The following is a 141,051-nucleotide window of genomic DNA, read 5'->3' as shown; positions in this document are numbered from 1 at the left end:
GGGCAGAATATCATAGTTATATAGTATAGTGTAGGGCAGAATATCATAGTTATATAGTATAGTGTAGGGCAGAATATCATAGTTATATAGTATAGTGTAGGGCAGAGTATCAGTTCTATAGTATTGTGTAGGGCAGAGTATCAGTTATATAGTGTAGGGCAGAGTATCAGTTATATAGTATAGTGTAGGGCAGAGTATCAGTTATATAGTATAGTGTAGGGCAGAGTATCATAGTTCTATAGTGTAGGGCAGAGTATCAGTTCTATAGTATTGTGTAGGGCAGAGTATCAGTTATATAGTGTAGGGCAGAGTATCAGTTATATAGTATAGTGTAGGGCAGAGTATCAGTTATATAGTATTGTGTAGGGCAGAGTATCATAGTTCTATAGTGTAGGGCAGAGTATCAGTTATATAGTATAGTGTAGGGCAGAGTATCAGTTATATAGTATTGTGTAGGGCAGAGTATCAGTTATATAGTATAGTGAAGGGCAGAGTATCAGTTCTATAGTATTGTGTAGGGCAGAGTATCATAGTTCTATAGTATAGTGTAGGGCAGAGTATCAGTTATATAGTATAGTGAAGGGCAGAGTATCAGTTATGTAGTATTGTGAAGGGCAGAGTATCATAGTTATAGTATAATGTAGGGCAGAGTATCATAGTTCTATAGTATAGTGTAGGGCAGAGTATCAGTTATATAGTATTGTGTAGGGCAGAGTATCATAGTTCTATAGTATAGTGTAGGGCAGAGTATCAGTTATATAGTATTGTGTAGGGCAGAGTATCATAGTTATAGTATAGTGTAGGGCAGAGTATCAGTTATATAGTATAGTGAAGGGCAGAGTATCAGTTATATAGTATAGTGTAGGGCAGAGTATCATAGTTATAGTATAGTGAAGGGCAGAGTATCATAGTTATATAGTATAGTGTAGGGCAGAGTATCAGTTATATAGTATAGTGTAGGGCAGAGTATCATAGTTATATAGTATAGTGTAGGGCAGAGTATCATAGTTCTATAGTATTGTGTAGGGCAGAGTATCAGTTATATAGTATAGTGTAGGGCAGAGTATCAGTTATATAGTATAGTGTAGGGCAGAGTATCATAGTTATATAGTATAGTGTAGGGCAGAGTATCAGTTATATAGTATAGTGTAGGGCAGAGTATCATAGTTATATAGTATAGTGTAGGGCAGAGTATCATAGTTCTATAGTATTGTGTAGGGCAGAGTATCAGTTATATAGTATAGTGTAGGGCAGAGTATCAGTTATATAGTATAGTGTAGGGCAGAGTATCATAGTTATAGTATAGTGAAGGGCAGAGTATCATAGTTATATAGTGTAGGGCAGAGTATCAGTTATATAGTATAGTGTAGGGCAGAGTATCATAGTTATATAGTATAGTGTAGGGCAGAGTATCAGTTATATAGTATAGTGTAGGGCAGAGTATCATAGTTCTATAGTATTGTGTAGGGCAGAGTATCAGTTATATAGTATAGTGTAGGGCAGAATATCATAGTTATATAGTATAGTGTAGGGCAGAGTATCAGTTATATAGTGTAGGGCAGAGTATCAGTTATATAGTATAGTATAGGGCAGAGTATCATAGTTCTATAGTATTGTGTAGGGCAGAGTATCAGTTATATAGTATAGTGTAGGGCAGAGTATCATAGTTCTATAGTATTGTGTAGGGCAGAGTATCAGTTATATAGTATAGTGTAGGGCAGAGTATCAGTTATATAGTATAGTATAGGGCAGAGTATCATAGTTCTATAGTATTGTGTAGGGCAGAGTATCAGTTATATAGTATAGTGTAGGGCAGAGTATCATAGTTGTATAGTGTAGGGCAGAGTATCATAGTTCTATAGTATAGTGTAGGGCAGAGTATCAGTTATATAGTATAGTGTAGGGCAGAGTATCAGTTATATAGTGTAGGGCAGAGTATCATAGTTATATAGTATAGTGTAGGGCAGAGTATCAGTTATATAGTGTAGGGCAGAGTATCATAGTTATATAGTATAGTGTAGGGCAGAGTATCATAGTTATATAGTGTAGGGCAGAGTATCAGTTATATAGTGTAGGGCAGAGTATCAGTTATATAGTGTAGGGCAGAGTATCATAGTTATATAGTATAGTGTAGGGCAGAGTATCATAGTTATATAGTATAGTGAAGGGCAGAGTATCATAGTTATATAGTATTGTGTAGGGCAGAGTATCATAGTTATATAGTATAGTGTAGGGCAGAGTATCAGTTATATAGTGTAGGGCAGAGTATCATAGTTATATAGTATAGTGTAGGGCAGAGTATCAGTTATATAGTGTAGGGCAGAGTATCATAGTTATATAGTATTGTGTAGGGCAGAGTATCATAGTTATATAGTATTGTGTAGGGCAGAGTATCAGTTATATAGTGTAGGGCAGAGTATCATAGTTATATAGTATAGTGTAGGGCAGAGTATCAGTTATATAGTGTAGGGCAGAGTATCATAGTTATATAGTATAGTGTAGGGCAGAGTATCAGTTATATAGTGTAGGGCAGAGTATCTTAGTTATATAGTATAGTGAAGGGCAGAGTATCAGTTATATAGTGTAGGGCAGAGTATCATAGTTCTATAGTATAGTGTAGGGCAGAGTATCATAGTTCTATAGTATAGTGAAGGGCAGAGTATCAGTTATATAGTATAGTGTAGGGCAGAGTATCAGTTATATAGTGTAGGGCAGATTATCATAGTTATATAGTATAGTGTAGGGCAGAGTATCAGTTATATAGTGTAGGGCAGAGTATCATGTTATATAGTATTGTGTAGGGCAGAGTATCATAGTTATATAGTATTGTGTAGGGCAGAGTATCAGTTATATAGTGTAGGGCAGAGTATCATAGTTATATAGTATAGTGTAGGGCAGAGTATCAGTTATATAGTGTAGGGCAGAGTATCATAGTTATATAGTATAGTGTAGGGCAGAGTATCAGTTATATAGTGTAGGGCAGAGTATCATAGTTACATAGTATAGTGTAGGGCAGAGTATCAGTTATATAGTGTAGGGCAGAGTATCATAGTTATATAGTATAGTGAAGGGCAGAGTATCAGTTATATAGTGTAGGGCAGAGTATCATAGTTCTATAGTATAGTGTAGGGCAGAGTATCATAGTTATATAGTATAGTGAAGGGCAGAGTATCATAGTTATATAGTATAGTGAAGGGCAGAGTATCAGATATATAGTATAGTGAAGGGCAGAGTATCAGTTATATAGTGTAGGGCAGAGTATCATAGTTCTATAGTATAGTGTAGGGCAGAGTATCAGTTATATAGTATAGTGAAGGGCAGAGTATCATAGTTATATAGTATAGTGAAGGGCAGAGTATCAGTTATATAGTGTAGGGCAGAGTATCATAGTTCTATAGTATAGTGTAGGGCAGAGTATCATAGTTCTATAGTATAGTGAAGGGCAGAGTATCAGTTATGTAGTAGAGTGTAGGGCAGAGTATCAGTTATATAGTATAGTGTAGAGTATCATAGTTATATAGTATAGTGTAGGGCAGAGTATCATAGTTCTATAGTATTGTGTAGGGCAGAGTATAATAATAATAATATAATAATAATAATAATATATGCCATTTAGCAGACGCTTTTATCCAAAGCGACTTACAGTCATGTGTGCATACATTCTACGTATGGGTGGTCCCGGGGATCGAACCCACTACCCTGGCGTTACAAGCGCCATGCTCTACCAACTGAGCTACAGAAGGACCAGTATCAGTTATATAGTATAGTGTAGGGCAGAGTATCAGTTATATAGTATAGTGTAGGGCAGAGTATCATAGTTCTATAGTATAGTGAAGGGCAGAGTATCATAGTTATATAGTATTGTGTAGGGCAGAGTATCATAGTTATATAGTATAGTGAAGGGCAGAGTATCAGTTATATAGTATTGTGTAGGGCAGAGTATCAGTTATATAGTATAGTGTAGGGCAGAGTATCATAGTTATATAGTATAGTGTAGGGCAGAGTATCAGTTATGTAGTAGAGTGTAGGGCAGAGTATCAGTTATGTAGTAGAGTGTAGGGCAGAGTATCATAGTTACTGTGGGGCAAAAATGTATTTAGTCAGCCACCAATTGTGCAAGTTCTCCCACTTAAAAAGATGAGAGAGGCCTGTAATTTATCATAGTTACACTTCAACTATGACAGACAAAATGAGAAGAAAATAATCCAGAAAATCACATTGTAGGATTTTTAATGAATTTATTTGCAAATAAGTATTTGGTCACCTACAAACAAGCAAGATTTCTGGCTCTCACAGACCTGTAACTTCTTCTTTAAGAGGCTCCTCTGTCCTCCACTCGTTACCTGCATTAATGGCACCTGTTGGAACTTAGTATCAGTATAAAAGACACCTGTCCACAACCTCAAACAGTCACACTCCAAACTCCACTATGGCCAAGACCAAAGAGCTGTCAAAGGACACCAGAAACAAAATTGTAGACCTGCACCAGGCTGGGAAGACTGAATCTGCAATAGGTAAGCAGCTTGGTTTGAAGAAATCAACTGTGGGAGCAATTATTAGGAAATGGAAGACATGCAAAACCACTGATAATCTCCCTCGATCTGGGGCTCCATGCAAGATCTCAAAATGATCACAAGAACGGTGAGCAAAAATCCCAGAACCACACGTGAGGACCTAGTGAATGACCTGCAGAGAGCTGGGACCAAAGTAACAAAGCCTACCATCAGCAAGGGCATTGAAGATGAAACGTGGCTGGATTTTTCAGCATGACAATGATCCCAAACACACCACCCGAGCAACGAAGGAGTGGCTTCGTAAGAAGCATTTCAAAGACCTGGAGTGGCCTAGCCAGTCTCCAGATCTCAATCCCATAGAAAATATTTGAAGGGAGTCCTTGTTGCCCAGCAACAGCCCCAAAACATCACTGCTCTAGAAGAGATCTGCATGGAGGAATGGGCCAAAATACCAGCAACAGTGTGTGAAAACCTTGTGAAGACTTATAGAAAACATTTGACCTCTGTCATTGCCAACAAAGTATTGAGATAAACTTCTGTTATTGACCAAATACTTATTTTCCACCATAATTTGCAAATAAATTCATAAAAAATCCTACAATGTGATTTTCTGGATTTTTTTCTTCTCATTTTGTCTGTCATAGTTGAAGTGTACCTATGATGAAAATTACAGGCCTCTCTCATCTTTTTAAGTTTGAGAACTTGCACAATTGGTGGCTGACTAAATACTTTTCCCCCGCACTGTATATAGTATTGTGTAGGGCAGAGTACCAGCTATGAAGTATAGTGTAGGGCAGAGTATCATAGTTATGTAGTATTGTGTAGGGCAGAGTATCAGTTATATAGTATAGTGTAGGACAGAGTATCACCTGCTGGGTGTACTGTTACTGTCTTATTAATGACCTGCTGGGTGTACTGTTACTGTCTTAATGACCTGCTGGGTGTACTGTTACTGTCTTAATGACCTGCTGGGTGTACTGTTACTGTCTTAATGACCTGCTGGGTGTACTGTTACTGTCTTAATGACCTGCTGGGTGTACTGTTACTGTCTTAATGACCTGCTGGGTGTACTGTTACTGTCTTAATGACCTGCTGGGTGTACTGTTACTGTCTTAATGACCTGCTGGGTGTACTGTTACTGTCTTAATGACCTGCTGGGTGTACTGTTACTGTCTTAATGACCTGTTGGGTGTACTGTTACTGTCTTAATGACCTGCTGGATGTACTGTTACTGTCTTATTAATGACCTGCTGGGTGTACTGTTACTGTCTTAATGACCTGCTGGGTGTACTGTTACTGTCTTAATTACCTGCTGGGTGTATTGTTACTGTCTTAATTACCTGCTGGGTGTATTGTTACTGTCTTAATGACCTGCTGGGTGTACTGTTACTGTCTTAATGACCTGCTGGGTGTACTGTTACTGTCTTAATGACCTGCTGGGTGTACTGTTACTGTCTTAATTACCTGCTGGGTGTATTGTTACTGTCTTAATTACCTGCTGGGTGTATTGTTACTGTCTTAATGACCTGCTGGGTGTACTGTTACTGTCTTAATGACCTGCTGGGTGTACTGTTACTGTCTTAATGACCTGCTGGGTGTACTGTTACTGTCTTAATGACCTGCTGGGTGTACTGTTACTGTCTTAATGACCTGCTGGGTGTACTGTTACTGTCTTAATGACCTGCTGGGTGTACTGTTACTGTCTTAATGACCTGCTGGGTGTATTGTTACTGTCTTAATGACCTGCTGGGTGTACTGTTACTGTCTTAATGACCTGCTGGGTGTACTGTTACTGTCTTAATGACCTGCTGGGTGTACTGTTACTGTCTTAATGACCTGCTGGGTGTATTGTTACTGTCTTAATGACCTGCTGGGTGTACTGTTACTGTCTTAATGACCTGCTGGGTGTATTGTTACTGTCTTAATGACCTGCTGGGTGTACTGTTACTGTCTTAATGACCTGCTGGGTGTACTGTTACTGTCTTAATGACCTGCTGGGCGTACTGTTACTGTCTTATGGGTTATAAGTGATGCACTGCAGGCCATTTGACATTCATATCCATCATATCCATCATACCCATGATGCACTGCAGTCCCTTTGACATTCATATCCATCATATCCATCATACCCATGATGCACTGCAGTCCCTTTGACATTCATATCCAACATATCCATCATACCCATGATGCACTGCAGTCCCTTTGACATTCATATCCATCATACCCATGATGCACTGCAGTCCCTTTGACATTCATATCCATCATCTCCATCTTAACCATGATGCACTGCAGTCCCTTTGGCATTCATATCCATCATACCCATGATGCACTGCAGTCCCTTTGACATGCATATCCATCATATCCATCATACCCATGATGCACTGCAGTCCCTTTGACATTCATATCCATCATATCCATCATACCCATGATGCACTGCAGTCCCTTTGACATGCATATCCAACATATCCATCATACCCATGATGCACTGCAGTCCCTTTGACATTCATATCCATCACACCCATGATGCACTGCAGTCCCTTTGACATTCATATCCATCATCTCCATCTTAACCATGATGCACTGCAGTCCCTTTGGCATTCATATCCATCATACCCATGATGCACTGCAGTCCCTTTGACATTCATATCCATCATATCCATCATACCCATGATGCACTGCAGTCCCTTTGACATTCATATCCATCATATCCATCATACCCATGATGCACTGCAGTCCCTTTGACATGCATATCCATCATACCCATGATGCACTGCAGTCCCTTTGACATTCATATCCATCTTACCCATGATGCACTGCAGTCCCTTTGGCATTCATATCCATCATATCCATCATATCCATCAAATCCATTCATATCCATCATATCCATTCATATCCATCATATCCATTCATATCCATTCATATCCATCATATCCATCATATCCATTCATATCCATCATATCCATCATATCCATCATATCCATCATATCCATTCATATCCATCATATCCATTCATATCCATCATATCCATCATATCCATTCATATCCATCATATCCATCATATCCATCATATCCATCATATCCATTCATATCCATCATATCCATCATATCCATCATATCCATTCATATCCATTCATATCCATCATATCCATCAAATCCATTCATATCCATCATATCCATCATGTCCATCATGTCCATCATATCCATCATATCCATCAAATCCATTCATATCCATTCATATCCATCATATCCATTCATATCCATCATGTCCATCATGTCCATCATATCCATCATATCCATTCATATCCATCATATCCATCATATCCATCATATCCATTCATATCCATTCATATCCATCATATCCATTCATATCCATCATGTCCATCATATCCATCATATCCATTCATATCCATTCATATCCATTCATATCCATCATATCCATTCATATCCATCATATCCATCATATCCATCATATCCATTCATATCCATCATATCCATCATATCCATCATATCCATCATATCCATTCATATCCATCATATCCATCATATCCATTCATATCCATCATATCCATCATATCCATTCATATCCATCATATCCATCATATCCATCATATCCATCATATCCATTCATATCCATTCATATCCATTCATATCCATCATATCCATTCATATCCATCATATCCATTCATATCCATCATATCCATCATATCCATTCATATCCATCATATCCATCATATCCATTCATATCCATTCATATCCATCATATCCATCATATCCATCATATCCATTCATATCCATCATATCCATCATATCCATTCATATCCATCATATCCATCATATCCATCATATCCATTCATATCCATTCATATCCATTCATATCCATCATATCCATTCATATCCATCATATCCATTCATATCCATCATATCCATCATATCCATCATATCCATTCATATCCATCATATCCATTCATATCCATCATATCCATCATGTCCATCATATCCATCATATCCATCATATCCATCATATCCATTCATATCCATTCATATCCATCATATCCATTCATATCCATCATATCCATCATATCCATTCATATCCATTCATATCCATCATATCCATTCATATCCATCATATCCATCCATATCCATCATATCCATCATATCCATTCATATCCATCATATCCATCATATCCATCATATCCATCATATCCATCATATCCATAATTTCCATCATATCCATCATATCCATCATATCCATTCATATCCATCATATCCATTCATATCTATCATATCCATTCATATCCATCATATCCATCATATCCATCATATCCATAATTTCCATCATATCCATCATATCCATCATATCCATCATATCCATCATATCCATAATTTCCATCATATCCATCATATCCATCATATCCATTCATATCCATCATATCCATTCATATCCATCATATCCATCATATCCATAATTTCCATCATATCCATCATATCCATCATATCCATCATATCCATAATTTCCATCATATCCATCATATCCATCATATCCATTCATATCCATTCATATCCATCATATTCATAATATCCATCATATCCATCATATCCATAATTTCCATCATATCCATCATATCCATTCATATCCATCATATCCATCATATCCATTCATATCCATCATATCCATCATATCCATTCATATCCATCATATCCATCATATCCATTCATATCCATTCATATCCATCATATCCATCATATCCATCATATCCATTCATATCCATCATATCCATTCATATCCATCATATCCATTCATATCCATTCATATCCATCATATCCATCATATCCATCATATCCATTCATATCCATCATATCCATTCATATCCATCATATCCATTCATATCCATCATATCCATCATATCCATCATATCCATTCATATCCATCATATCCATTCATATCCATCATATCCATTCATATCCATCATATCCATTCATATCCATTCATATCCATTCATATCCATCATATCCATTCATATCCATCATATCCATCATATCCATCATATCCATTCATATCCATTCATATCCATCATATCCATCATATCCATTCATATCCATCATATCCATCATATCCATTCATATCCATCATATCCATCATATCCATTCATATCCATCATATCCATCAAATCCATTCATATCCATCATATCCATCATACCCATCATATCCATCATACCCATCATATCCATCATACCCATGATGCACTGCAGTCCCTTTGGCATTCATATCCATCATATCCATCATATCCATTCATATCCATCATATCCATTCATATCCATCATATCCATCATATCCATTCATATCCATTCATATCCATAATTTCCATCATTTCCATCATATCCATTCATATCCATTCATATCCATCATTTCCATCATATCCATTCATATCCATCATATCCATTCATATCCATCATATCCATCAAATCCATTCATATCCATCATATTCATCAAATCCATTCATATCCATCATATCCATTCACATCCATCATATCCATCATATCCATTCATATCCATCATATCCATTCATATCCATCATATCCATCATACACATCATACCCATCATATCCATCATACCCATCATATCCATCATACCCATGATGCACTGCAGTCCCTTTGGCATTCATATCCATCATATCCATTCATATCCATTCATATCCATTCATATCCATCATATCCATCATATCCATTCATATCCATCATATCCATCATATCCATCATATCCATTCATATCCATCATATCCATCATATCCATCATATCCATTCATATCCATCATATCCATTCATATCCATCATATCCATCATATCCATCATATCCATTCATATCCATCATATCCATTGATATCCATCATATCCATTCATATCCATCATATCCATTCATATCCATCATATCCATTCATATCCATCATATCCATTCATATCCATCATATCCATCAAATCCATTCATATCCATCATACCCATCATAACCATGATATCCATCATATCCATCATATCCATTGATATCCATCATATCCATTCATATCCATCATATCCATTCATATCCATCATATCCATTCATATCCATCATATCCATTCATATCCATCATATCCATTCATATCCATCATATCCATTCATATCCATCATATCCATTCATATCCATCATATCCATTCATATCCATCATATCCATTCATATCCATCATATCCATTCATATCCATCATATCCATTCATATCCATAATTTCCATCATATCCATCATATCCATCATATCCATTCATATCCATCATATCCATTCATATCCATCATATCCATCATATCCATAATTTCCATCATATCCATCATATCCATCATATCCATCATATCCATCATATCCATAATTTCCATCATATCCATCATATCCATCATATCCATTCATATCCATTCATATCCATCATATTCATAATATCCATCATATCCATCATATCCATAATTTCCATCATATCCATCATATCCATTCATATCCATCATATCCATTCATATCCATTCATATCCATTCATATCCATCATATCCATCATATCCATTCATATCCATCATATCCATCATATCCATTCATATCCATCATATCCATCATATCCATCATATCCATTCATATCCATCATATCCATTCATATCCATCATATCCATTCATATCCATTCATATCCATCATATCCATCATATCCATCATATCCATTCATATCCATCATATCCATTCATATCCATCATATCCATCATATCCATCATATCCATCATATCCATTCATATCCATCATATCCATTCATATCCATCATATCCATTCATATCCATCATATCCATTCATATCCATTCATATCCATTCATATCCATCATATCCATTCATATCCATCATATCCATCATATCCATCATATCCATTCATATCCATTCATATCCATCATATCCATCATATCCATTCATATCCATCATATCCATCATATCCATTCATATCCATCATATCCATCATATCCATTCATATCCATCATATCCATCAAATCCATTCATATCCATCATATCCATCATACCCATCATATCCATCATACCCATCATATCCATCATACCCATGATGCACTGCAGTCCCTTTGGCATTCATATCCATCATATCCATCATATCCATTCATATCCATCATATCCATTCATATCCATCATATCCATCATATCCATTCATATCCATTCATATCCATAATTTCCATCATTTCCATCATATCCATTCATATCCATTCATATCCATCATTTCCATCATATCCATTCATATCCATCATATCCATTCATATCCATCATATCCATCAAATCCATTCATATCCATCATATTCATCAAATCCATTCATATCCATCATATCCATTCACATCCATCATATCCATCATATCCATTCATATCCATCATATCCATTCATATCCATCATATCCATCATACACATCATACCCATCATATCCATCATACCCATCATATCCATCATACCCATGATGCACTGCAGTCCCTTTGGCATTCATATCCATCATATCCATTCATATCCATTCATATCCATTCATATCCATCATATCCATCATATCCATTCATATCCATCATATCCATCATATCCATTCATATCCATCATATCCATCATATCCATCATATCCATTCATATCCATCATATCCATTCATATCCATCATATCCATCATATCCATCATATCCATTCATATCCATCATATCCATTGATATCCATCATATCCATTCATATCCATCATATCCATTCATATCCATCATATCCATTCATATCCATCATATCCATTCATATCCATCATATCCATCAAATCCATTCATATCCATCATACCCATCATAACCATGATATCCATCATATCCATCATATCCATTGATATCCATCATATCCATTCATATCCATCATATCCATTCATATCCATCATATCCATTCATATCCATCATATCCATTCATATCCATCATATCCATTCATATCCATCATATCCATTCATATCCATCATATCCATCATATCCATTCATATCCATCATTTCCATCATTTCCATCATATCCATTCATATCCATCATATCCATCATATCCATCAAATCCATTCATATCCATCATATCCATCATACCCATCATAACCATCATACCCATGATGCACTGCAGTCCCTTTGGCATTCATATCCATCATATCCATCATACCCATCATACCCATCATATCCATTTATATCCATCATATCCATCATATCCATCATATCCATTCATATCCATCATATCCATCATATCCACCATATCCATCATATCCATTCAAATCCATCATATCCATCATATCCATTCATATCCATCATATCCATCATATCCATCATATCCATTCATATCCATCATATCCATTCATATCCATCATATCCACCATATCCATCATATCCATTCAAATCCATCATACCCATCATATCCATTCATATCCATCATATCCATTCATATCCATCATATCCATCATATCCATCAAATCCATTCATATCCATCATATCCATCATATCCATCATACCCATCATATCCATCATACCCATGATGCACTGCAGTCCCTTTGGCATTCATATCCATCATATCCATCATATCCATTCATATCCATTCATATCCATCATTTCCATCATATCCATTCATATCCATCATACCCATCATACTCATCATATCCATTCATATCCATCATATCCATTCATATCCATCATATCCATCATTTCCATCATATCCATTCATATCCATTCATATCCATCATATCCATCATATCCATCATACCCATCATACTCATCATATCCATTCATTTCCATCATATCCATTCATATCCATCATACCCATCATACTCATCATATCCATTCATATCCATCATATCCATCATATCCATCAAATCCATTCATATCCATCATATCCATCATATCCATCATATCCATTCATATCCATCATATCCATTCATATCCATTCATATCCATTCATATCCATCATACCCATCATACTCATCATATCCATTCATATCCATCATATCCATCATATCCATCATATCCATCATATCCATCATATCCATTCATATCCATCATATCCATTCATATCCATCATATCCATCATTTCCATTCATATCCATCATATCCATTCATATCCATTCATATCCATCATATCCATTCATATCAATCATATCCATCATATCCATTCATATCCATAATATCCATCATAACCTACATATCCATTCATATCCATCATATCCATTCATATCCATCATATCCATTCATATCCATCATATCCATCATATCCATTCATATCCATCATATCCATCAAATCCATTCATATCCATCATATCCATCATATCCATTCATATCCATCATATCCATCAAATCCATTCATATCCATCATATCCATTCATATCCATCATATCCATTCATATCCATCATATCCATCATATCCATCATATCCATCAAATCCATCAAATCCATTCATATCCATCATATCCATTCATATCCATCATATCCATCATATCCATTCATATCCATCATATCCATTCATATCCATCATATCCATCAAATCCATTCATATCCATTCATATCCATCATATCCATCATATCCATCATATCCATCATATCCATCAAATCCATCATATCCATCAAATCCATTCATATCCATCATATCCATCCATATCCATCATATCCATCATATCCATTCATATCCATCCATATCCATTCATATCCATTCATATCCATCATATCCATTCATATCCATCATATCCATTCATATCCATCATATCCATCATATCCATTCATATCCATCATATCCATCATATCCATTCATATCCATCATATCCATCATATCCATCATATCCATTCATATCCATCATATCCATTCATATCCATCATATCCATCATATCCATTCATATCCATCATATCCATCAAATCCATTTATATCCATCATATCCATTCATATCCATCATATCCATCATATCCATCATATCCATCATATCCATTCATATCCATCATATCCATCATCCCCATTCATATCCATTCATATCCATCATATCCATCATATCCATTCATATCCATCATATCCATCATATCCATTCATATCCATTCATATCCATCATATCCATCATATCCATTCATATCCATTCATATCCATCATATCCATCATATCCATTCATATCCATCATATCCATTCATATCCATTCATATCCATTCATATCCATTCATATCGATCATATCCATTCATATCCATCATATCCATCATATCCATTCATATCCATCATATCCATTCATATCCATCATATCCATTCATATCCATCATATCCATCATATCCATTCATATCCATTCATATCCATCATATCCATTCATATCCATTCATATCCATCATATCCATCATATCCATTCATATCCATCATATCCATCATATCCATCATATCCATTCATATCCATCATATCCATTCATATCCATCATATCCATTCATATCCATCATATCCATCATATCCATTCATATCCATCATATCCATTATATCCATTCATATCCATCATATCCATTCATATCCATCACATCCATCATATCCATTCATATCCATCATATCCATCATATCCATTCATATCCATCATATCCATTATATCCATCATATCCATCATATCCATTCATATCCATCATATCCATTCATATCCATCATATCCATTCATATCCATCACATCCATCATATCCATTCATATCCATCATATCCATTCACATCCATCATATCCATTCATATCCATCATATCCATTCATATCCATCATATCCATTCATATCCATCATATCCACCATATCCATTCATATCCACCATATCCATTCATATCCATCATATCCATCATATCCATTCATATCCATCATATCCATCATATCCATCATATCCATTCATATCCATCAAATCCATCATATCCATCAAATCCATTCATATCCATCATATCCATCCATATCCATCATATCCATTCATATCCATCATATCCATTCATATCCATTCATATCCATTCATATCCATCATATCCATCATATCCATCATATCCATCATATCCATTCATATCCATCATATCCATTCATATCCATCATATCCATCATATCCATTCATATCCATCATATCCATTCATATCCATCATATCCATTCATATCCATCATATCCATCATATCCATCATATCCATTCACATCCATCATATCCATCATATCCATCATATCCATCATATCCATTCATATCCATCACATCCATCATATCCATTCATATCCATCACATCCATCATATCCATTCACATCCATCATATCCATCATATCCATCATATCCATCATATCCATTCATATCCATCACATCCATCATATCCATTCATATCCATCATATCCACCATATCCATTCATATCCATTCATATCCATTCATATCCATCATATCCATTCATATCCATCACATCCATCATATCCATCATATCCATCACATCCATTCATATCCACCATATCCATTCATATCCATCACATCCATCATATCCATCATATCCATTCATATCCACCATATCCATTCATATCCATCACATCCATTCATATCCATCATATCCATTCATATCCATTCATATCCATCATATCCATTCATATCCATCATATCCATTCATATCCATCATATCCATTCATATCCATCATTTCCATCACATCCATCATATCATTCATATACATAATTTCATTTACATTTACATTACATTTAAGTCATTTAGCAGACGCTCTTATCCAGAGCGACTTACAAATTGGTGCATTCACCTTATGACATCCAGTGGAACAGCCACTTTACAATAGTTTCCATCATTTCCATCATATCCATTCATATCCATCATATCCATTCATATCCATTCATATCCATCACACCCATCATATCCATTAATTTAACCACAAAAAGAGACTTTCAGTTTTAACTGTTGGCCAGGACCCCTTCTGGGCTGTCAGCTTGGCTTAGGGACTAAGGGCCCGTACCCACAAACCGTCTAAGAGTAGAAGTACTGGTGTAGGATCTGTCCGTACTGTCTTATTTATTATGAACTAAAAGGCTAAGCTGATCCTAGATCAGCTCTCCTACTCTGAGATGCTTTCTGGATAGAGAGCTAGAGATGAAGAACTCTAGGGTTCCTGCTGTTCTGTTGTTGCCCAGTCCGGAACAGGCCAGTCTGCCTTACTGTACGACACCCTGGGAGACTTGGCTAGACTCATTCCAGGCTATGGAATGACAACAGACTGGCTTTGTGTTGCTGGCTCCTCTCTGAGATTATAATCATCCACACGGTTGGTTTTAATAAATCGGAGGACTTTGGCCTTGCAAACGTATGTAAACAAGCATTTTGTATTTTAACAGTTACGATTTTGTAATCGATGAAAACTTTTTGTTTGGAATATTTGTGCATTTAAAGATAACAATAAAATAATGTTGCAATCAGATTTCCTTTCAAAGATGATCTGGAATAAACAAGTCAATGATAACAATTCTCCATTTCCTTCATTCCCATTTGGTGGGGGTTCATCTCCTTGACTTGTTGCCAAACCACCAGAGGAAAGGTGCACTATTATAGCTGACCACCAGAGGATGCAATTGCACAGCTTAACATGTTAAGACAGACAAATGGTCATGTTCTGTATCAACAGGTCAGTTATCATGATGTTCTGTATCAGCAGGTCAGTTATCATGATGTTCTGTATCAACAGGTCAGTTATCATGATGTTCTGTATCAGCAGGTCAGTTATCATGATGTTCTGTATCAACAGGTCAGTTATCATGATGTTCTGTATCAACAGGTCAGTTATCATGATGTTCTGTATCAGCAGGTCAGTTATCATGATGTTCTGTATCAACAGGTCAGTTATCATGATGTTCTGTATCAGCAGGTCAGATAGCATGATGTTCTGTATCAGCAGGTCAGTTATCATGATGTTCTGTATCAGCAGGTCAGTTATCATGATGTTCTGTATCAGCAGGTCAGTTATCATGATGTTCTGTATCAGCAGGTCAGTTATCATGATGTTCTGTATCAGCAGGTCAGTTATCATGATGTTCTGTATCAGCAGGTCAGTTATCATGATGTTCTGTATCAACAGGTCAGTTATCATGATGTTCTGTATCAGCAGGTCAGTTATCATGATGTTCTGTATCAGCAGGTCAGTTATCATGATGTTCTGTATCAGCAGGTCAGTTATCATGATGTTCTGTATCAGCAGGTCAGTTATCATGATGTTCTGTATCAGCAGGTCAGTTATCATGATGTTCTGTATCAGCAGGTCAGTTATCATGATGTTCTGTATCAGCAGGTCAGTTATCATGATGTTCTGTATCAACAGGTCAGTTATCATGATGTTCTGTATCAGCAGGTCAGTTATCATGATGTTCTGTATCAGCAGGTCAGTTATCATGATGTTCTGTATCAGCAGGTCAGTTATCATGATGTTCTGTATCAGCAGGTCAGTTATCATGATGTTCTGTATCAACAGGTCAGTTATCATGATGTTCTGTATCAGCAGGTCAGTTATCATGATGTTCTGTATCAACAGGTCAGTTATCATGATGTTCTGTATCAACAGGTCAGTTATCATGATGTTCTGTATCAGCAGGTCAGTTATCATGATGTTCTGTATCAGCAGGTCAGTTATCATGATGTTCTGTATCAGCAGGTCAGTTATCATGATGTTCTGTATCAACAGGTCAGTTATCATGATGTTCTGTATCAACAGGTCAGTTATCATGATGTTCTGTATCAGCAGGTCAGATAGCATGATGTTCTGTATCAGCAGGTCAGATATCATGATGTTCTGTATCAGCAGGTCAGTTATCATGATGTTCTGTATCAACAGGTCAGTTATCATGATGTTCTGTATCAGCAGGTCAGTTATCATGATGTTCTGTATCAGCAGGTCAGTTATCATAATGTTCTATATCAGCAGGTCAGTTATCATAATGTTCTGTATCAGCAGGTCAGTTATCATGATGTTCTGTATCAGCAGGTCAGTTATCATGATGTTCTGTATCAGCAGGTCAGTTATCATGATGTTCTGTATCAGCAGGTCAGTTATCATGATGTTCTGTATCAACAGGTCAGTTATCATGATGTTCTGTATCAACAGGTCAGTTATCATGATGTTCTGTATCAGCAGGTCAGATAGCATGATGTTCTGTATCAGCAGGTCAGATATCATGATGTTCTGTATCAGCAGGTCAGTTATCATGATGTTCTGTATCAGCAGGTCAGTTATCATGATGTTCTGTATCAGCAGGTCAGTTATCATGATGTTCTGTATCAACAGGTCAGTTATCATGATGTTCTGTATCAACAGGTCAGTTATCATGATGTTCTGTATCAACAGGTCAGTTATCATGATGTTCTGTATCAGCAGGTCAGATAGCATGATGTTCTGTATCAGCAGGTCAGATATCATGATGTTCTGTATCAGCAGGTCAGTTATCATGATGTTCTGTATCAGCAGGTCAGTTATCATGATGTTCTGTATCAGCAGGTCAGTTATCATGATGTTCTGTATCAGCAGGTCAGTTATCATGATGTTCTGTATCAGCAGGTCAGTTATCATGATGTTCTGTATCAACAGGTCAGTTATCATGATGTTCTGTATCAGCAGGTCAGTTATCATGATGTTCTGTATCAGCAGGTCAGTTATCATGATGTTCTGTATCAGCAGGTCAGTTATCATGATGTTCTGTATCAGCAGGTCAGTTATCATGATGTTCTGTATCAACAGGTCAGTTATCATGATGTTCTGTATCAGCAGGTCAGTTATCATGATGTTCTGTATCAACAGGTCAGTTATCATGATGTTCTGTATCAACAGGTCAGTTATCATGATGTTCTGTATCAGCAGGTCAGTTATCATGATGTTCTGTATCAGCAGGTCAGTTATCATGATGTTCTGTATCAGCAGGTCAGTTATCATGATGTTCTGTATCAACAGGTCAGTTATCATGATGTTCTGTATCAACAGGTCAGTTATCATGATGTTCTGTATCAGCAGGTCAGATAGCATGATGTTCTGTATCAGCAGGTCAGATATCATGATGTTCTGTATCAGCAGGTCAGTTATCATGATGTTCTGTATCAACAGGTCAGTTATCATGATGTTCTGTATCAGCAGGTCAGTTATCATGATGTTCTGTATCAGCAGGTCAGTTATCATAATGTTCTATATCAGCAGGTCAGTTATCATAATGTTCTGTATCAGCAGGTCAGTTATCATGATGTTCTGTATCAGCAGGTCAGTTATCATGATGTTCTGTATCAGCAGGTCAGTTATCATGATGTTCTGTATCAGCAGGTCAGTTATCATGATGTTCTGTATCAGCAGGTCAGTTATCATGATGTTCTGTATCAACAGGTCAGTTATCATGATGTTCTGTATCAACAGGTCAGTTATCATGATGTTCTGTATCAGCAGGTCAGATAGCATGATGTTCTGTATCAGCAGGTCAGATATCATGATGTTCTGTATCAGCAGGTCAGTTATCATGATGTTCTGTATCAGCAGGTCAGTTATCATGATGTTCTGTATCAGCAGGTCAGTTATCATGATGTTCTGTATCAACAGGTCAGTTATCATGATGTTCTGTATCAACAGGTCAGTTATCATGATGTTCTGTATCAACAGGTCAGTTATCATGATGTTCTGTATCAGCAGGTCAGATAGCATGATGTTCTGTATCAGCAGGTCAGATATCATGATGTTCTGTATCAGCAGGTCAGTTATCATGATGTTCTGTATCAACAGGTCAGTTATCATGATGTTCTGTATCAGCAGGTCAGTTATCATGATGTTCTGTATCAGCAGGTCAGTTATCATGATGTTCTATATCAGCAGGTCAGTTATCATAATGTTCTGTATCAGCAGGTCAGTTATCATGATGTTCTATATCAGCAGGTCAGTTATCATAATGTTCTGTATCAGCAGGTCAGTTATCATGATGTTCTGTATCAGCTACAGTGTTTCAGGTCAGATATCATGATATATCTATCCCATATACAGCAGATAGACCTTATTGTGCTGACACAAAAACAACTAAATGAACTAAATGAACTAAAACTAAATGAATTGCCTCATAATCACAAATGTAATCCTCCACTGACTGCATACTATATACAGGCCTAGTCTTCTGAGGAACATACTCTCTCTGTTGGAATCGTGATGCATTATCTGTCTGAGTCATAACAGAGGAGTCACACACAGCTCTGCAGATATCAGCCCAGAAAGCCCCCATGGGAACTGACATATCACAATGGATAACGTGGCCTCCGTTAGCCAATACAGAAAGACCCGGAAAATCTCCCTGCTCTCAGCTTAATCTACCAACCAATCACATCCTTCCCCATAACACTTCCCACGTATAACAGTCATGTGATTCGCTAAAATTAAATGGCAAATGTTTTACTCATTAGGTCACTAATAGAAGTCTGTGGTCACGCCCACTAAGGCCAATTTTGAATGATTGTTAACCCAGGATTACATGCATTGTGCCTGGCGATGAGGGTAGAGCACAGCAAACCAACATGGAGGCAGCACCAAGGGATCACATCTGCTATCAACATCAGAATAGTTGTTGCATCTGGCGTCAGCCCAGAGGAATCAGTCCGAGTCCACCTCATGCAGTTTATACACTATCTAAGTACAATTCATTTGCAGTTCTAGTAAATCTTCCTAGCAGACACAAAGTAATATATATTCAGAGGCAGCTTTGACAAATATTTAACTCTGAAGAACAAACAGAACGTTGGAAGTGATATTGATCTTTTGTGTTTCAGGAACAGTCTGTACGTCCTCCATTGATTAGGGTTACAAAGTTCCAGCAAGTTTCCCAAAATTCCCCAGAAATTCTGATTGAAGAATTCCTGGAAATACAGGGGAATAAGCAGGATGTCCGGGAATTCTGGAAAACCAGGGAATTTGAGGAAAGTTACCGTAATTTTACAAACCTATACAGCAGTAACATGACGACCAGCCCTAAATACAGCAGTAACATGACGACCAACCCTAAATACAGCAGTAACATGACGACCAGCTCTAAATACAGCAGTAACATGACGACCAACCCTAAATACAGCAGTAACATGACGACCAGCCCTAAATACAGCAGTAACATGACGACCAACCCTAAATACAGCAGTAACATGACGACCAACCCTAAATACAGGAGTAACATGACGACCAGCCCTAAATACAGCAGTAACATGACGACCAGCCCTAAATACAGCAGTAACATGACGACCAACCCTAAATACAGCAGTAACATGACGACCAACCCTAAATACAGCAGTAACATGACGACCAACCCTAAATACAGCAGTAACATGACGACCAGCCCTAAATACAGCAGTAACATGACGACCAGCAGTAACATGACGACCAGCCCTAAATACAGCAGTAACATGACGACCAGCCCTAAATACAGCAGTAACATGACGACCAGCAGTAACATGACGACCAGCCCTAAATACAGCAGTAACATGACGACCAGCCCTAAATACAGCAGTAACATGACGACCAACCCTAAATACAGCAGTAACATGACGACCAACCCTAAACACAGCAGTAACATGACGACCAGCTCTAAATACAGCAGTAACATGACGACCAACCCTAAATACAGCAGTAACATGACGACCAACCCTAACTACAGCAGTAACATGACGACCAGCCCTAAATACAGCAGTAACATGACGACCAACCCTAAATACAGCAGTAACATGACGACCAGCCCTAAATACAGCAGTAACATGACGACCAACCCTAAATACAGCAGTAACATGACGACCAACCCTAAATACAGCAGTAACATGACGACCAGCCCTAAATACAGCAGTAACATGACGACCAACCCTAAATACAGCAGTAACATGATGACCAGCCCTAAATACAGCAGTAACATGACGACCAACCCTAAATACAGCAGTAACATGACGACCAGCAGTAACATGACGACCAGCCCTAAATACAGCAGTAACATGACGACCACCTAAATACAGCAGTAACATGACGACCAGCAGTAACATGACGACCAACCCTAAATACAGCAGTAACATGACGACCAGCAGTAACATGACGACCAGCCCTAAATACAGCAGTAACATGACGACCACCTAAATACAGCAGTAACATGACGACCAGCAGTAACATGACGACCAGCCCTAAATACAGCAGTAACATGACGACCACCTAAATACAGCAGTAACATGACGACCAGCAGTAACATGACGACCAACCCTAAATACAGCAGTAACGTGACGACCAGCAGTAACATGACGACCAACCCTAAATACAGCAGTAACATGACGACCAGCAGTAACATGACGACCAGCCCTAAATACAGCAGTAACATGACGACCAACCCTAAATACAGCAGTAACATGACGACCAACCCTAAATACAGCAGTAACGTGACGACCAGCAGTAACATGACGACCAACCCTAAATACAGCAGTAACATGACGACCAGCAGTAACATGACGACCAGCCCTAAATACAGCAGTAACATGACGACCACCTAAATACAGCAGTAACATGACGACCAGCAGTAACATGACGACCAACCCTAAATACAGCAGTAACATGACGACCAGCAGTAACATGACGACCAACCCTAAATACAGCAGTAACATGACGACCAGCAGTAACATGACGACCAACCCTAAATACAGCAGTAACATGACGACCAGCAGTAACATGACGACCAACCCTAAATACAGCAGTAACATGACGACCAGCCCTAAATACAGCAGTAACATGATGACCAGCCCTAAATACAGCAGTAACATGACAACCAGCAGTAACATGACGACCAACCCTAAATACAGCAGTAACATGACGACCAACCCTAAATACAGCAGTAACATGACGACCAACCCTAAATACAGCAGTAACATGACGACCAACCCTAAATACAGCAGTAACATGACGACCAGCAGTAACATGACGACCAACCCTAAATACAGCAGGAACGTGACGACCAACCCTAAATACAGCAGTAACATGACGACCAGCTCTAAATACAGCAGTAACATGATGACCAGCCCTAAATACAGCAGTAACATGATGACCAGCCCTAAATACAGCAGTAACATGACAACCAACCCTAAATACAGCAGTAACATGACGACCAGCCCTAAATACAGCAGTAAAATGACGGCCAGCAGTAACATGAAGACCAACCCTAAATACAGCAGTAACATGACGACCAGCCCTAAATACAGCAGTAACATGACGACCAGCCCTAAATACAGCAGTAAAATGACGGCCAGCAGTAACATGAAGACCAACCCTAAATACAGCAGTAACATGACGACCAACCCTAAATACAGCAGTAACATGACGACCAAGTGTGTGAATTGGACCATTTTGCTGTCCTGCTAAGTATTCAAAATGTAACGGGTACATTTGCATGTCAGGGAAAATATATGCAGTAAAAACTACATTATATTCTTTTTAGTTATGTAGTGAAGTAAATGTAAAAATAGTCAAAAAACATCCACTACCGATCAAATCTTTTAGAAAACCTACTCATTCAAGGGATTTTCTTTATTTACACTATTATCTACATTACAGAATAATAGTGAATACATCAAAACTATGACATAACCCCACGGAATCATGTCGTGACTAAACACTAAACTAAACTGATTCTACAAAGCGTCTCAAGGTGGCAGTGCTGATCTGGGATCAGTTTATATTCTAGTGAAAGTGAATGACATGTTCTAGCACTGCCAAGCTGTTCAACACAGGTCTAGAAGTTTGTCCCTAGCTGTGCACCATAGCAGGAGGCCTGGACATAACATCAACTCAGCAAAAAAAGAGTAACGGCCCTTTATCAGGACTGTCTTTCGAAGATAATTCATAAAAATCCAAATAACTTCACAGATCTTCATTGTAAAGGGTTTAAACACCGTTTCTCATGCGTGTTCAATGAACCATAAACAATTAATGAACATGCATCTGTGGAACGGTCGTTAAGACACTAACAGCTTACAGACGGTAGGCAAATTAAGGTCACAGTTATGAAAATTTAGGACACTAAAGAGGCCTTTCTACTGACTCTGAAAAACACCAAAAGAAAGATGCCCAGGGTCCCTGCTCATCTGCATGAATGTGTCTTAGGCATGCTGCAAGGAGGCATGAGGACAGCAGATGTGGCCAGGGCAATAAATTGCACTGTCCGTACTGTGGGACGCCTAAGACAGTGCTACAGGGAGACAGGATGGACAGCTGATCGTCCTCGCAGTGGCAGACCACATGTAATAGCACAGGATTGGTACATCCAAACATCACATCTGCGGGACAGGTACAGGATGGCAACAACAACTGCCCGAGTTACACCAGGAACGCACGATCCCTCCATTAGTGTTCAGACTGTCCGCAATAGGCTGAGAGAGGTTGGACTGAGGGCTTGTATGCCTGATGTAAGGCAGGTCCTCACCAGACATCACTGGCAACAACGTCGCCTATGGGCACAAATCCACCATCGCTGGACCAGACAGGACTGGCAAAAAGTGCTCTTCACTGATGAGTCGCGGTTTTGTCTCACCAGGGGTGATGGTCGGATTCGCGTTTATCGTCGAAGGAATGAGTGTTACACTGAGGCCTGTACTCTGGAGCGGGATCGATTTGGAGGTGGAGGGTCCGTCATGGTCTGGGGCGGTGTGTCACAGCATCATCGGACTGAGCTTGTTGTCATTGCAGGCAATCTCAACGCTGTGCGTTACAGGGAAGACATCCTCCTCCCTCATGTGGTACCCTTCCTGCAGGCTCATCCTGACATGACCCTCCAGCATGACAATGCCACCAGCCATACTGCTGATTCTGTGAGTGATTTCCTGCAAGACAGGAATGTCAGTGTTATGCCATGGCCAGAGAAGACCCTGGCTCTCAATCCCATGGAGCATGTCTGGGACCTGTTGGATGGGAGGGTGAGGGCTAGGGCCGTCCCCCTCCCCCCCCCCGAGAAATGTCTGGGAACTTGCAGGTGCCTTGGTGGAAGAGTGGGGTAACATCTCACAGCAAGAACTCGCAAATCTGGTGATGTCCATGTTATTCCATCTCTGTTAGTCACCTGTGGAATTAGTTCAGTTGTTGAATCTTATGTTCATACAAATATTTACACGTTAAGTTTGCTGAAAATAAACACAGTTGACAGTGAGAGTGACATTTCTTTTTTTGTTGAGTTTACATTCACTGTAAAGCACTGTTTTGAGTTTAGATTAATCGCACCCCTATGGGCCCCGGTCAAACGTACGAACTATATAAGGAATATGGTGCAATTTGGGACGCAGATTCCTCATCAGTTTGATTAAAAATGAAGCCGACGGAGAGGGCTGCCTTGCTTCGAGCTCTTAGGAAACTTTATATATTTTTTCTAAATGTATTATTTCTTACATTGTTAGGTCAGAAAATGTTTTGTGTTTTTACATACAACCGGGAAGAACTACTGGATATCAGAGCGGCGGTAACTCAATAGCACTAGAACCATTACGACCAGGAACACGACTTTCCCAGATCCTTTGTTTGCACCCCCAAGGGCAATTTAATTCATTCCGACCCAAAACACTGGCGGAGCCGAGGTACTCGGAGTGGTCTTGTAGTCCCCGACTTAAGATGCGCGCACACCACCCACAGCTCAGTATATTACTCGCTAATGTTTAGTACCAAGGATAATACAGTAGAGGGTTTCTTTCCAGAGAGACATCAGGGATGGTAACATACTCTGTTTCTCACGGAGACATGGCTCTCTCTCGGGATATACTGAGAGAATAAATGAGAAATCACCTGCTTGAAATCAAAATGATTTCTAACTACTTCTAGGTGCCAATAATATTGTCCGGGCACTTTAAAGATTTCTTTGTGGAATTAGCTAAGATTTAGTAAATTATTCTGTTTTATTTTTTTTTGGGGGGGTACAACTGCACACCGAAGACATACATATCTGGATACCAGAAAATGTTTTAATTTCAAAATAATTCCAGGAGAAATGTTGCATTATTTGAAAAAAAGTGTGCCAATATTTTAGGCAATGACTGTTTATAGACTTGAGATCATTGGCCACTTTATTAAAGTGGCTAGTGTTCCATTTATTAATGCCAATTTAATAATGTTTACATATTTCCATTAAGATACAGTATACACATATGAGATGAGTAGTCATCCATATGTTTAACTAGGCAAGTAAGTTAAGAACAAATTCTTATTTTAAATGACAGTCTAGGAACAGTGGGTTAACTGCCTTGTTTTTACCTCGTCAGCTCGGGGATTCAAACCAGCAACCTTTCGGTTACAAGTCCAACTCTCTAAACACTAAGCTACATGTGACCAATACAATTAGATTTGATTTGAGCTCGAGTTTAAGGTCACTTGATTATCTAACATCACATATAGATCAAGATGTTACTCAAGTCTCAATAGGAAAAGTGACCTGTTTGGATGGAAGAGGAAGTTTTGAGAAGAGAAATCAGTTCAACATCTATCAGATCAGTACGTACATGCAAAGGTGTCATCAGATAACACACTGCTATGACAGGCTAGAGGGAAGCACGGGGGGGGACAGATGGGGTGGTACTAAGACATTAGGTGTTGAATAGCCTGGTACCAGATCTGTTAGTGCTGTCTGACAGAGTGGTACTAAGACAGTAGGTGTTGAATAGCCTGGTACCAGATCTGTTAGTGCTGTCTGACAGGGTGGTTCTAAGACAGTAGGTGTTGAATAGCCTGGTACCAGATCTGTTAGTGCTGTCTGACAGAGTGGTACTAAGACAGTAGGTGTTGAATAGCCTGGTACCAGATCTGTTAGTGCTGTCTGACAGGGTGGTTCTAAGACAGTAGGTGTTGAATAGCCTGGTACCAGATTTGTTAGTGCTGTCTGACAGAGTGGTACTAAGACAGTAGGTGTTGAATAGCCTGGTACCAGATCTGTTAGTGCTGTCTGACAGGGTGGTTCTAAGACATTAGGTGTTGAATAGCCTGGTACCAGATCTGTTAGTGCTGTCTGACAGGGTGGTACTAAGACAGTAGGTGTTGAATAGCCTGGTACCAGATCTGTTAGTGCTGTCTGACAAATTGGTACTAAGACAGTAGGTGTTGAATAGCCTGGTACCAGATCTGTTAGTGCTGTCTGACAGGGTGGTACTAAGACAGTAGGTGTTGAATAGCCTGGTACCAGATCTGTTAGTGCTGTCTGACAGAGTGGTACTAAGACAGTAGGTGTTGAATAGCCTGGTACCAGATCTGTTAGTGCTGTCTGACAGGGTGGTGCTAAGACAGTAGGTGTTGAATAGCCTGGTACCAGATCTGTTAGTGCTGTCTGACAGGGTGGTACTAAGACAGTAGGTGTTGAATAGCCTGGTACCAGATCTGTTAGTGCTGGGAGAGGAGATGTCTAGGAGAGGAGATGTCTAGGGGAGGAGATGTCTAGGGGAGGAGATTTCTAGGGGAGGAGATGTCTAGGGGAGGAGATGTCTAGGGGAGGAGATGTCTCGGAGACTAGATTTCTAGGGGAGGAGATGTCTAGGGGAGGAGATGTCAAGGGGAGGAGATGTCTAGGAGGAGATGTCTAGGAGGAGATGTCTAGGAGGAGATGTCTAGGGGAGGAGATGTCTAGGGGAGGAGATGTCTAGGGGAGGAGATGTCTAGGAGGAGATGTCTGGGAGGAGGTGTCTGGGAGGAGATGTCTAGGAGGAGATGTCTAGGAGGAGATGTCTGGGAGGAGATGTCTGGGAGGAGATGTCTAGGAGGAGATGTCTGGGAGGAGGTGTCTGGGAGCAGATGTCTGGGAGGAGATGTCTAGGAGGAGATGTCTAGGAGGAGATGTCTGGGAGGAGATGTCTGGGAGGAGATGTCTAGGAGGAGATGTCTGGGAGGAGGTGTCTGGGAGATGTCTAGGTAACATCATTGGTAACATTTTATATGAGCTGACACAGTATCTCTCCTGACCTCAGTCATTGGTAACATTTTATATGAGCCGACACAGTATCTCTCCTGACCTCAGTCATTGGTAACATTTTATATGAGCCGACACAGTATCTCTCCTGACCTCAGTCATTGGTAACATTTTATATGAGCTGACACAGTATCTCTCTCCTGACCTCAGTCATTGGTAACATTTTATATGAGCTGACACAGTATCTCTCCTGACCTCAGTCATTGGTAACATTTTATATGAGCCGACACAGTGTCTCTCCTGACCTCAGTCATTGGTAACATTTTATATGACCCGACACAGTATCTCTCCTGACCTCAGTCATTGGTAACATTTTATATGACCCGACACAGTATCTCTCATGACCTCAGTCATTGGTAACATTTTATATGAGCTGACACAGTATCTCTCCTGACCTGTCAATGGTAACATTTTATATGACCCGACACAGTATCTCTCCTGACCTCAGTCATTGGTAACATTTTATATGAGCAGACACAGTATCTCTCCTGACCTCAGTCATTGGTAACATTTTATATGACCCGACACAGTATCTCTCATGACCTCAGTCATTGGTAACATTTTATATGAGCTGACACAGTATCTCCTGACCTCAGTCATTGGTAACATTTTATATGAGCTGACACAGTATCTCTCCTGACCTCAGTCATTGGTAACATTTTATATGAGCCGACACAGTATCTCTCCTGACCTCAGTCATTGGTAACATTTTATATGAGCTGACACAGTATCTCTCCTGATCTCAGTCATTGGTAACATTTTATATGAGCTGACACAGTATCTCTCCTGACCTCAGTCATTGGTAACATTTTATATGAGCTGACACAGTATCTCTCCTGACCTGTCATTGGTAACATTTTATATGAGCCGACACAGTATCTCCTGACCTCAGTCATTGGTAACATTTTATATGAGCCGACACAGTATCTCTCCTGACCTCAGTCATTGGTAACATTTTATATGAGCTGACACAGTATCTCTCCTGACCTGTCATTGGTAACATTTTATATGAGCTGACACAGTATCTCTCCTGACCTCAGTCATTGGTAACATTTTATATGAGCCGACACAGTATCTCTCCTGACCTCAGTCATTGGTAACATTTTATATGAGCTGACACAGTATCTCTCCTGACCTCAGTCATTGGTAACATTTTATATGAGCTGACACAGTATATCTCCTGACCTCAGTCATTGGTAACATTTTATATGAGCCGACACAGTATCTCTCCTGACCTCAGTCATTGGTAACATTTTATATGAGCTGACACAGTATCTCTCCTGATCTCAGTCATTGGTAACATTTTATATGAGCTGACACAGTATCTCTCCTGACCTCAGTCATTGGTAACATTTTATATGAGCTGACACAGTATCTCCTGACCTCAGTCATTGGTAACATTTTATATGAGCCGACACAGTATCTCTCCTGACCTCAGTCATTGGTAACATTTTATATGAGCTGACACAGTATCTCTCCTGACCTGTCATTGGTAACATTTTATATGAGCTGACACAGTATCTCTCCTGACCTCAGTCATTGGTAACATTTTATATGAGCTGACACAGTATCTCTCCTGACCTCAGTCATTGGTAACATTTTATATGAGCTGACACAGTATCTCTCCTGACCTCAGTCATTGGTAACATTTTATATGAGCTGACACAGTATCTCCTGACCTCAGTCATTGGTAACATTTTATATGAGCCGACACAGTATCTCTCCTGACCTCAGTCATTGGTAACATTTTATATGAGCTGACACAGTATCTCTCCTGACCTGTCATTGGTAACATTTTATATGAGCTGACACAGTATCTCTCCTGACCTCAGTCATTGGTAACATTTTATATGAGCTGACACAGTATCTCTCCTGACCTGTCATTGGTAACATTTTATATGAGCCGACACAGTATCTCTCCTGACCTCAGTCATTGGTAACATTTTATATGAGCTGACACAGTATCTCTCCTGATCTCAGTCATTGGTAACATTTTATATGAGCTGACACAGTATCTCTCCTGACCTCAGTCATTGGTAACATTTTATATGAGCTGACACAGTATCTCCTGACCTCAGTCATTGGTAACATTTTATATGAGCCGACACAGTATCTCTCCTGACCTCAGTCATTGGTAACATTTTATATGAGCTGACACAGTATCTCTCCTGACCTGTCATTGGTAACATTTTATATGAGCTGACACAGTATCTCTCCTGACCTCAGTCATTGGTAACATTTTATATGAGCTGACACAGTATCTCTCCTGACCTGTCATTGGTAACATTTTATATGAGCTGACACAGTATCTCTCCTGACCTCAGTCATTGGTAACATTTTATATGAGCCGACACAGTATCTCTCCTGACCTGTCATTGGTAACATTTAATATGAGCTGACACAGTATCTCTCCTGACCTCAGTCATTGGTAACATTTTATATGAGCCGACACAGTATCTCTCCTGACCTCAGTCATTGGTAACATTTTATATGAGCTGACACAGTATCTCTCTCCTGACCTCAGTCATTGGTAACATTTTATATGAGCTGACACAGTATCTCTCCTGACCTCAGTCATTGGTAACATTTTATATGAGCCGACACAGTGTCTCTCCTGACCTCAGTCATTGGTAACATTTTATATGACCCGACACAGTATCTCTCCTGACCTCAGTCATTGGTAACATTTTATATGAGCAGACACAGTATCTCTCCTGACCTCAGTCATTGGTAACATTTTATATGACCTGACACAGTATCTCTCATGACCTCAGTCATTGGTAACATTTTATATGAGCTGACACAGTATCTCTCCTGACCTGTCAATGGTAACATTTTATATGACCCTGACACAGTATCTCTCCTGACCTCAGTCATTGGTAACATTTTATATGAGCAGACACAGTATCTCTCCTGACCTCAGTCATTGGTAACATTTTATATGAGCCGACACAGTGTCTCTCCTGACCTCAGTCATTGGTAACATTTTATATGACCCGACACAGTATCTCTCCTGACCTCAGTCATTGGTAACATTTTATATGAGCAGACACAGTATCTCTCCTGACCTCAGTCATTGGTAACATTTTATATGAGCCGACACAGTATCTCTCATGACCTCAGTCATTGGTAACATTTTATATGAGCTGACACAGTATCTCTCCTGACCTGTCAATGGTAACATTTTATATGACCCGACACAGTATCTCTCCTGACCTCAGTCATTGGTAACATTTTATATGAGCAGACACAGTATCTCTCCTGACCTCAGTCATTGGTAACATTTTATATGACCCGACACAGTATCTCTCATGACCTCAGTCATTGGTAACATTTTATATGAGCTGACACAGTATCTCCTGACCTCAGTCATTGGTAACATTTTATATGAGCTGACACAGTATCTCTCCTGACCTCAGTCATTGGTAACATTTTATATGAGCCGACACAGTATCTCTCCTGACCTCAGTCATTGGTAACATTTTATATGAGCTGACACAGTATCTCTCCTGACCTCAGTCATTGGTAACATTTTATATGAGCCGACACAGTATCTCTCCTGACCTCAGTCATTGGTAACATTTTATATGAGCTGACACAGTATCTCTCCTGACCTCAGTCATTGGTAACATTTTATATGAGCTGACACAGTATATCTCCTGACCTCAGTCATTGGTAACATTTTATATGAGCCGACACAGTATCTCTCCTGACCTCAGTCATTGGTAACATTTTATATGAGCTGACACAGTATCTCTCCTGACCTGTCATTGGTAACATTTTATATGAGCTGACACAGTATCTCTCCTGACCTCAGTCATTGGTAACATTTTATATGAGCCGACACAGTATCTCTCCTGATCTCAGTCATTGGTAACATTTTATATGAGCTGACACAGTATCTCTCCTGACCTCAGTCATTGGTAACATTTTATATGAGCTGACACAGTATCTCTCCTGACCTCAGTCATTGGTAACATTTTATATGAGCTGACACAGTATCTCTCCTGACCTCAGTCATTGGTAACATTTTATATGAGCTGACACAGTATCTCTCCTGACCTCAGTCATTGGTAACATTTTATATGAGCCGAAACAGTATCTCTCCTGACCTCAGTCATTGGTAACATTTTATATGAGCTGACACAGTATCTCTCCTGACCTCAGTCATTGGTAACATTTTATATGAGCTGACACAGTATCTCTCCTGATCTCAGTCATTGGTAACATTTTATATGAGCTGACACAGTATATCTCCTGACCTCAGTCATTGGTAACATTTTATATGAGCCGACACAGTATCTCTCCTGACCTCAGTCATTGGTAACATTTTATATGAGCTGACACAGTATCTCTCCTGACCTGTCATTGGTAACATTTTATATGAGCTGACACAGTATCTCTCCTGACCTCAGTCATTGGTAACATTTAATATGAGCTGACACAGTATCTCTCCTGACCTCAGTCATTGGTAACATTTTATATGAGCTGACACAGTATCTCTCCTGACCTGTCATTGGTAACATTTTATATGAGCTGACACAGTATCTCTCCTGACCTCAGTCATTGGTAACATTTTATATGAGCTGACACAGTATCTCTCCTGACCTCAGTCATTGGTAACATTTTATATGAGCAGACACAGTATCTCTCCTGACCTCAGTCATTGGTAACATTTTATATGAGCCGACACAGTATCTCTCCTGACCTCAGTCATTGGTAACATTTTATATGAGCCGACACAGTATCTCTCATGACCTCAGTCATTGGTAACATTTTATATGAGCTGACACAGTATCTCTCCTGACCTCAGTCATTGGTAACATTTTATATGAGCCGACACAGTATCTCTCATGACCTCAGTCATTGGTAACATTTTATATGAGCCGACACAGTATCTCTCCTGACCTGTCATTGGTAACATTTAATATGAGCTGACACAGTATCTCTCCTGACCTGTCATTGGTAACATTTTATATGAGCTGACACAGTATCTCTCCTGACCTCAGTCATTGGTAACATTTTATATGAGCCGACACAGTATCTCTCCTGACCTCAGTCATTGGTAACATTTTATATGAGCTGACACAGTATCTCTCCTGACCTCAGTCATTGGTAACATTTTATATGAGCTGACACAGTATCTCTCCTGACCTGTCAATGGTAACATTTTATATGAGCTGACACAGTATCTCTCCTGACCTCAGTCATTGGTAACATTTTATATGAGCTGACACAGTATCTCTCCTGACCTCAGTCATTGGTAACATTTTATATGAGCTGACACAGTATCTCTCCTGACCTCAGTCATTGGTAACATTTTATATGAGCCGAAACAGTATCTCTCCTGACCTCAGTCATTGGTAACATTTTATATGAGCTGACACAGTATCTCTCCTGACCTCAGTCATTGGTAACATTTTATATGAGCCGACACAGTATCTCTCCTGACCTCAGTCATTGGTAACATTTTATATGAGCCGAACACATTATCTCTCCTGACCTCAGTCATTGGTAACATTTTATACAGTACAATATCCCTAAATACATCAAATGACCTAAGATGAAATGAAACCCTGGTCATTTAAACATGTTTTATTCCGGTTGAGCAGTAAAGGACTGTGGATTTTTGTCCACAACATTGTCCACAACATGTAAAACGTTGAGAGAGTTTAAAAAAAAGACAAAAATACAAGTGTTGCTTTGAAATGTTTAGCTGGGCTAGATTCTGGATCCCCAACAAAAGGCCTTATAGCCGCGGGAGGAAGGGACTGGGGGGGAGGAAGGGACTGCAGGGGGAGGAAGGGACTGCAGGGGGAGGAAGGGACTGCAGGGGGAGGAAGGGACTGCAGGGGAGGAAGGGACTGGGGGAGGAAGGGACTGCAGGGGGAGGAAGGGACTGCAGGGGAGGAAGGGACTGGGGGAGGAAGGGACTGGGGGGAGGAAGGGACTGCAGGGGGAGGAAGGGACTGCAGGGGGAGGAAGGGACTGCAGGGGGAGGAAGGGACTGCAGGGGGAGGAAGGGACTGGGGGAGGAAGGGACTGCAGGGGGAGGAAGGGACTGCAGGGGGAGGAAGGGACTGGGGGGAGGAAGGGACTGCAGGGGGAGGAAGGGACTGGGGGGAGGAAGGGACTGCAGGGGGAGGAAGGGACTGGGGGGAGGAAGGGACTGCAGGGGGGGGAGGAAGGGACTGCAGGGGGAGGAAGGGACTGGGGGGAGGAAGGGACTGGGGGGAGGAAGGGACTGGGGGGGAGGAAGGGACTGGGGGAGGAAGGGACTGTAGGGGGGGAGGAAGGGACTGCAGGGGGAGGAAGGGACTGCAGGGGGAGGAAGGGACTGGGGAGGAGGAAGGGACTGGGGGGGAGGAAGGGACTGCAGGGGGAGGAAGGGACTGCAGGGGGAGGAAGGGACTGCAGGGGGAGGAAGGGACTGGGGGAGGAGGAAGGGACTGGGGGGAGGAAGGGACTGCGGGGAGGAGGAAGGGACTGCGGGGAGGAGGAAGGGACTGCAGGGGGGGGAGGAGGAAGGGACTGGGGGGAGGAAGGGACTGCAGGGGGAGGAAGGGACTGCAGGGGGAGGAAGGGACTGGGGGAGGAGGAAGGGACTGGGGGAGGAGGAAGGGAGGGGGGGAGGAGGAAGGGACTGCGGGGAGGAGGAAGGGACTGGGGGGGAGGAAGGGACTGCAGGGGGAGGAAGGGACTGCAGGGGGAGGAAGGGACTGCAGGGGGGAAGGGACTGGGGGGGGAGGAAGGGACTGCAGCATCCGCTGATAAATCTACAAAATATGTATACTTATTTAACTAGGTCTATATTATTAATCACTTGGCAGCCCCCCTGTTGACTGCACCCCCCCCCAATACAAAACATTGCTCGCTGGTGACTGGTCGTTATTGGGTATGTTTGGGTTGAATAAAAAAAACATCACATTTTAAAAAATAAAACTATATATATATTATTCACAACTAAACGTATACTGGAAAAAATATTAAAACGCAACATGCAACAATTTCAAAGATTTTACTGAGTTACAGTTTATGATAAAATCAAGCCAATTGGAAAAATATTATTGAGGCCCGAATCTATGGATTTCACATGATTTGGCCGGAGTGGGCCGGGGCATAGCCATGGGTGGAGACACCGGATGTGGGCTACGGGCCGGGGCATAGCTATGGGTGGAGATACCGGATGTGGGCTACGGGCCGGGGCACAGCCATGGGCGGAGACACCGGATGTGGGCTACGGGCCGGGGCACAGCCATGGGTGGAGATACCGGATGTGGGCTACGGGCCGGGGCACAGGGCGGAGACACCGGATGTGGGCTACGGGCCGGGGCACAGGGCGGAGACACCGGATGTGGGCTACTAGTGTGGTTACACTCTAAAACTACATTGGAGGTGGATTTGGTAGAAACTCTCTCACAACGGCTCTGGTGGATATTCCTGCAGTCGGCATGCCACGCACCCTTACAACTTGAGACATCTGTGGCATTGTGTTGTTTGACAAAACTGCACATTTTAGAGTGACCTTTTATTGTCCCCAGCACAAGGTGCACCTGTGTAAGGCCATGCTTCTTGATATACCACACCTGTCAGGTGGATAGATTATCTGGGCAACGAAATGCTCACTAACAGGGATGTGCACCAACATTGAGAGAAATAAGCATTTTGTGCGAACGGAATATTTTTTAGGTGATCTTTTATTTCAGCTCATCAACACTTTACATGTTGCGTTTATATTTTTGTTCAGTATAGATTTAGTAGATGGCATAATGACCTAGACACATGGTCCACCTACAGGTCTGACAGAATCCAGAATGTTCTTTCCCCTCCACTCCTTCTTCTCTCTCTCATCCTCCCCTTCTTCTTGCACACAGCTCCTGGCACATAAGTAGTCCTAGCGATGTGAAGTCTCGGTGAGTGTATGTACTGTTTGTTTCCCTCTGTGTGTGAGTGTGTTTAAGAGTGTGTGATCAAGAGGCAGCCAGGGCCTTAACCAGGTAGAGCTTGTCTCCCTGCTCGCTGGTGAAGATGGGAGCCTTCTTGTAGTGATCCACCAAGTCCTCCAGAGAACTGAACTTCCTCTGGCCAATGCAGTACAAACCATCCTTCAACTGAACCTTGAAATGCTTGTTCTTCCCCTGGGCCTTCAGAGAGATGGAGAAATCATTGGGCTGGAGAGAGAGAGAGCGAGAGAGAGAGAGAGAGAGAGAGAGAGAGAGAGAGGGAGAGGGAGACCGAGACAGAGAGAGAGAGAGAGAGAGAGAGAGGGAGACCGAGACAGAGAAAGGTCAATACAAGCTGTAAACTGAGGCAGACAGTAAACACTATTAATCTCATGACAGATTCTACTACCAGTGACTGCAGGGCATTTTCATCTAAAAAAAGGACCAATGAGAACCGACAGTTTCAAGTTGAATTAGTCGTATGGTCCAATGAAATGCTACCAGGTTCCTCCTCGGCAGAGCAGGCCTGAGACAAGGCTGAGAGCTACGCCACTCTTTATAACTACAAGTATAATCAATGATGTCAGGTTCCTCCTCGGCAAGGCAGGGCTGAGACAAGGCTGAGAGCTACGCCACCCTTTATAACTACAAGTATAATCAATGATGTCCAGGTTCCTCCTCGGCAAGGCAGGGCTGAGACAAGGCTGAGAGCTACGCCACCCTTTATAACTACAAGTATAATCAATGATGTCCAGGTTCCTCCTCGGCAAGGCAGGGCTGAGACAAGGCTGAGAGCTACGCCACCCTTTATAACTACAAGTATAATCAATGATGTCCAGGTTCCTCCTCGGCAAGGCAGGGTCGAGACAAGGCTGAGAGCTACGCCACCCTTTATAACTACAAGTATAATCAATGATGTCCAGGTTCCTCCTCGGCAAGGCAGGGCTGAGACAAGGCTGAGAGCTACGCCACCCTTTATAACTACAAGTATAATCAATGATGTCCAGGTTCCTCCTCGGCAAGGCAGGGCTGAGACAAGGCTGAGAGCTACGCCACCCTTTATAACTACAAGTATAATCAATGATGTCCAGGTTCCTCCTCGGCAAGGCAGGGCTGAGACAAGGCTGAGAGCTACGCCACCCTTTATAACTACAAGTATAATCAATGATGTCCAGGTTCCTCCTCGGCAAGGCAGGGCTGAGACAAGGCTGAGAGCTACGCCACCCTTTATAACTACAAGTATAATCAATGATGTCCAGGTTCCTCCTCGGCAAGGCAGGGCTGAGACAAGGCTGAGAGCTACGCCACCCTTTATAACTACAAGTATAATCAATGATGTCCAGGTTCCTCCTCGGCAAGGCAGGGCTGAGACAAGGCTGAGAGCTACGCCACCGTAGCAACACTCACTAGTCACTTCCGAAATGGGTTTCCATGGCCACGCAGCCGCACACAAGCCTGAGATCACCAATGTCAAAGCGTTGGGTGTACAGATCGCCGCCATTGGACTCTGGAGCAGTGGAGAAGCCTTCTCTGGACGAATCACACTTCACCATCTGGCAGTCTGACAGACTAATCTGGGTTTGGCCGATGCCAGGAGAACTCTACCCGCCCCAATGCACAGTGCCAACTGTAAAGTTTGGTGGAGGAGGAATAATGGTCTGGGGCTGTTTTTCATGGTTTGGACAAGGTCTTTTAGTCCCAGTGAAGGAAAATCAACGCTACAGCATACAATGACATTCTAGATGATTCTGTGCTTCCAACTGTGTGGCAACAGTTTGGGGAAGGACCTTTCCTGTTTCAGCATGACAACGCCCCCTTGCACAGAGCGAGGTCCATACAGAAATGGTTTGTTGAGATTGGTGTAGAATAAGTTGACTGGCCTGCTCAGAGTCCTGACCTCAACCCAATCGAACACCTTTGGGATGTATTAGAACGCCGACTGCCAGTAAGGCCTAATCAGGCCTCATTAATGCTCGTGTCTGAATGGAAGCAAGTCCCACAGCAATGTTCCAACATCTAGTGGAGGCTGTTATAGCAGCAATGTTCCAACATCTAGTGGAAAGCCTTCCCAGAAGAGTGGAGGCTGTTGTAGCAGCAAAGGGGGGACCAACTCCATATTAATGCCTTCCCAGAAGAGAGGAGGCTGTTATAGCAGCAAAGGAGGGACCAACTCCATATTAAAGCCTTCCCAGAAGAGTGGAGGCTGTTATAGCAGCAAAGGGGGGACCAACTCCATATTAAAGCCTTCCCAGAAGAGTGGAGGCTGTTATAGCAGCAAAGAGGGGACCAGCTCCATATTAAAGCCTTCCCAGAAGAGTGGAGGCTGTTATAGCAGCAAAGGGGGGACCAACTCCATATTAAAGCCTTCCCAGAAGAGTGGAGGCTGTTGTAGCAGCAAAGGGGGGACCAACTCCATATTAATGCCTTCCCAGAAGAGAGGAGGCTGTTATAGCAGCAAAGGAGGGACCAACTCCATATTAAAGCCTTCCCAGAAGAGTGGAGGCTGTTATAGCAGCAAAGGGGGGACCAACTCCATATTAAAGCCTTCCCAGAAGAGTGGAGGCTGTTATAGCAGCAAAGAGGGGACCAGCTCCATATTAAAGCCTTCCCAGAAGAGTGGAGGCTGTTATAGCAGCAAAGGGGGGACCAACTCCATATTAAAGCCTTCCCAGAAGAGTGGAGGCTGTTATAGCAGCAAAGGGGGGACCAACTCCATATTAAAGCCTTCCCAGAAGAGTGGAGGCTGTTATAGCAGCAAAGAGGGGACCAGCTCCATATTAAAGCCTTCCCAGAAGAGTGGAGGCTGTTATAGCAGCAAAGAGGGGACCAGCTCCATATTAAAGCCTTCCCAGAAGACTGGAGGCTGTTATAGCAGCAAAGGGGGGACCAGCTCCATATTAAAGCCTTCCCAGAAGAGTGGAGGCTGTTATAGCAGCAAAGGGGGGGACCAACTCCATATTAAAGCCTTCCCAGAAGAGAGGAGGCTGTTATAGCAGCAAAGAGGGGACCATCTCCATATTAAAACCTTCCCAGAAGAGTGGAGGCTGTTATAGCAGCAAAGAGGGGACCATCTCCATATTAAAGCCTTCCCAGAAGACTGGAGGCTGTTATAGCAGCAAAGGGGGGACCAACTCCATATTAAAGCCTTCCCAGAAGAGTGGAGGCTGTTATAGCAGCAAAGGGGGGACCAACTCCATATTAAAGCCTTCCCAGAAGAGTGGAGGCTGTTATAGCAGCAAAGGTGGGACCAACTCCATATTAAAGCCTTCCCAGAAGAGTGGAGGCTGTTATAGCAGCAAAGGGGGGACCAACTCCATATTAAAGCCTTCCCAGTAGAGTGGAGGCTGTTATAGCAGCAAAGGGGGACCAACTCCATATTAATGCCTTCCCAGAAGAGTGGAGGCTGTTATAGCAGCAAAGGGGGGACCAAGGTGGTCCTGTAGCTCAGTTGGTAGAGCATGGCGCTTGTAACGCCAGGGTAGTGGGTTCGATCCCCGGGACCACCCATACGTAGAATGTATGCACACATGACTGTAAGTCGCTTTGGATAAAAGCGTCTGCTAAATGGCATATATTATTATTATTATATTATAAAGCCTTCCCAGAAGACTGGAGGCTGTTATAGCAGCAAAGGGGGGACCAACTCCATATTAAAGCCTTCCCAGTAGAGTGGAGGCAGTTATAGCAGCAAAGAGGGGACCATCTCCATATTAAAGCCTTCCCAGTAGAGTGGAGGCTGTTATAGCAGCAAAGGGGGGACCAACTCCATATTAAAGCCTTCCCAGAAGAGTGGAGGCTGTTATAGGGGGGACCAGCTCCATATTAAAGCCTTCCCAGTAGAGTGGAGGCTGTTATAACAGCAAAGGGGGGACCAACTCCATATTAAAGCCTTCCCAGTAGAGTGGAGGCTGTTATAGGGGGGACCAACTCCATATTAAAGCCTTCCCAGAAGAGTGGAGGCTGTTATAGCAGCAAAGGGGGACCAGCTCCATATTGATGACTTCCCAGAAGAGTGGAGGCTGTTATAGCAGCAAAGGAGGGACCAACTCCATATTAAAGCCTTCCCAGAAGAGTGGAGGCTGTTATAGCAGCAAAGGGGGGACCAACTCCATATTAAAGCCTTCCCAGAAGAGTGGAGGCTGTTATAGCAGCAAAGGGGGACCAACTCCATATTAAAGCCTTCCCAGAAGAGTGGAGGCTGTTATAGCAGCAAAGGGGGGACCAACTCCATATTAATGTCTTCCCAGAAGAGTGGAGGCTGTTATAGCAGTAAGGGGGGACCATCTCCATATTAAAGCCTTCCCAGAAGAGAGGAGACTGTATAGACCCGCTGTATAGACTGTACAGACCACCCCCTGTATAGACTGTATAGACCACCGACTGTATAGACCACCGCCTGTATAGACTGTATAGACCATCCCCTGTATAGACCACCGCCTGTATAGACCACCGCCTGTATAGACCACCGCCTGTATAGACTGTATAGACCACCGCCTGTACAGACCACCGCCTGTATAGACAACTGCCTGTATAGACCACCGCCTGTACAGACCACCGCCTGTACAAACCACCGCCTGTACAAACCACCGCCTTTACAAACCACCGCCTGTACAGACTGTATAGACCACCGCCTGTATAGACCACCGCCTGTATAGACTGTATAGACCACCGCCTGTATAGACTGTATAGACCACCGCCTGTATAGACCACCGCCTGTATAGACCACCGCCTGTATAGACCACCGCCTGTATAGACTGTACATTTAAGTCATTTAGCAGACGCTCTTATCCAGAGAGACTTACAAATTGGTGCATTCACCTTATATAGACCACCGCCTGTATAGACCACCGCCTGTATAGACTGTATAGACCACCGCCTGTACAGACCACCGCCTGTATAGACTGTATAGACCACCGCCTGTATAGACCACCGCCTGTATAGACCACCGCCTGTATAGACCACCGCCTTTACAGACTGTATAGACCACCGCCTGTACAGACTGTATAGACCACCACCTGTACAGACTGTATAGACCACCGCCTTTACAGACTGTATAGACCACCGCCTGTATAGACCACCGCCTTTACAGACTGTATAGACCACCGCCTTTACAGACCACCGCCTGTATAGACCACCGCCTGTACAGACCACCGCCTGTATAGACCACCGCCTGTACAGACCACCGCCTGTATAGACCACCGCCTGTACAGACCACCGCTTGTATAGACCACCGCCTGTATAGACTGTATAGACCACCGCCTGTATAGACCACCGCCTGTATAGACTGTATAGACCACCCCCTGTATAGACTACCCCCTGTATAGACTACCCCCTGTATAGACTGTATAGACCACCGCCTGTATAGACCACCGCCTGTACAGACTGTATAGACCACCGCCTTTACAGACCACCGCCTGTACAGACTGTATAGACCACCGCCTGTACAGACTGTACAGACCACCGCCTGTACAGACTGTATAGACCACCACCTTTACAGACCACCGCCTGTACAGACTGTATAGACCACCGCCTGTACAGACTGTATAGACCACCACCTGTACAGACTGTATAGACCACCACCTGTACAGACTGTATAGACCACCGCGTGTACAGACTGTATAGACCACCGCCTGTACAGACTGTATAGACCACCACCTGTACAGACTGTATAGACCACCACCTGTACAGACTGTATAGACCACCGCCTTTACAGACCACCACCTGTACAGACTGTATAGACCACCGCCTTTACAGACCACCACCTGTACAGACTGTATAGACCACCGCCTTTACAGACCACCACCTGTACAGACTGTATAGACCACCGCCTGTATAGACCACCGCCTGTATAGACCACCGCCTGTATAGACCACCACCTGTACAGACTGTATAGACCACCGCCTGTACAGACTGTATAGACCACCGCCTGTACAGACTGTATAGACCACCGCCTGTACAGACTGTATAGACCACCGCCTGTACAGACTGTATAGACCACCGCATGTACAGACTGTATAGACCACCGCCTGTACAGACTGTATAGACCACCGCCTGTACAGACTGTATAGACCACCGCCTGTACAGACTGTATAGATCACCGCCTGTACAGACTGTATAGACCACCGCCTGTACAGACTGTATAGACCACCGCCTGTACAGACTGTATAGACCACCGCCTGTACAGACTGTATAGACCACCGCATGTACAGACTGTATAGACCACCGCATGTACAGACTGTATAGACCACCGCCTGTACAGACTGTATAGACCACCGCATGTACAGACTGTATAGACCACCGCCTGTACAGACTGTATAGACCACCGCCTGTACAGACTGTATAGACCACCGCCTGTACAGACTGTACAGACCACCGCATGTACAGACTGTATAGACCACCGCCTGTACAGACTGTACAGACCACCGCATGTACAGACTGTATAGACCACAGCCTTTACAGACCACCACCTGTACAGACTGTATAGACCACCACCTGTACAGACTGTATAGACCACCGCCTGTACAGACTGTATAGACCACCGCCTGTACAGACTGTATAGACCACCACCTGTACAGACTGTATAGACCACCACCTGTACAGACTGTATAGACCACCGCCTGTACAGACTGTATAGACCACCGCCTGTACAGACTGTATAGACCACCGCCTGTACAGACTGTATAGACCACCGCCTGTACAGACTGTATAGACCACCGCCTGTACAGACTGTATAGACCACAACCTGTACAGACTGTATAGACCACCACCTGTACAGACTGTATAGACCACCGCCTTTACAGACCACCACCTGTACAGACTGTATAGACCACCGCCTTTACAGACCACCACCTGTACAGACTGTATAGACCACCGCCTTTACAGACCACCACCTGTACAGACTGTATAGACCACCGCCTGTATAGACCACCGCCTGTATAGACCACCGCCTGTATAGACCACCGCCTGTATAGACCACCGCCTGTATAGACCACCGCCTGTATAGACCACCGCCTGTACAGACTGTATAGACCACCACCTGTACAGACTGTATAGACCACCGCCTGTACAGACTGTATAGACCACCGCCTGTACAGACTGTATAGACCACCGCCTGTACAGACTGTATAGACCACCGCCTGTACAGACTGTATAGACCACCGCCTGTACAGACTGTATAGACCACCGCATGTACAGACTGTATAGACCACCGCCTGTACAGACTGTATAGACCACCGCCTGTACAGACTGTATAGACCACCGCATGTACAGACTGTATAGACCACCGCCTGTACAGACCACCGCCTGTACAGACTGTATAGACCACCGCATGTACAGACTGTATAGACCACCGCCTGTACAGACTGTATAGACCACCGCCTGTACAGACTGTATAGACCGCCTGTACAGACTGTACAGACCACCGCCTGTACAGACTGTACAGACCACCGCATGTACAGACTGTATAGACCACCGCCTTTACAGACCACCGCCTGTACAGACTGTATAGACCACCGCCTGTACAGACTGTATAGACCACCGCCTGTACAGACTGTATAGACCACCGCCTGTACAGACTGTATAGACCACCGCCTGTACAGACTGTATAGACCACCGCCTGTACAGACTGTATAGACCACCGCCTGTACAGACTGTATAGACCACCGCCTGTACAGACTGTATAGACCACCACCTGTACAGACTGTATAGACCACCACCTGTACAGACTGTATAGACCACCGCCTGTACAGACTGTATAGACCACCGCCTGTACAGACTGTATAGACCACCGCCTGTACAGACTGTATAGACCACCGCCTGTACAGACTGTATAGACCACCACCTGTACAGACTGTATAGACCACCGCCTGTACAGACTGTATAGACCACCGCCTGTACAGACTGTATAGACCACCGCATGTACAGACTGTATAGACCACCGCCTGTACAGACTGTACAGACCACCGCATGTACAGACTGTATAGACCACCGCCTGTACAGACTGTATAGACCACCGCATGTACAGACTGTACAGACCACCACCTTTACAGACTGTATAGACCACCGCCTGTACAGACAGTGGGTTAACTGGTCTAGTAACAGTGGGTTAACTGGTTTAGGAACAGTGGGTTAACTGGTCTAGTAACAGTGGGTTAACTGGTCTAGTAACAGTGGGTTAACTGGTCTAGTAACAGTGGGTTAACTGGTCTAGTAACAGTGGGTTAACTGGTCTAGGAACAGTGGGTTAACTGGTCTAGGAACAGTGGGTTAACTGGTCTAGGAACAGTGGGTTAACTGGTTTAGGAACAGTGGGTTAACTGGTCTAGTAACAGTGGGTTAACTGGTTTAGGAACAGTGGGTTAACTGGTCTAGGAACAGTGGGTTAACTGGTCTAGGAACAGTGGGTTAACTGGTCTAGGAACAGTGGGTTAACTGGTCTAGGAACAGTGGGTTAACTGCCTTGTTCAGGGGCAGGAGGACAGATTTTTACCTCGTCAGCTCTGGGATTTGATCTTGCAACCTTCGGATACTGGCCCAACGCTCTAACCACTAGGCTACCTGCTGGTTACTAGTCCAACGCTCTAACCACTAGGCTACCTGCTGGTTACTGGCCCAACGCTCTAACCACTAGGCTACCTGCTGGTTACTGGCCCAACGCTCTAACCACTAGGCTACCTGCTGGTTACTAGTCCAACGCTCTAACCACTAGGCTACCTGCTGGTTACTGGCCCAACGCTCTAACCACTAGGCTACCTGCTGGTTACTAGTCCAACGCTCTAACCACTAGGCTACCTGCTGGTTACTGGCCCAACGCTCTATCCACTAGGCTTCCTGCTGGTTACTGGCCCAACGCTCTATCCACTAGGCTACCTGCTGGTTACTGGCCCAACGCTCTAACCACTAGGCTACCTGCTGGTTACTGGCCCAACGCTCTAACCACTAGGCTACCTGCCTCTAACCACTAGTCTACCTGCTGGTTACTAGTCCAACGCTCTAACCACTAGGCTACCTGCTGGTTACTAGTCCAACGCTCTAACCACTAGGGTACCTGCTGGTTACTAGTCCAACGCTCTAACCACTAGGGTACCTGCTGGTTACTGGCCCAACTCTCTAACCACTAGGCTACCTGCTGGTTACTGGCCCAACTCTCTAACCACTAGGCTACCTGCTGGTACTAGTCCAACGCTCTAACCACTAGGCTACCTGCTGGTTACTGGCCCAACACTCTAACCACTAGGCTACTTGCTGGTTACTAGTCCAACGCTCTAACCACTAGGCTACCTGCTGGTTACTGGCCCAACGCTCTAACCACTAGGCTACCTGCTGGTTACTGGCCCAACGCTCTAACCACTAGGCTACCTGCTGGTTACTGGCCCAACGCTCTAACCACTAGGCTACCTGCCTCTAACCACTAGTCTACCTGCTGGTTACTAGTCCAACGCTCTAACCACTAGGCTACCTGCTGGTTACTAGTCCAATGCTCTAACCACTAGTCTACCTGCTGGTTACTAGTCCAACGCTCTAACCACTAGGCTACCTGCTGGTTACTAGTCCAACGCTCTAACCACTAGGCTACCTGCTGGTTACTGGCCCAACGCTCTAACCACTAGGCTACCTGCCGCCTCTACACTCTAACCACTAGGCTACCTGCCATGTCTACACTCTAACCACTAGGCTACCTGCCGCCTCTACACTCTAACCACTAGGCTACCTGCTGGTTACTGGCCCAACGCTCTAACCACTAGGCTACCTGCTGCCTCTACACTCCAACCACTAGGCTACCTGCTGCCCCTACACTCCAACCACTAGGCTACCTGCTGCCCCTACACTCTAACCACTAGGCTACCTGCTGCCCCTACACTCCAACCACTAGGCTACCTGCTGCCTCTACACTCCAACCACTAGGCTACCTGCTGCCCCTACACTCCAACCACGAGGCTACCTGCTGCCCCTACACTCCAACCACGAGGCTACCTGCTGCACCTACACTCCAACCACTAGGCTACCTGCTGCACCTACACTCCAACCACTAGGCTACCTGCTGCCTCTACACTCAAAACACTAGGCTACCTGCTGCCCCTACACTCCAACCACTAGGCTACCTGCTGCCTCTACACTCCAACCACTAGGCTACCTGCTGCCCCTACACTCTAACCACTAGGCTACCTGCTGCCTCTACACTCCAACCACTAGGCTACCTGCCTCCTCTACACTCCAACCACTAGGCTACCTGCCGCCTCTACACTCCAACCACTAAGCTACATGCTGCCCCTACACTCCAACCACTAGGCTACCTGCCGCCTCTACACTCTAACCACTAGGCTACCTGCCGCCTCTACACTCTAACCACTAGGCTACCTGCCGCCTCTACACTCTAACCACTAGGCTACCTGCCGCCTCTACACTCTAACCACTAGGCTACCTGCCTCCTCTACACTCTAACCACTAGGCTACCTGCTGCCCCTACACTCCAACCACTAGGCTACCTGCTGCCCCTACACTCCAACCACTAGGCTACCTGCTGCCCCTACACTCCAACCACTAGGCTACCTGCTGCCCCTACACTCCAACCACTAGGCTACCTGCTGCCCCTACACTCTAACCACTAGGCTACCTGCTGCCTCTACACTCCAACCACTAGGCTACCTGCCTCCTCTACACTCCAACCACTAGGCTACCTGCTGCCTCTACACTCCAACCACTAAGCTACATGCTGCCCCTACACTCTAACCACTAGGCTACCTGCCGCCTCTACACTCTAACCACTAGGCTACCTGCCGCCTCTACACTCTAACCACTAGGCTACCTGCCTCCTCTACACTCTAACCACTAGGCTACCTGCTGCCCCTACACTCCAACCACTAGGCTACCTGCTGCCCCTACACTCCAACCACTAGGCTACCTGCTGCCTCTACACTCCAACCACTAGGCTACCTGCTGCCCCTACACTCCAACCACTAGGCTACCTGCTGCCTCTACACTCCAACCACTAGGCTACCTGCCTCCTCTACACTCCAACCACTAGGCTACCTGCCTCCTCTACACTCCAACCACTAGGCTACCTGCTGCCTCTACACTCCAACCACTAAGCTACATGCTGCCCCTACACTCTAACCACTAGGCTACCTGCCGCCTCTACACTCTAACCACTAGGCTACCTGCCGCCTCTACACTCTAACCACTAGGCTACCTGCCTCCTCTACACTCTAACCACTAGGCTACCTGCCGCCTCTACACTCTAACCACTAGGCTACCTGCCGCCTCTACACTCTAACCACTAGGCTACCTGCCTCCTCTACACTCTAACCACTAGGCTACCTGCCTCCTCTACACTCTAACCACTAGGCTACCTGCTGCCCCTACACTCCAACCACTAGGCTACCTGCTGCCCCTACACTCTAACCACTAGTCTACCTGCTGCCTCTACACTCTAACCACTAGGCTACCTGCCTCCTCTACACTCTAACCACTAGGCTACCTGCTGCCCCTACACTCTAACCACTCTAACCACTAGTCTACCTGCTGCCTCTACACTCTAACCATTAGGCTACCTGCTGCCCCTCCACTCTCACCACTAGGCTACCCTGCCACCTCTACACTCTAACCACTAGGCTACCTGCCACCTCTACACTCTAACCACTAGGCTACCTGCTGCCCCTACACTCCAACCACTAGGCTACCTGCTGCCCCTACACTCCAACCACTATGGGCCTATTGAATGGTTCCTGCTGAAAAGAAAAGCCTAGTTTGACGGCAGGCTGCCATGTCATCAACTTCCAAATGGGCCTATTGAGGGAACAGCATTGTTTCACTAAGTAAAACAAGAGACAGGCTTTTGGCAGGAGGGCATTGACCATCGCCAGTCAGTGAGGCGAGATGCATATCAGTGGTTGAGTCAGTGAAACGGGAACGCTTCTTTAGGACTATAATTTCTCCTCATATATTGTACAATATGTCTCCTCCACACACCCTGGGCCTTGGCTATTGATGGAATCAAGACAAGGTCGTTTTTATTGATCTCAGATTCTCAGTGTCTAAATAAAAGACACCGTGGTCTCAGCATGGACTCCCTGGTCTCAGCATTGACTCCCTGTCTAAATAAAGACACCTTGGTCTCAGCATTGACTCCCTGTCTAAATAAAGACACCTTGGTCTCAGCATTGACTCACTGTCTAAATAAAGACACCTTGGTCTCAGCATTGACTCACTGTCTAAATAAAGACACCTTGGTCTCAGCATTGACTCACTGTCTAAATAAAGACACCTTGGTCTCAGCATTGACTCCCTGTCTAAATAAAGACACCTTGGTCTCAGCATTGACTCCCTGGTCTCAGCATTGACTCCCTGTCTAAATAAAGACACCGTGGTCTCAGCATTGACTCCCTGGTCTCAGCATTGACTCCCTGTCTAAATAAAGACACCTTGGTCTCAGCATTGACTCCCTGGTCTCAGCATTGACTCCCTGTCTAAATAAAGACACCGTGGTCTCAGCATTGACTCCCTGTCTAAATAAAGACACCTTGGTCTCAGCATTGACTCCCTGTCTAAATAAAAGACATTGAAAATAAAAATTTGTTCTTAACTGACTTGCCTAGTTAAATAAAGGTCAAATAAAAAAATGAATTATATGAAGGTCAGGACACACCGATGACCTTGTCTCTGATAAGGAAGTCTCCCTAACTTATAAACGTCAGGACACACCGATGACCTAGTCTCTGATGAGGAAGTCTCCCTAACTTATAAACGTCTAAAACCATGTGCTATATATGAAGGTCAGAACTCACCGATGACATAGTCTCTGATGAGGAAGTCTCCCTAAGTTATAAACGTCTAAAACCCTGGGCTGTACAGCTCTCTACAGACGGCTGTATAGATGGAGTTATAGATAGCAGTCAGGACTCACCGATGACTCCGAGTCTCTGATGAGGAAGTCTCCTTCCACTCCTCTCTGGTTGAGAGCCACCTCTGCCTGATGACGCGTCACCTTGCCATAGTACCATGGCTTCCCAGCAAACCGCCCCACCGTGGCCGGAGAGATGTAGTCACAGTCGGGCGTGGGCGGCCCCGCGGGGCCCGGTGAGGCATTCTGGGTAGTAGAGTCCTGCTGGGGAGGCAGCACATTGACGTAGTTCTTAGGCACTAGTCCCAGCTGTCCATCTGCTTTACGGCACTTCCACCACTCAGGGTCGTTGTCTGGTTTCTCTACCACCTCCATCACCTCTCCTTTCTCAAAGTTCAGCTCCTCGTCGTTCCCCGAGCTGAAAGGGTACAGCGCCTGCACCGTGTGGAGTCTCCGGTTCCCGTTAGACACACTGTGAACCACTGCTGCTAGCTTCTCAGTCAGTGACCCTATTGGGTCCCCCAAACTGTCGCCCCCTCCTCCCCCCGCTGTCCCGTCTGCGTCCTCCGTCACGTAGTTGGAAGGGAACCATCCGGAACACCCCTGGTACCCCCCACGCCACCAGCCATCGCTACACTTCTCCATGACGATGACGCGTGTACCCTTAACCAATGAGAGCTCGTCCTCACGCTCGGCGGTGTAGCTGAACTTGACGAGCGCCGGCAGGTTGAGGTCGTAAAGCCGCTCGCCATTGTCGGAGCACGTGTCGGCGTCGGCGTTCGAGGCCGTGTCGCGCATCCCCGTTTTCCGCTTCACCTTCCCGATGCCTGTTGGGAAACACCAGGAGAGGTTGTCATAGTTACTGAGAGGGTATTCAGACAGTTATATTATGGTCTGTTAGGACAGGGAGCGATGCACCATGAGATCTTGTAAAAAAGGGTGAAACTTGCGCGTGTGATCATAGCTAATATAATAATATATGCCATTTAAGAAGACCCTTTTATCCAAAGCCACTTGGGGTGGCCCAAGCGGGAAACAAACCCACAATCCTGCCGTTGTAAACACTCTACCAAGTGAGCCACACATGAACACAGTAGTAAATACATACTACCATCATCACCAGCAATGGAGGAAAAACTACCCAGTTGTCATACTTGAGTATGTCATACTTGAGTAAACGTAAAAATAACTTAATAGAAAACGACTGAAGTAAAAGTGAAAGTCACCCAGTAAAAAAATACTTGAATAAAAGTCCAAAAGTATTTGGTTTTAAATATACGGAAGTGTCAAAAATAAATGTAATTGCCCAAATATACTTAAGAATCAAAAGTGAAAGTTGATTGATTTCAAATTTCATATATTTTTTTTCAGTCTAAGACTTGAGTGGCTGGAGTCTGACATTTTCTAGTGCCTTCCTTTGACCGGCCGTACTAGACTCCTAGACAAAAAGCTACCCTCTATAAGGCCGTACTAGACTCCTAGACAGAAAGCTACCCTCTATAAGGCCGTACTAGACTCCTAGACAAAAAGCTACCCTCTATAAGGCCGTACTAGACTCCTAGACAAAAAGCTACCCTCTATAAGGCCGTACTAGACTCCTAGACAGAAAGCTAGCCTCTATAAGGCCGTACTAGACAGAAAGCTACCCTCTATAAGGCCGTACTAGACAGAAAGCTACCCTCTATAAGGCCGTACTAGACAGAAAGCTACCCCCTATAAGGCCGTACTAGACTCCTAGACAAAAAGCTACCCTCTATAAGGCCGTACTAGACAGAAAGCTACCCTCTATAAGGCCGTACTAGACAGAAAGCTACCCTCTATAAGGCCGTACTAGACTCCTAGACAAAAAGCTACCAGTCTTTAAACTGATAACCAGTCTTTAAGGAGACCACATGGAGAAGCTGATGGACAAAGCAAATACTAATTGACTGTATGTAAACTTCTGACTCACTGGGAATGTGATGAAAGAAATAAAAAGCTGAAATAAAATCACTCTCTCTACTATTATTATGACATTTCACATTCTTAAAATAAAGTGGTGATCCTAACTGACAGGGAATATTTCCTAGGATTAAATGTCAGTAATGGTGAAGAACTGAGTTGAAATGTATTTGGATAAGGTGTGTGTAAACTTACAACTTCAAGAGGAGACAGTAGTGTTATCACACTGAACATCAAGGGAATACATTTTTTTCCCTCCACTATTCAAAACAACCACTTTGCATTAAAATAGCATGAGGCCCGAGACTGATCACTTTGTTTGCCTGGCTGGCATCCCCCACCATCCCACCTACCCGCCCGCCCGCACCCCCGCTAATATCAGCTAGTTATGGTGGTCGGTATCCTCTGGAGTGATAGGAGGATGACACTGGACTAAGATAAGAGGTGGTATTTCTAAGGCATCTGGTGTGTCTGTCGTGATGTCAACGTGTCTGAGCTTGTCAGGGCTGTGCTGTATTGTTCCAGTCCTAATACTCATGTATAAGCCTGGTTGTGTAAAACGCCTGTCCTGACGTGATCTAAAATGATATTCATTCATCAAAGTACTCTAAGCAACAATAACACCAATGTATGGGACCGACAAGTCTGGTTCATCCTTGGGAGCAATTTACAAACGCCTGAAGGTACCACGTTCATCTGTACAAACAATAGTACGCAAGAATAAACACCATGAGACCACCCAACCGTCATAAAATGTCCTCTGGTCTGATGAAACAAAAATATAACTGTTTGGCCATAATGACCATCATTATGTTTAGAGGAAAAAGGGGGAGGCTTGCAAGCCGGAGAACACCATCCCAACCGTGAAGCACGGGGGTGGCAGCATCATGTTGTGGGGGTGCTTGGCTGCAGGAGGGACTGGTGCACTTCACAAAATAGATGGCATCATGAGGGAAAATAGGTGGATATATTGAAGCAACATCTCAAGACATCAGTCAGGAAGTTAAAGCTTGGTCGCAAATGGGTCTTCCAAATGGACAATGACTCCAAGCATACTTCCAAAGTTGTGGCTAAATGGCTTAAGGACAACAAAGTCAAGGTATTGGAGTGGCCATCACAAAGCCCTGACCTCAATCACATAGAACATTTGTGGGCAGAACTGAAGAAAAAAAAAACGTTTGCGAGCAAGGAGGCCTACAAACTTGACTCAGTTACACCAGCTCTGTCTGGAGGAATGGGCCAAAATTCACCCAACTTATTGTGGGAGGCTTGTGGAAGGCTTTGTGAAACGTTTGACCCAAGTTAAACAATTTAAAGGCAATGCTACCAAATACTAATTGAGTGTATGTAAACTTCTGACCCACTGGGAATGTGATGAAAGAAATAAAAGCTGAAATAAATCACTACTATTATTCTGACATTTCACATTCTTAAAATAAAGTGGTGATCCTAACTGACCTAAAACAGGGAATCTTTACTAGGATTAAATGTCAGGAATTGTGAAAAACAAAGTTTAAATGTATTTGGCTAAGGTGTTTGTAATCGTCCGACTTCAACTGTAATATTATAAAAAAATGTGTTTTCTCCACAGTTCTGAAACATCAGTGCGCTGTTGAATTGGCGTCTGTTCCTAGACCGTGTTGCTATGTGCATAATAGCAGAAGTAACCAGCATATTGGTGTTGAGAACAATGTGGCCGAGGCAGCAGCAGAGGGAGGAGATGAGGAAACAGCCTTATTGTCTAAGAAAAGTGAGGCGAGAGGAAACACTGAGCGGTGGTCATTGAGGAAGGAAGCCAAAGCCTCCTCTTGTCCCTCCTCTTCCCCTTCCTCTAATGGTCAATAAGTGCTAGAAATACATTTGACAGAGATTACAGCTGTGAGTCTTTTTGGGAACATCTCCAAGAGATTTCCACACGTGGATTGTGAAACATTTGCTCATTATTCTTGCTCTGTCTGGTTTGTTGTTTATATTTTCTGGAAAGCCATTTGCAATACTGTAACTCTGCCACTCAGGAACATTCACGGTTTTCTTGGTAAGATACTCCAGTATATATTTGGCCTTGTGTTGTAGGTTAATGTTCTGCTGAAAAGTGAATTTGTCTCCCAGTGTCTGTTGGAAAGCAGACAACCAGGTTTTCCTCTAGGATATTGCCTGTGCTTAGCTCTACTTGTTTCCTTTTATCCTGAAAAACTCACCATGCCTTGCTGAAGACAAGTATACCTATGACATGATACAGCCACCACAATGCTTGAAAATATGGAAAGCCGTGCTCAGTGATGTGTTAGATTTGCACCACTGTAATTTAGGTTAGTATTACGGAGTAGCTACAACGTTGTTATTACATTCTCGGTTCTCTCCTATCACAGCCATTAAAACGGTATTCAAATCACCATTAGTTTCATGGTGAAATCCCTGAGCAGTTTCCTTCCTCTCTGGCAACTGAGTTAGGAAGGATTCGTGTATCTTCTTAGTTTCTGGGTGTATTGACACACCATCCAAAGCCTAATTAAAAACTCAAAAAGGTATATTCAGTGTCAGCTTTTTAAAAATAAATATTTGACCCATCTACCAATCGATACCCAGAAATATGACTTTCCTCAATTGGATCCTTTGTTTGTACCCCACAAAACATTTCCACGTATCCCAGACTGCTCCTCGGCTGCGACTCAGGAGGCATGACATCCACCGCTTCCAAGTATATTACTCGCTACTGTTCAGTCCATGGACGATAAAGTCGACGAGATCAGGGCGAGGAAAAATACATAACTATATATAAATACAACTAAATAAAAAATGATACTTAATATCCCAACAGTTAAGCCTTCAACAGCATAGTATTCTCCAAGCTCATCATTAAGCTCGGGGCCCTGGGTCTGAACCCCTCCCTGTGCAACTGGGTCCTGGACTTCCTGACGGGCCGGCCCCCAGGTGGTGAGGGTAGGTAACACCACCTCTACACTTCACTGATCCTTAACACTGGGGCCCCACAAGGGTGCATGCTCAGCCCCCTCCTGGACTCCCTGTTCACCCATGACTGCGTGACCACGCACGTCTCCAACTCAATCATCAAGTTTACAGACGACAACAGTGGCCTGCTTCAAGTTCCCCATCGTACACGTCACTGCCTTTTCAACCTCAGGAGGCTTTAGAAATACGGCTTGGCCCCTAAGTTCCTCAAACTTTTACAGACGCACCATTGAGAGCATCCTGTTGGGCTGTATCACCGCCTGGTAGGGCAACTGCACCGTCCACAACCACAGGGCTCTCCAGAAGGTGGTCGGTCTGCCCAACGCATCACCGGGGCCAAACTACCTGCCCTCCAGGACACCTACAGCACCCGGTGTCACAGGAAGGACAAGAAGATCATCAAGGACCTCAGACACCCAAGCCGTGTCCTGTTCACCCCGCTACCATTCAGAAGGCCAAGTCAGTACAGGTGCATCAAAGGTGGGACCGAGAGACTGAAAAACACATTGTCTCAAGGTAATCAGACTTTAAATAGTCCCACTAGCCAGCCTCCACCCAGTAGCCTGCCCTGAACTTTAGTCACTGTTACTACCCGGTACTCTACCCTGAACCTTAGTTACTGTTACTACCCTGCTACCCGGTAGTCTACCCTGAACCTTAGTTACTGTTACTACCCGGTACTCTAACCTGAACCTTAGTTACTGTTGAACTATGTACATAGACATCGAACACTGGTCACTTTAATAATGTTTACATACTGTTTTACCCACTTCATACGTATATAGTGTATTCTAGTCAAGGCTATCCTATTCAACTATTGCTGTACATACAGGGCATTCGTAAAATATTTATACCTCTAGACTTTTTCCACATTTTGTTATGTTAGAGCCGTATTATAAAATGGATTACATTTTGTTTTAAAATCCTCAATCTACACACAATACCCCATAAAGACAAAGAGAAAACAGGTTCAGAATTATTTTTAACAAACTTATTTTTAAAAAAACACCTTGTTTACTTAAGTATTCAGACCCTTCGCTATGAGACTTGAAATTGAGCTCAGGTGCATCCTGTTTCCATTGATCATTCTTGAGATGTTTCTACAACTTGATTAGAGTCCACCTGTGGAAAATTCAATTGATTGGACATGATTTGGAAAGGTACACACCTGTCTATACAAGGTCCCACAGTTGACAGTGCATGTCAGAGCAAAAACCAAACCGTGAGGTCGAAGGAATTGTTCGTAGAGCTCTGAGACAGGATTGTGTCGAGGCACAGATCTGGGGAAGGGCAGCAAAACATTTCTGCAGCATTGAAAGTCCAAGAACACAGTGGGTTCCATAATTCTTAAACTGAAAATGTTTGAAACCGCCAAGAATCTTCCTCGAGCTGGCCGCCCGGCCAAACTGAGCAATCGAGGAGAAGGGCCTTGGTCAGGAGGTGACCAAGAACCCGATGGTCAGTCTGACAGAGCTCTAGAGTTCCTCTGTGGAGATGGGAGAACCTTCCAGAAGGACAACCATCCCTACAGCACTCCACCAATCAGGCCTTTATGGTAGAGTGACCAGACATAAGCCTCTCCTCAGTAAAAGGCACATGACAGCCCTGTTGGAGTTTGCCAAAAGACATCTGAATGACTCTCAGACCATGACAAACAAGAAAAATAGCAAACATTTCTAAAAAACGTTTTTCGCTTTGTCATTGGGGTATTGTGAGTAGATTGACGAGGAAACAAATTAATGTAATCCATTTTTGAATATATCAACTTGTCTAAGGGTTAGTCCATAGAGACTTCTCCTAGGGTTATGTCTAAGGGTTAGTCCATAGAGAGACTTCTCCTAGGGTTATGTCTAAGGGTTAGCCCATAGAGAGACTTCTCCTAGGGTTATGTCTAAGGGTTAGCCCATAGAGAGACTTCTCCTAGGGTTATGTCTAAGGGTTAGCCCATAGAGAGACTTCTCCTAGGGTTATGTCTAAGGGTTAGTCCATAGAGAGACTTCTCCTAGGGTTATGTCTAAGGGTTAGTCCATAGAGAGACTTCTCCTAGGGTTATGTCTAAGGGTTAGTCCATAGAGAGACTTCTCCTGACTCACAACTCACTTTTGCAGCCAGACACGTGTGTTGTGACTGAGGACATCATTTTTTGTGTCATTTAGAGGAAAAAAATAAATTTTTAGCGTTTGAGACACTTTTCAGAAGTTGCTAAAAGTTCCAAATATATTTTTTTAAAGTAGCTACATTTTGTTGCTAGGTGCAGTTTATATGTTTGTTGTTGTTGCTAAATCTAGAAACCAAATTGCTACGTTGGCATCATTGATCTCAATACTTTACGGTTGTAAAACCCCATTACCGAGGTTCATGTAGCTACATCCTGTTTTAACAGAAAACGTTGACAGTTTGTTAACATACATTTATAAAAGATTTCAAAAAGGATGTCCAGACGAGGTTGTATCGGTCCGACCGGGCTCCGGAGGAAACGCGACATGGAGCAGCACCAGAAGGAGAGAAAACGGGCTCTGCAGGCCCGACACCGGGCCAACCTGGCCACCCTGTTCGAGACACTCAACACCGTGGTCTGTCCCACATCCAAAAAGATGCTAAGTGGAAGACATTGGACTAAGGATTTCTCAAAGAGCAGGATGTGGATGCTACTGAAAGGGATATTCTTCGGTAATGACGACGGGCCGTTGCCTCTTGGATGAAGTGAGGTCAGAGTACCGGAGGCTGCAGTCACACAGCAGCTCCCTGCGCTCCAGAAGACCTGGTGGCCACAGACGTCATGACGGACCTGACTGAGACCAGTGAGGAAGACTCTGCGGAGGAGACTCTGGATGACTCCGCCCCCTCTCAGACCTCCATCAACTCTCTAACCAACATCCTGGAGTTTAAAGGGTACTTGTTGTTCTACAGACAGACACTGGAGAAGTTGGTTTGTAGCGGTGTGCTGAGCCCGGGACAGACTGGTCTGGCTGTAGTAACTGAAGCCATCTCAGGCCTGAGGGATAGCTTCTCTCCAGAGCGCCGGGCAGCCTACCAGACCTGTCCCCCCAAAACAGAGCACCCTGGGCTGGGAAGGGCCGGCAGAGACACCCTCTAATCCTGTCCCAGACACCCACCTCACGCTCCAGCCCTCCACTCAGGCAAACAGCCAGGGAGCCTCATCTCCTTCTAGCTATGAAGAGGACCTGCTTCAGGTTGCCTATGATGTGGTGAAGAAAGAGATGGACTCCACTTCAGACCACAGTCCTGTCCTGGCCTCTCCTCAGTGTGGGGAGAAGCTCCGGGAGATCTATAAGGACATCATGCGTTTCGTCAAGACTCAGATGGTGGAAAAAAACAGAACATAACCAGGACGTGTGTCTGTCTGCTATGAGGGACCGTGAGGAGATCTTTCTCCAATGCTCCGAGTCCTTTGACAGTGAGGACATGTGAATCACAGGAGGCTGCTGACGGGAGGATGGCTCATAGAAATGTCCGGAAACAAAGCAAACGGAATGACATCAAACACCCGGAAACCATGGAAACCATGTGTGATATATTTAATACCGTTCCACCGATTCAGCTCCAGTCATTACCCACAAGCCTGTTCACCAACTTCCTGTTTCTGGGACCAATCAGAATGTGTTTGATATATTTAATACCGTTCCACCGATTCAGCTCCAGTCATTACCCACAAGCCTGTTCACCAACTTCCTGTTTCTGGGACCAATCAGAATGTGTTTGATATATTTAATACCGTTCCACCGATTCAGCTCCAGTCATTACCCACAAGCCTGTTCACCAACTTCCTGTTTCTGGGACCAATCAGAATGTGTTTGATATATTTAATACCGTTCCACCGATTCAGCTCCAGTCATTACCCACAAGCCTGTTCACCTCAATTAACCTGTTCACCAACTTCCTGTTTCTGGGACCAATCAGAATGTGTTTGATATATTTAATACCGTTCCACCGATTCAGCTCCAGTCATTACCCACAAGCCTGTTCACCTCAATTAACCTGTTCACCAACTTCCTGTTTCTGGGACCAATCAGAATGTGTTTGACATATTTAATACCGTTCCACTGATTCAGCTCCAGTCATTACCCACAAGCCTGTTCACCTCAATTAACCTGTTCACCAACTTCCTGTTTCTGGGACCAATCAGAATGTGTTTGATATATTTAATACCGTTCCACTGATTCAGCTCCAGTCATTACCCACAAGCCTGTTCACCTCAATTAACCTGTTCACCAACTTCCTGTTTCTGGGACCAATCAGAATGTGTTTGATATATTTAATACCGTTCCACTGATTCAGCTCCAGCCATTACCCACAAGCCTGTTCACCAACTTCCTGTCATGTGAATTAGTTGAACCAGTGTTTGTTCCTGGTGACATGAAAGACACATTGTGTTGCTTTGTTATGGACTTGATAAATGATCACGTTCTGGGATTTGTTTTTATAAATGTTCAGCTTTTCCACCCGTTTAGTGTTACAGACATGTTTTATAATCTGACATTCATGTTTTTATGTGATGTTTTATAATCTGGTTCAAATCATTCATCAGTTTGTATTTGATGATCATTGTTCAGCCTTTTTAATCCATTAAGAATCAGCATTTTGTCCAGCCAGTCTTTCTCTGTGTATTAAACCTCAGCCTCAGAGAGGGATGGTGGCCTCACAGTGTCCAGCCAGTCTTTCTCTGTGTATTAAACCTCAGCCTCAGAGAGGGATGGTGGCCTCACAGTGTCCAGCCAGTCTTTCTCTGTGTATTAAACCTCAGCCTCAGAGAGGGATGGTGGCCTCACAGTGTCCAGCCAGTCTTTCTCTGTGTATTAAACCTCAGCCTCAGAGAGGGATGGTGGCCTCACAGTGTCCAGCCAGTCTTTCTCTGTGTATTAAACCTCAGCCTCAGAGAGGGATGGTGGCCTCACAGTGTCCAGCCAGTCTTTCTCTGTGTATTAAACCTCAGCCTCAGAGAGGGATGGTGGCCTCACAGTGTCCAGCCAGTCTTTCTCTGTGTATTAAACCTCAGCCTCAGAGAGGGATGGTGGCCTCACAGTGTCCAGCCAGTCTTTCTCTGTGTATTAAACCTCAGCCTCAGAGAGGGATGGTGGCCTCACAGTGTCCAGCCAGTCTTTCTCTGTGTATTAAACCTCAGCCTCAGAGAGGGATGGTGGCCTCACAGTGTCCAGCCAGTCTTTCTCTGTGTATTAAACCTCAGCCTCAGAGAGGGATGGTGGCCTCACAGTGTCCAGCCAGTCTTTCTCTGTGTATTAAACCTCAGCCTCAGAGAGGGATGGTGGCCTCACAGTGTCCAGCCAGTCTTTCTCTGTGTATTAAACCTCAGCCTCAGAGAGGGATGGTGGCCTCACAGTGTCCAGCCAGTCTTTCTCTGTGTATTAAACCTCAGCCTCAGAGAGGGATGGTGGCCTCACAGTGTCCAGCCAGTCTTTCTCTGTGTATTAAACCTCAGCCTCAGAGAGGGATGGTGGCCTCACAGTGTCCAGCCAGTCTTTCTCTGTGTATTAAACCTCAGCCTCAGAGAGGGATGGTGGCCTCACAGTGTCCAGCCAGTCTTTCTCTGTGTATTAAACCTCAGCCTCAGAGGTTTAATGAGGGAGGGGAGGGGAAGAGGGAATGAGGGAGGGGAGGGGAAGAGGGAATGAGGGAGGGGAGGGAGAGAGGGAATGAGGGAGGGAGAGAGAGAGGGAATGAGGGAGGGGAGGGAGAGAGGGAATGAGGGAGGGGAGGGAGAGAGGGAATGAGGGAGGGGAGGGAGAGAGGGAATGAGGGAGGGGAGGGAGAGGGGGAATGAGGGAGGGGAGGGAGAGGGAATGAGGGAGGGGAGGGAGAGAGGGAATAAGGGAGGGGAGGGAGAGAGGGAATGAGGGAGGAGAGGGAGAGAGGGAATGAGGGAGGGGAGGGAGAGAGGGAATGAGGGAGGGAGAGAGGGAATGGGGGAGGGAGGGAGAGAGGGAATGAGGGAGGGGAGGGAGAGAGGGAATGAGGGAGGGGAGGGAGAGAGGGAATGAGGGAGGGGAGGGAGAGAGGGAATGAGGGAGGGGAGGGAGAGAGGGAATGAGGGAGGGGAGGGAGTGAGGGAATGAGGGAGGGGAGGGAGAGAGGGAATGAGGGAGGGGAGGGAGAGAGGGAATGAGGGAGGGGAGGGAGAGAGGGAATGAGGGAGGGAGGGAGAGAGGGAATGAGAGAGGGAATGAGGGAGGGGAGGGAATGAGAGAGGGAATGAGGGAGGGGAGGGAATGAGAGAGGGAATGAGGGAGGGGAGGGAGAGAGGGAATGAGGGAGGGGAGGGGAGGGAGAGAAGGAATGGGGGAGGGGAGGGAGAGAGGGAATGAGACTCTGCGGAGGAGACTCTGGATGACTCCGCCCCCTCTCAGACCTCCATCAACTCTCTAACCAACATCCTGGAGTTTGAAGGGTACTTGTTGTTCTACAGACAGACACTGGAGAAGTTGGTTTGTAGCGGTGTGCTGAGCCCGGGACAGACTGGTCTGGCTGTAGTAACTGAAGCCATCTCAGGCCTGAGGGATAGCTTCTCTCCAGAGCGCCGGGCAGCCTACCAGACCTGTCCCCCAAACAGAGCACCCTGGGCTGGGAAGGGCCGGCAGAGACACCCTCTAATCCTGTCCCAGACACCCACCTCACGCTCCAGCCCTCCACTCAGGCAAACAGCCAGGGAGCCTCATCTCCTTCTAGCTATGAAGAGGACCTGCTTCAGGTTGCCTATGATGTGGTGAAGAAAGAGATGGACTCCACTTCAGACCACAGTCCTGTCCTGGCCTCTCCTCAGTGTGGGGAGAAGCTCCGGGAGATCTATAGGACATCATGCGTTTCGTCAAGACTCAGATGGTGGAAAAAAACAGAACATAACCAGGACATGTGTCTGTCTGCTATGAGGGACCGTGAGGAGATCTTTCTCCAATGCTCCGAGTCCTTTGACAGTGAGGACATGTGAATCACAGGAGGCTGCTGACGGGAGGATGGCTCATAGAAATGTCCGGAAACAAAGCAAACGGAATGACATCAAACACCCGGAAACCATGGAAACCATGTGTGATATATTTAATACCGTTCCACCGATTCAGCTCCAGTCATTACCCACAAGCCTGTTCACCAACTTCCTGTTTCTGGGACCAATCAGAATGTGTTTGATATATTTAATACCGTTCCACCGATTCAGCTCCAGTCATTACCCACAAGCCTGTTCACCAACTTCCTGTTTCTGGGACCAATCAGAATGTGTTTGATATATTTAATACCGTTCCACCGATTCAGCTCCAGTCATTACCCACAAGCCTGTTCACCTCAATTAACCTGTTCACCAACTTCCTGTTTCTGGGACCAATCAGAATGTGTTTGATATATTTAATACCGTTCCACCGATTCAGCTCCAGTCATTACCCACAAGCCTGTTCACCTCAATTAACCTGTTCACCAACTTCCTGTTTCTGGGACCAATCAGAATGTGTTTGACATATTTAATACCGTTCCACTGATTCAGCTCCAGTCATTACCCACAAGCCTGTTCACCTCAATTAACCTGTTCACCAACTTCCTGTTTCTGGGACCAATCAGAATGTGTTTGATATATTTAATACCGTTCCACCGATTCAGCTCCAGTCATTACCCACAAGCCTGTTCACCAACTTCCTGTTTCTGGGACCAATCAGAATGTGTTTGATATATTTAATACCGTTCCACTGATTCAGCTCCAGTCATTACCCACAAGCCTGTTCTCCTCAATTAACCTGTTCACCAACTTCCTGTCATGTGAACAGCTATTAGTTGAACCAGTGTTTGTTCCTGGTGACATGAAAGACACATTGTGTTGCTTTGTAATGGACTTGATAAATGATCACGTTTTGGGATTTGTTTTTTTATAAATGTTCAGCTTTTCCACCCGTTTAGTGTTACAGACATGTTTTATAATCTGGTTCAAATCATTCATCAGTTTGTATTTGATGATCATTGTTCAGCCTTTTTAATCCATTAAGAATCAGCATTTTGTCCAGCCAGTCTTTCTCTGTGTATTAAACCTCAGCCTCAGAGAGGGATGGTGGCCTCACAGTGTCCAGCCAGTCTTTCTCTGTGTATTAAACCTCAGCCTCAGAGAGGGATGGTGGCCTCACAGTGTCCAGCCAGTCTTTCTCTGTGTATTAAACCTCAGCCTCAGAGAGGGATGGTGGCCTCACAGTGTCCAGCCAGTCTTTCTCTGTGTATTAAACCTCAGCCTCAGAGAGGGATGGTGGTCTCACAGTGTCCAGCCAGTCTTTCTCTGTGTATTAAACCTCAGCCTCAGAGAGGGATGGTGGCCTCACAGTGTCCAGCCAGTCTTTCTCTGTGTATTAAACCTCAGCCTCAGAGAGGGATGGTGGCCTCACAGTGTCCAGCCAGTCTTTCTCTGTGTATTAAACCTCAGCCTCAGAGAGGGATGGTGGCCTCACAGTGTCCAGCCAGTCTTGTCTGTGTATTAAACCTCAGCCTCAGAGAGGGATGGTGGCCTCACAGTGTCCAGCCAGTCTTTCTCTGTGTATTAAACCTCAGCCTCAGAGAGGGATGGTGGCCTCACAGTGTCCAGCCAGTCTTTCTCTGTGTATTAAACCTCAGCCTGGCCTCACAGTGTCCAGCCAGTCTTTCTCTGTGTATTAAACCTCAGCCTCAGAGAGGGATGGTGGCCTCACAGTGTCCAGCCAGTCTTTCTCTGTGTATTAAACCTCAGCCTCAGAGAGGGATGGTGGCCTCACAGTGTCCAGCCAGTCTTTCTCTGTGTATTAAACCTCAGCCTCAGAGAGGGATGGTGGCCTCACAGTGTCCAGCCAGTCTTTCTCTGTGTATTAAACCTCAGCCTCAGAGAGGGATGGTGGTCTCACAGTGTCCAGCCAGTCTTTCTCTGTGTATTAAACCTCAGCCTCAGAGAGGGATGGTGGCCTCACAGTGTCCAGCCAGTCTTTCTCTGTGTATTAAACCTCAGCCTCAGAGAGGGATGGTGGCCTCACAGTGTCCAGCCAGTCTTTCTCTGTGTATTAAACCTCAGCCTCAGAGAGGGATGGTGGCCTCAGTGTCCAGCCAGTCTTTCTCTGTGTATTAAACCTCAGCCTCAGAGAGGGATGGTGGCCTCACAGTGTCCAGCCAGTCTTTCTCTGTGTATTAAACCTCAGCCTCAGAGAGGGATGGTGGCCTCACAGTGTCCAGCCAGTCTTTCTCTGTGTATTAAACCTCAGCCTCAGAGAGGGATGGTGGCCTCACAGTGTCCAGCCAGTCTTTCTCTGTGTATTAAACCTCAGCCTCAGAGAGGGATGGTGGTCTCACAGTGTCCAGCCAGTCTTTCTCTGTGTATTAAACCTCAGCCTCAGAGAGGGATGGTGGCCTCACAGTGTCCAGCCAGTCTTTCTCTGTGTATTAAACCTCAGCCTCAGAGAGGGATGGTGGCCTCACAGTGTCCAGCCAGTCTTCTCTGTGTATTAAACCTCAGCCTCAGAGAGGGATGGTGGCCTCACAGTGTCCAGCCAGTCTTTCTCTGTGTATTAAACCTCAGCCTCAGAGAGGGATGGTGGCCTCACAGTGTCCAGCCAGTCTTTCTCTGTGTATTAAACCTCAGCCTCAGAGAGGGATGGTGGCCTCACAGTGTCCAGCCAGTCTTTCTCTGTGTATTAAACCTCAGCCTCAGAGAGAGATGGTGGCCTCACAGTGTCCAGCCAGTCTTTCTCTGTGTATTAAACCTCAGCCTCAGAGAGGGATGGTGGCCTCACAGTGTCCAGCCAGTCTTTCTCTGTGTATTAAACCTCAGCCTCAGAGAGGGATGGTGGCCTCACAGTGTCCAGCCAGTCTTTCTCTGTGTATTAAACCTCAGCCTCAGAGAGGGATGGTGGCCTCACAGTGTCCAGCCAGTCTTTCTCTGTGTATTAAACCTCAGCCTCAGAGAGGGATGGTGGCCTCACAGTGTCCAGCCAGTCTTTCTCTGTGTATTAAACCTCAGCCTCAGAGAGGGATGGTGGCCTCACAGTGTCCAGCCAGTCTTTCTCTGTGTATTAAACCTCAGCCTCAGAGAGGGATGGTGGCCTCACAGTGTCCAGCCAGTCTTTCTCTGTGTATTAAACCTCAGCCTCAGAGAGGGATGGTGGCCTCACAGTGTCCAGCCAGTCTTTCTCTGTGTATTAAACCTCAGCCTCAGAGAGGGATGGTGGCCTCACAGTGTCCAGCCAGTCTTTCTCTGTGTATTAAACCTCAGCCTCAGAGAGGGATGGTGGCCTCACAGTGTCCAGCAGAGGTTCCCAAACCAAGGGTCGCGACCCCATGTGGGGACGCCTGATATGAAAATGAGGTTGCGGAAGAATTTCCCAAAATCTAAAAAATAAATATATACATATACACATACACTTCTCCTATATCAACTTGTCTAAGGGTTATCCCATAGAGAGACTTCTCCTAGGGTTATATCAACTTGTCTAAGGGTTATCCTATAGAGAGACTTCTCCTAGGGTTATATCAACTTGTCTAAGGGTTATCCTATAGAGAGACTTCTCCTAGGGTTATATCAACTTGTCTAAGGGTTATCCTATAGAGAGACTTCTCCTAGGGTTATATCAACTTGTCTACGGGTTATCCCATAGAGAGACTTCTCCTAGGGTTATATCAACTTGTCTAAGGGTTATCCTATAGAGAGACTTCTCCTAGGGTTATATCAACTTGTCTAAGGGTTATCCTATAGAGAGACTTCTCCTAGGGTTATATCAACTTGTCTAAGGGTTATCCTATAGAGAGACTTCTCCTAGGGTTATATCAACTTGTCTAAGGGTTATCCCAGAGAGACTTCTCCTAGGGTTATATCAACTTGTCTAAGGGTTATCCTATAGAGAGACTTCTCCTAGGGTTATATCAACTTGTCTAAGGGTTATCCTATAGAGAGACTTCTCCTAGGGTTATATCAACTTGTCTAAGGGTTATCCCAGAGAGACTTCTCCTAGGGTTATATCAACTTGTCTAAGGGTTATCCTATAGAGAGACTTCTCCTAGGGTTATATCAACTTGTCTAAGGGTTATCCCAGAGAGACTTCTCCTAGGGTTATATCAACTTGTCTAAGGGTTATCCTATAGAGAGACTTCTCCTAGGGTTATATCAACTTGTCTAAGGGTTATCCCAGAGAGACTTCTCCTAGGGTTATATCAACTTGTCTAAGGGTTATCCTATAGAGAGACTTCTCCTAGGGTTATATCAACTTGTCTAAGGGTTATCCCAGAGAGACTTCTCCTAGGGTTATATCAACTTGTCTAAGGGTTATCCTATAGAGAGACTTCTCCTAGGGTTATATCAACTTGTCTAAGGGTTATCCTATAGAGAGACTTCTCCTAGGGTTATATCAACTTGTCTAAGGGTTATCCTATAGAGAGACTTCTCCTAGGGTTATATCAACTTGTCTAAGGGTTATCCTATAGAGAGACTTCTCCTAGGGTTATATCAACTTGTCTAAGGGTTATCCCAGAGAGACTTCTCCTAGGGTTATATCAACTTGTCTAAGGGTTATCCTATAGAGAGACTTCTCCTAGGGTTATATCAACTTGTCTAAGGGTTATCCTATAGAGAGACTGTCCTAGGGTTATATCAACTTGTCTAAGGGTTATCCTATAGAGAGACTTCTCCTAGGGTTATATCAACTTGTCTAAGGGTTATCCCAGAGAGACTTCTCCTATCTGGGTTATATCAACTTGTCTAAGGGTTATCCTATAGAGAGACTTCTCCTAGGGTTATATCAACTTGTCTAAGGGTTATCCCATAGAGAGACTTCTCCTAGGGTTATATCAACTTGTCTAAGGGTTATCCTATAGAGAGACTTCTCCTAGGGTTATATCAACTTGTCTACGGGTTATCCCATAGAGAGACTTCTCCTAGGGTTATATCAACTTGTCTAAGGGTTATCCTATAGAGAGACTTCTCCTAGGGTTATATCAACTTGTCTAAGGGTTATCCCAGAGAGACTTCTCCTAGGGTTATATCAACTTGTCTAAGGGTTAACCCAGAGAGACTTCTCCTAGGGTTATATCAACTTGTCTAAGGGTTATCCTATAGAGAGACTTCTCCTAGGGTTATATCAACTTGTCTAAGGGTTATCCCAGAGAGACTTCTCCTAGGGTTATAGACTAATGCAGTAGTTGTGATCTATCCAGCAGACCATTTTTATATATATTTTTATTTAACTAGGTAAGTCAGTTACGAACAAATTCTTATTTACAATGATGGCCTACCAGGAAACAGTGTGTTAACTGCCTTGTTCAGGGGCAGAACGACAGATTTGTACCTTGTCAGCTCTGGGATTCAATCCAGCAACCTTTCGGGAACTGTCCCAACGCTCTAACCACATGGTGGTGTGGATATTTCCTCTGTCTGTCTATCAGGTTTACGGAGCTAGCTGTTCTTCAACAGACCCGGCCATCTGCCTCCCCCTCACTTCCTGTTGCTGCTCCTCTGAAGAAATGTGTCTCAAATTAGAGCTTCCGCTCCCTCGCTGAGGAGGCCAAGGCAGGAAACAGAAAGGGAGGGAGGGAATGAGGGAGGGGAGGGAGAGAGGGAATGAGGGAGGGGAGGGGAAGAGGGAATGAGGGAGGGGAGGGAGAGAGGGAATGAGGGAGGGGAGGGAGAGAGGGAATGAGGGAGGGGAGGGAGAGAGGGAATGAGGGAGGGGAGGGAGAGAGGGAATGAGGGAGGGGAGGGAGAGAGGGAATGAGGGAGGGAGGGAGAGGGGGAATGAGGGAGGGGAGGGAGAGGGAATGAGGGAGGGGAGGAGAGAGGGAATAAGGGGAGGGGAGGGAGAGAGGGAATGAGGGAGGAGAGGGAGAGAGGGAATGAGGGAGGGGAGGGAGAGAGGGAATGAGGGAGGGAGAGAGGGAATGGGGAGGGGAGGGAGAGAGGGAATGAGGGAGGGAGGGAGAGAGGGAATGAGGGAGGGGAGGGAGAGAGGGAATGAGGGAGGGGAGGGAGAGAGGGAATGAGGGAGGGGAGGGAGAGAGGGAATGAGGGAGGGGGGGGAGAGAGGGAAGGAGGGAGGGGGGGGAGAGAGGGAATGAGGGAGGGGAGGGAGAGAGGGAATGAGGGAGGGAGGGAGAGAGGGAATGAGGGAGGGGAGGGAGAGAGGGAATGAGGGAGGGGAGGGAGAGAGGGAATGAGAGAGGGAATGAGGGAGGGGAGGGAATGAGAGAGGGAATGAGGGAGGGGAGGGAATGAGAGAGGGAATGAGGGAGGGGAGGGAGAGAGGGAATGAGGGAGGGGAGGGGAGGGAGAGAGGGAATGAGGGAGGGGAGGGAGAGAGGGAATGAGGAGGCCAAGGCAGGAAACAGAAAGGGAGGGAGGGAGGGAGGTTATTTGGTATTTTACTAGGATCCCATTAGCGGTTGCAAAAAGCAGAAGCTACTCTTCCTGGGGTCGACACAGAACAGCTCAAGGATAGAACTAAACAAAAACAATTAAAGGCACATAGTGTGTGTATGTATTGATGTGTAGACTATCTGGGTCAAATAGCCTACACATCAATACATACACACACTATCTGGATCAAATAGTCTACACATCAATACATACACACACTATCTGGGTCAAATAGCCTACACATCAATACACTATCTGGGTCAAATAGCCTACACATCAATACATACACACACTATCTGGATCAAATAGTCTACACATCAATACATACACACACTATCTGGGTCAAATAGCCTACACATCAATACACTATCTGGGTCAAATAGCCTACACATCAATACATACACACACTATCTGGGTCAAATAGCCTACACATCAATACATACACACACTATCTGGGTCAAATAGCCTACACATCAATACATACACACACTATCTGGGTCAAATAGCCTACACATCAATACATACACACACTATCTGGGTCAAATAGCCTACATATCACTACATACACACACACTATCTGGGTCAAATAGCCTACACATCAATACATACACACTATCTGGGTCAAATAGTCTACACATCAATACATACACACACTATCTGGGTCAAATAGCCTACACATCAATACATACACACACTATCTGGGTCAAATAGTCTACATATCAATACATACACACACTATCTGGGTCAAATAGCCTACACATCAATACATACACACACTATCTGGGTCAAATAGCCTACACATCAATACATACACACACTATCTGGGTCAAATAGCCTACATATCACTACATACACACACACTATCTGGGTCAAATAGTCTACACATCAATACACACACACTATCTGGGTCAAATAGAGGAGAGTCAATGTGCTGTGAGATGTTGCTTCATCTGCTTGCTGTTTATTTGAGCAATATGAGATGGGAAGGAAGTTCCATGCAATAAGGTCTCTATATAATACTGTACTCTTCCTGGGATTTGTTCTGGATTTGGGGACTGTGAAAAGACCCCTGGTGGCATGTCTGGTGGGGTAAGTGTGTGTGTCAGAGCTGTGTGTAAGTTGACTATGCAAACAATTTGGGATTTAACATAGTAATGTTTCTTATAAAAATAAGAAGTGATGCAGTCAGTCTCTCCTCAACTCTTTGCCAAGAGAGACTGACAGCATAGTATTTATATCAGCCCTCTGATTACAGTCAGTCTCTCCTCAACTCTTAGCCAAGAGAGACTGGCAGCATAGTATTTATATCAGCCCTCTGATTACAGTCAGTCTCTCCTCAACTCTTAGCCAAGAGAGACTGGCAGCATAGTGTTAATATCAGCCCTCTGATTACAGTCAGTCTCTCCTCAACTCTTGCCAAGAGAGACTGGCAGCATAGTGTTAATATCAGCCCTCTGATTACAGTCAGTCTCTCCTCAACTCTTAGCCAAGAGAGACTGGCAGCATAGTGTTAATATCAGCCCTCTGATTACAGTCAGTCTCTCCTCAACTCTTAACCAAGAGAGACTGACAGCATAGTATTTATATCAGCCCTCTGATTACAGTCAGTCTCTCCTCAACTCTTAGCCAAGAGAGACTGGCAGCATAGTGTTAATATCAGCCCTCTGATTACAGTCAGTCTCTCCTCAACTCTTAGCCAAGAGAGACTGACAGCATAGTATTTATATCAGCCCTCTGATTACAGTCAGTCTCTCCTCAACTCTTAGCCAAGAGAGACTGGCAGCATAGTATTTATATCAGCCCTCTGATTACAAAGAGCAGAACGTGCCGCTCTGTTCTGGGCCACCTGCAGCTTCACTAGGTCTTTCTTTGCCACACTTACGACCGGACAATAATCAAGATAAGATAAAACTAGAGCCTGCAGGACTTGCTTATTATTATACAATTTTGAATGTCCAGACCCACCTGTTACACCCCCATCAACTACATCACTCTGTCCAGACCCACCTGTTACACCCCCATCAACTACATCACTCTGTCCAGACCCACCTGTTACACCCCCATCAACTACATCACCCTGTCCAGACCCACCTGTTACACCCCCATCTTCATCAACTACATCACCCTGTCCAGACCCACCTGTTACACCCCCATCTTCATCAACTACATCACTGTCCAGACCCACCTGTTACACCCCCATCAACTACATCACTCTGTCCAGACCCACCTGTTACACCCCATCTTCATCAACTATATCACTCTGTCCAGACCCACCTGTTACACCCCATCAACTACATCACTCTGTCCAGACCCACCTGTTACACCCCCATCTTCATCAACTATATCACTCTGTCCAGACCCACCTGTTACACCCCCATCAACTACATCACTCTGTCCAGACCCACCTGTTACACCCCCATCAACTACATCACTCTGTCCAGACCCACCTGTTACACCCCCATCAACTACATCACTCTGTCCAGACCCACCTGTTACACCCCCATCAACTACATCACTCTGTCCAGACCCACCTGTTACACCCCCATCAACTACATCACTCTGTCCAGACCCACCTGTTACACCCCCATCAACTACATCACCCTGTCCAGACCCACCTGTTACACCCCCATCAACTACATCACTCTGTCCAGACCCACCTGTTACACCCCCATCTTCATCAACTACATCACTGTCCAGACCCACCTGTTACACCCCCATCAACTACATCACTGTCCAGACCCACCTGCTCACACCCCCATCAACTACATCACTCTGTCCAGACCCACCTGTTACACCCCCATCAACTACATCACCCTGTCCAGACCCACCTGTTACACCTTCATCAACTACATCACTCTGTCCAGACCCACCTGTTACACCCCCATCAACTACATCACTCTGTCCAGACCCACCTGTTACACCCCCATCAACTACATCACCCTGTCCAGACCCACCTGTTACACCCCCATCAACTACATCACTCTGTCCAGACCCACCTGTTACACCCCCATCTTCATCAACTACATCACTGTCCAGACCCACCTGTTACACCCCCATCAACTACATCACTGTCCAGACCCACCTGCTCACACCCCCATCAACTACATCACTCTGTCCAGACCCACCTGTTACACCCCCATCAACTACATCACCCTGTCCAGACCCACCTGTTACACCTTCATCAACTACATCACTCTGTCCAGACCCACCTGTTACACCCCCATCAATTACATCACTCTGTCCAGACCCACCTGTTACACCCCCATCAACTACATCACTCTGTCCAGACCCACCTGTTACACCCCCATCAACTACATCACCCTGTCCAGACCCACCTGTTACACCCCCATCAACTACATCACCCTGTCCAGACCCACCTGTTACACCTTCATCAACTACATCACTCTGTCCAGACCCACCTGTTACACCCCCATCAATTACATCACTCTGTCCAGACCCACCTGTTACACCCCCATCTTCATCAACTACATCACTCTGTCCAGACCCACCTGTTACACCCCCATCAACTACATCACTCTGTCCAGACCCACCTGTTACACCCCCATTAAGTACATCACTCTGTCCAGACCCACCTGTTACACCCCCATCAACATCACTCTGTCCAGACCCACCTGTTACACCCCATCAACTACATCACCCTGTCCAGACCCACCTGTTACACCCCATCAACTACATCACTCTGTCCAGAACCACATGTTACACCCCCATCAACTACATCACTCTGTCCAGAACCACCTGTTACACCCCCATCAACTACATCACTCTGTCCAGACCCACCTGTTACACCCCCATCAACTACATCACCCTGTCCAGACCCACCTGTTACACCCCCAGAAAGATATGACAGATGGCTGAGTCTATAGCCACTCATACCATCCTCAGTAGCTTTCCATCTAAGTGGCCAATGCCAGGAGGTTTGTCATTATTGATCGATAACACCTCTCCCACACTAACTTTATGAAATACTAAAATTGCAATGATTTTCTTTCATTACTTGTTTTTTTTTTAATGCATAAAATAATTGCTCAGTTTGTTGTTGGCATTTCCTGCCTAAGTTTGACCACTTTGCCAACGAAGTAATCGTTCATATGATTGGCAACATCAAAAGGTTTTGTGATGGATAAGCCGTCTGATTCAATGAAAGAGTTAAATCATTCATACTTGGTCAATTATCTTGAGTTTCATAATACAACCTTTTTTGTTCAGTTTTAGGTCTCATAATTTCTCAATTTACAGTAAGTCAACCAATCGGACTTATTCCCCAAATCTTCTGCCTCGTACCTCTACACCTTTTAAAATTCCTCATCAATACACAGGGCCTTAACAGTTATAACAGACATTTACATTTACATTTAAGACAGTTCAATAGGTGGAATGGAATATAAAAACACAATTCATATATAATAATTAAATATTATTATTATTAATTAAATAGCCCGAAGAATCAACATCATGGACCTATCAACTGCAGCGTCTGAATGTTCCTCATCAGACCAAGAGACACACCGAGGGGGAGGGGGAGGGAAAAGACCGGGTCAACATCATGGACCTATCAACTGCAGTGTCTGAATGTTCCTCATCAGACCAAGAGACAGACCGAGGGGGAGGGGGAGGGAAAAGACCGGGTCAACATCATGGACCTATCAACTGCAGCGTCTGAATGTTCCTCATCAGACCAAGAGACAGACCGAGGGGGAGGGAAAAGACCGGGTCAACATCATGGACCTATCAACTGCAGCGTCTGAATGTTCCTCATCAGACCAAGAGACAGACCGAGGGGGAGGGAAAAGACCGGGTCAACATCATGGACCTATCAACTGCAGCGTCTGAATGTTCCTCAGGGAGGGACGAGGAGAGGAAACAGAAAGGGACGAGGAGAGGAAACAGAAAGGGACGGGGAGGAAACAGAGAGGGACGAGGAGAGGAAACAGAGAGGGACGGGGAGAGGAAACAGAAAGGGACGAGTAGAGGAAACAGAGAGGGACGGGGAGAGGAAACAGAGAGGGACGGGGAGAGGAAACAGAGTGACGAGGAGAGGAAACAGAGAGGGACGAGGAGAGGAAACAGAGAGGGACGAGGAGAGGAAACTGCAGCGTCTGAATGTTCCTCATCAGACCAAGAGACAGACCGAGGGGGAGGGAAAAGACCGGGTCAACATCATGGACCTATCAACTGCAGCGTCTGAATGTTCCTCAGGGAGGGACGAGGAGAGGAAACAGAAAGGGACGAGGAGAGGAAACAGAGCGGGACGGGGAGAGGAAACAGAAAGGGACGAGGAGAGGAAACAGAAAGGGACGAGGAGAGGAAACAGAAAGGGACGGGGAGAGGAAACAGAGAGGGACGGGGAGAGGAAACAGAGAGGGACGGGGAGAGGAAACAGAAAGGGACGGGAAGAGGAAACAGAAAGGGACGAGGAGAGGAAACAGAAAGGGACGAGGAGAGGAAACAGAGAGGAAACAGAGGGGACGAGGAGAGGAAACAGAGAGGGACGGGGAGAGGAAACAGAGAGGGACGGGGAGAGGAAACAGAGCGGGACGGGGAGAGGAAACAGAGAGGGACGGGGAGAGGAAACAGAGCGGGACGAGGAGAGGAAACAGAGCGGGACGGGGAGAGGAAACAGAGAGGGACGAGGAGAGGAAACAGAGAGGGACGGGGAGAGGAAACAGAAAGGGACGGGGAGAGGAAACAGAGAGGGACGGGGAGAGGAAACAGAAAGGGACGGGAAGAGGAAACAGAAAGGGACGGGAGAGGAAACAGAAAGGGACGAGGAGAGGAAACAGAAAGGGACGAGGAGAGGAAACAGAGAGGAAACAGAGGGGGACGAGGAGAGGAAACAGAGAGGGACGGGGAGAGGAAACAGAGAGGGACGGGGAGAGGAAACAGAGCGGGACGGGGAGAGGAAACAGAGCGGGACGGGGAGAGGAAACAGAGAGGGACGGGGAGAGGAAACAGAGCGGGACGAGGAGAGGAAACAGAGCGGGACGGGGAGAGGAAACAGAGAGGGACGAGGAGAGGAAACAGAGAGGGACGGGGAGAGGAAACAGAGGGGGACGAGGAGAGGAAACAGAGAGGGACGGGGAGAGGAAACAGAGAGGGACGGGGAGAGGAAACAGAGCGGGACGAGGAGAGGAAACAGAGCGGGACGAGGAGAGGAAACAGAGCGGGAATGGGAGAGGAAACAGAAAGGGACGAGGAGAGGAAACAGAAAGGGACGAGGAGAGGAAACAGAAAGGGACGGGGAGAGGAAACAGAGAGGGACGAGGAGAGGAAACAGAGAGGGACGGGGAGAGGAAACAGAAAGGGACGAGGAGAGGAAACAGAGAGGGACGGGGAGAGGAAACAGAGAGGGACGGGGAGAGGAAACAGAGAGGGACGGGGAGAGGAAACAGAGCGGGACGAGGAGAGAAAACAGAGAGGGACGGGGAGAGGAAACAGAGAGGGACGGGGAGAGGAAACAGAGAGGGACGGGGAGAGGAAACAGAGAGGGACGGGGAGAGGAAACAGAGAGGGACGGGGAGAGGAAACAGAGAGGGACGGGGAGAGGAAACAGAGAGGGACGGGGAGAGGAAACAGAGCGGGACGAGGAGAGGAAACAGAGCGGGACGGGGAGAGGAAACAGAGCGGGACGGGGAGAGGAAACAGAAAGGGACGGGGAGAGGAAACAGAAAGGGACGAGGAGAGGAAACAGAAAGGGACGAGGAGAGGAAACAGAAAGGGACGAGGAGAGGAAACAGAAAGGGACGAGGAGAGGAAACAGAGAGGGACGAGGAGAGGAAACAGAGAGGGACGGGGAGAGGAAACAGAAAGGGACGAGGAGAGGAAACAGAGAGGGACGGGGAGAGGAAACAGAGGGGGACGAGGAGAGGAAACAGAGAGGGACGGGCAGAGGAAACAGAGCGGGACGAGGAGAGAAAACAGAGCGGGACGAGGAGAGAAAACAGAGCGGGACGGGGAGAGGAAACAGAAAGGGACGAGGAGAGGAAACAGAGAGGGACGGGGAGAGGAAACAGAGGGGGACGAGGAGAGGAAACAGAGGGGGACGGGGAGAGGAAACAGAGAGGGACGGGGAGAGGAAACAGAGCGGGACGAGGAGAGAAAACAGAGCGGGACGAGGAGAGGAAACAGAAAGGGACGGGGAGAGGAAACAGAAAGGGACGAGGAGAGGAAACAGAAAGGGACGGGGAGAGGAAACAGAAAGGGACGGGGAGAGGAAACAGAGAGGGACGAGGAGAGGAAACAGAGAGGGACGAGGAGAGGAAACAGAGAGGGACGAGGAGAGGAAACAGAGTGACGGGTTAGGGTTAGGGCGAGTGCAGGAAACAGAGCGGGGTCGAGAGCAGGAAACAGAAAGGGGGCGAGTGCAGGAAACAGAAAGGGGGCGAGTGCAGGAAACAGAAAGGGGGCGAGTGCAGGAAACAGAAAGGGGGTTAGTGCAGGAAACAGAAAGGGGGCGAGTGCAGGAAACAGAAAGGGGTCGAGTGCAGGAAACAGAAAGGGGGCGAGCGCAGGAAACAGAAAGGGGGCGAGAGCAGGAAACAGAAAGGGGGCGAGAGCAGGAAACAGAAAGGGGGCGAGAGCAGGAAACAGAAAGGGGGCGAGAGCAGGAAACAGAAAGGGGGCGAGAGCAGGAAACAGAAAGGGGGCGAGAGCAGGAAACAGAAAGGGGGCGAGCGCAGGAAACAGAAAGGGGGCGAGCGCAGGAAACAGAGTGACGGGTTAGGGTTAGGGCGAGTGCAGGAAACAGAGCGGGGTCGAGAGCAGGAAACAGAAAGGGGGCGAGTGCAGGAAACAGAAAGGGGGCGAGTGCAGGAAACAGAAAGGGGGCGAGTGCAGGAAACAGAAAGGGGGTTAGTGCAGGAAACAGAAAGGGGGTTAGTGCAGGAAACAGAAAGGGGGTTAGTGCAGGAAACAGAAAGGGGTCGAGCGCAGGAAACAGAAAGGGGGCGAGCGCAGGAAACAGAAAGGGGGCGAGAGCAGGAAACAGAAAGGGGGCGAGAGCAGGAAACAGAAAGGGGGCGAGAGCAGGAAACAGAAAGGGGGCGAGAGCAGGAAACAGAAAGGGGGCGAGCGCAGGAAACAGAAAGGGGGCGAGCGCAGGAAACAGAAAGGGGGCGAGCGCAGGAAACAGAAAGGGGGCGAGCGCAGGAAACAGAAAGGGGGCGAGCGCAGGAAACAGAAAGGGGGCGAGCGCAGGAAACAGAAAGGGGCGAGCGCAGGAAACAGAAAGGGGGCGAGCGCAGGAAACAGAAAGGGGGCGAGCGCAGGAAACAGAAAGGGGGCGAGCGCAGGAAACAGAAAGGGGGCGAGCGCAGGAAACAGAAAGGGGGCGAGAGCAGGAAACAGAAAGGGGGCGAGAGCAGGAAACAGAAAGGGGGCGAGAGCAGGAAACAGAAAGGGGGCGAGCGCAAGAAACAGAAAGGGGGCGAGCGCAGGAAACAGAAAGGGGGAAACAGAAAGGGGCGCAGGAAACAGAAAGGGGGCGAGCGCAGGAAACAGAAAGGGGGCGAGCGCAGGAAACAGAAAGGGGGCGAGCGCAGGAAACAGAAAGGGGGCGAGAGCAGGAAACAGAAAGGGGGCGAGAGCAGGAAACAGAAAGGGGGCGAGCGCAGGAAACAGAAAGGGGGCGAGCGCAGGAAACAGAAAGGGGGCGAGCGCAGGAAACAGAAAGGGGGCGAGTGCAGGAAACAGAAAGGGGGCGAGAGCAGGAAACAGAAAGGGGGCGAGTGCAGGAAACAGAAAGGGGGCGAGTGCAGGAAACAGAAAGGGGGCGAGAGCAGGAAACAGAAAGGGGGCGAGTGCAGGAAACAGAAAGGGGGCGAGTGCAGGAAACAGAAAGGGAGAAAGGGGTTGGAGGAGAGGAAAATAGAGAGAGAATACCAGGCTCCTAATGATTGTAAAGTTAAACCACGTAAAAGTTGAGATAGTTTAGTTAGCAGGTATGTAAGGTTTTAAAGAGCTCCTCTCATCAACAATCCAGCCTGCATCTTTACCACAACTAGGCCCAACCAGCGTGATCTCTCTCTCTCACACCACAGAGAGAGGAGGCAGAGCAGTCATTACTCTACAGTAAAGTGTGTGATTACTAAACCGCCAGGCCTTTTGAAGAAGAATCGTAGCAGTGAGAAGGGGAGGGTAAAGAGAGGGGAGAGTAAAAGAGAGGGGAGGGTAAAAGAGAGGGGAGGAGAGGGTAAAGAGAGGAGAGGATAAAGAGAGGAGAGGATAAAGAGAGGAGAGGCTAAAGAGAGGAGAGGGGAGGATAAAGAGAGGGGAGGGTAAAGAGAGGGGAGGGTAAAGAGAGGAGAGGGGAGGGTAAAGAGAGGAGAGGGGAGGGTAAAGAGAGCAGAGGGGAGGATAAAGAGAGGAGAGGGGAGGATAAAGAGAGGAGAGGGGAGGATAAAGAGAGGAGAGGGTAAAGAGGGGAGAGGGTAAAGAGAGGAGAGGATAAAGAGAGGAGAGGATAAAGAGAGGAGAGGATAAAGAGAGGAGAGGGGAGGGTAGAGAGAGGAGAGGGTAAAGAGAGGAGAGGGGAGGATAAAGAGAGGAGAGGATAAAGAGAGGAGAGGATAAAGAGAGGGGAGGATAAAGAGAGGGAAGGGTAAAGAGAGGGGAGGATAAAGAGAGGAGAGGGGAGGATAAAGAGAGGAGAGGATAAAGAGAGGAGAGGATAAAGAGAGGAGAGGGTAAAGAGAGGAGAGGGTAAAGAGAGGAGAGGGTAAAGAGAGGAGAGGGTAAAGAGAGGAGAGGGTAAAGAGAGGAGAGGGTAAAGAGAGGAGAGGGTAAAGAGAGGAGAGGGTAAAGAGAGGAGAGGGTAAAGAGAGGAGAGGGTAAAGAGAGGAGAGGGTAAAGAGAGGAGAGGGTAAAGAGAGGGGAGGGTAAAGAGAGGGGAGGGTAAAGAGAGGAGAGGGTAAAGAGAGGGGAGGGTAAAGAGAGGGGAGGGTAAAGAGAGGGGAGGGTAAAGAGAGGGGAGGGTAAAGAGAGGGGAGGGTAAAGAGAGGGGAGGGTAAAGAGAGGGGAGGGTAAAGAGAGGGGAGGGTAAAGAGAGGGGAGGGTAAAGAGAGGGGAGGGTAAAGAGAGGGGAGGGTAAAGAGAGGGGAGGGTAAAGAGAGGAGAGGGTAAAGAGAGGAGAGGGTAAAGAGAGGGGAGGGTAAAGAGAGGAGAGGGTAAAGAGAGGGGAGGGTAAAGAGAGGGGAGGGTAAAGAGAGGAGAGGGTAAAGAGAGGGGAGGGTAAAGAGAGGGGAGGGTAAAGAGAGGGGAGGGTAAAGAGAGGGGAGGGTAAAGAGAGGGGAGGGTAAAGAGAGGGGAGGGTAAAGAGAGGGGAGGGTAAAGAGAGGGGAGGGTAAAGAGGGAGGGTAAAGAGAGGGGAGGGTAAAGAGAGGAGAGGATAAAGAGGAGAGGATAAAGAGAGGAGAGGATAAAGAGAGGAGAGGATAAAGAGAGGAGAGGGTAAAGAGAGGGGAGGGTAAAGAGAGGGGAGGGTAAAGAGAGGGGAGGGTAAAGAGAGGGGAGGGTAAAGAGAGGGGAGGGTAAAGAGAGGGGAGGGTAAAGAGAGGGGAGGATAAAGAGAGGGGAGGATAAAGAGAGGGGAGGGTAAAGAGAGGAGAGGGTAAAGAGAGGGGAGGATAAAGAGAGGGGAGGATAAAGAGAGGAGAGGGTAAAGAAGTATCTCTGTAATCACATTCTTGTTCCTGATAACTGGCTGAGGAGGCGATACCCTTGAATCATCAATCGACACAGCGGGAGGGCTGACCCACTAACCAGAGCCCCTCCAAGCAGGGACCCTCCCTGGGGTACAGGGGAGTCAGACGACTAGCCCCCCTTAAATTACATGTACATGTACAGACTGAAACCAGCTAGACTTGTTTACTGCGTAGTCATCTTTCCAAATACTCTAGACCACAAGACTACAGCCCACAAGACTACAGCCCACTATAGACCACAAGACTACAGATCCACTATAGACCACAGCCCACTATAGACCACAGCCCACTATAGACTACAGCCCACTATAGACTACAGCCCACTATAGACTACAGCCCACTATAGACTACAGCCCACTATAGACCACAAGACTACAGATCCACTATAGACCACAAGACTACAGCCCACTATAGACCACACGACTACAGCCCACTATAGACCACAAGACTACAGCCCACTATAGACCAGAGCCCACTATAGACCACAAGACCACAGCCCACTATAGACCACAGCCCACTATAGACCACAAGACTACAGCCCACTATAGACCACAAGACTACAGCGGGCTATAGAGTACAAGACTACAGCCCACTATAGACCACAAGACTACAGCCCACTATAGACCACAAGACTACAGCCCACTATAGACAACAAGACCACAGCCCACTATAGACCACAAGACTACAGCCCACAAGACCACAGCCCACTATAGACCACAAGACTACAGCCCACTATAGACCACAATACCACTATAGATCACAAGACTACAGCCCACTATAGACTAAACTTCAGCCCACTATAGACTACAAGACTACAGCCCACTATAGACCACAAGACTACAGCCCACTATAGACCACAAGACCACAGCCCACTATAGACTACAATACCACTATAGATCACAAGACTACAGCCCACTATAGACTACAAACTACAGCCCACTATAGACTACAGCCCACTATAGACTACAGCCCACTATAGACTACAGCCCACAGCTCACTATAGACTACAGAGCCCACTATAGACTACAGAGCCCACTATAGACTACAGAGCCCACTATAGACTACAGCCCACTATAGACTACAGCCCACTATAGACTACAGCCCACTATAGACTACAGCCCACTATAGACCACTATAGACCACAGCCCACTATAGACCACAGCCCACTATAGACCACAGCCCACTATAGACCACAGCCCACTATAGACCACAGCCCACTATAGACTACAGCCCACTATAGACTACAGCCCACTATAGACTACAGCCCACTATAGACTACAGCCCACTATAGACCACAAGACTACAGCCCACTATAGACCACAAGACTACAGCCCACTATAGACCACAGCACACTATAGACTACAATACCACTATAGATCACAAGACTACAGCCCACTATAGACTACAAACTACAGCCCACTATAGACTACAGAGCCCACTATAGACTACAGAGCCCACTATAGACTACAGAGCCCACTATAGACTACAGAGCCCACTATAGACTACAGAGCCCACTATAGACTACAAGACTACAGCCCACTATAGACTACAAGACTACAGCCCACTATAGACCACAAGACTACAGCCCACTATAGACCACAGCCCACTATAGACTACAATACCACTATAGATCACAAGACTACAGCCCACTATAGACTACACAGCCCACTATAGACTACAGCCCACAGCCCACTATAGACCACAGCCCACTATAGACCACAGCCCACTATAGACCACAGCCCACTATAGACCACAGCCCACTATAGACTACAGAGCCCACTATAGACTACAGAGCCCACTATAGACTACAGAGCCCACTATAGACTACAGAGCCCACTATAGACTACAGAGCCCACTATAGACTACAGAGCACTATAGACCACAGCCCACTATAGACCACAGCCCACTATAGACCACAGCCCACTATAGACCACAGCCCACTATAGACTACAGCCCACTATAGACTACAGCCCACTATAGACCACAGCCCACTATAGACTACAATACCACTATAGATCACAAGACTACAGCCCACTATAGACTACAAACTACAGCCCACTATAGACTACAGCCCACAGCCCACTATAGACCACAGCCCACTATAGACCACAGCCCACTATAGACCACAGCCCACTATAGACCACAGCCCACTATAGACCACAGCCCACTATAGACTACAGAGCCCACTATAGACTACAGAGCCCACTATAGACTACAGAGCCCACTATAGACTACAGAGCCCACTATAGACTACAGAGCCCACTATAGACTACAGAGCACTATAGACCACAGCCCACTATAGACCACAGCCCACTATAGACCACAGCCCACTATAGACTACAGCCCACTATAGACTACAGCCCACTATAGACTACAGAGCCCACTATAAACTACAGAGCCCACTATAGACTACAGAGCCCACTATAGACTACAGCCCACTATAGACTACAGAGCCCACTATAGACTACAGCCCACTATAGACTACAGCCCACTATAGACTACAGCCCACTATAGACTACAGCCCACTATAGACTACTGCCCACTATAGACTACTGCCCACTATAGACTACTGCCCACTATACTGCCCTACCAAGCATAAAGGCAGTAACTAACTCATTTGGTCTAAATAGGTTCATGTCATTTTTGCTCCATTGAAACATGCTTTATCATGTGGACAAGTGTCCTGCCTCTATTGTGTTCAGGAGGAAATGTGGGTCATGTTATCAGTAACTGTATAAAGATACTGTGAAACCGAGGTAAATAAAATACATTTTTCTCAGAGCAGTTACTACCTTTTTAATTGGTAGGGCAGCAGAGACTACAGCCCCTATAGACCACAAACTACAGCCCACTCCAGCGTAGTAGGATTACAGAGGGTTGTGTGTGTGTGTGTGTGTGTGTGTGTGTGTGTGTGTGTGTGTGTGTGTGTGTGTGTGTGTGTGTGTGTGTGTGTTAGGCAGGAATCCCAGGCTTTAGCATCGGGCTTTAGCATCGGGCTTTAGCATCACATCCTCCCCGTTTCACCAGCTGGGTTTAAGAACACACAGACAGCAACTAACAAACACACAACACTGCTGTTCTTACATTGTGTAAAACTCCCGAAACCAGACAGAAATCAGAGAGAGGAAGAAGGAAATAACTGAGAACCCCTCCAAACTCTGGGAGGGAAAACAAATACTGAACTTTGAAAACTCTCTCAAAAAACAGCTTTTTCTAAGTAAAATGGCACCAGAAACATTTTTCCAGAAAGCCAAAGAATCTGGGTAAGACCAGAAATTGTAAAACTCACGGAAAAAGTGCTTGAAGAGGTTAGCCATGTTCATTTTGGGCGCTCCCTTTCTCTCTCTCTTTCTCGCCCCCGGCCTCTCTCTCCCGGCCTCTCTCTCTCTCCACTTCCCACTACAGCTGCAGCTTATTCTATGTGAACAACCAGAGACAGGAACAGGGCAGGCAGCCCACTCCATGGACATGTGACATGACACAGCCAATAGAGAGCAAGGAGAGAGGCTTCAGCTAACTGCCTGCTGAGCCCAGTACAGCCTTCTCAGAGGGAGGACACACAGGGAGAGAGAGCGAGAGAGAGGGGAGCGAGAGAGAGAGAGAGCGAGAGAGAGGGGAGCGAGAGAGAGGGGAGCGAGAGAGAGAGGGGAGCGAGAGAGGGAGCGAGAGAGAGAGGGGAGCGAGAGAGGGAGGAGGAGAGAGGGGAGCGAGAGAGGGGAGCGAGAGAGAGAGAGAGAGGGGAGCGAGAGAGAGAGAGGGAGCGAGAGAGAGAGAGGGAGCGAGAGAGAGAGAGAGGAGCGAGAGAGAGAGAGAGGAGCGAGAGAGAGAGGAGGGAGCGAGCGAGAGAGAGAGGGGAGCGAGAGAGAGAGAGAGGGGAGCGAGAGAGAGAGAGAGGGGAGCGAGAGAGAGAGGGGAGCGAGAGAGAGAGGGGAGCGAGAGAGAGAGGGGAGCGAGAGAGAGAGGGGAGCGAGAGAGAGAGGGGAGCGAGCGCGAGAGAGAGGGGAGCGAGCGCGAGAGAGAGGGGAGCGAGCGAGAGAGAGAGGGGAGCGAGCGAGAGAGAGAGGGAGCGAGAGAGAGAGAGAGGGGAGCGAGAGAGAGAGAGAGGGGAGCGAGAGAGAGAGAGAGGGGAGCGAGAGAGAGAGAGAGGGAGCGAGAGAGAGAGAGAGGGGAGCGAGAGAGAGAGAGAGGGGAGCGAGAGAGAGAGAGAGGGGAGCGAGAGAGAGAGAGAGGGGAGCGAGAGAGAGGGGAGCGAGAGAGAGGAGGGAGAGAGGGGGGAGAGAGGGGAGTGTCTGTGCGTCTCTGTGTGAGTCTGAGTGTCTGCCTAACTGCCTGCCTGTCTAACTGCCTGTGAATGTTAGCTACCACGATACACATCACCATCTCGACCACTATACACATCACCACTATACACATCACCATCTAGACCACTATACACATCACCATCTAGACCACTATACACATCACCATCTAGACCACTATACACATCACCACTATACACATCACCATCTAGACCACTATACACATCACCACATACACACCACCATCTAGACCACTATACACACCACCATCTAGACCACTATCATCACCACCTAGACCACTATACACATCACCACTATACACATCACCACCTAGACCACTATACACATCACCACCTAGACCACTATACACATCACCACCTAGACCACTATACACATCACCACCAAGACCACTATAATACACATCACCACTATACACACCACCACTATACACACCACCACTATACACATCACCACCATACACATCACCACCTCGACCACTATACACATCACCAACAAGACAACTATACACATCACCACCAAGACAACTATACACATCACCACTATACACACCACCACTATACACATCACCACTATACACATCAGCACCTAGACACATAATATAATAATAATAATAAGACAACTATACACATCACCACTATACACACCACCACTATACACATCACCACCACCTCACCACGACCACTATACACATCACCAACAAGACAACTATACACATCACCACCAAGACAACTATACACATCACCACCACATCACCACTATACACATCACCATCTAGACCACTATACACATCACCACTATACACACCACCATCTAGACCACTATACACATCACCACCTAGACCACTATACACATCACCACTATACACATCACCACCTAGACCACTATACACATCACCACCTAGACCACTATACACATCACCACTATACACATCACCACTATACACATCACCACTATACACATCACCATCTAGACCACTATACACATCACCACTATACACACCACCATCTAGACCACTATACACATCACCACCTAGACCACTATACACATCACCACTATACACATCACCACCTAGACCACTATACACATCACCACCAAGACCACTATAATACACATCACCACATACACACCACCACTATACACATCACCACTATACACATCACCACCTCGACCACTATACACATCACCAACAAGACAACTATACACATCACCACCAAGACAACTATACACATCACCACTATACACACCACCACTATACACATCACCACTATACACATCAGCACCTAGACACATAATATAATAATAATAATAATAATAATATATGCCATTTAGCAGACGCTTTTATCCAAAGCGACTTACAGTCATGTGTGCATACATTCTACGTATGGGTGGTCCCGGGAATCGAACCCACTACCCTGGCGTTACAAGCGCCATGCTCTACCAACTGAGCTACAGAAGGACCTATACACATCACCACCTAGACACATCACCACCTAGACAACTATACACATCACCACTATACACATCACCACTATACACATCACCATCTAGACCACTATACACATCACCACCTAGACCACTATACACATCACCACTATACACATCACCACTATACTATGCTTTTCAACCGATCGCTGCCTGCACCCGCATGCCCGACTAGCATCACCACCCTGGATGGTTCCAACCTTGAATATGTGGACATCTATAAGTACCTAGGTGTCTGGCTAGACTGCAAACTCTCCTTCCAGACTCACATCAAACATCTCCAATCAAAAATCAAATCCAGAGTCGGCTTTCTATTCCGCAACAAAGCCTCCTTCACTCACGCTGCCAAGCTTACCCTAGTAAAACTGACTATCCTACCGATCCTCGACTTCGGCGATGTCATCTACAAAATGGCTTCCAACACTCTACTCAGCAAACTGGATGCAGTCTATCACAGTGCCATCCGTTTTGTCACTAAAGCACCTTATACCACCCACCACTGCGACTTGTATGCTCTAGTCGGCTGGCCCTCACTACATATTCGTCGCCAGACCCACTGGCTCCAGGTCATCTACAAGTCCATGCTAGGTAAAGCTCCGCCTTATCTCAGTTCACTGGTCACGATGGCAACACCCATCCGTAGCACGCGCTCCAGCAGGTGTATCTCACTGATCATCCCTAAAGCCAACACCTCATTTGGCCGCCTTTCGTTCCAGTACTCTGCTGCCTGTGACTGGAACGAATTGCAAAAATCGCTGAAGTTGGAGACTTTTATCTCCCTCACCAACTTCAAACATCAGCTATCCGAGCAGCTAACCGATCGCTGCAGCTGTACATAGTCTATTGGTAAATAGCTCACCCTTTTCACCTACCTCATTCCCATACTGTTTTTATACTGTTTTTATTTATTTACTTTTCTGCTCTTTTGCACACCAATATCTCTACCTGTACATGCCCATCTGATCATTTATCACCAATGTTAATCTGCAAAATTGTATTATTCGCCTACCTCCTCATGCCTTTTGCACACATTGTATATAGACTGCCCATTTTTTTCTACTGTGTTATTGACTTGCTAAATTGTTTACTCCATGTGTAACTCTGTGTTGTCTGTTCACACTGCTATGCTTTATCTTGGCCAGGTCGCAGTTGCAAATGAGAACTTGTTCTCAACTAGCCTACCTGGTTAAATAAAGGTGAAATAAAAAAATAAATAAAATAAATACACATCACCACCTAGACCACTATACACATCACCACCTAGACCACTATACACATCACCACCTAGACCACTATACACATCACCACCTAGACCACTATACACATCACCACCTAGACCACTATACACATCACAATCTAGACCACTATACACATCACCACCTAGACCACTATACACATCACAATCTAGACCACTATACACATCACCACCTAGACCACTATACACATCACCACCTAGACCACTATACACATCACAATCTAGACCACTATACACATCACCACCTAGACCACTATACACATCACAATCTAGACCACTATACACATCACCACCTAGACCACTATACACATCACAATCTAGACCACTATACACATCACCATCTAGACCACTATACACATCACCATCTAGACCACTATACACATCACCACTATACACATCACCACCGAGACCACTATACACATCACCATCTAGACCACTATACACATCACCTTCTAGACCACTATACACATCACCACTATACACATCACCACCTAGACCACTATACACATCACCATCTAGACCACTATACACATCACCATCTAGACCACTATACACATCACAATCTAGACCACTATACACATCACAATCTAGACCACTATACACATCACCACCTAGACCACTATACACATCACCACTATACACATTGCCACCTAGACCACTATACACATCACCATCTAGACTCCTATACACATCACAATCTAGACCACTATACACATCACCATCTAGACCACTATACACATCACCACTATACACATCACCACTATACACATCACCATCTAGACCACTATACACATCACAATCTAGACCACTATACACATCACCATCTAGACCACTATACACATCACCATCTAGACCATTATACACATCACCATCTAGACCACTATACACATCACCACCTAGAACACTATACACATCACCATCTAGACCACTATACACATCACCACTATACACATCACCACTATACACATCACAATCTAGACCACTATACACATCACAATCTAGACCACTATACACATCACCACTATACACATCACCACTATACACATCACAATCTAGACCACTATACACATCACAATCTAGACCACTATACACATCACCACTACACATCACCACCTAGACCACTATACACATCACCACCTAGACCACTATACACATCACCACTATACACATCACAATCTAGACCACTATACACATCACCACTATACAGTTCACCATCTAGACCACTATACACATCACCATCTAGACCACTATACACATCACCATCTAGACCACTATACACATCACCATCTAGACCACTATACACATCACCACCTAGACCACTATACACATCACCACCTAGACCACTATACACATCACCACTATACACATCACCACCTAGACCACTATACACATCACCACTATACACATCACCACTATACACATCACCACTATACACATCACCATCTAGACCACTATACACATCACCACCTAGACCACTATACACATCACCACTATACACATCACCACCTAGACCACTATACACATCACCACTATACACATCACCACTATACACATCACCACTATACACATCACCATCTAGACCACTATACACATCACCACCTAGACCACTATACACATCACCACTATACACATCACCACCTAGACCACTATACACATCACCACTATACACATCACCACCTAGACCACTATACACATCACCACTATACACACCACCACTATACACATCACCACTATACACATCACCACTATACACATCACCACTATACACATCACCACTTAGACCACTATACACATCACCGAGGTCACTATACACATCACCATCTAGACCACTATACACATCACCACCTAGACCACTATACACATCACCACTATACACATCACCACCTAGACCACTATACACATCACCACTATACACATCACCATCTAGACCACTATACACATCACCACTATACACATCACCATCTAGACCACTATACACATCACCATCTAGACCACTATACACATCACCACTATACACATCACCACTATACACATCACCATCTAGACCACTATACACATCACCATCTAGACCACTATACACAACACCATCTAGACCACTATACACATCACCACTATACACATCACCATCTAGACCACTATACACATCACCACTATACACACCACCATCTAGACCACTATACACATCACCATCTAGACCACTATACACATCACCATCTAGACCACTATACACATCACCACTATACACATCACCATCTAGACCACTATACACATCACCATCTAGACCACTATACACATCACCATCTAGACCACTATACACATCACCACTATACACATCACCATCTAGACCACTATACACATCACCACTATACACATCACCATCTAGACCACTATACACATCACCACTATACACATCACCATCTAGACCACTATACACATCACCATCTAGACCACTATACACATCACCACCTAGACCACTATACACATCACCACCAAGACAACTATACACATCACCACCAAGACAACTATACACATCACCACCTAGACAACTATACACATCACCACCTAGACCACTATACACATCACCACCTAGACCACTATACACATCACCACCTAGACCACTATACACATCACCACCTACACCACTATACACATCACCACCTAGACCACTATACACATCACCACCTAGACCACTATACACATCACCAACAAGACAACTATACACATCACCACCAAGACAACTATACACATCACCACTATACACACCACCACTATACACACCACCACTATACACACCACCACTATACACACCACCACTATACACATCACCACCTAGACACATCACCACCTAGACAACTATACACATCACCACTATACACATCACCACTATACACATCACCACCAAGACAACTATACACATCACCACTATACACATCACCATCTAGACCACTATACACATCACCACCAGGACAACTATACACATCACAATCTAGACCACTATACACATCACCATCTAGACCACTATACACATCACCACCAGGACAACTATACACATCACCATCTAGACCACTATACACATCACCACCTAGACCACTATACACATCACCACTATACACATCACCACTATACACATCACCACTATACACATCACCACTATACACATCACCACTATACACATCACCACTATACACATCACCACTATAGACCACTATACACATCACCATCTAGACCACTATACACATCACCACCTAGACCACTATACACATCACCACCTAGACCACTATACACATCACCACTATACACATCACCACTATACACATCACCACTATACACATCACCACTATACACATCACCACTATACACATCACCACTATACACATCACCACTATACACATCACCACTTAGACCACTAAACACATCACCACCTAGACCACTATACACATCACCATCTAGACCACTATACACATCACCACTATACACATCACCACTATACACATCACCATCTAGACCACTATACACATCACCACTATACACATCACCACCTAGACCACTATACACATCACCACTATACACATCACCACTATACACATCACCATCTAGACCACTATACACATCACCACCTAGACTACTATACACATCACCACCTAGACCACTATACACATCACCACTATACACATCACCACTATACACATCACCACTATACACATCACCACTATACACATCACCACTTAGACCACTAAACACATCACCATCTAGACCACTATACACATCACCATCTAGACCACTATACACATCACCATCTAGACCACTATACACATCACCACTATACACATCACCACTATACACATCACCATCTAGACCACTATACACATCACCACTATACACATCACCACCTAGACCACTATACACATCACCACTATACACATCACCACTATACACATCACCATCTAGACCACTATACACATCACCACCTAGACTACTATACACATCACCACCTAGACCACTATACACATCACCACTATACACATCACCACTATACACATCACCACTTAGACCACTAAACACATCACCATCTAGACCACTATACACATCACCACCTAGACCACTATACACATCACCACTATACACATCACCACCAAGACAACTATACACATCACCACCTAGACCACTATACACACCACCACTATACACATCACCACCTAGACCACTATACACATCACCACCAAGACAACTATACACATCACCACCTAGACCACTATACACATCACCACCTAGACCACTATACACATCACCACCTAGACCACTATACACATCACCACCTAGACCACTATACACATCAACACCTAGACCACTATACACATCACCACCAAGACCACTATACTACACATCACCACTATACACACCACCACTATACACATCACCACCTAGACCACTAGACACATCACCACCTACACAACTATACACATCACCACTATACACATCACCACCAAGACAACTATACACATCACCACTATACACATCACCATCTAGACCACTATACACATCACCACCAGGACAACTATACACATCACCACTATACACATCACCATCTAGACCACTATACACATCACCACTATACACATCACCACTATACACATCACCACTATACACATCACCACTTACACATCACCACTATACACATCACCACTTAGACCACTAAACACATCACCATCTAGACCACTATACACATCACCATCTAGACCACTATACACATCACCATCTAGACAACTATACACATCACCACTATACACATCACCACCTAGACCACTATACACATCACCACTATACACATCACCACTATACACATCACCACTATACACATCACCACTTAGACCACTATACACATCACCACTTAGACCACTATACACATCACCACTTAGACCACTATACACATGACCATCTAGACCACTATACACATCACCATCTAGACCACTATACACATCACCATCTAGACCACTATACACATCACCACTATACACATCACCACTTTGACGACTATACACACTGTAACACAGGGACATCACCACCAAGTAGGAGAGTCTGGGTGGGACAACATGGTTGAATCTCTAGGCTATAGTTGTAATGTGTAAAGGTGGAGAGACTCTGGGTAGGACAACATGGTTGAATCTCTAGGCTATAGTTGTAATGTGTAAAGGTGGAGAGCCTCTGGGTAGGACAACATGGTTGAATCTCTAGGCTATAGTTGTAATGTGTAAAGGTGGAGAGACTCTGGGTAGGACAACATGGTTGAATCTCTAGGCTATAGTTGTAATGTGTAAAGGTGGAGGGACTCTGGGTAGGACAACATGGTTGAATCTCTAGGCTATAGTTGTAATGTGTAAAGGTGGAGAGACTCTGGGTAGGACAACATGGTTGAATCTCTAGGCTATAGTTGTAATGTGTAAAGGTGGAGAGACTCTGGGTAGGACAACATGGTTGAATCTCTAGGCTATAGTTGTAATGTGTAAAGGTGGAGGGACTCTGGGTAGGACAACATGGTTGAATCTCTAGGCTATAGTTGTAATGTGTAAAGGTGGAGAGACTCTGGGTAGGACAACATGGTTGAATCTCTAGGCTATAGTTGTAATGTGTAAAGGTGGAGAGACTCTGGGTAGGACAACATGGTTGAATCTCTAGGCTATAGTTGTAATGTGTAAAGGTGGAGAGACTCTGGGTAGGACAACATGGTTGAATCTCTAGGCTATAGTTGTAATGTGTAAAGGTGGAGACTCTGGGTAGGACAACATGGTTGAATCTCTAGGCTATAGTTGTAACCTGTAAAGGTGGAGAGACTCTGGGTAGGACAACATGGTTGAATCTCTAGGCTATAGTTGTAATGTGTAAAGGTGGAGAGACTCTGGGTAGGACAACATGGTTGAATCTCTAGGCTATAGTTGTAATGTGTAAAGGTGGAGAGACTCTGGGTAGGACAACATGGTTGAATCTCTAGGCTATAGTTGTAATGTGTAAAGGTGGAGAGACTCTGGGTAGGGACAACATGGTTGAATCTCTAGGCTATAGTTGTAATGTGTAAAGGTGGAGAGACTCTGGGTAGGACAACATGGTTGAATCTCTAGGCTATAGTTGTAATGTGTAAAGGTGGAGAGACTCTGGGTAGGACAACATGGTTGAATCTCTAGGCTATAGTTGTAATGTGTAAAGGTGGAGAGACTCTGGGTAGGACAACATGGTTGAATCTCTAGGCTATAGTTGTAATGTGTAAAGGTGGAGACTCTGGGTAGGACAACATGGTTGAATCTCTAGGCTATAGTTGTAATGTGTAAAGGTGGAGAGACTCTGGGTAGGACAACATGGTTGAATCTCTAGGCTATAGTTGTAATGTGTAAAGGTGGAGAGACTCTGGGTAGGACAACATGGTTGAATCTCTAGGCTATAGTTGTAATGTGTAAAGGTGGAGAGACTCTGGGTAGGACAACATGGTTGAATCTCTAGGCTATAGTTGTAATGTGTAAAGGTGGAGAGACTCTGGGTAGGACAACATGGTTGAATCTCTAGGCTATAGTTGTAATGTGTAAAGGTGGAGACTCTGGGTAGGGACAACATGGTTGAATCTCTAGGCTATAGTTGTAATGTGTAAAGGTGGAGAGACTCTGGGTAGGACAACATGGTTGAATCTCTAGGCTATAGTTGTAATGTGTAAAGGTGGAGAGACACTGGGTAGGACAACATGGTTGAATCTCTAGGCTATAGTTGTAATGTGTAAAGGTGGAGAGACTCTGGGTAGGACAACATGGTTGAATCTCTAGGCTATAGTTGTAATGTGTAAAGGTGGAGAGACTCTGGGTAGGACAACATGGTTGAATCTCTAGGCTATAGTTGTAATGTGTAAAGGTGGAGAGACTCTGGGTAGGACAACATGGTTGAATCTCTAGGCTATAGTTGTAATGTGTAAAGGTGGAGGACTCTGGGTAGGACAACATGGTTGAATCTCTAGGCTATAGTTGTAATGTGTAAAGGTGGAGAGACTCTGGGTAGGACAACATGGTTGAATCTCTAGGCTATAGTTGTAATGTGTAAAGGTGGAGAGACTCTGGGTAGGACAACATGGTTGAATCTCTAGGCTATAGTTGTAATGTGTAAAGGTGGAGAGACTCTGGGTAGGACAACATGGTTGAATCTCTAGGCTATAGTTGTAATGTGTAAAGGTGGAGAGACTCTGGGTAGGACAACATGGTTGAATCTCTAGGCTATAGTTGTAACCTGTAAAGGTGGAGAGACTCTGGGTAGGACAACATGGTTGAATCTCTAGGCCATAGTTGTAATGTGTAAAGGTGGAGAGACTCTGGGTAGGACAACATGGTTGAATCTCTAGGCTATAGTTGTAATGTGTAAAGGTGGAGAGACTCTGGGTAGGACAACATGGTTGAATCTCTAGGCTATAGTTGTAATGTGTAAAGGTGGAGAGACTCTGGGTAGGACAACATGGTTGAATCTCTAGGCTATAGTTGTAATGTGTAAAGGTGGAGAGACTCTGGGTAGGACAACATGGTTGAATCTCTAGGCTATAGTTGTAATGTGTAAAGGTGGAGAGACTCTGGGTAGGACAACATGGTTGAATCTCTAGGCTATAGTTGTAATGTGTAAAGGTGGAGAGACTCTGGGTAGGACAACATGGTTGAATCTCTAGGCTATAGTTGTAATGTGTAAAGGTGGAGACTCTGGGTAGGACAACATGGTTGAATCTCTAGGCTATAGTTGTAATGTGTAAAGGTGGAGAGACTCTGGGTAGGACAACATGGTTGAATCTCTAGGCTATAGTTGTAATGTGTAAAGGTGGAGAGACTCACAGGACAACATGGTTGAATCTCTAGGCTATAGTTGTAATGTGTAAAGGTGGAGAGACTCTGGGTAGGACAACATGGTTGAATCTCTAGGCTATAGTTGTAATGTGTAAAGGTGGAGAGACTCTGGGTAGGACAACATGGTTGAATCTCTAGGCTATAGTTGTAATGTGTAAAGGTGGAGAGACTCTGGGTAGGACAACATGGTTGAATCTCTAGGCTATAGTTGTAATGTGTAAAGGTGGAGAGACTCTGGGTAGGGACAACATGGTTGAATCTCTAGGCTATAGTTGTAATGTGTAAAGGTGGAGAGACTCTGGGTAGGACAACATGGTTGAATCTCTAGGCTATAGTTGTAATGTGTAAAGGTGGAGAGCCTCTGGGTAGGACAACATGGTTGAATCTCTAGGCTATAGTTGTAACCTGTAAAGGTGGCACTTCTTCAAGTCCAGGTAAGACCCTGTTCCCGGTGGGCCATAGGAAGAAAAACACACAAAAATCAACACCCCCAACACAACAAAACAATTACACCCCCCCACACACACAATATAATTACACCCCTCCCACACACAACACAATTACACTCCCCTCCCACACACAAATATAATTACACCCCCACACACACACAAATATAATTACACCCCCCACACAAACAATATAATTATACCCCCCACACACAATATAATTACACCCCCCACACACACATAGAATTACACCCCCCCACACACACACAATATAATTACACCCCTCCCCACACACAACACAATTACACCCTCCCACACACAATATAATTACACCCCCCCAACACACACACAATATAATTACAACCCCCCACACACACACACAATATAATTACACTCCCCCTCACACACACACAATATAATTACACCCCCACACCATATAATTACACCCCCCACACCATATAATTACACCCCCCACCACAATATAATTACACCCACCCCACACCATATAATTACACCCCCACACAATATAATCACCCCCCCACACACAATATAATCACACCCCCCCAGACAAAATATAATCACACCCTCCCGACACAATATAATCACACCCCCACACAATATAATTACACCCCCCACACAATATAATTACACCCCCACACCATATAATTACACTCCCCCCGACACACAATATAATCACACCCCCCACACAAACAATATAATCACACACCCCCCCGACACACAATATAATCACACACACACCCCCGACACACAATATAATCACCCCCCGACAAAATATAATCACCCCCCGACAAAATATAATCACCCCCCGACAAAATATAATCACACCCTCCCACACAATATAATCACACCCCCCACACAATATAATTACACCCCCCACACACACACAATATAATTACACCCCCCCACACCATATAATTACACCCCCCCCCACACAATATAATCACACACCCCCGACACACAATATAATCACACCCCCCGACACACAATATAATCACACCGACACACAATATAATCACACCCCCCGACACACAATATAATCACAACCCCCCGACACACAATATAATCACACCCCGACACACAATATAATCACCCCCCGACACACAATATAATCACACCCCCCGACACACAATATAATCACCCCCCCCGACACACAATATAATCACACCCCCACACACAATATAATCACCCCCCCCGACACACAATATAATCACCCCCCACACACACAATATAATCACACACCCCCGACACACAATATAATCACACACACCCCCACACACAATATAATCACCCCGACACACAATATAATCACACCCCCGACACGCACACAATATAATCACACCCCCGACACACAATATAATCACCCCCCGACACACAATATAATCACCCCGAACAAACAATATAATCACACACCCCCACACAATGTAATTACACCCCCCACACAATATAATTACACCCCCACATACAGAATAATAATAATAATAATATATGCCATTTAGCTGACGTTTTTATCCAAACAATATACAGTCATGTGTGCATACATTCAGAATTGGTCCCGGGAATCGAACCACACTACCCAACAGCGTTACAAGAGCCATGCTCTAACAACTGAGCACACAACAGAATTACACCCCCCCACAATATAATTACACCCCCCCAACACACACAACAGAATTACACCCCCCAACACACACACAACAGAATTACACCCCCCCAACACCCCCCACAATACAATTACACCCCCCAACACACACAACAGAATTACACACACACACACACACAACAGAATTACACCCACACCCCCACAATACAATTACACCCCCCCAACACAAACGCATGTGCAGCTGGAGAAAATAATAAATCAAGACCACCTTTACTCCACACACAAAGACAAACATCTCCCTCGCCCTGCATTTGGCAAATCTGACCATAATTATATCCTCCCGATTCCTGCTTCCAAGCAAAAATTGAAGAAGGAAGTACCAGTAACTTGCCCAATATGGTAGTGGTCAGATGAAGCGGATGCTACTGATTTGCTAGCACAGACTGGAATACGTTCTGGGATTCATCCAATGGCGTTGAGGAGTATACCAACGCAGTCACCGGCTTCATCAATAAGAGCATCGACGACGTCGTTCCCACAGGGACCGTACGTACATTTCCCAACCAGAAGCCATGGGTTACAGGCAACATCTGCACTGAGCTAAAAGCCAGAGCTGCCGCCAATGAGTAGTTTTTGCTTGTAAGCAGGAATCAGGAGAATATAGGTATGGTCAGATTTCCCTGGCAGATAAATTAGCCTACATGGCTATATAGCAACAATATTATATTTAGAGATAACAATCGAGCCAAGTGTTTTGACTTCCACTAGGGATGTTAATGGTTAGTCACAGAACATTTTCACCAACGAAGCTTATCGGCCTATAGGTTATTTTGCGTAATTTTGTGGAATGAAATTAACAAGTGTCTATTTTTGTTAGTCTTCATCACAACCACACAGAACCCAGTTTGATGAGCAGAATGGCCCATCATCTGTCAGAGAGCAGCTCCTCAAAAAGCTGCTACTGTAAACCTGTGCGTTCACTGCACATCAAATAACACTTTTTTTAACGCTGTTTAAGGGGTTTACATGTCATAATAACTGTCACACAGGACAGTTCTGACCCAGTGGAACTGAGGTTAAGGTTAGGACAGTTCCTGACCTAGTGGAACTGAGGTTAAGGTTAGGACAGTTCTGACCTAGTGGAACTGAGGTTAAGGTTAGGACAGTGGAACTGAGGTTAAGGTTAGGACAGTGGAACTGAGGTTAAGGTTAGGACAGTGGAACTGAGGTTAAGGTTAGGACAGTGGAACTGAGGTTAAGGTTAGGACAGTTCCTGACCTAGTGGAACTGAGGTTAAGGTTAGGACAGTGGAACTGAGGTTAAGGTTAGGACAGTGGAACTGAGGTTAAGGTTAGGACAGTTCTGACCTAGTGTAACTGAGGTTAAGGTTAGGACAGTGTAACTGAGGTTAAGGTTAGGACAGTGTGACTGAGGTTAAGGTTAGGACAGTTCCTGACCGAGTGTAACTGAGGTTAAGGTTAGGACAGTTTCTGACCTAGTGTGTCTGAGGTTAAGGTTAGGACAGGTCCTGACCTAGTGTGACTGAGGTTATGACAGCTTGACTGAGGTTAAGGTTAGGACAGTTTCTGACCTCGTGTAACTGAGGTTAGCACAGTTTGACTGAGGTTAAGGTTAGGACAGTTCTGACCTAGTGTGTCTGAGGTTAAGGTTAGGACAGTTTCTGACCTAGTGTGTCTTTGAGGTTCTTGACGATGGATGCCTTCCTGGCGCTGTTCTTCCTCTCTACGTAGTTGGAGGGTACGAAGCCGGTCTTGTTGGTGGCGTTGCGGACCCTCCACCAGGACTTACTGTCGTCCAGCAGCCACAGCCGCTCGTTCTTCTTAATGTCCAACTCCTGGTCTTGCTGAGCCAGGTAGTCAAACTTGGCGATGACAATCACCTCTTCAGTCATCTTGGACCTCTGGACCTGGGGAGAGAGAGGAGATATACGGTTTAGTTTTGTCATCTTGGACCTGGGGACCTGTGTGACTGGCAGATAACTGTGTGGACAGTTTGGGACAGTGGACCAACGAGGTGTAGGCCTATCCCTGTTCTAATAAGCTATATCTGCACAGCTCCTTCAGCATTCAGATGCTTCTAAAAATGGCTTTCGCAATGTTAAATCATAGGCTTTATTAGTGGAGTGACAACCAACGTTGTTGGTCATCGTTACTAACCCCGCTGTATAGAATGTTGTTTTACCCAACTACTGAGTAGGGTTTTCAAATCGTTCAGATTTGATTAGGGTTGTTCAGGTTCACTATTGGTTTTGGTAGTTGTATTTAAGATTGTTCAGGTTCACTATTGGTTTTGGTAGTTGTATTTAAGATTGTTCAGGTTCACTATTGGTTTTGGTAGTTGTATTTAAGATTGTTCAGGTTCACTATTGGTTTTGGTAGTTGTATTTAAGATTGTTCAGGTTCACTATTGGTTTTGGTAGTTGTATTTAAGATTGTTCAGGTTCACTATTGGTTTTGGTAGTTGTATTTAAGATTGTTCAGGTTCACTATTGGTTTTGGTAGCTGTATTTAAGATTGTTCAGGTTCACTATTGGTTTTGGTAGTTGTATTTAAGATTGTTCAGGTTCACTATTGGTTTTGGTAGTTGTATTTAAGATTGTTCAGGTTCACTATTGGTTTTGGTAGCTGTATTTAAGATTGTTCAGGTTCACTATTGGTTTTGGTAGCTGTATTTAAGATTGTTCAGGTTCACTATTGGTTTTGGTAGCTGTATTTAAGATTGTTCAGGTTCACTATTGGTTTTGGTAGCTGTATTTAAGATTGTTCAGGTTCACTATTGGTTTTGGTAGCTGTATTTAAGATTGTTCAGGTTCACTATTGATTGTTCAGGTTTTGGTTTTAGCTGTATTTAAGATTGTTCAGGTTCACTATTGGTTTTGGTAGCTGTATTTAAGATTGTTCAGGTTCACTATTGGTTTTGGTAGCTGTATTTAAGATTGTTCAGGTTCACTATTGGTTTTGGTAGCTGTATTTAAGATTGTTCAGGTTCACTATTGGTTTTGGTAGCTGTATTTAAGATTGTTCAGGTTCACTATTGGTTTTGGTAGCTGTATTTAAGATTGTTCAGGTTCACTATTGGTTTTGGTAGCTGTATTTAAGATTGTTCAGGTTCACTATTGGTTTTGGTAGCTGTATTTAAGATTGTTCAGGTTCACTATTGGTTTTGGTAGCTGTATTTAAGATTGTTCAGGTTCACTATTGGTTTTGGTAGCTGTATTTAAGATTGTTCAGGTTCACTATTGGTTTTGGTAGCTGTATTTAAGATTGTTCAGGTTCACTATTGGTTTTGGTAGCTGTATTTAAGATTGTTCAGGTTCACTATTGGTTTTGGTAGCTGTATTTAAGATTGTTCAGGTTCACTATTGGTTTTGGTAGCTGTATTTAAGATTGTTCAGGTTCACTATTGGTTTTGGTAGCTGTATTTAAGATTGTTCAGGTTCACTATTGGTTTTGGTAGCTGTATTTAAGATTGTTCAGGTTCACTATTGGTTTTGGTAGCTGTATTTAAGATTGTTCAGGTTCACTATTGGTTTTGGTAGCTGTATTTAAGATTGTTCAGGTTCACTATTGGTTTTGGTAGCTGTATTTAAGATTGTTCAGGTTCACTATTGGTTTTGGTAGCTGTATTTAAGATTGTTCAGGTTCACTATTGGTTTTGGTAGCTGTATTTAAGATTGTTCAGGTTCACTATTGGTTTTGGTAGCTGTATTTAAGATTGTTCAGGATTGTTAAGATTGTTGGTTTTGGTTTAGCTGTATTTAAGATTGTTCAGGTTCACTATTGGTTTTGGTAGCTGTATTTAAGATTGTTCAGGTTCACTATTGGTTTTGGTAGCTGTATTTAAGATTGTTCAGGTTCACTATTGGTTTTGGTAGCTGTATTTAAGATTGTTCAGGTTCACTATTGGTTTTGGTAGCTGTATTTAAGATTGTTCAGGTTCACTATTGGTTTTGGTAGCTGTATTTAAGATTGTTCAGGTTCACTATTGGTTTTGGTAGTTGTATTTAAGATTGTTTTGGTAGTTGTATTTAAGATTGTTTTGGTAGTTGTATTTAAGATTGTTTTGGTAGTTGTATTTAAGATTGTTTTGGTAGTTGTATTTAAGATTGTTTTGGTAGTTGTATTTAAGATTGTTTTGGTAGTTGTATTTAAGATTGTTTTGGTAGTTGTATTTAAGATTGTTTTGGTAGTTGTATTTAAGATTGTTTTGGTAGTTGTATTTAAGATTGTTGTATTTAAGATTGTTCAGGTTCACTATTGGTTTTGGTAGTTGTATTTAAGATTGTTCACTATTGGTTTTGGTTCACTATTGGTTTTGGTAGTTGTATTTAAGATTGTTCAGGTTCACTATTGGTTTTGGTAGTTGTATTTAAGATTGTTCAGGTTCACTATTGGTTTTGGTAGTTGTATTTAAGATTGTTCAGGTTCACTATTGGTTTTGGTAGTTGTATTTAAGATTGTTCAGGTTCACTATTGGTTTTGGTAGTTGTATTTAAGATTGTTCAGGTTCACTATTGGTTTTGGTAGTTGTATTTAAGATTGTTCAGGTTCACTATTGGTTTTGGTAGTTGTATTTAAGATTGTTCAGGTTCACTATTGGTTTTGGTAGTTGTATTTAAGATTGTTCAGGTTCACTATTGGTTTTGGTAGTTGTATTTAAGATTGTTCAGGTTCACTATTGGTTTTGGTAGTTGTATTTAAGATTGTTCAGGTTCACTATTGGTTTTGGTAGTTGTATTTAAGATTGTTCAGGTTCACTATTGGTTTTGGTAGTTGTATTTAAGATTGTTCAGGTTCACTATTGGTTTTGGTAGTTGTATTTAAGATTGTTCAGGTTCACTATTGGTTTTGGTAGTTGTATTTAAGATTGTTCAGGTTCACTATTGGTTTTGGTAGTTGTATTTAAGATTGTTCAGGTTCACTATTGGTTTTGGTAGTTGTATTTAAGATTGTTCAGGTTCACTATTGGTTTTGGTAGTTGTATTTAAGATTGTTCAGGTTCACTATTGGTTTTGGTAGTTGTATTTAAGATTGTTCAGGTTCACTATTGGTTTTGGTAGTTGTATTTAAGATTGTTCAGGTTCACTATTGGTTTTGGTAGTTGTATTTAAGATTGTTCAGGTTCACTATTGGTTTTGGTAGTTGTATTTAAGATTGTTCAGGTTCACTATTGGTTTTGGTAGTTGTATTTAAGATTGTTCAGGTTCACTATTGGTTTTGGTAGTTGTATTTAAGATTGTTCAGGTTCACTATTGGTTTTGGTAGTTGTATTTAAGATTGTTCAGGTTCACTATTGGTTTTGGTAGTTGTATTTAAGATTGTTCAGATTGTTCACTATTGGTTTTGGTAGTTGTATTTAAGATTGTTCAGGTTCACTATTGGTTTTGGTAGTTGTATTTAAGATTGTTCAGGTTCACTATTGGTTTTGGTAGTTGTATTTAAGATTGTATTTAAGATTGTTCAGGTTCACTATTGGTTTTGGTAGTTGTATTTAAGATTGTTCAGGTTCACTATTGGTTTTGGTAGTTGTATTTAAGATTGTTCAGGTTCACTATTGGTTTTGGTAGTTGTATTTAAGATTGTTCAGGTTCACTATTGGTTTTGGTAGTTGTATTTAAGATTGTTCAGGTTCACTATTGGTTTTGGTAGTTGTATTTAAGATTGTTCAGGTTCACTATTGGTAGTTGTTTTGGTAGTTGTATTTAAGATTGTTTTGGTAGTTGTATTTAAGATTGTTTTGGTAGTTGTATTTAAGATTGTTTTGGTAGTTGTATTTAAGATTGTTTTGGTAGTTGTATTTAAGATTGTTTTGGTAGTTGTATTTAAGATTGTTCAGGTTCACTATTGGTTTTGGTAGTTGTATTTAAGATTGTTCAGGTTCACTATTGGTTTTGGTAGTTGTATTTAAGATTGTTCAGGTTCACTATTGGTTTTGGTAGTTGTATTTAAGATTGTTCAGGTTCACTATTGGTTTTGGTAGTTGTATTTAAGATTGTTCAGGTTCACTATTGGTTTTGGTAGTTGTATTTAAGATTGTTCAGGTTCACCATTGGTTTTGGTAGTTGTATTTGGGTCACGTCATAAAGGACACAGGGTGTCTGTTAGACATTAACAGCCGGCCTTTGGCCCAATAAAACACATTTGAAAAGCAGATCAAGAAATGTATTTGTGGCCAATTGTCAGGGAGAAGAAAAAAATCCCATTGAGAAAATGTTTTTGAACCTCCTCATTGATGGATGGTTAAAGAGTTTATTAGCAACATTTAGTGGAATTAAATTGGGTGTGAACAGTATATTCATTATGCATCTTATCACATGCGTCCAGCACACAGATATACAGTCTGAGTGGATGATCTGTCACAAAAGCACAAGAGCTGGTGCTACAGCATCTCAAACATGAAATGAATTGTCAACGGAAGGCAGGCTTCCCCAGCGCCTCACACACCACTCTGCTATGAGCTGGAGGCAGTATGGATTTTGAAAACATATTCTTACATGGTTGGAAACATGAAGGTTTTACTACGAGGCACGCCTTACCTTGCTTCAAAATAGCCTAGCCAAAAATCAGACCATATCCGTGGAGGCAATTATTTTAGAATATACTTTCTTTCGTTGTCCAGTTGACCAAAGGCACTAACCTAGTCATATTAGCATCCCATGCTAGTTGTTGATAATCCTAGTCATATTAGCATCCCATGCTAGTTGTTGATAATCCTCGTCATATTAGCATCCCATCCTAATTCATAATCCTAGTCATATTAGCATCCCATGCTAGTTGATAATCCTGATAATCCCATGCTAGTTGTTGATAATCCAGTCATTAGCATCCCATGCTCGTTGTTGATAATCCTAGTCATATTAGCATCCCATGCTCGTTGTTGATAATCATAGTCATATTAGCATCCCATGCTAGTTGTTGATAATCCTAGTCATATTAGCATCCCATGCTAGTTGATGATAATCCTAGTCATATTAGCATCCCATGCTAGTTTGTTGATAATCCCCTAGTCATATTAGTAGCCTATGATAAACCTAGTCATATTAGTAACCCATGATAATCCTAGTCATATTAGCATCCCATGCTAGTTGTTGATAATCATAGTCATATTAGCATCCCATGCTAGTTGTTGATAATCCTAGTCATATTAGCATCCCATGCTAGTTGATGATAATCCTAGTCATATTAGCATCCCATGCTAGTTGATGATAATCCCTAGTTGTTGATAATCAGTCATATTAGCAACCCATGCTAGTTGATGATAATCCTAGTCATATTAGCATCCCATGCTAGTTGATGATAATCCCTCATATTAGCATCCCATGCTAGTTGATGATATTAGCATCCCATGCTAGTTGATGATTCTAGTCATATTAGCATCCCATGCTCATATTAGTTGATGATAATCCTAGTCATATTAGCATCCCATGCTAGTTGTTGATAATCCTAGTCATATTAGCATCCCATGCTAGTTGTTGATAATCCTAGTCATATTAGCATCCCATGCTAGTTGTTGATAATCCTAGTCATATTAGCATCCCATGCTAGTTGTTGATAATCCTAGTCATATTAGCATCCCATGCTAGTTGTTGATAATCCTAGTCATATTAGCATCCCATGCTAGTTGTTGATAATCCTAGTCATATTAGCATCCCATGCTAGTTGTTGATAATCCTAGTCATATTAGCATCCCATGCTAGTTGTTGATAATCCTAGTCATATTAGCATCCCATGCTAGTTGTTGATAATCCTAGTCATATTAGCATCCCATGCTAGTTGTTGATAATCCTAGTCATACTAGCAACCCATGCTAGTTGTTGATAATCCTAGTCATATTAGCATCCCATGCTAGTTGTTGATAATCCTAGTCATATTAGCATCCCATGCTAGTTGTTGATAATCCTAGTCATATTAGCATCCCATGCTAGTTGATGATAATCCTAGTCATATTAGCATCCCATGCTAGTTGTTGATAATCCTAGTCATATTAGCATCCCATGCTAGTTGATGATAATCCTCGTCATATTAGCATCCCATGCTAGTTGATGATAATCCTCGTCATATTAGCATCCCATGCTAGTTGTTGATAATCCTAGTCATATTAGCATCCCATGCTAGTTGTTGATAATCCTAGTCATATTAGCATCCCATGCTAGTTGTTGATAATCCTAGTCATATTAGCAACCCATGCTAGTTGTTGATAATCCTAGTCATATTAGCATCCCATGCTAGTTGATGATAATCCTAGTCATATTAGCATCCCATGCTAGTTGATGATAATCCTAGTCATATTAGCATCCCATGCTAGTTGATGATAATCCCATATTAGCATCCCATCTAGTTGTTGATAATTAGCATCCCATGCAGGTTGATGATAATCCTGCTAGTTGTTGATAATCCTAGTCATATTAGCATCCCATGCTAGTTGTTGATAATCCTAGTCATATTAGCAATCCCATGCTAGTTGTTGATAATCCTAGTCATATTAGCATCCCATGCTAGTTGTTGATAATCCTCGTCATATTAGCATCCCATCCTAATTCATAATCCTAGTCATATTAGCATCCCATGCTAGTTGTTGATAATCCTAGTCATATTAGCATCCCATGCTAATTGTTGATAATCCTAGTCATATTAGCATCCCATGCTAATTGTTGATAATCCTAGTCATATTAGCATCCCATGCTAGTTGTTGATAATCCTAGTCATATTAGCATCCCATGCTAGTTGTTGATAATCCTAGTCATATTAGCATCCCATGCTAGTTGTTGATAATACTAGTCATATTAGCATCCCATGCTAGTTGATGATAATCCTAGTCATATTAGCAAGCCATGCTAATTGTTGATAATCCTAGTCATATTAGCAACCCATGCTAGTTGTTGATAATCCTAGTCATATTAGCATCCCATGCTAGTTGTTGATAATCCTAGTCATATTAGCATCCCATGCTAGTTGTTGATAATCCTAGTCATATTAGCAAGCCATGCTAATTGTTGATAATCCTAGTCATATTAGCATCCCATGCTAGTTGTTGATAATCCTCGTCATATTAGCATCCCATGCTAGTTGTTGATAATCCTAGTCATATTAGCATCCCATTCAAGTTGTTGATAATCCTAGTCATATTAGCAAGCCATGCAAGTTGTTGATAATCCTAGTCATATTAGCATCCCATCCTAATTGATAATCCTAGTCATATTAGCATCCCATCCTAATTGATAATCCTAGTCATATTAGCATCCCATGCTAGTTGTTGATAATCCTAGTCATATTAGCATCCCATGCTAGTTGTTGATAATCCTAGTCATATTAGCATCCCATGCTAGTTGTTGATAATCCTAGTCATATTAGCATCCCATGCTAGTTGTTGATAATCCTAGTCATATTAGCAAGCCATGCTAGTTATTGCATCTTCAGATCTCCCCCTCTTCCTAAATGTCATGTCTAACGGACGTTTTCATCTCTGTCACATGCAGTGCGCTTTTGTCAACCGTGTTTTCCGCTATTTGTACTACGGAAGGAACATCTGCACGTAGCCGTAGCCTACTAGCCTCGTGTTCACTGCTGTACTTCAGTGGTCAAATAATCGACAGTTTAAACTCAAATTCTGATCTGTTGCATCAGACTTAACATTTGGTATTTTTAAGTAGCCTAGGCCTACTGTTCGTATGAAGAGTCTGTTCAGGAATAGGCTATTTCTTTCTAGTTACTAGTTGTTGTTAAACAGTGTTAAAGTTGTTCAGAGGGTGTAACACATCCAAAAAGCCCAGACTAAATGAGTGGACATGGTGTTAAAGCACTGTGCTGAACAACTGGCCGGTGTTTTTACAGACCTTTTTCAATCCTCACTGGACCAGCAACACGTGCCAGTATTGTGGAAGAACTCAATAATTATACCCATTTCTAAAACATCTAATCCCTCTGTGCTTAATTAATTTTATTTTTTAATTGTACCTTTATTTAACCAGGCAAGTCAGTTAAGAACAAATTCTTATTTTCAATGACGGCCCCTCTAGATGTCTATGGTCTATAGACACTATAGACATCTAGAGGGGGTATTAACATGGTCTATAGACGTCTAGAGGGGGTATTAACATGGTCTATAGACATCTAGAGGGGGTATTAACATGGTCTATAGACGTCTAGAGGGGGTATTAACATGGTCTATAGACGTCTAGAGGGGGTATTAACATGGTCTATAGACGTCTAGAGGGGGTATTAACATGGTCTATAGACATCTAGAGGGGGTATTAACATGGTCTATAGATGTCTAGAGGGGTTATTAACATGGTCTATAGACATCTAGAGGGGGTATTAACATGGTCTATAGATGTCTAGAGGGGTTATTAACATGGTCTATAGACATCTAGAGGGGTTATTAACATGGTCTATAGACATCTAGAGGGGGTATTAACATGCTCCTTATAGGACACATCACTGCACTCTATACTCCGCTGTAAACTGGTCATCTCTGTATACCCGTCGCAAGACCCACTGGTTGATGCATATTTATAAAACCCTCTTAGGCCTCACTCCCCCCTATCTGAGATATCTACTGCAGTCGTCATCATTCACATACAACACCCATTCTGCCAGTCACATTCTGTTAAAGGTCCCCAAAGCACACTGTCATGACGTTGGCGTCTTTGGGTACAGAAAGCCCATCCCCCTCTCTCTGCCTTCCGCTGTGGTCAAAGAGACGTGGTAAACTCCTGAGAATCTCCTCATGGACACACAGTATAGAGAGAGTAGATTTTCATAGAGGACAAAGGAAATCCTTCCACCTCACAGAACTTGAGGTACGAACAAATTTCAAGTTCCGGAGAAAAGTATAAAAGATTGGTGAAGAATCCAGCTACGAACTGGTCCGTTTGTTACAACATGGGGGCGCTCATGGGAGACGGTGTGGCCACATTACCATAATGCTGTTTATATAACAGCCTCAGATATGAGGTTTACATCTAATTGTTGTATAAGATTAATGAGTGAGGATGATACTGTTTGTATAATTGTGTAATATGATTTTGGACTGTTTAATGAAGAAAACTCCAATTCCCTTTTGATTTGAACTAAATCAGAGGACCGCCCCTGAGCCCAGTTAGGGTCAGGCATCCTGGGACAGCCCCTGAGCCCAGTTAGGGTCAGACATCCTGGGACCGCCCCTGAGCCCAGTTAGGGTCAGACATCCTGGGACCGCCCCTGAGCCCAGTTAGGGTCAGACATCCTGGGACAGCCCCTGAGCCCAGTTAGGGTCAGACATCCTGGGACAGCCCCTGAGCCCAGTTAGGGTCAGACATCCTGGGACAGCCCCTGAGCCCAGTTAGGGTCAGACATCCTGGGACAGCCCCTGAGCCCAGTTAGGGTCAGGCATCCTGGGACAGCCCCTGAGCCCAGTTAGGGTCAGGCATCCTGGGACAGCCCCTGAGCCCAGTTAGGGTCAGGCATCCTGGGACAGCCCCTGAGCCCAGTTAGGGTCAGGCATCCTGGGACAGCCCCTGAGCCCAGTTAGGGTCAGGCATCCTGGGACCGCCCCTGAGCCCAGTTAGGGTCAGGCCTCCTGGGACCGCCCCTGAGCCCAGTTAGGGTCAGGCCTCCTGGGACCGCCCCTGAGCCCAGTTAGGGTCAGGCCTCCTGGGACCGCCCCTGAGCCCAGTTAGGGTCAGACATCCTGGGACCGCCCCTGAGCCCAGTTAGGGTCAGACATCCTGGGACCGCCCCTGAGCCCAGTTAGGGTCAGACATCCTGGGACCGCCCCTGAGCCCAGTTAGGGTCAGACATCCTGGGACCGCCCCTGAGCCCAGTTAGGGTCAGACATCCTGGGACAGCCCCTGAGCCCAGTTAGGGTCAGACATCCTGGGACAGCCCCTGAGCCCAGTTAGGGTCAGACATCCTGGGACAGCCCCTGAGCCCAGTTAGGGTCAGACATCCTGGGACAGCCCCTGAGCCCAGTTAGGGTCAGACATCCCGGGACCGCCCCTGAGCCCAGTTAGGGTCAGACATCCTGGGACAGCCCCTGAGCCCAGTTAGGGTCAGGCATCCTGGGACCGCCCCTGAGCCCAGTTAGGGTCAGGCATCCTGGGACCGCCCCTGAGCCCAGTTAGGGTCAGGCATCCTGGGACCGCCCCTGAGCCCAGTTAGGGTCAGACATCCTGGGACCGCCCCTGAGCCCAGTTAGGGTCAGGCATCCTGGGACCGCCCCTGAGCCCAGTTAGGGTCAGGCATCCTGGGACCGCCCCTGAGCCCAGTTAGGGTCAGGCATCCTGGGACCGCCCCTGAGCCCAGTTAGGGTCAGGCATCCTGGGACCGCCCCTGAGCCCAGTTAGGGTCAGGCATCCTGGGACCGCCCCTGAGCCCAGTTAGGGTCAGGCATCCTGGGACCGCCCCTGAGCCCAGTTAGGGTCAGGCCTCCTGGGACCGCCCTCTTTGGACCTTCCGAATACAAACCCCCACTCGGGTTTTCAATCAGCAGACAGAGCCAAAGGACAAATGTTGACTAACAGATATGTAAACAACAACAACAAATCTGCAATTAAATCATCTTTTATTTCAGCTCATGAAACAAGGGACCAACACTTTACATGTTTATATTTTTGTTCAGTGTTCAGTTGTTTTTTAGTGACTATGTACCATGTGGTTTTGAAGTAGGATATTCTTCAACATTTCAACATGTTGTAGGCTATTAAACCTGATTTTATATACGTTTTCAATTTAACCAGGCAGGTCAGTTATGAACAAATTCTTATTTACAATGGACAGCCTAACCCAGACAATGCTGGGACAATTGTGTGCCGTCCTATGGGACTCCCAATCACGGCCGGTTGTGATACAGCCTGGAATCAAACCAGGGTCTGTCTGCATTGACGCCTCTAGCACTGAGATAGTCTGTCACTCGGGAGCCCCGAAACCGAGGAGTATTTCTGTCTGTAATAAATCCGTAAAAACCTATTCTGATATGCTGGGCCTGGCTCCCCAGTGCGTGGGCCTGGCTCCCCAGTGCGTGGGCCTGGCTCCCCAGTGAGTGGGCCTGGCTCCCCAGTGAGTGGGCCTGGCTCCCCAGTGAGTGGGCCTGGCTCCCCAGTGAGTGGGCCTGGCTCCCCAGTGAGTGGGCCTGGCTCCCCAGTGCGTGGGCCTGGCTCCCCAGTGCGTGGGCCTGGCTCCCCAGTGCGTGGGCCTGGCTCCCCAGTGCGTGGGCCTGGCTCCCCAGTGAGTGGGCCTGGCTCCCCAGTGAGTGGGCCTGGCTCCCCAGTGAGTGGGCCTGGCTCCCCAATGAGTGGGCCTGGCTCCCCAGTGAGTGGGCCTGGCTCCCCAGTGCGTGGGCCTGGCTCCCCAGTGCGTGGGCCTGGCTCCCCAGTGCGTGGGCCTGGCTCCCCAGTGAGTGGGCCTGGCTCCCCAGTGCGTGGGCCTGGCTCCCCAGTGCGTGGGCCTGGCTCCCCAGTGCGTGGGCCTGGCTCCCCAGTGCGTGGGCCTGGCTCCCCAGTGAGTGGGCCTGGCTCCCCAGTGAGTGGGCCTGGCTCCCCAGTGAGTGGGCCTATATCCTCCCAGGGCCACCCATGGCTGTGGCCCTTCCCAGTCATGCGAAATCCATAGATGAGGCCTTAATTTATTTCAATTGACGGATTTCATTATTTGAACTGCAACTCAGAAAAATCATTGAAATTGTTGCGTTGATATCATTTGTTCAGTATAATTTTCCCTAGTCAGATTACCAGCCTCACTAACAGCATAACGGTGTTAACCTAATGCTTCTATCTAGTACGGAGGCATCAATCAGCCGGTTAGATAGAGGAAGCAGGAAAAGTGCACATTGAACCACACCAAAGCCACAGCAGTTCTCACAGCGTTGCAACCCCTTCCACCGCAACAATGTTGCACATGGTCTACGTGTCAATGTGTACAGCCTCCATCTTCCCAGTAGATACAGGTCTTTACTCCTCCATCTTCTCAGGAGATACAGGTCTCTACTCCTCCATCTTCCCAGTAGATACAGGTCTCTACTCCTCCATCTTCTCAGGAGATACAGGTCTCTACTCCTCCATCTTCCCAGGAGATACAAGTCTCTCTACTTCTCCATCTTCCCAGGAGATACAAGTCTCTCTACTTCTCCATCTTCCCAGGAGATACAAGTCTCTCTACTTCTCCATCTTCCCAGGAGATACAAGTCTCTCTACTTCTCCATCTTCCCAGGAGATAATCTGGGTCAGTGCTCGGGAGCAGTGAAACAGCAAAAGAGTTACCTGAGATGGACAGAGAGCGACAGACAGAGATAGCGGAGTAACCTCACCCTTCAGACAGATTGCTAAAAATCAGGCTTTTGGAATGTGATGCTCTGTGAGCTCTGAGCAAGGCCCCCTCCGGCACCAATGCTACACCTCCTTACAGCACACACTAGTATAGGCTACACACGCACACGCACAGTCTGAACCCAGAATGGACAGACCAGTTTAGAGAAGACTAGGAATAGTTACAATTGGGTGTGATTTTACAGATTACACCTAACCCAAGAGAACATATCTGACCCCAAAACTGTAGTTGACACCAAAGCCTGTATTTCTTCAGCTCTGAATCTCCTGACAGCAAATCCCAAATCCTCCCAAATCCTCCCAAATCCTCTCAAAACAAAAACGGCATAGAAGCAGCAAGTAGTCGAGGCGACCGGGTCTGCTGTGAGACAGGAAGTGGGGACACCGTAGAGAATGGGGGTGGAAGAGTGACGCAACACCCCTCTGACAGGGAACCATGAGATCAAGAGGTCAGAGTTCAGAGACATGCATATCATTAATGAGAGAGTAGAGCAAACAGAGTAGAGAGAAAACAGAGAGAGAAAACAGAGAGAACAGGGCTAACAACACTGTGTGAAATCAGTTGGTTACCTGGGATGCATGAAACCCGTCATGAAAATTAAATAACCTTCATAAATGTTTAAAAGGACCCCCCCACACAGGAAGTTGTCCCCACTATTTCGATGTAATTTCCTGTCTTAGAGAGGAAATGCACGATTAAGTTCAACCTGCATACGGTGCGATCAGAAAGAATTCAGACCAGTTTACCCTTTTTCCACATTTGGTTTTACATTACATACTTATTCTAAAATGTTTTCTTTTCAAATCTACACAACATACCCCCATTATGACCAGGCAAAAACAGGTTTAATAAAACTGAATTATCACATTGACGTAAGTATTCAGACCCTTTACTCAGTACTTTGTTGAAGCACCTTTGGCAGCGATCACAGACTCGAGTCTTCTTGGGTATGACGCTACAAGCTTGGCACACCTGTGTTCTCTCTCAATCTTCTCTGCAGATCCTCTCAAGCTCTCTCAGGTTGGATTGGGAGCATTGCTGCACAGCTATTTTCAGGTCTCTAGAGATGTTTGATCCGGTTCAAGTCCAGGCTCTGGCTGACCCATTCAAGGACATTCAGAGACTTGTCCTGAAGCCACTCCTGCATTGTCTTGGCTGTGTGCTTAGGGTTGTTGTCCTGTTGGAAGGTGAACCTCCGCCCCAGTCGGAGGTCCCGAGCGCTCTGGAGTAGGTTTTCATCAAGGATCCGGGGGGAAGCTGTCTGGCTGTCACTACAGGACTAAACAAGACACCGGGGGGAAGCCGTCTGGCTGTCACTACAGGACTAAACAAGACCCCCGGGGGGAAGCAGTCTGGCTGTCACTACAGGACTAAACAAGACCCCCGGGGGGAAGCAGTCTCGCTGTCACTACAGGACTAAACAAGACCCCGGGGGGAAGCAGTCTGGCTGTCACTACAGGACTAAACAAGACCCCCGGGGGGAAGCAGTCTCGCTGTCACTACAGGACTAAACAAGACCCCCGGGGGGAAGCAGTCTCGCTGTCACTACAGGACTAAACAAGACCCCCGGGGGGGAAGCCGTCTCGCTGTCACTACAGGACTAAACAAGCCCCCGGGGGGGAAGCCGTCTGGCTGTCACTACAGGACTAAACAAGACCCCCGGGGGGAAGCAGTCTCGCTGTCACTACAGGACTAAACAAGACCCCCGGGGGGGAAGCCGTCTCGCTGTCACTACAGGACTAAACAAGACCCTCGGGGGGAAGCCGTCTGGCTGTCTGTCACTACAGGACTAAACAAGACCCCCGGGGGGAAGCCGTCTGGCTATCGCTGCAGGACTAAACAAGCCCCCGGGGGGGGGAAAGCCGTCTGTCTGTCACTACAGGACTAAACAAGACCCCCTGGGGGAGGCCGTCTGGCTGTCTGTCACTACAGGACTAAACAAGACCCCCGGGGGGAAGCCGTGTGGCTGTCACTACAGGGCTAAACAAGACCCCCGGGGGGAAGCCGTGTGGCTGTCACTACAGGACTAAACAAGACCCCCGGGGGGAAGCAGTCTGGCTGTCACTACAGGACTAAACAAGACCCCGGGGGGAAGCAGTCTGGCTGTCACTACAGGACTAAACAAGCCCCCGGGGGGAAGCAGTCTGGCTGTCACTACAGGACTAAACAAGACCCCGGGGGGAAGCCGTGTGGCTGTCACTACAGGACTAAACAAGCCCCCGGGGGGAAGCAGTCTCGCTGTCGCTACAGGACTAAACAAGCCCCCGGGGGGAAGCCGTCTGGCTATCGCTACAGGACTAAACAAGACCCCCAGGGGGGAAGCCGTCTGTCTGTCGCTACAGGACTAAACAAGACCCCCGGGGGGAAGCAGTCTGTCTGTCGCTACAGGACTAAACAAGCCCCCGTGGGGACGCCGTCTGGCTGTCTGTCACTACAGGACTAAACAAGACCCCCGGGGGGAAGCCGTCTGGCTGTCGCTGCAGGACTAAACAAGCCCCCGGGGGGGGGAAAGCCGTCTGTCTGTCACTACAGGACTAAACAAGCCCCCGGGGGGAAGCCGTCTGGCTGTCTGTCACTACAGGACTAAACAAGCCCCCGGGGGGAAGCCGTCTGGCTGTCACTACAGGACTAAACAAGACCCCCGGGGGGAAGCCGTCTCGCTGTCACTACAGGACTAAACAAGCCCCCGGGGGGAAGCCGTCTGGCTGTCGCTGCAGGACTAAACAAGCCCCCGGGGGGAAGCCGTCTGGCTGTCACTACAGGACTAAACAAGACCCCCGGGGGGAAGCCGTCTGGCTGTCACTACAGGACTAAACAAGACCCTCGGGGGGAAGCAGTCTGGCTGTCACTACAGGACTAAACAAGCCCCCGGGGGGAAGCCGTCTGGCTGTCGCTACAGGACTAAACAAGACCCCCGGGGGGAAGCCGTCTCGCTGTCACTACAGGACTAAACAAGACCCCCGGGGGGGAAGCCGTCTGGCTGTCACTACAGGACTAAACAAGACCCCCGGGGGGAAGCCGTCTGGCTGTCACTACAGGACTAAACAAGACCCCCGGGGGGAAGCCGTCTGGCTATCACTACAGGACTAAACAAGCCCCCGGGGGGGAAGCCGTCTGTCACTGCAGGACTAAACAAGACCCCCGGGGGGGAAGCCGTCTGTCTGTCACTACAGGACTAAACAAGACCCCCGGGGGGGAAGCCGTCTGGCTGTCACTACAGGACTAAACAAGACCCCCGGGGGGAAGCAGTCTGGCTGTCTGTCTCTACAGGACTAAACAAGACCCCCGGGGGGGAAGCCGTCTGGCTGTCACTACAGGACTAAACAAGACCCTCGGGGAAGCGGGGGAAGCGTCTGTCTGTCGCTACAGGACTAAACAAGACCCCGGGGAAGCAGTCTGTCTGTCTGTCACTACAGGACTAAACAAGACCCCGGGGAAGCCGTCTGGCTGTCACTACAGGACTAAACAAGACCCCCGGGGGGAAGCAGTCTGGCTGTCTGTCTCTACAGGACTAAACAAGACCCCCGGGGGGGAAGCCGTCTGGCTGTCACTACAGGACTAAACAAGACCCTCGGGGGGAAGCCGTCTGGCTGTCTGTCACTACAGGACTAAACAAGACCCCCGGGGGGAAGCCGTGTGGCTGTCACTACAGGGCTAAACAAGACCCCCGGGGGGAAGCCGTGTGGCTGTCACTACAGGACTAAACAAGACCCCCGGGGGGGAAGCAGTCTGGCTGTCACTACAGGACTAAACAAGCCCCCGGGGGGAAGCAGTCTCGCTGTCGCTACAGGACTAAACAAGCCCCCGGGGGGAAGCCGTCTGGCTATCGCTACAGGACTAAACAAGACCCCCAGGGGGGAAGCCGTCTGTCTGTCGCTACAGGACTAAACAAGACCCCCGGGGGGAAGCAGTCTGTCTGTCGCTACAGGACTAAACAAGCCCCCGGGGGGAAGCCGTCTGGCTGTCTGTCACTACAGGGCTAAACAAGACCCCCGGGGGGAAGCCGTCTGGCTATCGCTGCAGGACTAAACAAGCCCCCGGGGGGGGGAAGCCGTCTGTCTGTCACTACAGGACTAAACAAGACCCCGGGGAGGCCGTCTGGCTGTCTGTCACTACAGGACTAAACAAGCCCCCGGGGAAGCCGTCTGGCTGTCACTACAGGACTAAACAAGACCCCGGGGAAGCCGTCTCGCTGTCACTACAGGACTAAACAAGCCCCGGGGAAGCCGTCTGGCTGTCGCTACAGGACTAAACAAGACCCCGGGGAAGCCGTCTCACTGTCACTACAGGACTAAAGAAGACCCCCGGGGGAAGCCGTCTGTCTGTCACTACAGGACTAAACAAGACCCCGGGGAAGCCATCTGGCTGTCACTACAGGACTAAACAAGACCCCGGGGAAGCCGTCTGGCTATCGCTGCAGGACTAAACAAGCCCCGGGGGGAAGCCGTCTGTCTGTCACTACAGGACTAAACAAGACCCCGGGGAGGCCGTCTGGCTGTCTGTCACTACAGGACTAAACAAGCCCCGGGGAAGCCGTCTGGCTGTCACTACAGGACTAAACAAGACCCCGGGGAAGCCGTCTCGCTGTCACTACAGGACTAAACAAGCCCCGGGGGAAGCCGTCTGGCTGTCGCTACAGGACTAAACAAGACCCCGGGGAAGCCGTCTCGCTGTCACTACAGGACTAAACAAGACCCCCGGGGGGAAGCCGTCTGGCTGTCTGTCTCTACAGGACTAAACAAGACCCCCGGGGGGAAGCCGTCTGGCTGTCACTACAGGACTAAACAAGACCCCCGGGGGGAAGCCGTCTGGCTGTCTGTCTCTACAGGACTAAACAAGACCCCCGGGGGGAAGCCGTCTGGCTGTCACTACAGGACTAAACAAGCCACTTGAGACGGACGACTCTCTGAAGCAGAGGGAGGCATTCTGGAACACGATGCCATACAGATGTTTGGCCGGGACGATAGCAGTATCACATTGAAAACACGTATCTCTTTGGTCCTTCAAAGACCTGCTGTGTGTTAAATATTGTGCTGTAGCTTGGGAAATAAACACGTGTGACAATGGATAACGTCATAATGATGTCTGTTTCCAACACTACGGTGGTTAAATCCACTTCCTGTTCAGTTTCCTTCCCATGATACTAAGGAGTACGGTGATAAATGGGATGGTCCAGATGTAGGCTAGTTAAATACAACAAGGGAAATGTTTGAAAGACGGGTGAAAGAGAGAAGGAAACAGACATTTAAATTTCACACAGAACCTACACCTGGCAATATTCCTTTCATACAGAAATCAGGTTGAGGTGGGCACACACACACACACACACAGTAGGTCTATGTTTCCTGTTCTGGGAGCAGTCCTATCTCCTCCCGTGTGCCGTTGAGGTTCGTTTTCACTGCGTAATAGTGAAACCAGTCGAAGTGTACTCTCGTTATGTTCAACCACCTCCCTCATGGCGAAGCCTCGTCTTCCCCCTTCAAACTGTTACCACCTGGAAGACCTCGGCCGTCACTAAACAATGGAAATGTTTGTTCTCTAACCGTCAGCAGCCAGATATTTAACCGAATGTTGTGATTACTGATCAATTACATCTAGAATTAGTAGGTTCCATTAGTTATTTTAATACACCTTTATTTTTGTGGTGTGGTTTTTCTACAAGCCCCTTAGGCGTCCAACCACACCGTTTAAAATCTGTTTCGTTGTATCACTTAACCACACCGTTTAAAATCTGTTTAGTTCTATCACTTAACCACACAGTTTAAAATCTGTTTAGTTCTATCACTTAACCACACCGTTTAAAATCTGTTTAGTTCTATCACTTAACCACACCGTTTAAAATCTGTTTCGTTCTATCACTTAACCACACCGTTTAAAATCTGTTTTGTTCTATCACTTAACCACACCGTTTAAAATCTGTTTCGTTGTATCACTTAACCACACCGTTTAAAATCTGTTTTGTTCTATCACTTAACCACACCGTTTAAAATCTGTTTTGTTCTATCACTTAACCACACCGTTTAAAATCTGTTTAGTTCTATCACTTAACCACACCGTTTAAAATCTGTTTAGTTCTATCACTTAACCACACCGTTTAAAATCTGTTTAGTTCTATCACTTAACCACACCGTTTAAAATCTGTTTTGTTCTATCACTTAACCACACCGTTTAAAATCTGTTTCGTTCTATCACTTAACCACACCGTTTAAAATCTGTTTCGTTCTATCACTTAACCACCCCGTTTAAAATCTGTTTTGTTCTATCACTTAACCACACCGTTTAAAATCTGTTTTGTTCTATCACTTAACCACACCGTTTAAAATCTGTTTTGTTCTATCACTTAACCACACCGTTTAAAATCTGTTTTGTTCTATCACTTAACCACCCCGTTTAAAATCTGTTTTGTTGTATCACTTAACCACACCGTTTCAAATCTGTTTTGTTGTATCACTTAACCACACCGTTTCAAATCTGTTTTGTTGTATCACTTAACCACACCGTTTAAAATCTGTTTTGTTCTATCACTTAACCACACCGTTTAAAATCTGTTTAGTTCTATCACTTAACCACACCGTTTAAAATCTGTTTAGTTCTATCACTTAACCACACCGTTTAAAATCTGTTTCGTTCTATCACTTAACCACACCGTTTAAAATCTGTTTTGTTCTATCACTTAACCACACCGTTTAAAATCTGTTTCGTTCTATCACTTAACCACCCCGTTTAAAATCTGTTTTGTTCTATCACTTGTTATCTTTGTAGCAAATCAAAAAACTGCCTCAATCTCTACAGAACCACACAATGAAATATGAAATGAAAGTTATTTCAGTGGCAATATAAAAATCTCTTCATAGAAAGACTGTGACCACTGTTCATGACAATCTTTCTCACTACTTAAGAGGAACTTCATTAAAATACACCAAAACCACGGAAGATAGACAGATGAAACCCAAACATTGACACTGTGGACAACTTCCCCACACAGAAAGAGGAAGTTAAGCCGATGCCGGTTCAGTCTTCTGCATGATAAGTCAAGACGAACAGTTGAGAACATTCCGCTGCACACAGAGGTGCTGTCTGAAATGGCACCCGACACAGTATATAGTGCCCTGCTTTTGACCAGAGCTTTACGGGTAGTGCCCTGCTTTTGACCAGAGCTTTACGGGTAGTGCCCTGCTTTTGACCAGAGCTTTACGGGTAGCGCCCTGCTTTTGACCAGAGCTTTACGGGTAGCGCCCTGCTTTTGACCAGAGCTTTACGGGTAGCGCCCTGCTTTTGACCAGAGCTTTACGGGTAGCGCCCTGCTTTTGACCAGAGCTTTACGGGTAGCGCCCTGCTTTTGACCAGAGCTTTACGGGTAGCGCCCTGCTTTTGACCAGAGCTTTACGGGTAGCGCCCTGCTTTTGACCAGAGCTTTACGGGTAGCGCCCTGCTTTTGACCAGAGCTTTACGGGTAGCGCCCTGCTTTTGACCAGAGCTTTACGGGTAGCGCCCTGCTTTTGACCAGAGCTTTACGGGTAGCGCCCTGCTTTTGACCAGAGCTTTACGGGTAGCGCCCCTGCTTTTGACCAGAGCTTTACGGGTAGCGCCCTGCTTTTGACCAGAGCTTTACGGGTAGCGCCCTGCTTTTGACCAGAGCTTTACGGGTAGCGCCCTGCTTTTGACCAGAGCTTTACGGGTAGCGCCCTGCTTTTGACCAGAGCTTTACGGGTAGCGCCCTGCTTTTGACCAGAGCTTTACGGGTAGCGCCCTGCTTTGACCAGAGCTTTACGGGTAGCGCCCTGCTTTTGACCAGAGCTTTACGGGTAGCGCCCTGCTTTTGACCAGAGCTTTACGGGTAGCGCCCTGCTTTTGACCAGAGCTTTACGGGTAGCGCCCTGCTTTTGACCAGAGCTTTACGGGTAGCGCCCTGCTTTTGACCAGAGCTTTACGGGTAGCGCCCTGCTTTTGACCAGAGCTTTACGGGTAGCGCCCTGCTTTTGACCAGAGCTTTACGGGTAGCGCCCTGCTTTTGACCAGAGCTTTACGGGTAGCGCCCTGCTTTTGACCAGAGCTTTACGGGTAGCGCCCTGCTTTTGACCAGAGCTTTACGGGTAGCGCCCTGCTTTTGACCAGAGCTTTACGGGTAGCGCCCTGCTTTTGACCAGAGCTTTACGGGTAGCGCCCTGCTTTTGACCAGAGCTTTACGGGTAGTGCCCTGCTTTTGACCAGAGCTTTACGGGTAGTGCCCTGCTTTTGACCAGAGCTTTACGGGTAGTGCCCTGCTTTTGACCAGAGCTTTACGGGTAGTGCCCTGCTTTTGACCAGAGCTTTACGGGTAGTGCCCTGCTTTTGACCAGAGCTTTACGGGTAGTGCCCTGCTTTTGACCAGAGCTTTACGGGTAGTGCACTGCTTTTGACCAGAGCTTTACGGGTAGTGCCCTGCTTTTGACCAGAGCTTTACGGGTAGTGCCCTGCTTTTGACCAGAGCTTTACGGGTAGTGCCCTGCTTTTGACCAGAGCTTTACGGGTAGTGCCCTGCTTTTGACCAGAGCTTTACGGGTAGTGCCCTGCTTTTGACCAGAGCTTTACGGGTAGTGCACTGCTTTTGACCAGAGCTTTACGGGTAGTGCCCTGCTTTTGACCAGAGCTTTACGGGTAGTGCACTGCTTTTGACCAGAGCTTTACGGGTAGTGCCCTGCTTTTGACCAGAGCTTTACGGGTAGTGCACTGCTTTTGACCAGAGCTTTACGGGTAGTGCACTGCTTTTGACCAGAGCTTTACGGGTAGTGCACTGCTTTTGACCAGAGCTTTACGGGTAGTGCACTGCTTTTGACCAGAGCTTTACGGGTAGTGCACTGCTTTGACCAGAGCTTTACGGGTAGTGCCCTGCTTTTGACCAGAGCTTTACGGGTAGTGCACTGCTTTTGACCAGAGCTTTACGGGTAGTGCCCTGCTTTTGACCAGAGCTTTACGGGTAGTGCACTGCTTTTGACCAGAGCCTACAGGGTGCCATTTCAGACGCAGCTCCCTACATGTACCCTTCCTTGACGGGGCCTCGTACCCCTCCTTGACGGGGCCTCGTACCCCTCCTTGACGGGGCCTCGTACCCCTCCTTGACGGGGCCTCGTACCCCTCCTTGACGGGGCCTCGTACCCCTCCTTGACGGGGCCTCGTACCCCTCCTTGACGGGGCCTCGTACCTCTCCTTGACGATTCCTGATACCTCTGTTATTAACAGGAGTTGGAACCGGTTCAGAAAACAGAAAATAACAAACATTTTCAAGAAACTGAAACTGAACGAAAATGATCCGTAACAGAAAATGCGGAACCGGCTAATAAAATGTTTAATGTTACAGGCCTTTTCTTCATCTAGTAAAACAACAAAAACGCAACACAGCGCGTATGCAAAGCCCTCACTCAATTGTATTCCAGTGTCTTCCTGCAAGCTGAATTTTTTTTTGAGTGGGTTTAGGCTACCTGCCCCTCCAGATCATAGGCTACTGTACTGACGCTACATGTTTGATTCAGAAGATAGCTCATTTAAAAAAAAATATCTTGAGAAGAACGGGTTGTCTTGTTCAATGCTTGTTATTAAGGATACTATAGGCCTATAGGTTATAACGTCTCATGTTGGATTTCTTAACTACAAGAAGGGCATGATGTGTTTTTAATTCTGGTGCCTCTCCGAAAACACGAGCTTGTTAGCTAGCTAGCTCAAAGTTCCCATAGAAGCCGCTCCACCTAGATATAATTCTGTTCATTTCATAACAAGATGCCCCAGAGCTTCAAGCCTCCTCAACCCTCTCTTGCTCTTTCCCCACCCGCAAAAAGTCGACAATTCTTGAGCCATAGGCTACACGCATTTAAACTAGCTTGCTTGCTCTATCCGCACTGATTGGTGAAGTAATTTAATGACTTAAATGTGAAAAACGCGGATTTCAAAAGGTTAAAAAAGGAACACTATAAAGCGGTACTTTTTTGGGGGTTCGAACCAGTTCAGAACTTTATTTTGCTGCTCCGAAGAAGTAGCATGAAAATTAAAATTAAAAAAAATTGGGACTCTGTTCAGAACGTTCCAATCCCTGGTTATTAATGAGCGTTCAGACATGTGTCCACATGCATGAGCAGCCATAGTAAAAACCAGTCAGCCAGAGAGAGAGATCATGAACCAGAAATCAGGAAGTGAAATGGAGATCAGCTTATGCAATATTGAGACTGGCAAGCGCATTAGAGAAGTGAAGTAAGATGGTGGTCGAGATTATTTTTCCTCCATTGCTCAATTTAGTCCTAAAATGTGAACTGTCTAATACAGCAGAGTTGTCATTTGACTAGAGGGGGTTTTCAGACACTTATTAGCAGACAGAGAACAGTTCTCTCTAATGTCGATTGTTGTGGAAACTGGAGCCCATTAGCTAACCAGAGCTTTAGACAGACGAGTACACAGGATGGGGAGCTAAAGAACAAACAAATTAGACTAATTAATTACTAATAGATTGAAACAAAAATAAATACATTTAATAAATATATATAAATTCTGTGTTGGGGAACAATGACGAAATCCAAACATTAAAACTGAATTCAACAATATAACTTACTAGGAAATCAACTAAATGTGTCGAACTTATTAGAAAAATGAATTAATTTGCCCAAGTTAAATCATAAGACATGGACCACATGCATCAGTAATTGGCATTTTCCCGCCGTCCTGTATACATGGTTTAGCCGTTGGCGATGATGCCAATGCTAACCTTCTCTTATAGGAGATGAAAAGACGACAAATTAGCCTGTCTACCTGGCATAAGGAGATCAGGATTATTTGCGTCGATCCAGTAGCCATTTTGTTTTGCGAAATCTGCCATCACACGAGCGCTACAGAAGCATCCCTATCCGAACAGAGGTCTCTGGTTGGTGCACAGTTGGATTTAAAAAAGGGTAACTACAGATTTTTCCCAGACCTCAAAAAGGTGGTCTCCTGATGTGGTTTAAATATTGTTGAGGAATTAGAAAAACTACAAAATTGGACATTCTATTTTTTTTCAGGGAAAACCTGAAAAAGGGAAAACCAAATCAGAGGAAACTGAATTTGGGGTGGGGGTCAACCGAATCAGACAAAATAAAAATATTTTATAGGTCCCTAATTATTTATTTTCAATCTACACACAAAACCAAATAATGACAAAGCGAAAAAAGGAGTTTATACGTTTGAAAAACTTTCTAATCTAAAAACTAAAGTTTTATTTCCTTCAGAATTCAGACCCTTCGCTATGAGACTCGAAACTGAGCTCAGATACATCCTGTTTCCATTGATCATCATTGAGATGTTTCTACAACGTGATTGGAATCCACCTGTGGTGGCAAATTCAATTGATTGGAAATTATTTGGAAAGGCACACACCTGTCTATATAAGGTCCCACAGTTGACAGTGAATGTCAGAGCAAAAACCAAGCCATGTCAAAGGAATTCTCCAATGTGGCTCCGAGACAGGATTGTGTTGAGGCACAAACATGTCTGCAGCATTGAAGGTCCCTAAGAACATTGGCCTCCATCATCCTTAAATGGAAGAGGTTTGGAACCACCTAGAGAGTCTTCTTAGAGCTGGCCGCCCAAGAGCCTTGGTCAGGGAGGTGACCAAGAACCCAATGGTCACTGACAGAGCTCCAGAGTTTCTCTGTGGAGATGGGAGAACCTTCCAGAAGGACAACCATCTCTGCAGCACTGAGTAGCCAGGTGGAAGGCACTGCTCAGTAAAAGGTTACATGACAGCCCGCCTTGAGTTTGCCAAAAGGCACCTAAATAACTCAGAAACAAGATTCGCTGGTCTGATAAAACCAAGATTGAACTCCTCGGTCTGAAAGCAAAGCGTCACCTCTGGAGGAAACCTGGCACTATCCCTACGCTGAAGCATGGTGGTGGCAGCATCATGTCTGAAGGAAACCTGGCACTATCCCTACGCTGAAGCATGGTGGTGGCAGCATCATGTCTGAAGGAAACCTGGCACCATCCCAATGGTGAAGCATGGTGGTGGCAGCATCATGTCTGAAGGAAACCTGGCACTATCCCTACGCTGAAGCATGGTGGTGGCAGCATCATGTCTGAAGGAAACCTGGCACTATCCCTACGCTGAAGCATGGTGGTGGCAGCATCATGTCTGAAGGAAACCTGGCACCATCCCTACGCTGAAGCATGGTGGTGGCAGCATCATGTCTGAAGGAAACCTGGCACTATCCCTACGCTGAAGCATGGTGGTGGCAGCATCATGTCTGAAGGAAACCTGGCACTATCCCTACGCTGAAGCATGGTGGTGGCAGCATCATGTCTGAAGGAAACCTGGCACCATCCCTACGCTGAAGCATGGTGGTGGCAGCATCATGTTGTGGGGATGTTTTTCAGGGGAAGCGACTGGGAGACTGAGGAAAACAACCCTAAGCACACAGCCAAGACACGCAGGAGTGGCTTCAGGACAAGTCTCTGAAAGTCCTTGAGTAGACCAGACAGAGCTCGGACTTGAACCAGATCGAACATCTCTGGAGAGACCTGAAAATAGCTGTGCAGCGACGCTTCTCATCCAACCTGACAGAGCTTGAGATAACCCACTGAAGAAGAATGGGAGAAACTCTCCAAATACAGGTGTGCCAAGCATGTAGAGTCATACCCAAGAAGACTCGAGGCTGTAATCACTGCCAAAGGTCCTTCAACAAAGTGCTGACTGAATACTTAATGTAAATGTGATATTTCAGTTTTTATTTTTGATACATTTACGAACATTTCTAAAACATGTTTTTTGGGGTATTGTGTGTAAATTTGATGAGGGGAAAAAACTATGTGATCCATTTTAGAATAAGGCTTTAACGTAACGAACCGTGGAAATAAAATCTAAGGATCTTAATATATTCCGGTTATTCTCTAACAAACTAATAATTATTATTATTTGGGGGTGCTTATATTAGGTATATTATCACATCTGTTTCTTGTATATCCCATCTCCCCGAGACACACGCGTCATTGTCCAGCGCCCCCAGGAGCACGAAGGTGCATAAAGATGGCGGAATTCAGATATGACGTCATCGTTTGAACACCATCTACAGAGTTCTGAAACTATGGCGCAACTATAAAATCAGCACAATCTACTTTTTCGCTTTTTAAAAATTGCTGTCGTCTTGGAGCTAAAAATTGAGATCATATTGTACCGCGCTAACGCCGATACAAGAAGAAACAAACAAAACAAGAGTAGCGATACGCCAAACTTATTAGCCAATGAGGCGATGGGGGCCGCCATCTTTATTCACCTTGCTATTGGGGTTAAGTTCCTTGCTCAAGGGCACAGTGACATTTTTCACCTTGTCGGCTCCAGGACTCTACCTCGGAGTGTGGTGTCAGGAAAATAACCTCACACTCAACGTCAACAAAACAAAGGAGATGATTGTGGACTTCAGGAAACAGCAGAGGGAGCACCCCCCTATCCACATCAATGGAACAGTAGTGGAGAGGGTAGTAAGTTAAGTTTCTCGGCATACACATCACAGACAAACTGAATTGGTCCACCCACACAGACAGCATAGTGAAGAAGGCGCAGCAGCGCCTCTTCAACCTCAGGAGGCTGAAGAAATTTGGCTTGTCACCAAAAGCACTCAAACTTCTACAGATGCACAATCGAGAGCATCCTGTCGGGCTGTATCACCGCCTGGTATGGCAACTGCTCCGCCCACAACCGTAAGGATCTCCAGAGGGTAGTGAGGTCTGCACAACGCATCACCGGGGGCAAACTACCTGCCCTCCAGGACACCTACACCACCCGATGTTACAGGAAGGCCATAAAGATCATCAAGGACATCAACCACCCGAGCCACTGCCTGTTCACCCTGCTATCATCCAGAAGGCGAGGTCAGTACAGGTGCATCAAATCTGGGACCGAGAGACTGAAAAACAGCTTCTATCTCAAGGCCATCAGACTGTTAAACAGCCATCACTAACATTGAGTGGCTGCTGCCAACACACCGACTCAACTCCAGCCACTTTAATAATGGGAATTGATGTCAAATATATCACTAGCCACTTTAAACAATGCTACTTAATATAATGTTTACATACCCTACATTATTCATCTCATATGTATATGTATATACTGTACTCGATACCATCTACTGCATCTTGCCTATGCCGCTCTGTACCATCACTCATTCATATATCTTTATGTACATATTATTTATCCCTTTACACTTGTATGTATAAGGTAGTAGTTTTGGAATTGTTAGTTAGATTACTCGTTGGTTATTACTGCATTGTCGGAACTAGAAGCACAAGCATTTCGCTACACTCGCATTAACATCTGCTAAACATGTGTATGTGACAAATAAATTTGATTTGACCTGCCACCTATTAGGCTAGTCACCACTTTGTAGGGTGTATTTTTCATACTGTTTCAGTTCAAAACTAGTCTGTACAATGTGGGTAATGCTAGCTGGCCTAGCCCTCTAGGCAGAGCAGCGCAGCACGAGGCAGGATGCAGGGCTTGTGAATGAGTTGCTCACTGTTGCTGCACACTGTAGGCCTCAGGGAGCAGGCACGGGCCTGGGAAAGGGGCTGAGGCCTGGGAGAGAGCGACACATAGCGGGAGGGGGAAGTGGAGCAGGGGTCCCCTTGCTAACTGTTGCTGCACACTGTAGGTCTCAGGGAGCAGGCACGGGCCTGGGAAAGGGGCAGAGGCCTGGGAAAGGGGCAGAGGCCTGGGAAAGGGGCAGAGGCCTGGGAAAGGGGCTGAGGCCTGGGAAAGGGGCTGAGGCCTGGGAAAGGGGCTGAGGCCTGGGAAAGGGGCTGAGGCCTGGGAAAGGGGCTGAGGCCTGGGAAAGGGGCTGAGGCCTGGGAAAGGGGCTGAGGCCTGGGAAAGGGGCTGGGGCCTGGGAAAGGGGCTGGGGCCTGGGAAAGGGGCTGGGGCCTGGGAAAGGGGCTGGGGCCTGGGAAAGGGGCTGGGGCCTGGGAAAGGGGCTGGGGCCTGGGAAAGGGGCTGAGGCCTGGGAAAGGGGCTGAGGCCTGGGAGAGAGCGACACATAGCGGGATGGGGAAAGGACTTCTCCACAGGGCTAGAGGCTCCCAGTGGCCAGTTATTGCCAGTCCAGTAAATCTCTCACTCAATGGACTGGGGGTGACTTTTAGCCTTAAAGGAAACAGCCCTTTATAAATAGCCTAGCTTGCCTCAACTCCCTCCCCCTAGCGAGCTATAGCTCCCCCCAGCACACTGGGATACAGTCTCCCTCTTCCCATCCACGGAACCTTCATTTCAGACTGAAGAGGGAAAGTACAATATTTACCAGCTGCAACAGGCCCCCTGCCACACACACTCACATATATGTTTTCCAGTGAAGACAGAAAGGGAAATATTGAAATCAAGAGAATATCATGCTGAGTAGAGCAGACTGGAGACATTGGGTTGCCGGTAGAGCAGACTGGAGACATTGGGTTGCCGGTAGAGCAGACTGGAGACATTGGGTTGCCGGTAGAGCAGACTGGAGACATTGGGTTGCCGGTAGAGCAGACTGGAGACATTGGGTTGCCGGTAGAGCAGACTGGAGACATTGGGTTGCCGGTAGAGCAGACTGGAGACATTGGGTTGCCGGTAGAGCAGACTGGAGACATTGGGTTGCCGGTAGAGCAGACTGGAGACATTGGGTTGCCGGTAGAGCAGACTGGAGACATTGGGTTGCCAGTAGAGCAGACTGGAGACATTGGGTTGCCGGTAGAGCAGACTGGAGACATTGGGTTGCCAGTAGAGCAGACTGGAGACATTGGGTTGCCAGTAGAGCAGACTGGAGACATTGGGTTGCCGGTAGAGCAGACTGGAGACATTGGGTTGCCAGTAGAGCAGACTGGAGACATTGGGTTGCCAGTAGAGCAGACTGGAGACATTGGGTTGCCAGTAGAGCAGACTGGAGACATTGGGTTGCCGGTAGAGCAGACTGGAGACATTGGGTTGCCGGTAGAGCAGACTGGAGACATTGGGTTGAGTAGACTGATGCCCCATGTCATTGATCCACAACCCATAGGTAAGGCTGTACAGTCAAATAAGGATGTCCCAAATGCAATTCTAAAGTCTAATACATCCAGTGTGATTTCAACAGATTTGTCAAATAAACAATTGTCTTTTGTTGATTTTAAATAACATTCCAACCTCATTTAGCCTGATCTATTCAATTAAGGCATAATTCTACTATGAATTAATTAGCATCACTGTCAATAAAATACTTTTATTTTGAAGGCTAACTGCGAAGTCCACTATTGTGACTAATCCTTATTGTGGCTAGCTTCACATAGATGGGTCCGACCACCATTAATCAAATAAGAACGGTCTTATAAATTAGGGTTATTTTAGCTAACTGCAGCTCTACTGAAACAGGTGGTAGCCGGCTAACTGCAGTTGGTGTTAGCCGGCTAACTGCAGCTACTGAAACAGGTGTTAGCCGGCTAACTGCAGCTACTGAAACAGGTGTTAGCCGGCTAACGATAGCTACTGAAACAGATTGTCGGTTTGCTGTTTTTGGAGAAGAACATTGTTTGCATCCATATTTGTTATTTATTTATTTTATTTTATTTATTTTTTTTACTTCAGCTAGCTAGCTTTTTTTATGACCAGCACTGTAGGTGAGACAACTTTACCAGCATCATAGCATACGTATCGATGAATCGCTGTGATATATGAAAGACGTGTGATAGTGTAATCAATGTGTAATAACTACATAAAATAATGAATACTTAAAAAATATTTTATGTGGACGTGCAGTCATATTCAGGTCCTGATTGGTCAACAAGTTTATTTGACACTAAGACCCAAATGGCGTTCCATAGAAGTCCTGGTTGAGAATGAAACGACTGAACAACGAAACAGCACAGCAAGTAAGTGAAAGAAATAGGTTGTGATGATGTTTTTCTGGTAATGGGGACATATGTAAAATGCCAACAAAATAACTTTTTGGTCAGTGTGGTGTGTGTGTGTAACCTTTATTTAACTAGGCAAGTCAGTTAAGAACAAATTCTTATTTACAATGACAGCCTACCCCGGCCAAATCCAGAAAACACTGTGCCAATTGTGCGCCGCCCTATGGGACTCCCAATCACAGTCGGATGTGATACAGCCTGGATTCGAACCAGGGACTGTAGTGACAACCTCATTCACTGAGGTGCAGTGCCTTAGATCGCGACCATGTGTGTGTTTTAACTATTTAACTGTACAAGAATTCTTTAAAAAAGCCGCTAACATTTTAAATATCGGTTATCAGTATCGTTTTTTTTATAGCAAGGAAAATATATCGGCTATCGGTACTGGCCAAACATGTCATGTTGCGTCACTCATCAAAAGCCTTTTCAAAGTCAGCTATGAAGAGCAGAGCTGGTTTCTCAGGTTAGACAGCAGATCAGGTTAGCTACTGAAGACAGAGCTGGTTTCTCAGGTTTTATTTTTTTCAGGTTAGTCAGCTATAGCAGAGCTGGTTTTCAGGTTAGTCAGCTATGAAGAGCAGAGCTGGTTTCTCAGGTTAGTCAGCTATGAAGAGCAGAGCTGGTTTCTCAGGTTTGAAGAGCAGAGCTGGTTTTTTAGTCAGCTATGAAGAGCAGAGCTGGTTTAGGTTAGAGCTATGAAGAGCAGAGCTGGTTTCTCAGGTTAGTCAGTGAAGAGCAGAGCTGGTTTCTCAGGTTAGTCAGCATGAAGAGCAGAGCTGGAATCGAGGTTAGAAGCAGAGCTGGTTTTAGGTTAGACAGCAGAGCTGGTTTCTCAGGTTAGACAGTGAAGAGCAGAGCTGGTTTCCAGGTTAGACAGTCAGCAGAGCTACAGGTAAGACAGCAGAGCTGGTTTCTCAGGTTAGACAAGAGCTGGTTTTCAGGTTGACAGCAGAGCTGGTTTCATAGGTTAGACAGCAGAGCTGGTTTCTCAGGTTAGACAGCAGAGCTGGTTTCTCAGGTTAGACAGCAGAGCTGGTTTCTCAGGTTAGACAGCAGAGCTGGTTTCAGGTTGAGCTGGTTTGACAGCATAGCTGGTTTCTCAGGTAATAGACAGCATAGCTGGTTTCTCAGGTTAGACAGCATAGCTGGTTTCTCAGGTTAGACAGTAGCTGGTTTCTCAGGTTAGACAGCAGAGCTGGTTTCTCAGGTTAGACAGCAGAGCTGGTTTCCCAGGTTAGACAGCAGAGCTTCTTCCCAGGTTAGACAGCAGAGCTGGCTTCCCAGGTTAGACAGCAAATCCCAGGTTAACAGCAGCTGTCCCAGGTTAGACAGCAGAGCTGGCTTCCCAGGTTAGACAGCAGAGCTGGGCAGAGCTGGCTTCCCAGGTTAGACACAGAGCTGGCTTCCCAGGTTAGACAGCAGAGCTGGCTTCCCAGGTTAGACAGCAGAGCTGGCTTCCCAGGTTAGACCAGCAGAGCTGGCTTCCCAGGTTAGACAGCAAGCTGGCTTCCCAGGTTCACTGGCTTCCCAGGTTAGACAGCAGAGCTGGCTTCCCAGGACTCAGCAGAGCTGGTTTCTCAGGTTAGTCAGATATGAAGAGCAGAGCTGGTTTCTCAGGTTAGTCAGCTATGAAGAGCAGAGCTGGTTTCTCAGGTTTCAGCTGAAGAGCAGAGCTGGCCAGGTTAGTCAGATATGAAGAGCAGAGCTGGTTTCTCAGGTTAGTCAGCTATGAAGAGCAGAGCTGGTTTCTTTAGACAGCTATGAAGAGCAGAGCTGGTTTCCCTAGACAGCAGAGCTGGTTTCGGTCAGCAGAGCTGGTTTCTCAACATGTCAGAGCTGGTTTTTGAGTCAGCAGAGCTGGTTTCTCAGGTTAGTCAGCAGAGCTGGTTTCTCAGGTTAGACAGCTATGAAGAGCAGAGCTGGTTTCCCAGGTTAGTCAGCTATGAAGATCAGAGCTGGTTTCCCAGGTTAGTCAGCAGAGCTGGTTTCTCAGGTTAGTCAGCAGAGCTGGTTTCTCAGGTTAGTCAGCAGAGCTGGTTTCTCAGGTTAGTCAGCAGAGCTGGTTTCTCAGGTTAGTCAGCAGAGCTGGTTTCTCAGGTTAGTCAGCAGAGCTGGTTTCTCAGGTTAGTCAGCAGAGCTGGTTTCTCAGGTTAGTCAGCAGAGCTGGTTTCTCAGGTTAGTCAGCAGAGCTGGTTTCTCAGGTTAGTCAGTTATGAAGATCAGAGCTGGTTTCTCAGGTTAGTCAGTTATGAAGATCAGAGCTGGTTTCTCAGGTTAGTCAGTTATGAAGATCAGAGCTGGTTTCTCAGGTTAGTCAGCAGAGCTGGTTTCTCAGGTTAGTCAGCAGAGCTGGTTTCTCAGGTTAGACAGCTATGAAGAGCAGAGCTGGTTTCCCAGGTTAGACAGCAGAGCTGGTTTCTCAGGTTAGTCAGCAGAGCTGGTTTCTCAGGTTAGTCAGCAGAGCTGGTTTCTCAGGTTAGTCAGCAGAGCTGGTTTCTCAGGTTAGTCAGATATGAAGATCACTGCTGGTTTCTCAGGTTAGTCAGTTATGAAGATCAGAGCTGGTTTCTCAGGTTAGACAGCAGAGCTGGTTTTATGAAGCAGAGCTGGTTTCTCAGGTTAGTCAGCATAGCTGGTTTCTCAGGTTAGACAGCATAGCTGGTTTCTCAGGTTAGACAGCATAGCTGGCTTCCCAAGAGCAGAGCTGGTTTCCCAGGTTAGCTTCCCAGTTAGCTGAAGAGCAGAGCTGGTTTCCCAGGTTAGACAGCTAGCTGAAGACAGCAGAGCTGGTTTCCCAGGTTAGACAGCAGAGCTGAAGAGCAGAGCTGGTTTCCCAGGTTAGACAGCAGCTATCCCAGGAGACAGCAGAGCTGGTTTCTCAGGTTAGTCAGCTATGAAGAGCAGAGCTGGTTTCTCAGGTTAGTCAGCTATGAAGAGCAGAGCTGGTTTCTCAGGTTAGACAGCTATGAAGAGCAGAGCTGGTTTCTCAGGTTAGACAGCTATGAAGAGCAGAGCTGGTTTCTCAGGTTAGTCAGCTATGAAGAGCAGAGCTGGTTTCTCAGGTTAGACAGCTATGAAGAGCAGAGCTGGTTTCTCAGGTTAGTCAGATATGAAGAGCAGAGCTGGTTTCCCAGGTTAGTCAGAGCTGGTTTCTCATAGACAGCAGAGCTGGTTTCTCAGGTTTCAGTTACAACAGAGCTGGTTTCTCAGGTTAGACAACAGATATAGACAGCAGAAGGTTAGTCAGCAGAGCTGGTTTCTCAGGTTAGTCAGCTATGAAGAGCAGAGCTGGTTTCTCAGGTTAGTCAGATAAGCTGGTTTCTATGCTATTTAGCAGAGCTGGTTTCCAGGACTTACAGAGCTGGTTGCATACATTCTACATAGCTGGTTTCCCAGGATCAGAACCCACTACCCTGGCGTTACAAGCGCCATGCTCTACCAACTGAGCTACAGAGCAGATGATAATGACTTTGTTGAGACCTTATTCAGACAGTAATGACATTATATTCAGACAGTAATGACATTATATGGGGAGATAGGCAAATCGGGGGAAACAGTGGGAAGGTCGGAAGCAGGGATTGATCCCGGTTCTCAGGTGGAAAGTTCTCTGAGACACGTGCTGTGAAATGTTACCACTACACCAAGGCGCTGCACAGGAAAAGTTTATATTCATGGTTGATGGTTGTGAGGAACCAAATCATAGATTGCTTGACAAGGTAAGGTCACAAACTTTTAGCATTTTGGGTGACCTCTTTAAAACATGACTGGAAGAAATTCCTGCAGGCTCTAATGAAGATCATTATTCAGGTCATTTATGTCTATTAGTTTAAGGTATCTGCCACCAATTTACTTTACAGATTAAAAAATGATATATTTGTGAGTTGTGAGTCCCCCTACCATCTCCACAATACTAAAATGTCAAAATGTCCACCTCTGGATCCCCAATGTTTGACCAAATTATTTTCATAGTTAAAAAAAAATAAAAATCAGGCCACCTTACCAAAACATACAGGTCCACCTGCCCCCTTTTCTTTGTCAAAGCCTAATGACAAACCACCAAACAAGGGGACTAATACATGTGTGAATTAAATTAACATTATGCTGTCAAAATGCTGCATTCTGCAATAGGAACGAGTGTTTACAGCAACCTAATTTTGTAGACAATATTGTCTAGTCTTTACAGTTACAGTATAAACTCAGCGGAGAACGTTCCCTCTCCATTCAGCTCCACTCTAATCTTGAGGGGCGTTTCTTTAAAACGCGCATCAAATCTCCTTGGCCCTTTCCATAACTAGACCAATCATATGCTTCAATGTGCCGCGGTTCACAGTGCTGTGGCATGACTGGACAATGGGCGGATTCGATTATGCTGAACCGTGGGGGCGCCGGGCATAGGCCCGTCACTTGAAAAGGGCGAAAGCGGAGGAGACGAGCCCTTCTCAAATAGAACACTGATGTGTGCCGTTTGGTCATGTTGTCAACAAGGTAGCATGGTGCATCGTCCAGACACATACATCATCTGTTTTCGATCAAATAAAAATGGTTTGAATTTTCTGATAAAGCATTTTTTTTTTCAAAAGCAATTCCTTTTTGCATGGAGAGAACACCAAATGCTACTAATTACTACACGTGATGAATTACAAAACTTTTGTTTTGAGCAGACTTCGCCGTGGGCTTTGAACGGGGAACTTAACTCACGACCCGGAAGGCAGCCCACTTCCAAATCGAATGCAATCAACTTTCAACCGAAACAAAACCCGCATATACAGGGGCCTGGGCGAAATCAATCAAGCCCCCTCAAATGACAGCGGTTTCGGCTAGTGATGTTCAATTGCATGCGCAGATGCTCCGATTTGTCTTGCGGTGGCAAGGACAATAGTTGCTTTGCATTGGCACCCTGCATATTCACTATGAGCATGTAATACATTATGTTCTAGTCCAGGAGTTCCCTCTGACAAGACAAACATGCTACATAACCCATGTATGGCAGTGATGGGCAGTCATGTTAATTAACAGACTGCATCTCAATCTACATTACATTCTGTCAGTTGTTTTGATAAAGAGGTACTATTTTAATGAGGACTTCTGCATAATTTATTTTTAAAACATGTCTTTGATCCAACCCGTTCTGTCAAAAAGATAAGTTTGATAACATGGTTGGCCAGAGTTTAAACAGCTAAAACACAGGTAACGTGCCAGACTGTAAGGCTAACACAGCTTGGTTGGGTTAACTAGCTATGTCATTAGGAAAATATGGCAAGGTCCAGATGACAATCAATGGTTTTCCACAGTCGTCAGTGAAAGATCAGTCAGCTAGGGGTGCTAAAGATCAGTCAGCTAGCTCTTTGATAGGGGCACTAAAGATCAGTCAGCTAGCTCTTTGATAGGGGCACTAAAGATCAGTCAGCTAGGGGCGCTAAAGATCAGTCAGCTAGCTCTTTGATAGGGGTGCTAAAGATCAGTCAGCTAGCTCTTTGATAGGGGTGCTAAAGATCAGTCAGCTAGCTCTTTGATAGGGGTGCTAAAGATCAGTCAGCTAGCTCTTTGATAGGGGTGCTAAAGATCAGTCAGCTAGCTCTTTGATAGGGGCACTAAAGATCAGTCAGTCATTAGGAAAATATGGCAAGGTCCAGATGACAATCAATGGTTTTCCACAGTCGTGAGTGAATGATCAGTCAGCTAGGGGTGGTAAAGATCAGTCAGCTAGCTCTTTGATAGGGCACTAAAGATCAGTCAGCTCTTTGATAGGTCTTCAGTCAGCTAGGGGTGCTAAAGATCAGTCAGCTAGCTCTTTGATAGGGGTGCTAAAGATCAGTCGGCTAGCTCTTTGATAGGGGTGCTAAAGATCAGTCAGCTAGCTCTTTGATAGGGGTGCTAAAGATCAGTCAGCTCTTTGAAGGGGTGCTAAAGATCAGTCGGCTAGCTCTTTGATAGGGGTGCTAAAGATCAGTCAGCTAGCTCTTTGATAGGGGTGCTAAAGATCAGTCGGCTAGCTCTTTGATAGGGGTGCTAAAGATCAGTCGGCTAGCTCTTTGATAGGGGTGCTAAAGATCAGTCGGCTAGCTCTTTGATAGGGGTGCTAAAGATCAGTCGGCTAGCTCTTTGATAGGGGTGCTAAAGATCAGTCGGCTAGCTCTTTGATAGGGGTGCTAAAGATCAGTCAGCTAGCTCTTTGATAGGGGTGCTAAAGATCAGTCGGCTAGCTCTTTGATAGGGGTGCTAAAGATCAGTCAGCTAGCTCTTTGATAGGGGTGCTAAAGATCAGTCAGCTAGCTCTTTGATAGGGGTGCTAAAGATCAGTCAGCTAGCTCTTTGATAGGGGTGCTAAAGATCAGTCGGCTAGCTCTTTGATAGGGGTGCTAAAGATCAGTCAGCTAGGGTGCTAAAGATCAGTCAGCTAGGGTGCTAAAGATCAGTCAGCTAGCTCTTTGATAGGGGTGCTAAAGATCAGTCGGCTAGCTCTTTGATAGGGGTGCTAAAGATCAGTCAGCTAGCTCTTTGATAGGGGTGCTAAAGATCAGTCGGCTAGCTCTTTGATAGGGGTGCTAAAGATCAGTCGGCTAGCTCTTTGATAGGGGTGCTAAAGATCAGTCGGCTAGCTCTTTGATAGGGGTGCTAAAGATCAGTCAGCTAGCTCTTTGATAGGGGTGCTAAAGATCAGTCGGCTAGCTCTTTGATAGGGGTGCTAAAGATCAGTCAGCTAGGGGCGCTAAAGATCAGTCGGCTAGCTCTTTGATAGGGGTGCTAAAGATCAGTCGGCTAGCTCTTTGATAGGGGTGCTAAAGATCAGTCAGCTAGCTCTTTGATAGGGGTGCTAAAGATCAGTCGGCTAGCTCTTTGATAGGGGTGCTAAAGATCAGTCAGCTAGCTCTTTGATAGGGGTGCTAAAGATCAGTCGGCTAGCTCTTTGATAGGGGTGCTAAAGATCAGTCAGCTAGCTCTTTGATAGGGGTGCTAAAGATCAGTCAGCTAGCTCTTTGATAGGGGTGCTAAAGATCAGTCAGCTAGCTCTTTGAAAGGGGAACCCGTGAACCGTTACTGAGTGGCAAATGGCTATGGAAATCTTACAACAACAAAAAAGGTAGCCTGGCTAGTTAGCCAACTAGTTATGCAGTAAATTGGCTGGTTAACTAAGTTAACTAATAAGCATTCCAAGTTTAAAATGCCTTGACAAAATATAAGACAACAGCCCCAATTATGACCGGGTTTCTGACCAATAATAATAATAATAATAATTTAGATGTCTTCTAATTGAAGGGTATCGCAGAAAACTGAATCCGTGAGACAGAACAATCAAAGCCAGCCAAGTTAGTTGTCACTCTGGCTAGCCTGCTAACCAACCAGGTGGCTAACACTAACATAGAGTCATCTAACGTTAGCCAGTGAGTTGCCTTGTGAAGTAAGCGTTGATGTGAAACTCGTCAATATACTATTTATCAAACATTTAGCTACAACGTTAAAAAAAAAATAGGACTGTATTTTATTGTCATGCCGTGCCCCCCCCCAACCCCTATTCCAGATTTTAGGTCAGAGAAGTGTAGCCAACCTAGCTAGCTAGTGTTAGCCGAAAAACAGGCTAGTTGGCGAAGCTAATTAAAACGCATAATGAACATCACAGACCCCGCTGGTCTTCTTACCTGTGAATTTAGCTGATAGGCCGTACCTGTCCGTTTTTGCTTGATGAAACCACCATATTATACTGAAAAGGGGGGATTTGAAACGCAGGTGTAGATGGATGGTGACTAGATAGGACCAAAACCTAGCTAGCTAGCTGGCTGTTTATCATATGCCTTTTTTTGGAAAGAGCTAGCGAGCCTCCTGGTTTCCAGCACGACGCCAACTCTTTGGAGATGTTCACGATGCACCACTCCTATTGGTTGTCACAGGGGAAACATCGTATTCTTATTGGACGATGTCAGTGTCAATCAAACCGGTGCCGCGGCAACAATCCCATTGATATGAAATGTTTATTTTTCAGACACATTTTCTATTTCCATATGTGCTCTCATGTAGAAAGTGGTATGAAGTACAATTAAGTAAATACATTTTAAGTATCTGTATTTACTATTTATTTATGTTTTACTGCACTACATTCCTAAAGAAAATAATGTACTGTAACTTATAATGTTATAATAATGTACTGCATGCTTTTAGCGCACTGGAGATCGGGCTAGAAAGTCAAGGGTTCGAGGCCTGCTCCCTGCCTGTTTCATTACAGTACTTTTTACTCCATACATTTCCCTGACACTCAAAAGTACTCATTACATGTTTAATGCTTATCGGGACAGAAAAATTGTCTAATTCATGCACTTATTAAGAGAACATCCCCGGTCATCCCTACTACCTCTGATCTGGCGGACTTGCCAAACACAAATGCTTAGTTTGTCTGTGTTGGAGTGTGCCCCTGACTATCCATAAATAAAATAAATCGTGCCATCTGGTTTGCTTAATATAAGAATTGAAATGATTTATAATTCTATTTTGATACATAAGTGTATACTCGTCAGACATCATGATACCTCATCAGAAGTGTCCACTTAATTTGAGGGGATAGGGTGTGTCTTTTTAAGGGTTTGGAATGTGGACTTAGTCTCGTCTCGGCGAGAGGTCTGTGCTGTGTGCACTGGCGGACTTACCTTCATTCAGGCAGATGAGAAAATGACCTCAGACCTCACATCAGGGGGCCTCATGACCTGCATATAACTAATGATATATATATATATATAAACATAAATTATTTCTCAGACCAGCAAGCATCTCTAAAATCTGTCTTAAGAAAACATCTGTATCCTACAAACGATTTGGCCGACAAAAATGAATATAACCCCTATGGATGGTGGATTCTCACCAACACGATTGTGTTCTCCGTTTTGCTAAACGAGACTCATCTGAAGGAAACCTGGCAACGGGATGAAAATCAATATAAGTGTAAAAAAGCTGTACTGGTAATTACACCTCAAAACAAACAGAGCCTCCAGAAAGTATTCAAACCCCTTGACTATTTCCGTATTATGTTGTGTTAGATATTTTTGGTCGCTGGCCTAGACACACTATCCCATCATGTCAATGTGGAATTATGTTTTTTGACATTTTTACAAAACGTATTAAAAATGAAAAGCTTTAATGTCTTGAATGAGTAGGTATTCAACCCCTTTGTTATGGCAAGCCTAAATATGTTCAGGAGTAAAGAATTGCTTAAATTAACAAGTCACATACAGTGCCTTGCGAAAGTATTCGGCCCCCTTGAACTTTGCGACCTTTTGCCACATTTCAGGCTTCAATAATTTTGCACGCCCAATTTTTCAGTTTTTGATTTGTTAAAAAAGTTTGAAATATCCAATAAATGTCGTTCCACTTCATGATTGTGTCCCACTTGTTGTCGATTCTTCACAAAAAAATACAGGTTTATATCTTTATGTTTTGAAGCCTGAAATGTGGCAAAAGGTCGCAAAGTTCAAGGGGGCCGAATACTTTCGCAAGGAACTGTATGTTCAGGAGTAAAGAATTGCTTAGATGAACAAGTCACATATGTTCAGGAGTACACTTTTCTGCATGGACTCACTGTGTGTGCAATTTTATTTCACCTTTATATAACCAGGTAGGCCAGTTGAGAACAAGTTCTCATTTGCAACTGTGACCTGGCCAAGATAAAGCGTAGCAATTCGACACAACACAGAGTTACACATGGAGTAAACAAAACATACAGTCAATAATACAGTAGAACAAAATAAAATAATGGTGTTTTCAAATTGTTTTAATGACTACCTCATCTCTGTACCCCTCACATACAATTATCTGTAAGGTCATTCAGTCGAGCAGTGAATTTCAAACACAGATTCAACAAAGACCAGGGAGGTTTTCCAATGCCTCGCAAAGAAGGGCACCTATTGGTAGATGGGTAAAAAAAAAATCAATTGAAGTTATTATTTCAACTTTGTATGGTATATGAATACAACCAGTCACTACAGCGAGACAGGCGTCCTTCCTAATTCTGAAAAAGTAGACCGCTCAGGGATTTCACCATGGTAACCTTTAAAACATTTACAGAGTTGAATGGCTGTGATAGGAGAAATGTGAGGATGAATTGACAACATTGTAGTTACTCCATAATGCTAACCTAATTGACAGTGAAAAGAAGAAGAAGCTTGTACAAGAAGAAATACAAATATTCCAAAACATGCTTCCTGTTTGCAACAAGTCACTTAAGGAATGCTACAAAATATGTGGCAAAGCAATTCACTTTTTCTCCTGAATACAAAGTGTTGTTTGGGGCAAATCCAGTAGAGCACATTACTGAGTACCACTCTCTATTTTCAAGCATAGTGGTGGCTGTATCATGTTATGGGTATGCTTGTAATTGTTAAGGACTGTGGAGTTTTTCAGGATAAAAAATAACATTTATGTATGAATCTGTTAATCAATGTGTTTCTATGGGCTAGTAGCAGTAAGGACTCATTCATTCATTCTGTCACTTCCATGGTAAGGAGGAGACAAAGGCGTAGCGTGGAAAGCGTACATTCTTAATTTATTAAATGAATGAACACTGAAACAAACTAACAAAATAACCGAATGAAACATGACGCTATACACATGCGTGCTAACAGCCAACTACACAGACAAGAACCCACCAAATAACCAAGGGAAAATGGCTACCTAAATATCCATCTAAATATGGTCCCCGATCAGAGACAACATTAAACAGCTGCCTCTGATTGAGAACCAATTCAGGCCACCATAGACATACATATACCTAGACTTACATAAAACCCTAGACAATACAAAACAAGCATACCCACCCTCGTCACACCCTGACCTGACCAAAATAATAAAGAAAACAGAGATAACTCAGGGCATGACACATTCATCAAACTTTTTTGGGATGAAATAATAATAATACCTACAGAGGTCCTACAAATCAAACAGTTAAATGATCCTTGTTGTTATCCTTAGTTTCCATTTTTAAACAATTCCATGTGTAAACTTAATAGTCTCCCGTTGCCATACCTCTAATATCACGTCGCTGTCACGCCTCTCTTGGAGGCGGGGCTCCCAGCAACACGATTTGGATATTACATTTCCCCCACACTCGTTGGTGCTGCTTAAATAAATACAAATGAACTAGGCAACTCGTTGGTGCTGCTTAAATAAATACAAATGAACTAGGCAACTCGTTGGTGCTGCTTAAATAAATACAAATTAGCTAGGCAACTCGTTGGTGCTGCTTAAATAAATACAAATGAACTAGGCAACTCGTTGGTGCTGCTTAAATAAATACAAATGAACTAGGCAACTCGTTGGTGCTGCTTAAATAAATACAAATGAACTAGGCAACTCGTTGGTGCTGCTTAAATAAATACAAATGAACTAGGCAAGTCAGTTAAGAACACATTCTTATTTACAATGACGGCCTACCAAAATGCCTCCTGCGGGGCCTGGGATTTAAAATAAAATATATAGATATAGGACAAAAAAACACAACACTACATAAAGAGGGACCTTAAGACAACGACATAGCAAGGCAGCAACACATGACGAACACAGCATGGTAGCAGCACAACATAACAACAACATGGTAGCAGCACAACATGGTAGCAGCACAACATAGCAACAACATGGTAGCAGCACAACATGGTAGCAGCACAACATAACAACAACATGGTAGCAGCACAACATGGTAGCAGCACAACATAACAACAACATGGTAGCAGCACAACATGGTAGCAGCACAACATAACAACAACATGGTAGCAGCACAACATAACAACAACATGGTAGCAGCACAACATAACAACAACATGGTAGCAGCACAACATAACAACAACATGGTAGCAGCACAACATAACAACAACATGGTAGCAGCACAACATAACAACAACATGGTAGCAGCACAACATAACAACAACATGGTAGCAGCACAACATGGTAGCAGCACAAAACATGGAACAAACATTATTGGGCACAGACAACAACACAAAGGTCAAGAAGGTAGAGACGACAATACATCACACAAAGCAGCCATAACTGTCAGCAAGAGTGTCCATGATTGAGTCTTTGAATATAGATATAAAACTGTCCAGGGTGAGTGTTTGTTGCAGCTCGTTCCAGTCGCAGGCTGCAGTGAACTGAAAAGAGGAGGGACCCAGGGATGTGTGTGCTTTGGGGACCTTTAACAGAATGTGACTGGCAGAACGGGTGTTGTATGTGGAGGATGAGGGCTGCAGTAGATATCTCAGATAGGGGGAGTGAACAGGTGTTGTATGTGGAGGATGAGGGCTGCAGTAGATATCTCAGATAGGGGGAGTGAACAGGTGTTGTATATGGAGGATGAGGGCTGCAGTAGATATCTCAGATAGGGGGAGTGAACAGGTGTTGTATGTGGAGGATGAGGGCTGCAGTAGATATCTCAGATAGGGGGAGTGAACAGGTGTTGTATGTGGAGGATGAGGGCTGCAGTAGATATCTCAGATAGGGGGAGTGAACAGGTGTTGTATGTGGAGGATGAGGGCTGCAGTAGATATCTCAGATAGGGGAGTGAACAGGTGTTGTATGTGGAGGATGAGGGCTGCAGTAGATATCTCAGATAGGGGGAGTGAACAGGTGTTGTATGTGGAGGATGAGGGCTGCAGTAGATATCTCAGATAGGGGGAGTGAACAGGTGTTGTATGTGGAGGATGAGGGCTGCAGTAGATATCTCAGATAGGGGGAGTGAACAGGTGTTGTATGTGGAGGATGAGGGCTGCAGTAGATATCTCAGATAGGGGAGTGAACAGGTGTTGTATGTGGAGGATGAGGGCTGCAGTAGATATCTCAGATAGGGGGAGTGAGGCCTAAGAGGGTTTTATAAAGAAGCATCAAGCAGTGGGTCTTGTGACAGATATACAGAGATGACCACTCTATACTCCTCTGCAGTGATGTGTCCTATAAGGAGCATTGGTGGCAAATCTGATGGCCGAATGGTAATAAATAAATAAATACTGGAGGGGAAGAGGTAGTTGTTTGGCCGATTTATAGATGGGCTTTGTACAGGTGCAGTGATCTGTGAGCTGCTCTGACAGCTGGTGCTTAAAGCTAGTGAGGGAGGTAAGTGTTTCCAGTTGCAGAGATTTTTATAGTTTGTTCCAGTCATTGGCAGCAGAGGACTGGAATGAGATGTGGCCAAAGGATGAATTGGCTTTGGGGGTGACCAGTGAGATATACCTGCAGGAACGCGTACTACGGGTGGGTGCAGCTATGGTGACCAGCGAGCAGAGATAAGGCGGGACTTTACCTAGCAGGGTCTTGTAGATGACCAGGAGCCAGTAGGTTTGGCGACGAGTATGAAGCGAGGGCCATGAGGTGACTACCTCAAGATCTAAACCTACATGTTTTGTTTGTCACTGATTTTAGACCGGGAAGGACGTATCTTGGAGAGAATTGTTCCAATGTTTGCATCATTGCGGAAAATGAAGAAGAAAAAACCTGGAGGAAAAATGTAATTGTGTTGTCAGTGTGCTCAATATCCAAAATCAACGTCTACATTTTGATGGGGTTTTAAATCAGTGGTTTCCCGGCCATCCTCACCACAGACTGTAAATAATAATTCTCATGCTCTGTTGCACCTGCGACACTAATCTAGTGAGCACTAATGGAGCTCAGCCAAGGCATTTGATTGGTTTGACATGTAGCGAGGTGATTTACAGAGTCACCTCCCCATTTAGCGGTTTTCTGTCATGAACCTCCCCAGGCTTATCCTTAGGAGGGAAGCCTGGTTCTCCACAAGGCTAGCTTGGTAGAAACCCAGTGCCCTTAGACCGTAGGGGGATACAATATCCATTTCTTTAGTAAAAAAAAAAGACAGGCGCTGCTGATTCTACTGTCATCATCATCATCATCGTTGAGGCAGAGGACATGTACGTGTAGCCTGATGCTGACGTGTCATTACTCTTTTTGGCCAGACGTCATCAGATACATGGGCTATATATAGTAACACAGAGGGGCGCTGTTTCGCTCAGATGCTTTCTCTGGAGACATCGTTTCAGCCACCTCGAATTGTAGGAAAGTTGGCGGGTGCACGGTTCACTGTTCGAATGCTGGAATTATTCTGGATGAATGTGTGAAGGTAAGCTACTTTTTGAAGTGATTTGTTTGACAATCAGATGAAAACATCATGACTGGCTGTGTTCGTAGCACATTAATAACAAGGTAAAAACATTTCTATAATATAATTATATCTTTACTATAAAACCCTCAGACTGGCTTCTGCCTAGGGGCTTCCAAATCACTATGTCCGCCTTTGGGTACAGTATGTCCATCTGTTTTAGCAGGAAACAGATTGCATCCTGCAGTGTGCTGCCACCCCCTCCTATTGACTGGGCCAATCTCTAATATTCTCTCAGGCAGAGAACCCAGCCAATTCTCTTCTAAGTAGAAACAGTGTTTCCTGCTTACACATTCTTTAGCATAGCCTATAGGGCCCAGTGGCTAACTTACTAAGCCATGTATCAGTACTTAATAGTGGGTGTTTACTTGGGAGAAGTAGGTTAAGGTTAGGAGAAGTAGTTTAAGGTTAGGAGAAGTAGGTTAAGGT

General features: G+C 45.0%; 1 protein-coding gene, 4 long non-coding RNA genes and 1 pseudogene across 17 annotated transcripts; 2 read left to right on the top strand and 4 right to left on the bottom strand.

The window, feature by feature from the left end:
- Nucleotides 1-27,089: 27,089 nt before the first annotated feature.
- On the top strand, nt 27,090-28,513 carry LOC127916517 (uncharacterized). Of its 4 annotated transcripts, XR_008095105.1 has the most exons (6): nt 27,090-27,201; nt 27,265-27,390; nt 27,454-27,579; nt 27,643-27,768; nt 27,832-28,315; nt 28,372-28,513. It is a non-coding gene; the product is annotated as an uncharacterized LOC127916517 (long non-coding RNA). The 4 variants fall into 4 exon arrangements; XR_008095107.1 differs by having other exon boundaries at nt 27,189-27,390; XR_008095106.1 differs by lacking the exon at nt 27,090-27,201 and having other exon boundaries at nt 27,208-27,390; nt 27,517-27,579.
- On the bottom strand, nt 28,175-34,356 carry LOC127916516 (uncharacterized). The gene is made up of 17 exons (XR_008095104.1): nt 34,008-34,356; nt 33,857-33,956; nt 33,363-33,806; nt 33,263-33,312; nt 33,113-33,212; nt 32,617-32,716; nt 32,517-32,566; nt 32,169-32,316; nt 31,869-32,118; nt 30,922-31,073; nt 30,578-30,873; nt 30,184-30,529; nt 29,888-30,135; nt 29,690-29,839; nt 29,392-29,639; nt 29,096-29,345; nt 28,175-28,699 (listed from the first exon to the last, which is right to left on the bottom strand). It is a non-coding gene; the product is annotated as an uncharacterized LOC127916516 (long non-coding RNA).
- Nucleotides 34,357-35,340: 984 nt separating this feature from the next.
- On the bottom strand, nt 35,341-134,340 carry LOC118382070 (cytoplasmic protein NCK1-like). Of its 3 annotated transcripts, none has more exons than XM_052498585.1 (4): nt 134,149-134,340; nt 96,943-97,183; nt 49,349-50,112; nt 35,341-36,675 (listed from the first exon to the last, which is right to left on the bottom strand). In XM_052498585.1, exons 1-4 carry the CDS (start codon nt 134,176-134,178, stop codon nt 36,475-36,477), a joined length of 1,236 nt encoding a protein of 411 aa, XP_052354545.1. In that variant the 5' UTR covers nt 134,179-134,340; the 3' UTR covers nt 35,341-36,474. The 3 variants fall into 3 exon arrangements, with proteins under 3 accessions (XP_052354545.1, XP_052354549.1, XP_052354555.1); XM_052498589.1 differs by having other exon boundaries at nt 134,123-134,311; XM_052498595.1 differs by lacking the exons at nt 96,943-97,183; nt 134,149-134,340 and adding an exon at nt 81,567-81,713.
- Nucleotides 44,649-49,056, bottom strand: LOC127916515 (uncharacterized). Its single transcript, XR_008095103.1, has 6 exons — nt 48,094-49,056; nt 47,284-47,443; nt 46,516-47,027; nt 46,228-46,355; nt 45,316-45,354; nt 44,649-45,276 (listed from the first exon to the last, which is right to left on the bottom strand). It is a non-coding gene; the product is annotated as an uncharacterized LOC127916515 (long non-coding RNA).
- LOC118382071 (stimulated by retinoic acid gene 8 protein homolog) lies at nt 56,629-57,835 on the top strand (annotated as a pseudogene).
- Nucleotides 62,209-64,464, bottom strand: LOC127916514 (uncharacterized). 8 transcript variants are annotated; one of them, XR_008095102.1, is made up of 4 exons: nt 64,363-64,464; nt 63,482-63,607; nt 62,679-63,105; nt 62,209-62,616 (listed from the first exon to the last, which is right to left on the bottom strand). It is a non-coding gene; the product is annotated as an uncharacterized LOC127916514 (long non-coding RNA). The 8 variants fall into 8 exon arrangements; XR_008095098.1 differs by having other exon boundaries at nt 62,679-63,168; nt 63,985-64,462; XR_008095095.1 differs by having other exon boundaries at nt 63,985-64,462.
- Nucleotides 134,341-141,051: the final 6,711 nt, after the last annotated feature.

This window comes from Oncorhynchus keta, chromosome 4 (genome assembly GCF_023373465.1).
Source record: "Oncorhynchus keta strain PuntledgeMale-10-30-2019 chromosome 4, Oket_V2, whole genome shotgun sequence".
Lineage (NCBI taxonomy): Eukaryota > Metazoa > Chordata > Actinopteri > Salmoniformes > Salmonidae > Oncorhynchus > Oncorhynchus keta.
Note: the sequence above shows the minus strand (reverse complement) of the source record. Positions and strands in the feature narration are given on the sequence as shown.

Bases quoted from the DNA above. Each gene is read 5' to 3' on its own strand.
- LOC118382070 (XM_052498585.1), bottom strand. From the start codon at position 134,178: ATGGTGGTTTCATCAAGCAAAAACGGACAG. The intron at 97,184-134,148 runs GTACGGCCTATC...CTCTCTCCCCAG, and splicing joins CATCAAGCAAAAACGGACAG to GTCCAGAGGTCCAAGATGAC. The intron at 36,676-49,348 runs GTGAGTCCTGAC...CTCTCTCTCCAG, and splicing joins TCAGAGACTCGGAGTCATCG to CCCAATGATTTCTCCATCTC.